Source organism: Dermatophagoides pteronyssinus, unplaced genomic scaffold, assembly GCF_027571235.1.
Source record: "Dermatophagoides pteronyssinus isolate colony J.1.1.1.1 unplaced genomic scaffold, Derpt_VIB-CSIC_2022.12 sq0001, whole genome shotgun sequence".
Classification (NCBI taxonomy): Eukaryota; Metazoa; Arthropoda; class Arachnida; order Sarcoptiformes; family Pyroglyphidae; genus Dermatophagoides; species Dermatophagoides pteronyssinus.
The window spans coordinates 388,943-533,121 of NW_027461525.1; the positions used below are offsets into that span (position 1 = coordinate 388,943).

At 29.0% G+C, this 144,179-nt stretch overlaps 17 protein-coding genes and 2 long non-coding RNA genes across 26 annotated transcripts in view; 11 read left to right on the forward strand and 8 right to left on the reverse strand.

The window, feature by feature from the left end:
- Positions 1-1,771: 1,771 nt before the first annotated feature.
- Positions 1,772-3,686, reverse strand: LOC113796485 (uncharacterized). The gene has a single exon (XM_027346774.2). It carries the CDS (start codon positions 3,629-3,631, stop codon positions 1,775-1,777), a length of 1,857 nt encoding a protein of 618 aa, XP_027202575.2. The 5' UTR covers positions 3,632-3,686; the 3' UTR covers positions 1,772-1,774.
- A 19-nt stretch (positions 3,687-3,705) lies between these two features.
- LOC113796476 (uncharacterized) lies at positions 3,706-10,910 on the reverse strand. Of its 2 annotated transcripts, none has more exons than XM_075821578.1 (5): positions 10,159-10,910; positions 6,796-6,888; positions 6,622-6,729; positions 6,420-6,543; positions 3,706-6,342 (listed from the first exon to the last, which is right to left on the reverse strand). In XM_075821578.1, exons 1-5 carry the CDS (start codon positions 10,195-10,197, stop codon positions 5,054-5,056), a joined length of 1,653 nt encoding a protein of 550 aa, XP_075677693.1. In that variant the 5' UTR covers positions 10,198-10,910; the 3' UTR covers positions 3,706-5,053. The 2 variants fall into 2 exon arrangements, with proteins under 2 accessions (XP_075677693.1, XP_027202562.2); XM_027346761.2 differs by having other exon boundaries at positions 6,802-6,888; positions 10,159-10,909.
- Positions 10,911-13,494: 2,584 nt separating this feature from the next.
- On the reverse strand, positions 13,495-15,008 carry LOC113796481 (solute carrier family 41 member 1-like). The gene is made up of 2 exons (XM_027346766.2): positions 14,404-15,008; positions 13,495-14,330 (listed from the first exon to the last, which is right to left on the reverse strand). The coding sequence occupies exons 1-2, from the start codon at positions 14,933-14,935 to the stop codon at positions 13,495-13,497; spliced, it is 1,368 nt and encodes a 455-aa protein (XP_027202567.2). The 5' UTR covers positions 14,936-15,008.
- A 239-nt stretch (positions 15,009-15,247) lies between these two features.
- LOC113796465 (lysosome-associated membrane glycoprotein 5) lies at positions 15,248-17,005 on the forward strand. The gene is made up of 4 exons (XM_027346743.2): positions 15,248-15,534; positions 15,599-15,858; positions 15,937-16,357; positions 16,433-17,005. Exons 1-4 carry the CDS (start codon positions 15,450-15,452, stop codon positions 16,621-16,623), a joined length of 957 nt encoding a protein of 318 aa, XP_027202544.1. The 5' UTR covers positions 15,248-15,449; the 3' UTR covers positions 16,624-17,005.
- A 3,488-nt stretch (positions 17,006-20,493) lies between these two features.
- Positions 20,494-21,413, forward strand: LOC142645529 (uncharacterized). Its single transcript, XR_012846654.1, has 2 exons — positions 20,494-21,077; positions 21,162-21,413. It is a non-coding gene; the product is annotated as an uncharacterized LOC142645529 (long non-coding RNA).
- Positions 21,414-23,573: 2,160 nt separating this feature from the next.
- On the forward strand, positions 23,574-33,150 carry LOC113796480 (uncharacterized). The gene is made up of 10 exons (XM_027346765.2): positions 23,574-24,456; positions 26,614-26,729; positions 27,286-27,331; positions 29,876-29,976; positions 30,259-30,378; positions 30,514-30,664; positions 30,756-31,099; positions 31,178-31,319; positions 31,390-32,340; positions 32,412-33,150. The coding sequence occupies exons 1-10, from the start codon at positions 24,189-24,191 to the stop codon at positions 32,585-32,587; spliced, it is 2,415 nt and encodes an 804-aa protein (XP_027202566.2). The 5' UTR covers positions 23,574-24,188; the 3' UTR covers positions 32,588-33,150.
- An 851-nt stretch (positions 33,151-34,001) lies between these two features.
- On the reverse strand, positions 34,002-34,897 carry LOC142644881 (uncharacterized). Its single transcript, XR_012846062.1, has 2 exons — positions 34,496-34,897; positions 34,002-34,431 (listed from the first exon to the last, which is right to left on the reverse strand). It is a non-coding gene; the product is annotated as an uncharacterized LOC142644881 (long non-coding RNA).
- Positions 34,898-42,097: 7,200 nt separating this feature from the next.
- dysf (neuronal PAS domain protein dysfusion) lies at positions 42,098-69,464 on the forward strand. The gene is made up of 10 exons (XM_027346762.2): positions 42,098-42,923; positions 46,243-46,424; positions 49,604-49,734; positions 50,352-50,441; positions 60,041-60,286; positions 60,363-60,547; positions 63,102-63,208; positions 63,297-63,450; positions 63,548-65,710; positions 68,184-69,464. Exons 1-9 carry the CDS (start codon positions 42,883-42,885, stop codon positions 65,682-65,684), a joined length of 3,273 nt encoding a protein of 1,090 aa, XP_027202563.2. The 5' UTR covers positions 42,098-42,882; the 3' UTR covers positions 65,685-65,710; positions 68,184-69,464.
- A 15,042-nt stretch (positions 69,465-84,506) lies between these two features.
- On the forward strand, positions 84,507-91,939 carry Nrx-1 (Neurexin 1). 3 transcript variants are annotated; one of them, XM_075823831.1, is made up of 9 exons: positions 84,507-86,787; positions 86,887-87,236; positions 87,319-87,486; positions 87,571-88,462; positions 88,551-88,970; positions 89,049-89,879; positions 89,974-90,620; positions 90,684-90,761; positions 90,836-91,939. In XM_075823831.1, exons 1-9 carry the CDS (start codon positions 85,629-85,631, stop codon positions 91,922-91,924), a joined length of 5,634 nt encoding a protein of 1,877 aa, XP_075679946.1. In that variant the 5' UTR covers positions 84,507-85,628; the 3' UTR covers positions 91,925-91,939. The 3 variants fall into 3 exon arrangements, with proteins under 3 accessions (XP_075679946.1, XP_027202561.2, XP_027202560.2); XM_027346760.2 differs by having other exon boundaries at positions 84,508-86,787; positions 89,049-89,867; XM_027346759.2 differs by having other exon boundaries at positions 84,509-86,787; positions 89,049-89,873.
- A 2,316-nt stretch (positions 91,940-94,255) lies between these two features.
- On the forward strand, positions 94,256-112,416 carry LOC113796466 (apoptosis-resistant E3 ubiquitin protein ligase 1). Of its 2 annotated transcripts, XM_075823846.1 has the most exons (5): positions 94,256-94,730; positions 109,590-109,616; positions 109,701-109,888; positions 109,958-110,221; positions 110,286-112,416. In XM_075823846.1, exons 3-5 carry the CDS (start codon positions 109,736-109,738, stop codon positions 112,317-112,319), a joined length of 2,451 nt encoding a protein of 816 aa, XP_075679961.1. In that variant the 5' UTR covers positions 94,256-94,730; positions 109,590-109,616; positions 109,701-109,735; the 3' UTR covers positions 112,320-112,416. The 2 variants fall into 2 exon arrangements, with proteins under 2 accessions (XP_075679961.1, XP_027202546.2); XM_027346745.2 differs by lacking the exon at positions 94,256-94,730 and having other exon boundaries at positions 105,681-109,616.
- On the reverse strand, positions 102,888-105,342 carry Ndf (Nucleosome-destabilizing factor). Its single transcript, XM_075825257.1, has 2 exons — positions 105,155-105,342; positions 102,888-105,098 (listed from the first exon to the last, which is right to left on the reverse strand). Exon 2 carries the CDS (start codon positions 104,959-104,961, stop codon positions 103,384-103,386), a length of 1,578 nt encoding a protein of 525 aa, XP_075681372.1. The 5' UTR covers positions 104,962-105,098; positions 105,155-105,342; the 3' UTR covers positions 102,888-103,383.
- Positions 112,417-112,526: 110 nt separating the features above from the next.
- LOC142646025 (histone H3) lies at positions 112,527-113,187 on the forward strand. Its single transcript, XM_075823851.1, has one exon. The coding sequence runs from the start codon at positions 112,628-112,630 to the stop codon at positions 113,036-113,038; it is 411 nt and encodes a 136-aa protein (XP_075679966.1). The 5' UTR covers positions 112,527-112,627; the 3' UTR covers positions 113,039-113,187.
- Positions 113,188-113,532: 345 nt separating this feature from the next.
- On the forward strand, positions 113,533-114,082 carry LOC113798445 (histone H4). Its single transcript, XM_075819536.1, has one exon. The coding sequence runs from the start codon at positions 113,610-113,612 to the stop codon at positions 113,919-113,921; it is 312 nt and encodes a 103-aa protein (XP_075675651.1). The 5' UTR covers positions 113,533-113,609; the 3' UTR covers positions 113,922-114,082.
- A 295-nt stretch (positions 114,083-114,377) lies between these two features.
- LOC142645468 (histone H2A) lies at positions 114,378-114,952 on the reverse strand. Its single transcript, XM_075821706.1, has one exon. The coding sequence runs from the start codon at positions 114,875-114,877 to the stop codon at positions 114,503-114,505; it is 375 nt and encodes a 124-aa protein (XP_075677821.1). The 5' UTR covers positions 114,878-114,952; the 3' UTR covers positions 114,378-114,502.
- A 174-nt stretch (positions 114,953-115,126) lies between these two features.
- LOC142645466 (histone H2B-like) lies at positions 115,127-115,735 on the forward strand. Its single transcript, XM_075821699.1, has one exon. It carries the CDS (start codon positions 115,142-115,144, stop codon positions 115,574-115,576), a length of 435 nt encoding a protein of 144 aa, XP_075677814.1. The 5' UTR covers positions 115,127-115,141; the 3' UTR covers positions 115,577-115,735.
- A 7-nt stretch (positions 115,736-115,742) lies between these two features.
- On the reverse strand, positions 115,743-117,316 carry LOC113796491 (uncharacterized). The gene is made up of 2 exons (XM_027346779.2): positions 116,071-117,316; positions 115,743-116,006 (listed from the first exon to the last, which is right to left on the reverse strand). Exons 1-2 carry the CDS (start codon positions 116,990-116,992, stop codon positions 115,876-115,878), a joined length of 1,053 nt encoding a protein of 350 aa, XP_027202580.2. The 5' UTR covers positions 116,993-117,316; the 3' UTR covers positions 115,743-115,875.
- Positions 117,317-117,741: 425 nt separating this feature from the next.
- Positions 117,742-123,359, forward strand: Tango1 (transport and golgi organization 1). Its single transcript, XM_027346778.2, has 7 exons — positions 117,742-118,112; positions 118,168-118,295; positions 118,360-120,445; positions 120,511-120,599; positions 120,673-120,750; positions 120,818-121,042; positions 121,101-123,359. The coding sequence occupies exons 1-7, from the start codon at positions 117,950-117,952 to the stop codon at positions 123,204-123,206; spliced, it is 4,875 nt and encodes a 1,624-aa protein (XP_027202579.2). The 5' UTR covers positions 117,742-117,949; the 3' UTR covers positions 123,207-123,359.
- A 48-nt stretch (positions 123,360-123,407) lies between these two features.
- LOC113796492 (uncharacterized) lies at positions 123,408-137,466 on the reverse strand. 3 transcript variants are annotated; one of them, XM_075821691.1, is made up of 3 exons: positions 137,338-137,466; positions 123,952-124,546; positions 123,408-123,886 (listed from the first exon to the last, which is right to left on the reverse strand). In XM_075821691.1, exons 2-3 carry the CDS (start codon positions 124,528-124,530, stop codon positions 123,446-123,448), a joined length of 1,020 nt encoding a protein of 339 aa, XP_075677806.1. In that variant the 5' UTR covers positions 124,531-124,546; positions 137,338-137,466; the 3' UTR covers positions 123,408-123,445. The 3 variants fall into 3 exon arrangements, with proteins under 3 accessions (XP_075677806.1, XP_075677809.1, XP_027202582.2); XM_075821694.1 differs by lacking the exon at positions 137,338-137,466 and adding an exon at positions 124,615-124,633; XM_027346781.2 differs by lacking the exon at positions 137,338-137,466 and having other exon boundaries at positions 123,952-124,608.
- A 1,838-nt stretch (positions 137,467-139,304) lies between these two features.
- Positions 139,305-144,179, forward strand: part of LOC113796464 (uncharacterized) — a 9,155-nt gene continuing 4,280 nt past the window's right edge. Inside the window, exon 1 of one of the 2 annotated variants that reach the window (XM_027346740.2) lies at positions 139,305-139,871. In XM_027346740.2, coding sequence (XP_027202541.2) covers positions 139,740-139,871 — 132 coding nt within the window. In that variant the 5' untranslated portion in view covers positions 139,305-139,739. Of the gene's footprint in view, positions 139,872-143,575; positions 144,122-144,179 lie in introns of those variants that run through there. The other variant, XM_027346742.2, reaches the window with a different exon arrangement.

Below are 144,179 nucleotides of genomic sequence, written 5' to 3' on the forward strand. Positions count from 1 at the left end.
TAAAAATGACTGAACTGAAATTGTTCCAGATTATCATTTTATTTGTTGTTGTTGTTGTTGACGTTGTTGTTGACGTTGTTTGTAATAATATTATGATAAACGTAAAAAAATGTTTATCGTCTTTCTGTTTGATTGATTGATTGATGTCTGTATATCTATAATATGACCATGTGGTTTATCTATATTTCGAGTCTAAATAATAATCATATTATTAATGATGATGATTATAACTAAATTATAACCGATGATTAATTATCATATTATCGATCATTATAATGATGGAGATGAATTTCGTTGAAAAATAAAAAAAAAAACATCATCATTTTTTTCTTCATTTCGATATAGTTTATCCAAAAACAAAACTGGGTGATCGGTTTAATTAATCTTCGATCCTATATATCTCCCTGGTAAATGACAATCAAACATCATTCATTTTTGTTTTCTAAAATAAAATAAAATGATGATTAGGCATAAAAATTAAAGAAAAAAAAATCATCATCATCATCATCGTTCCGAAAAAAAACAAGGGTCATCGATGATGATGATGATGATGCTATAAACAACATTTACAAATGCCATTTTTTTAAACAAGCGGAAAAAATCAATCCGATCAATCTCGAAAGGATAACAATAAATAAACCAATCAATCGATCAATCAAACAATCAATCAATCAATCAATCAATCAATCAATCAATCAATCAATCAATCAATCAGTCATCAAATAAATTAATGATGATGATAAACCAAAAAAAAAAAACATTATGGAAGGAAAGGGGAAAAACGAAAAATTATCTCATTTCCAAATGATAATTTCAAACAAAATTCAATGAATAAAATGAATGTGTACTGCTTTGTGTGTGTGTTTTGATTGAATTAAATTGAGAGAAAAAAAAAGAGTAAATTCAAACACCTGTTGCGTTGATTTGTTTTTGAATTTTTTTTCATCACTGCTATATATACAGGATATATAAATAGAAAGTGTTGTTGTCGATGTTGATATAAAAGGATTATGAAGTGCACTTGAACTTGTTGTTTTTGATGATGTTCGCACCAATAAATCAATCAAAAATACATTTTTTTTTTTGAAAAAAAAACATGAAAACGCACAAAAAGAAGACAAAAAGTTTGTTTCAAATGAATTTCACAATGAAAAAAAAAATTTCAACGTAATTAGAATTTGCTAATTTCCAAAGATTTTAAAAAAACTTTCTGGTTGTTCTGAACACAACAAAAAACATCATTTTGTATGTGTGATCGACGATCATTGGCCATCAAATAGTTCGTTGATCTTTTCTTTTTTCCTGGATTTTTCAATCATCATTATTTGGATTAAATGAAAATTTTTCGCCGTCGTTGCTGAATATATATTTTTTCTGCATAATCATTGATCATTTTGTTTTGTTTATTTTGTTTTTCGATGAAATTGCCTTGGATTACATGACGATCACAGCAGCATCTTGTGATTATCATTGATTTTCTATTTACCTTCAACATTTGTTTGCTGTTTTTTTTTTTTTTTTTGGCTGAAAAACAAAAAATCAATGATTAATCTTCTCAAAATGAAAAAACAACAACGATCAACAACAATCAGCAGCATATACCCACCACCACATTGAAAAAGTTATTTTTTTTTTTGATTTTTGATTGATTGATTTCATTTGAAAACAAGAAATTCTTTTAAAAAGTTTTTTGATACATTTACTGCCATCTAGGAATTATTTTTTAAAAATAATTTTTTCAAAAATAAAATTGTTTTTTTTTCTTCTAATACTTCTATGATTTATCCGAAACTGATGGATTCGAATCTTTTGATAAAGCCGAAATAAATGTTGAATGTTGTATAGCGGTTGTTGATGAATTTGCTGAACGTATTTTTTCGTATTTTGATGATGGATTTGATGTTAATAACAATGATGGAACTATATTTGGTGGAATTTTTGAATGTGGTTGTTGTTGTTTTGTTGTTTGATGATGAGATGATGGTTTTTGTACTTTTTCATTTATTTTTGCTTTTATTTTTTTTCGAAAACTATCCATACTATTTGGTTTTTCTGTTATTGGTTGTCGTCTTCCAGATTGTGATGATGATTTTGATATTGCTGCTGATGATGATGTACATGATGATATTGATGTTGATGTTGATATTGATTGAGATTTTTTCTTCAATCCACCACCACCACCACCACCATTGACAGTAATTTTTTCCTCTTTTTCCGATTTCTTTTTCATATCCGTATCATTATTAACGTTAATTGTTATATTCGGTGGTGTTGTTGGTGGTGTTATTTTTATTATTGATGTTTTTGGTGAAAATTTTTTACAACTACCACCTCCACCACCACCACCACCACCAGCATTCATAACTGATGATAATGATGAACCATCAACATTTTCAGTATTAATAAATATAACTTTACTGGATGAAAATTTATCATTTTTTAATTTTCTTGTATCAAAACCGGATAAATTTGATCGGCCAGTAACAAATGGATCACCAATCATAATACTTGGATTATTATCCGCTAATGATCTTTTTCTATCCAATTCTTTTACCAATGAAATTGATGTTGGAACTTTTTTACGAAATAATTCAGATTTTCTTGTACTATTACTACTACCACCACTTGCACTACTACCAGCACTATGAATACCTAAATCTTTACGTAATGAATCACAATTTTGTGCACAACTTGATTTATCTGATAAAAATGCTGATGATGCTGATGATGATGATGATTGTTGATTATCAGCATTATTATTATCCGATTTGGTTGCTGAATTTAATCGTTTTTTATCCAACATTTCTGATTCATTTGGTACATTAATAAATTTTGCAATCGATGGTGTTAATCTTGTATCCACTTGTGGTTTATCTTTATCATTATGATGTTTATGATGATGATGATGATGATGTGGTTTTTGTTTTTTTAAATCATCCAATAATGTACAATGATTTTCATTATCACATGAACTTATTGCTGGTGATGTTGATGTTGATCCTGATTCAGATTTTTTATTACCATTATTACCATTATCTAATTTATTTTTCTGTTTTACATTTACTTCAGGTAAACTTTCAAATACTTCATCATTTTTACTATTTATCGATCCGGATTTTTTATCCATTACTTTTGATTGTTTTTTTGAATCAAATCCTTTACCTCTTTCATCATCATTTAAATCACTTGCACCTGGACCATTGGCATTTTTCATTTTACCTTTATCATCTAAACAAACATCCAATTCGGTTGGTTTTTGACATGCTGCTTTTAATTTTAATAATCTTGATGCATTACGTTTATTTGTTGATGATGTTGTTGAATGACCAAATGTTTCAACATCTAAATCTTTTATATCAGGTCGTTGTAATATTGTTGAACCAAGTTTTGAATCTATTGACATAATAAAATCTTCTTCAAAACCTAATGCTGATGGTGATGCCGATGAACCTGTTGCTGTTGCTGTTCCGGTTGTTGTTTTTACTTTCATTTTTCCATTATTATTATTGTTGTTATTATTATTACTGTTACAATTATTAATACAATTAGTACTTAACGTTGATAAATCTGCTGTTCGTTTTTTTACTTTAGATTTCATCATATTATTATTTTCATTTAAACTTTTAGACATGGTTTAGACAACGACGACGACGACAAATAATAAACTAAATTTCGTTACAAAGATTTTATATCCAAACGAAAAAGTTTTATAATAATAATAAGTTTTTTAATTTTCAAATTTAATCAAGAAAAAAAAATTCTAATGAATTTTGTTGTTGTTGTTGTTTACAAATTCAATCAGTCATCTCATGCATGTGATTAGGAAAAACAATCAAACAAAATGAAATTTTCAATTACATCAAAGATATTGTTGTTGGGTTGTTGTTGCTGTTGTTGTGTGTTTTCAAATGATATCCACAAAACGAAACGAAAAAAAAAAAAAACAAATTTTCAAACAAAATATGGATGTGGAACAAACAATTTTTTTGGTTAAAATAAATAATGCATTCGATGATGATTCGTGTGTGAGTGATTATGTTATGTGAGAAGTAATGTTTTTTTTTCATTCGAAAAAATATATTTACAAAAGAAAAACGAAAATTTTAGAATCGATAATTGTTTATCAATATTTGTCGATTGTTTGTTTGGTTTGGTAAGAGTGTCAAAAACACGTTTAAATTTTTTTTAAAAATTAGAATTTAATTTTTTTTTTTTTGAAAAAAAAACAAAAAGAAAAAACAACACAAGTAAATGAAATGAATTTTTCCAAAAAGTTTAAAGAATTTGTTATTTACAAAATTGAATTTGAGGAAAAAAAATAGAAAACAAGAAAAACAAAAGAAAATTGAAATGAAATTTATGTTTGAATTTTTTTCTCTGTTGGACATCAAGCAAAAAAAAAGGAGAAAAGAAGTGTATTATTTTGGGTATCAATCAATCAATCAATGAAATTATCGAATTGGAAACATATATATCACAACAAAATGTTTTTTTTTCTCATCTTCAGTATTTTCACATTTTTGTTTTTTTCAATCGCGTGTGTGTGTGTTTGGATATAAGTGTGGCGCGTGTTAGGTTAGGTTAAAGATGATGATACATATGCATGAATGAAGTGAAACAAAAAAAAAGAATATCAGAAGCAAAAAAAAAATGATAATAACAGAATCAGAATAAAAGAATAAAAGAATCATTGATTAATTATATGGAGTAAAATATTTGATTGATTGGATGAATGAATGAATGAATGTTTTTAAATAAACTAAATTACTATAACGTTATTTGGACATGATTATAAATGTAATATGAATCGATTTGTAATAATATGAAATTATTATGGTTTTCATGTGTGTGTGTAGGTATGATTTCAACGTTTTTTTTCAACAATATGAATCGATGAAGCTCTGTTGATTTTTGTTTTTGTTGTCGATGTTTATCATTAAAGAATTTAAAAAAAAAAGATTAATAAACTTTAATAATATGAATTTTTCCTTTTCATTTTTTACAAGACCAATGATGGATACTTGGATATTCCATTTTTGTTTTCTTCAAAACTTTAAGATGAAACAGATGTAATATTACCACCACCACCACCACTGTTGCTATTACCAGATTGAACATTATTTGATAATGATGAGGTATTGTTTTTATTATTATTATTATTAATTTCAATAATTGAATTAGCAGATGATGATGATGGCGTTGTTGTTGTTGAGATCTTAAAACGTTTTGTTGTTCCAGTTGAATTAGTTGTTGTTCCTCCAACTATTCTATTACCGGAATATGTTGATGGAATTGTTGATACAATATGAATGTTTGGTGTTGTTGTACCACCGCCACTTAATGATGATTGTTGCTGTTGTGTGGCTGTCAATGTATGGCCAATATTAGCAGGTTGTACAACAACTGTACGATATGCAGTACCACCACCACCACCATTTTGATGAGTAGCCGCCGCCGTAGTTGATGATGCCAATGATAATGTTTGACCGGAAGTATTACCATAAGAATTTTTAGTATTTAGCACCGCATAAGTTCCATTACCAATAATTGAACCACCACCACCACTGGATCCAGAATTGGCCAAAGATGTAGTTGAAATAATAATCGGTGTTGCTGTAGCAGTATTATTTTGATTCGATGAAACATGTATAACATGTGGACCACCATTCGATGATGATGATGTTGTTGTTGATTTAATCTGAGGATTTTGTACAATAATGGTATTTGAACCATTTTTTACTATTGAACGTATCGTACCAGTAGTAGCCGATTGATTATTTCCATTAATCAATAATTGAGCTTGTTGTGTAGTCAATGGTTGTATAGTAGGTGTAGTTGTTATTTGTCTACCAATTTGTTGTTGTCGTTGATGAACAATATTTGCTGCTGATGATGTATTGGCAATAGTGACCACATTTGGTGTAATAATTGATGATGATAATAATGAAGTTGATGAATCCAATGATGAATGTTTTTGATTACCAGTGATTAAACCATTCATTGATAAATTTAAATCACTATTATTTGTAATATTACTTTCATTACTTTCATTTTCAGATAAATCATTATCATCATCATCATCATCACCATAACTTAATGTTGGTGATATTGGATGACCATTTATTGATGATGATGATTCGGATATTGTACGATTATTACCACCACCAATACCACTACTACTGATACTTAATAATGATTGAACGCCAGTTGAATATAATGAATTTGAATTTGTATTATTTGAATTATTTGGTGACATTAATGTTTGTGTTGGTGTTGATGATGCTGATGCTGATGATGGTGTTGGTGATAATGTTAATGATCCTCTTTTTTCAAATTTATTAACTAAAAAAATCAAAAAATGAAATAATCATTATTAGCAATGAATGTTGAGAAAATTTAAACAAAACAAACAAACAAACTTTGTTCTTCAAGCATTTTATTCTGTTTTTTAATCTCTTCAATATCCGTAGCGATATTGGTATTCTTTTTTCTCATAAATTGTATATATTCGGCTGCTTTTTTCAATATTTGTGCACGTGATGCCTATTTCGAACAGAAAGAACAACGAAAAAACATTAATAAAAAATGATAATCGGATTGATTTTTTGGGGGAAAACAAACCTTTTCACCATGTAAAGATGGTACCGAATCTCTTAGACTACTAAATGAATCTTTAATATGATCACGTCGTTTACGTTCCAGTGCATTATGATGTGCACGTCGATCAGCCTAATGGAAATATCAGTCTCATGAGAAAATGTAAACCAAAGAAAAAAAAATATAAAGGTTCCATACACTTACAGCGCTTGGAATGTTACGTCCACCAGAATCACTACCACTACCGCCAGCTAAATTTGATCCACCTTGAATATATTGTGATTCATCATCCTAATAACAAATCCAAAACCAGAACAAAACAGAAAAAAAAACCAAAATTATTAAATCAATCAATCAATTTTTATAATGATAGGTTTCTTATAGCTTATTTCAACAAACAAACAAACAAAAATCAATATTTCACACCTAAAATAAAACTAAGCAAGAAAAAAAAATAGCTACAAGGTCAACAAGTTTAGCATCAACGATTCAATCCAGTTTTTTTTCGTTTTTCTTTCTCAGTAATTTCATCATCATTATATAATTATTTTTTTAAAAGAAATTTTCAAAAATCAAACAATATTTCAACCAATAAACTACAAAAAAAACCCAGCAAAAAAAAACAACAACAGTATTTTGACCTTTTTTCAATATCCATCCTCTGTTTTTTTGTTTTGTTCGTTATTGTCGTCGTTGTCAAAAATACAAATTTTCTTCTTTTTCCTTTTTCATCATCATTCATCATTCAATGCAACGAAATTACGAAAAAACATTGATGAGATGATGATAGCTTTCTGTAATTTGCTGCTTCCCTCCAAATATTGAATTTATCTCAGTGAAAAAAAATATGATAAGTTCAAAAAAAAATCTCTGCCTGTCAAATAACAACAACAACAACAACAATCCATCACCATCATTTTCAGAGCAGAAAAAAAATGTTTTTTTTCTGTTATTTTATACCGGTATCATCATCAGTGTTATGATTTTTTAAAAGAAAAATTCTGTTAACTCTTTTGTTTGTTTGCTTGTGCAAACAAAAGTTGAAAAAATTTCAAGTCAAACAGAAAAATAAAAAGATTTTTTCATGTTAAATAATCAAAAACAGAAAAAAAGTTTACACAGCCAGGAACAAAACACATAAACACAACAGGTAAACAGGTAAACAACAACAACAAACGAACGGGAACACTACTTTACTTTACCTGCTAATGATGTGTGATAATAAAAAAGAACAATTCTCTCTCTCTCTCTCTTTTCGTTAAATGTTTTATTATTGTTTGCCATTTTGGATTCAGTTGATTTCATTTTTACATTTTCGTTTATTTTTTATTGTATTTTTCACAGTAAACTTTATTTCCTACACTGTTTTCTTTTTTCAATCTTTATTATTGTTCATTGCCGTTGTTTTGGTTATCCTTTTTGTGAATGACGCCAGGCGTGATCCAATGTCCACTTATACACAACTTTTGGACACAAAATATTCATCCCATCCTCTCTCTCCTGAACACAAACATTATATTAGCCTCCTATGTTTGGAGTGTGTTTGTTTGTAGGAAAAAGAAAAATTTTTCGTTCAATGACCTTATCATCAACAACAACAGACCATCATCATCAATTGGCTAGAAATGGTTTTTTTTGTTGTTCATTTGTTAATGGTTCGAGGTTACATTCAATGATGATGATGATGATCATCAACTATGGTCGTCATCGTTGATGATGATGATGATATTATCAACAGGATACACTCAAATAATAATAATAATAATAATGCATGTATCGTATGGTAAAAAAATGGCGCCTTTGCTGCTATTGTGTGACCATATCATCATCATCATCATCATCTGAAATTATCATTATCATCGATGTTTTTTTTATTTTATCAACTGAAAAAATGATAATAGCCAGAATGTATTTGTTAGAAGAAAAATGATCAAAATTCTTGAAAAAGTTGAAGGTTCTCTCTCTCTCTCTCAATGAAAAAGACAAGGACAACCCCATATATAACATCATTTTTGTTGTTGTTGTTCAGATTCAACAACAACAACAACAGGTTAATTCAATTAAAATTTAGTTTATTTGGATTGGATTGATGGAAATTCTAAAGCAAAGAAAATAAAATTTTAAATTTTAAAATTTTACTTGAAATTACTTCATGATTATATAGCAAATGAAGAATTTTTTGGTTACAATGTAAATGTTTTTTTCCTTGCTGGAACACCAATTTATATAGATAGTGTAGATAACACCTTGGATGTTTTAAAAACCGAGCCGCATTCCTAATTTTATTCATTTTATGTCATGCGTATTTTCCAAAAGAACCAGCCAAAAAGAAGATTCTCATAGAAATTCTATTTGATCTCATTTTCTCTTCTCTCTATATATCCCAAACAAAAAAAAAAATTAACACAGAATTTGGCTGCTACAATGTTTCAAACCAATCAAAAAAAAACAAACTAATGTAATATTTATACGAAAATACATTATAAAGCGGCGTAATGATCGCATTTAACATTTCTCTTTCCTTCATCTTCACCATCATTATTATTATTTGGGCGCCTACAATTTCTTCAAAAAAAAGACGAACAAATAAAAAATCCTCAAACCTATCGCCCTCTAACGGCAAATGTATATTTGTATAATAACAACAACAACAACAAAATCATGGTTTTGTCGCATGGTTGTTTTTTTTGACTATAGCAGCGGCGTATGTATAGCATGATATGTGGTAGCATCATTATTTTGTTAAATACAGGCTGCTGCTGCTGTCGTTTTTTACATTGAAACACCAAACTTTTGGATGATGGATATTAAAAAATTTGCATAGGATATTGTTTGTTGTGTAATATGAAATTACAAACAACAAAAAACGAAACGAAAAAAACACCCACCCCCTTATGAATGTCGTTGATTCATATTGATTTATCATTGAAAAAACAACAACAACACATTGCCTTAAAACAAACAAAACAAAAAATAAATCCATCCAAATACACCCCAATCATATGTCAATAATAATTTTGAAATAATCAAAAAAAAACTAAAACATTTTTGACATGTGTGTGTAGCACATTTAAGTTTATTATTATCCGAAATGCAAAAAACAAATGATTCTTTCAACAATTTTTCACTTCGCTTGAATACACACATATATTAACCAGAAAATACATTCTTATTATTCTTATTAATGAGGATGATGATTAGTTAAAAAAAACATGAAAATCGACAAAGTCGACAACATAAACATAATTAGTTTGGTTTGGTTTTTTGATTGACTTATTATAATTATTTTTGGCTATTTTCAGAGTCTCCATTAGACAGCCATACACAAGATATTCTTGTTTGATTGATAGGGAAAAAAAATTTGACAAACATCACTTAGTTTATCAAATGTGCCTGGAGGATATTTTTCAATCAAAAAAAAACTGTATTTTCGTATAATCAATCAGACAGCTGTAGTAAATATAACGAAAAAATGCTACCCAAAAAATTCGTCATCAAAAAATCGATTTTTTTCAAGCAAAAAAACTCAAAACTAGAAAATCAATGAACAAAAAAACTTACATCACTGTAAAGATCGCCTTCATCGCTTAACATATCCATTGTTGATTTGTCGTTGCTTTGCTGTTTTTTTTTGCTGGAAAAATCAAAACTTTTTTAGACAATCAAGATGATATTCCATAAGGTCCATATTAATAACAATTTAAAGCAAAAAAAAGTCGGTAAGAAAAGGTTGATTGGTTGCGTGTGCGGATTGCGATTGATAGATATAAATCTCGTAGACGACGTAGTCGTTTGTTTTTCGACAAAGAAGGGAGGTGGTTTTTTTGATTTCAAAAATCAAAAATTAAGAAATATCAACACAAAATTTAAAAATAACGAAATAGTTGTTGGTGGTGGTGGTGACAATTTTGATTTTGTTTGTTTTTTTTAAATTATCAATCAAAAATCACAATCTAATAACCTTGATCAAAAAATCAAACAAAAACAAACGAAAAGTTCAATCAGGATATTCTTTAAAAATTCATTCAAAGAATTTGACCTCACTCATATCTGATATCAGAACAATAGTTGTTGTTGTTTATTATGGAGTTCAAAGTTAACTCAAACTAACTTCACACACACACATTGTCTTTTTGGTTTGGTTGGGTTTTTTTTGCAATAAATAAAAATGTGTGAATGAGAAAATATCATTATATTAGTTTCAAAGAAGGACAACAATAACAACAACAACGAAAATTAGAAGAAAAAAAACCAAAATATATGTGAGCACAAGTGAATATATGCTGTTTGTTTGTTTGTTGACGAATGATGCATGCATGTTTTTTTTTTTTTTTTTTTTGTTAATGCTCAATGCATCTTTCAAACATGCATGCATGCATGTTGTTGAGAGATAATGTTTGGAAAAACGAACGAAAAAAAAACTCACGCCGCCACATTTTAATTTTTTTTTTTTTCGGGTGGGCGGAGCTTTCTTTCGTAGTTCATTTATTAGAACCACTACTATTAAAGATGGTTGATCGGTGGAGTTGAAATAAAACGTGTGTGACCCTTTTGTATTGTTTATGTTATCTGCCTTGCATGAAAATATATAGCAAATAGCAGCTGCGCAAAAAGAATGTTTTAAAAAAAGAAGAAAAAAATTAAAAATCCGAGGTATAGTGGTATATCATCAAAATACCTCAATTCACCGTTGTTCTTTTTTTCTTGGTGGTCACATAATAATAATTTAGTCAAAGAAGAAAACATTTCTCTCTCTCTCTCTCTCTCTCTCTCTCTCTCTCTCTCTCTCTCTCTCTCTCTCTCTCTCTCTCTCTCTCTCTCTCTCTCTCTCTCTCTCTCTCTCTCTCTCTCTCTCTCTCTCTCTCTCTCTCTCTCTCTCTCTCTCTCTCTCTCTCTCTCTCTCTCTCTCTCTCTCTCTCTCTCTCTCTCTCTCTCTCTCTCTCTCTCTCTCTCTCTCTCTCTCTCTCTCTCTCTCTCTCTCTCTCTCTCTCTCTCTCTCTCTCTCTCTCTCTCTGTTTGCCAACATGGCAATATTGAGAACAATGGTTACGGAATTTTTTTTTCAAAAAGTGGCCATGGTCACAAGTTTTTTTCGGTTGAAAAAAAAACACTACACTGTCTTGCTATAGCGATCGACAATGGTTAATCATCACTTTTTACTTCACATTGGAAAATTCTTCTTTTTTTTGAATTGAATCCAAGAAATCAAATGAAAAAAGATGGATGGATGGAGAGAAAAACCCATTAATGTCAAAAAAAAATGAAAAATTAATAAAAATTTTTCATCACAATGTCATCATAATCCCTTTGCATGCATGCAATGCAAACACATCAATCTCCTTTTTCCCTCATTTCATTAGAATTTTATTCTTCAAAAAAAAAGGTAGTTAACTGCTACTAATCATCATCATTTTGATGATGATGATGATGATTGCTTGATTGTTAATCACACACTCACTATAGTTCCAATTAGTAATAATGAGCTCTCTAAACAATGTCTATGGCCAATGTGCCATTTTTTAAAAAGCATCAAATAAGCATGTGATGAAAATATTATTTAACACACAAGAATTGCCTTTTATAATTGCAATTTCAAACACCACGTGCTTATATTCTGGTTTTCTTTTCAATTTTTTGATGTTTAGCATCCCAAAATGATTGAATTAGGCGCAAATAATGATTCTATCATCGGATGACCTCTATATATTTTCCTCTATATCCAGCTCATTTTGAAGATGAAGGGGGTATAGTCTATTTCAGAAAATCTTGTTTTTTGTTGTTCAGGTTGAAATTTTCGAATGAAAATACTTCTACTTCTGCAACTCCACTGTCGTTGATTTGTTTCGTTTCAAAATATAGCTGCTGCTGCTGCACCTCGTGGTTGTTTTTTTTTCTTCTTCTTGATTTTCACCCCATTCTATTTCGATCATCCAAGCAGCAGCAGCAGAATGTTGTTGTTGTTGGATTGGATTTGCCCCTTTTTGTTGTTGTTGTTGTTAAAAATTGTTGACAACAACAACAACAGAAGCCAAACAATAAAAAAAAACTTAAATTCAACCAGATTGATGCGCATGATCCGGGTTTTTTTATTCATAATGACAGGCGTGTTTTTTTTTATTTTTCTGAATTCCGAAAAATCAAAAAAACCATGCATGCATGTTTTCAAATGAAAAAACAAAACAAAAATGCTAACCACGTGCGCATACGACTATCAACATGATTCGTAAATTCAGAAAACAGGATTCAATTTTCCAAAAATGATAATAATGATACACAAGGAGGTGGAGTCGTAGTAGTGGTAGTCATTTGATTTATATCCACCACAAGAAAACAATACAAGTGCATGAATCCACCGCACACACATGTATTATCCATGTGTGTGTGTTTGTGATGAATTTTTAGCCGCACGGCGGCATTACTGTGATAATGATAATGACACACCTCGTCACATTACACAACAAGCGCATGCGTATTTCAAATGAATTCAGAATGAAAAAAAATGAATGATTTTTTGCGAATAACCTGCGAAGAAGAAAGCAAAAAAAAAAACAATGGTTATTATCAAAAATCAAATAAGTTTCTTTCTAAAGTGAAAAAAATCCAATGTATCTTATCCGATGATAATTTGAACCCTAAATTAATGAGTTTTGAGTTTGAGTTGAGTTTTTCTGTATATTATCCAATTATCGCTTTTGATAAATTATCAAACAACAATCGAACACAAGGTCACAACGATGCAGGTTTAATCGTTTGTTATTTTCCTTTCCATTGATAATAATCGACTCTCTCTCAATTATTATCGTTAAAATTGGAAAAATTATCGATTTTTCTGTTTGTTTGCATTTTCAATCAACCAAATAAAGATTATATAACAATTTTTTTATTAATTTTTGTTCATTATTTAGTATTAATATCATTAAATAAATTCAACAGGTGAAAACCAATAGTTATAAAACAAATACCTAATGAATCGGATAATGTTGTTGCTAAAGGCATTACAGAATTATCTGGATTTATACCATGATTCCATGTCCAAAATACAGCCAAATAAGATAAATATAATAATATTATAATTTGTAAAAATACAGCTATTAAATGTGTAAGAATAAATGCTATTGTAAAATGAAATGATGGTTCATTTAATAAATGTTGTACACCGAATATAATTGATAAAAATATTAAATGTGATATTGGTGTTATGAATGTTAACATTCTTACTAATTTTGAATGTAATTCTTTCGAAAAGAATACATGTAATGGACTAAAAAACCATTTTTTCGTTGTTTGTCGCTCTTGTTGTTGTTGAAGTTCAGTTGATGAAGAATCTTGTTTCGTTTTTGTCATTTGTGATGTTGAATGTAAAAATGTTGAAATACGACTTGTTTGTAGGCCGGCAGCTTGTGCACCAACACCATCAACTAATGGAAAAAATGTTGATATAACTGGCCATTGTTCCATTGATAATTCCATTATTAAACCGGCTGGTTTACATAAAAGTATAGCAGCTAACAGTGGTATCCAACCAGAATATATAACCGAACGTGTAGAATTATTATGACGTGCTAAATAAATAAATACAGGTGCCATAATCAAAACTGTTATGGCAAGAATCGTTACTGAAATATATAGCTGATTCTTTGGATTCTGACTATATAGTAAACTATTGATGTTGGCAAGAATTGCTACTGTTGATGCATCACCCATACATGCCGCAACCGGTGCAGATATATTATCTGCTCACCCGAGAAAGAAAGAAAAACAATTGGTCAGATGACATTAGAAAATATGGAATTAGAAAAGTCAAACCTGGATTAATATTAATACGACGACCAATAATAACTAGTATGGTAACTATTGATGCAATCAATGTATTCGCCAGAATTGATGATATTACAGAACCGGCGCATAAAATAAATGTTGTTTCTAATGTGATTTTATCACGAGTTGTTTCACGAATTGTCGATATTAATAATGACATAAATGCAGCAAATAATGACATTAATATTGATTGACATTCAATAACTAGGAAATTTCCACCAACAACCTGACCAATATCTTTCCATGTATCCATACGACCAAGATTAGCATTAGTCGACAGACGTGATGCTAATGTTGTTTCAATATTACCAATCATACCGATAAATGCTGGTACCATTATTGATATTTGTGGTATATCAATGAAAACGGGCCATTCAGCAACATGATTCAAAACAATACCGGCCAAACCACAACCTAAACCGGATAGGAAAAACGGTATTATCATTTGGCGGAAAATTGTCCATGAATTTTGTGCCTGATAGCCACCACCACCATGTTGATGTTCGATATTTTCAATCATTTTTGTCTAATCAATTTACAATCCAATTCAATCCATAACCTAATTCCGAATGAGCTATATATTTTTTGTTCATAAAAAAATATGAAAAAAAACCGTAATAAAACGATAAAATAATCGTAATTTTATAATCTTCTTTTCTTTTTTCAAAAAAAAAAATGATCAATAACGCCATCTATTGCCCGTGAATCCATGAATGGAATTTTTCAAAATTGACCTGATTCATGGCGCAATCTCATTCATCAATTCTATACATTTTAAGAATTTCTGTATACAGAAAAAAAGGGAAAATTGGATGCTAAAATGACTAACTATAGGCATCGAATGAGTCAATTGGATGCTACACTAGCATTGTGCGTATTTTTTGTTTGTTTATCATTTTTTGGGCAACCAGGCATTTGATTGATCCATTTGATTAGTAATCGATAATCGTAGATGTAATTTTGAATCAGGTTAGAATAACCAAACCTAAAATCAAATTAAGGGCTTCCAAAAACAATCATCCATTCCATCAAAAATGAATATCATTCATCATTCAGTAGCATCATTATTCAATTACTATATCACTAATGGACGACATGTTAGCCTGGTTGCAATCATTTGTAAGTTGTAATTTTTATAAATTAAAAATTAATAATTATAATTTTTTTATTACTTTTACAAAAGTTTTATTATTACAATTTTTGGCACAAATTTCGGCACAATCATCAATGTTGACTAATCGTAAAATTAAACCACCATCACAACAATCACCATCAATCAATTCAACAATCAAAACATCAAGCGGTGGTAATCTTGTACTAGCTAATAAACAAGCAGCACCAAAATTTAGTTATGTTGTTTGGGATGAACAAGGAATGGTCTGTATTTTGGCAAAATTTGAAGCAACATTGACGATTACATTCTATACACCAAGTGGTGCACATGTAAATATAATATTTTTGATTTTTGTTGATTTTTGATTTTTGTTTGAAAAAATCTAACTTCAAAATATTCTTTCGCAGCAATTGATTGAAAAAATACCGATCGATGCAAAATCAAAAGGACGTTGCGATTATCTGTTGGATGAAAAACCCGTACTAGATGTTACATGGATTGGTGGTTTTACATTTCGTATTATATTCGAAAAAATTATCAATTCTGATGATAATAGTGTTGATAGATGGGGTATCAATTCTATTGATTTGCTTTACAATACTGCTGATTCATTATTTCGTGGTTCGGTTGATGGTGGTAAAAAAGTTGCACGTACAAAACCCGGATCATTGGGAATGTTTACAACCGCTATGGGTAAATCATATTTTTGTCCATCACCACCGATTATTAACCTTTATGAATCAAAAACTGGTAAACCAAGTGTTGTTGTACGACTTACGAATGTACATTTGCAAGCATTTCAAATTGAAATGGGAAAATTTGCACCAAGTAATTATTTTTATTTTTTGTTTGAATTTTCTGAAAACCTTCTCAAAAATTTTTCTCGTTTTTCCAATTATTTAGTATCACGTTGTAGCCAGGTAAGTTTTGGTTCAGGTGTTGCAGCACCATTATACGTTAGTCTGGAACAAGATGATAGTGTACCAGTTGTTGTTGGTACATTAACCGTAATTGTATCGATTTTGGTTATTGTTGGTTATGCTGTCTATAAATCATGGGTATTTAAACCGGTTGATTATGATACAATGATCTGATATGAAATGAATCAATGAAGAAAAAAATTATTACCATCACTGCTTTTCATCTGATGTTATCCATAAATCCACATATCAAATCATCAATCCAAACAATCAAATGAAACCAAGTCTTCCAAAAAACTAAAACCAAAAAAACTTGACCGAAAACAAGTCTTCCATTTGACACATTCAAAAAAAACTTTGTCTTCATATTCTTTAATCTTCTTTAATCTACTGTTTGTCTTCCAAAACCTTCCAAAACAAACCATTTTTTTGATTATATAATGTTAGCTGTTATCTTAATAAGAATCTTCCTTATCTATGATTTTAGTTTTTGATTTTGTTTGTTTCATCATTATGTTTTGTTTTGTTTTGTTTTACATATCATGTGTTATATTTAGTAGAAAAAAAAATGTTATTTGAATATCAATAAAAAAAAAATTTGAAAACAAAAATGATGAAATATTTTCAGATTTGAAATGCTAGATGGCGATACGTGTTCTATGAAAATCAATAGAGATCTGGAATACAAGGGGAAATAAAAATTTTTAAATCTAACCTTGAATGAGAAATGAAATGTAAAATGTTAAAATCCATCATATAATGGATGATGTTAACTAACTAAATTCTAACTTCTAACTTTCTTTACTTTTTATTAATTAAATTCCTTTTCGGAAAATTAGTATATTGTTTTTTTGCACTCTGTTAAGACAAAAGGATAGGAAACAAAAAAACCAATTAAACATTTTCATCATTTTTTTTTTTTTGTTTTTATCTCGCTAATTAAATCCTTGTAAATGAAATAAATATTTTTTGTCTTGTCATCATTAGAAAACGAAACAAAATGAAACAAAACAAAAACAAAACAATGCCAGGATTCCCAAAAGTATTTTATCCTTGTTTATGAATGTTTAGTTAAGTTCAATGTTCATTGAAGCATTTATACTAGAGTGAAGAAGAAGAATATTCTTTAAAATGAAAGAATTTCTTTCGAAAAATGGTTCTGTTTTGTTATTTTTGGACAAAAAAAATGGACAAAACAACAACAACAACAAAGAATTGTTCTTTTTTCATCTTTTCAACCAAAAAATTGTTGATTTTGCAATTTTTTTCAACTTTGTTTGCGTTTTTTTCCATTGAAAAACAGAAAAGACACTGTTTCTAAAGATGTTCAATTGCAAAATTCATTCATTTTTTTTCTGAACTTTATTCCCACGCATTTTTTTCAAAAATTAATTTGTTTGTTTTAAAAGTACCCTTGTGATTGGAAAAACAATCTTTTTTTTTTTTGTTTGCCCATAGAAATTCATACAAATAAACATGATGAATGGCGGTGGTGGTGGTGGCAACCAAATGAACAGATCGATTTTTTTTGTTTCTGTTGTTCTTTTGCAGAATATTCTTTCTTTGTTTTTTGAATAGGTCACCCTTTTCATTTTGTTATTACAAACGAACAAAAAAAGAAATTATTTACTATTCCATTATTATTATGTAATTCAATTCCATCACATCTTTCTTTTTTTTTCTCTCATTTGGGAATCATATTATATGACAAACAACCAAACAACAACATTATCTATACAAAAGAATGGAAGAAAAAAACAACCAAATATTTTTGTTTGATGTCTTTTCCACCCTCTCTTTTCTATCACTATCCCTTTTCTTGTTGTTGTTGTTAAATTATTTACATTGATTTATTCAGTTTTAGTTTCAGGGTGATCTTTTTTTCAGTAGATTCTTTTGAGTTTATATTCGATTGACGCCCACATTATCATCATCGAAAAGAAATTCTTCAAAAATAGTGGTAACTGAATTAGAAGTAGAAGTTTTACTAGCAGATAATGGTTGGTTTTGAAGTAGAAATATATTCAATTCGGCTAACAGCATAAATTTTCTTTGTCAACTATGTACCCAGAATATATAATGATGAATATGGCGTTGCACTGAGTTGGCGCCATTCATTAACAGAAGATTTTTTTTTCTTCATATTTCAATGGCCATATATCTATCGTGTTATGGGGTAGTAAACTTGCTTGCTTGCTTGCTTCTTCTTCATCATCGATTTCTTCTACTTTTTGCTTTTGCTTTTGATCTTGATGAAGATGATGATTGTGGTTGTGTTGTCGCTGTGTGTGTGTGGACAATATTATTATTATTATTATTCTTCCTTCATGGGTTCATAACATTTTAGTGGCAAGGCAAAAAAAGAAAAGCAAAGCAAAAATTTCACCATCAAATTTTTTATGTCCAATGTGTGTATTCTATGAGATTCTTTCTAATTTTGTCATCCGTAATTGTGTAACCATTGATAATAAAAATGATGTAACATCACTGAAGGCATCCTGATATTATACATGTTCGGTAATTATCATTGAAATCATCATTGCAAACAACAAGAATTGTATCCAAGGAATAATAACCCTCGCACATCCACTAACCAAATTTATTTTTTTCGGGTTCTCCTCTTCATTGTAATAAAAAAATGTTCAATGACAATAAAACGACAGTCTATATCCACAGTGGTGTCTGGTGTGTGTACCTGTAATAAAGATATTTTTAGTGGTGATAATATTGGGGGCATCCATATTTTTTTCTTTTCGTCTTTCATTCTTCATATAATAATGTCAATAAGTAATGTTTTCTCTCGTTGTGTGATGTGTGTGTGTTGAAATTTATTGATTTTTTTTCAGCTGCTGCTGCTGTTGGTTAATATTCTTTTTTCTCATCCAATATTACATTACATGCAGCCAAAAATAATGTTACAAAATGTTTCAAAATAAATAGAAAAACAAATTATTCTGTAAACAACAAATAAACAAACAAACATTAATTTTTTACATCATTAAATATATTTTATGTAGTGTGAATTTTTTAAAAAAAACACAGAAAAACAATTTTAAAAATTTGTGAAACATCATTTAAAACATCAAAAATTCATTCAATTCATTCAATTCATTCAATCTGGTAATATTCATAGTTTTTTACGTTTTTTTCCAACTGTCATCATCATTGTTCCCTATGGATTTTTCAAGAAAAAAAATTTTTTTTTCTTCTCGAAATTGACTTGAAGATTGCTATAGGCAACGCAAGACATTCTTTTTGTCAACCGGTGCAAATGTATGCTGGTTGATTATGCTGAATGTTTTTTCGGCATTATGCATGTCAATTATTTATGAAACACACAAGAGAATGAAACAAAAACAATTGAATTTGTCAGTTAGTTTTGTTTTTCATTGCTGCAAAGCTAAATTCATCATTTTTATTGTCATTTGAATAAATTAATTTCAATCCGGGGATACAGGAAAAAGCAGAATTCCGGTTTGAAAAACGAAAAAACGAAAAAACTAAATTAAATTAAATTAAGCTAAAAAAAAATTCTAATTAAATTAACCAAATCAATCAACTAATTATCCAATGAGAAAAACAAGGAGAAAATTTTTTTTCAATTTGATGATTAAAGATTTTCTTTTTTATCAATATTTTTGTTCTTATCTGATTGATTGATTTAGCTTGAAGCTTAGCTTGTTTTCCATTGAAAAAACCTGACCTGTCAATCATTTCAACGCTTAACAACGACGACAACAACAACAAAATTCTTCTTTTTTCACTTCAGAATTTATTTTGATTTGGATTTTCAGTTTTCAATTTTCAGTTTTCTTCGTCTCCCAATAAGACACCCAGATAGTGTTAATCTTTTTTTCGGATTCAATGCGCACTCGAAATAAATAAATACAGATAAAAATAAGGTTTGTTTCAGTCGTCGTTCATCCATCATATTCACTCGAACATTCTTGGTGATGATGTTTATATTTGTTGATAATAATTTGGCCTACAAAACAACAAACAACAAAAAACCCTGGTAAAATTGATTGAATGTTAATGAAAAAAAAAACATAACATAACAACCAAAGAATTTAATACTATGCAACAACATGATGATGATGATGATAAAGTCGAAAAGCTTAATTGAAAAAAAAATATAACTACAACCACACCGCTATTTTGCATCAGTCACCTAACAACAACAACAACAAGGAATTTTCTTTACTTATTTTTCTGTTTGTTTGTGTGTGTGTGTGATGTGTTCGTTCGTGTTTTCACATAAATTCAGTGAACAAAATCACTCTCACTTTTTTTTCGAACAAACCAAAAAAAAAGTAACTGCAAAAAGATTTTAATTCCAGTGATTTTTTTTCCTGATTTGGTCAAACCGTGATCACGTAAAAGAATCACGTAAAATTCTGGACACCCAAAGAAAGAATTTCTGTTTGTTTTGTTCAGTTGCTGTGTGTGCGTAGGCGGATTGAATGAAAAATTTCATTCTTCATTTGTTTCTCTCAATTTATTAGCTTTGGAAGGAGAAAAGATACTTATTATCATCATCATCAACAGTGTTTTGGGGATGCAATTTTTCAATCAAATGAGAAATTGAAAGCGAAAAACCCTTAAACAAAAAGAAAATTTTCGAAATGGTCAGCAAAATGATGAAAGTTTTATGTTTAGTGTTTTCTGGAAACAATTTCTTATTCAAGTTTCTTTTTTGTTTCATTGTCCAGTATTTTTTTCTTCTCACAATCTAATAACATAAAAAAGTAAAACACTGACTGGCTGGCTGGCTGAGACGAAACACTTTTTTCTATTTCAATGCGCATGCTCGAAAAATGGATGGCTTGCATTTTTTATTTATAAGGATCTTTTGATTTTTACATAAACAAATGGCTGGCTTGCATTGGACTTGGCCTTATGACTAAGCTAGACTTCGTCTACTTAGTAGACGAAGCCAATGGCCAATGGCTTGCAATGCTAGTTCACAAATAAAAAAATTGTCTCCATTCATACGGAAAAATGTTTGCTGTTGTAGTATTTGTTTTTGAAAGAAACTTTACTTTACTTTACTTTATTTAGAATTTCCAATTTCAAACATTTAATCATTCAATCATCTGGATATTATTATTATTATTATTAAATTTTCAATTCAGCAACTATGATACGAACATAGATTTTCTTTTCTTGACAATTTTGATCATTCAGCATTTGAATGGACAGAAAAAAAATTCCCGAAAAAATTCTTTGTCCGGTATTTCGTTTCGGTTTTTAGAATGGTGATTTGTTGTTTTCAATTAGCCAAAGTAATTCTATGATTTTTTTTTCATTTTCTCGGTCTGTAGCCAAAAACAAAAAAAAACCCAAAAATAGAAACAAAAAAATACATTTACTGCCCGATATTTCAATGTTTCAAGAATGAAATTCATTCTCGAATTCCTTTTTTTCGCTATACAATAAAATCAATCATCAAATCTGATTAATGTTAATGTTCGTCGTCGTCGTCGTACAACTATAGTGAATCGAAAAATGGATTATAAATGCTAAAATCTATTTCACTTTCGCTTAAAGTTTTTTTTCTCTGAAAGAATCAATTCAATTCAATTCAATCCATTAAGACAGAATCGATCAATCAATCAATCAATCAACCGTTAATTGAAATAAGTTTTTATTTTTTTTCAAAATGGATTATCCAGGCTATTTTTAACAACAACAACAATAATAATAATTTTACCTTGTTATTTGATAAAAATAGATTTGTAATTTTTTTTGTGGATTTTTTCTCTTATAAAATCTAATCATCTGATGACGGATGTTATTCGAGAGTGAAAAAAACGTGATTTGAAATTAATTAATTAATTAATCCTTTCCTCTCTCTAGTCCGAGAGAATGAAAACGAAATTGAACCTTGATTTTCGACAAATAAGAAAAAATGTCAAGTCATTCGTCAATGACATTGGCCATCAACTAATCATACTGAATGATTGATGAAATTACGATTTTATATTTTCCAAATTTTAGTTAAATTCTTTCATAACAAAATTCTATAATTGAATTCATCATCATTAAGATAATGATGATAGAATTGAGCATCATTAACATCAAAACTAATGGGAAGGAAAGGAAAAAACATCATGTGTAAATACATAATATTTATATTTACAAATTGAAATTTTCCCTTTTTTTTTGTTTGTTGTTAATGATGGATTTGAACAACCAATCTCTTTGTGTGTGTGCGTTTAATCAAAATTGCTGATGTTGTCGAAATTTTAATGAAAAAAAAAATTCCCAAAAATTTTCCATCATCATAAACAAAGGGAAAAACTTGAAAAATATCCAAAAACAAAAAAAACATTTACGTAATCAAATTATGATCATCAGAGTTGTTGCTGTAAAACATTTAGCATGTTTATTTCGCAATGATAACCTTTTTTATTTATTTAAAATTGAACCATAATCAACAACAATAGAAAGATGGAACCCTGAAAAATTAAAAAACAAAGACAAAACAAATGTCAAAGTATCATGATGATAGCCATTGATCCCATTGATCTATTCAATTCTATACAAAAAAAAACTAATCAATCAACCAAATAAAATCGATCAATCATTTTATTATCAAGTTCAATAACGAAACAAAAAAAATACCTATCCAATAATCATTATCAGTATCGTTATTGCTAATACTTTTCATTTTTCATTGTTTGCAATGTTTTTATTTACTTTTACTTTTTTTTCTCATTATTTCAATATAGAGATTCATTATGATTATCAATTAATTATCCTTCGCTTTCTTTCATTGTTCAATGCTGGAAACAAAACGAAACAAAGCAACGAAAAAAACTTTATACAAACTTCTCACGCAATTTGTCAACTGAAAAATGTAAAAAACGCATCGAAATAAATCAAGTGATCAGAAAAATGACAAAATCCTTTCACAATCTGATAATCATCATTATCATTCAGTTCAGGATGAACTATGAAAAAATATGAAATTTATTCATTTTGTACGAATGTGAGTGAGCATAAGTTTTTGTTTGTTTGTTTGTTTGGTTTAATAAAAAAGAAACCCTTCATCTCGGAATTCATTTTGAAAATGTTTTTTTTGTTATTGGTGCAACGATGAAATGAAATAATTCAACCAACCAAAAAAAAAAAAAAAAAAAAAAAGAATGAAAAACAACAACAACAATGACAATGTGAAAAGGATAAAACGGAAAAAACAACCAACCAATTCAATTCAACCATTTTAATTTGAAAGTCATCATCAAAATTCATTACCATTTTTTTAATCATGTTGAAGAATTGAATTGAATTTGATTCTGTTTTTGTTTGTTTTTTGTTTTCATTTCATTTCATTTCACCGTATTCGCCACACGTAAACGGTTTTTCTGTGTTTTGATTGTTTCAATTCTTTTTTCAAAGAAAAGAATTATTATTTTTGTTCAGAAAAAATCTACTAATCCGAAAGTGTTTGATTATTTGCCCGAAAACATAGATTCAATTCATAGAATTTCTGTGATTCAATTCGTTCTGTTTATTTTCAAAAAAACAAACAGCAAATCTTTTAAGTGGTAAATTAAAAGAAAAAATGTTTGCACAACTTATGTGTTTTGATGGTGTTTAAATAAATTTTTTTGGTTTTCAAACTTGACACTTTTTTCCCCTCGTTGAATCCAAAAAAACGTAACATAATATTTTTGTTTGTTCAATCAACCAACCAACAGAGAGATAGAGAAAGATAGAAAAATTTGTTGAAAATGGAAATTTATTCAACACATAATCGTTTTGGTGAAACACCATCATCACAAACAACATTAACAATACCGGCTTCAAATGATCAACAACAAAATAATCAAACAACATCATCATCATCGGCACCATCATCACCAACAAAATCACCAATTGGATTTCAAGATTTTATTAATAAAGATGGTGGTACAAGTGGTGGTGGTGGAAAACGTACGGTAAAATTTCCTGAAGATCATTCTATTGTTACCGGTTATCATGAAGCACCAGATCCATTTGGTAAGAATATTTTTAATTTTTCCCGTTAATTTCCCCGGAAAATTTTCAATTTTTTAAAAAATTTCCGGAAATATTTCCATCCTTATTATTAATCCCTTGATGATTATTCATTAATAGATTCATTTATTGGATAATGTTTTGATAATGCACTTTAGACATAATAAGTATGTGCCTTTTGTGTTTGTTTTAACATTCGGAAAAGAAAATTCTGTTAACTCCGGTAACAGAATTTATCTCTAAATTGCAAATTGTTAACAAACGAAACAAGCAATCAAGAAAACAACGAAACAAAAAATGTCTCCCTCTCTATATATGAAAAAAAGGAACATCATTATAATGGAAACTCTCGACAAACAAACAATGTTGATAATAATAATGATGACCGAATTGAGAGAAAATATGAAACAAAAAAAGACCCCAAAGCATATAAATTACTTTAGGGAAAAAAACAACAGCAACAACCAACCGAATAACAAAAAGACATTATCATATTCTATGACCGAATTTTCTTTTTTGTTTCAAACATTAGAAGTAGAAGCAGAATTCAGAAACAAACACCATAGACATCATCATCTTCTTTATTTTAAAGAAAAAAAAAGAAACAGAAAAAAAAACAGTTAAGGAAGATATTCGGGAAGAAAATTCTTTTTTTGGATACCAAGTATCTTTGGTATGCCATGGTTGCTGTTGTTGTTCCCGAAACAAAAAAAATCCAAACCAAGTCGAAATAGTGTTGTTTCGTTGTTTGCAAATTTTCTCCTTTTCTTCTTCTCTTTCTTCACTAAAAAAATTCATTTACGTCATTTATTTTTCCGTTTGTCATGGCAAGGAAGAAAAATTTCACAACAACAACAACAACAACAACAGAATGAAAATTTATCCCGAACCAAACAAAAAAAAATGATAATGAAAAATTTCAACAGCTTGAATGAATGAATGAAGATAGTGTGTGTGTGTTCGGGCGTGAATGGAAAATCGTTCTTTCGTTTTTCGTTTTTTGGAACATAAATATTAATCAAAAAAAAAGTAAAAATAACTTAATAATACAAAATTTTTACAAAGCTTGCTGTTGTTGGTCATTATCGGATGAATTGGAGTTTTTTTTTGTTTGAAAAATTTGACAGAATTTTTCATTGAATGAAAAATATATTTTTTCTTCCATTCGGACAAATAGTTATACAAAAGTAATAATTCCAATGGATATTTGATGAGATTTTTTGTTGGTTTTGTTTTTTATAATTGGCTAAATTTCATCATTTAAAATTCATTGAGATTTAGCATCGGCTGAATGAATAGATTTTTCAAATTTTTTGAAGAGGAAAACAAATTAACAATTTAACAGAATAATAATATCAATGTGGGAATTTGTAATCGAAAAAAATAGAAAATAGACTTCAAATAAGGATTCTACTGAATTAGCTTTTAGTTTTTCCTGCGAAAAAACTCATGTTAATCACATTACAAAATGTGTTACAAAAAAGACGATAAAAAAAGAAGAGAGATTTGAAGAAAAAACTAACATTAACACATCATTATAAGATTATCATTCGTTTCGAAAATTGAAATTCTTTTTCGAGAAAAGAAAAGAAAAATTTAAATTAAAATTTAATTTACAAAACACATGCACACATACAACAAATAGGCTATTTCTATTTTCATGTGTCGAAAACATTCATTTTTCGGGTTTGATTGAATTTTTTTTTCATTTTCATCATCATCATTATTGATCACACACTTGTCATGTACAGTGTGTAAAGTGAATCGATTTTGTTTCCCATTCACCGTTATTCGATCAATAGATTGTTGATAGAAGTGGAAGAGAAATTCAGACAAGCATCATTTGTTATTGTCATGTTTTTACATTGGAAACAAATGTCCATTTCTTTTGTGTATCATACCATAGTGGTTTTTCCAGATTTCAATGATGAAAAATTTATTCAAATTTATTCCATTTTCAAATTCCTTCAATGTGCTATAATAATAATGATGATGATAAGTCGGAAGGAAATCATTATTATTATGATACTTTTTTTAAACTTGAAACATTTTATTGCCAAAAAGAACCGAATGAGACAACCATTAAATTATGTTTTCTGTAATTGCCAAAATATTTTCTCTTAATAATGATTTTTCATTTTTTTCGTTTTCTCGAAATAGCAACGGCCGATCAAGAAGAAGATGATCAAGATTTGGATTCAATTATTGATGCATTTAAAGATGCATGTGCCAAACAAAATATCGAACCAATACCAAGTGTTTTGGAACAAATCAAGGTAAATATTTTTTTTTTTTTTTTTTTTGTAAATGAAAGAAATTTGCCGGAAAGGAAGCGAAAAAAAAATTTCCCATTAATTTATAATGCCTTTTGGCTATCAATTCAAGTTAATGATGCAAAATTTCTCGATAAATGATGATGATGTAAATTGAATTTTTTTTTGTATAGATATGGTTGAATTAACCAATGAAAAACAAAAATGTAATGAATTTATGAAAAAAGAGACAGAAAAATGCTATAGTTTCATGTCAAAAAGTGATGAGAGAAAAATTCCAGTTTTCTGTCAGGATAATATTCATAAAAATCAATTTTATCTAAATGATTTTATAAATGCAAAAAAAGGATTGTAAAATTCTTTGTAAAAAATCCTTGCAAATTTTTTTTTCTGTTTTGACATTGAAAAAGACATTTTTCATCCATGTAATTTTTGTTTTTTGTTTTTTGTTGTTGTTGGAAAATATCATTAAACTGAGAAAAATTTTCATTTTCTTTCATGCGAAAAAAATTTGAAATAATAATTTTTCATTTTCTCTTTTTTCATTTCATTTCAATAGAATTTCAAATCGATTCGTGTACGGGCACAGGATCTAATTCTTCGTGGTAAGTCAGTAAACACACACACAAAAAAAAATTTGTTTTTCATCCATAAGAAGAACAGAAATTCAATTCCAACAAAATCCGGCAATAAACAAGTTGAATAACAAGAGAAAAAAATATACACACTCAAATAATATATAGAGGTAGTGAATATTGAAAGTTTGTTATTCAAAAAAAAAGTTAAAAGTTTTTATTCAATTTTTTTTTTTTTTTTTGTAATATTGTGAATATCGATAATAAAACCACCACCACCACCACCGCCGATAAAGCAAACATATTTTTAGTTTTTTTTAAAACTTTTTTTTTAATATCTTTCCTTTGCTATGCTATAGAGATAATTTGTGACCACATATAATATGATTAGCGAGAGAAAGATGATGATTACTTTTTTTTGTGAAAAGTTTTTTGTTTGCTTTTTTTAATTAATGAATTTATGGAGAATTTTGGTTCGCGCCTTGTTTTAGGCTCTTTGTTTTAGAGTCTGTCTGGGTGTGCGTCGGTGTGTGTGTGTGTCAACGTATGCTTTACGGTAATTAGTTTCCGTTATCTAATTTGATTTTCATTATGGGATGATGATAAACTTTTTTTGTTTGTTTGTTTTGAGGTTTTTATTTAGAAGAAATTTTACCTTCACAGGCAAAAACAAAACGACAATGATTTTAACATTGAATCAAAAAAATTGAACTTTGCTATCACAAATGAATATCATCAAATATATTTTACACAAGAGAAGATGCATAACTTTTACATTTACAATGTATGTATGTAAACATAAGGAATGAAAATTGAAGAAAAACAAACAAAACAAAACATTAGTTTTGAACAATGTAGTTGCAAATGAAGATAAATGATAATAACCATAAGAAAAATCATCATCATCATTATCATCAATTAATATGAAACTTTTTCTGTTTACAGAATTTCAGAATTCAGAATTTCAGATCCAAATATTATGTTTTTTTCCTTGATCATAATGGTATAACAACAGCAACCGAAATCGATCGATTTGGTTTGGTTAATGATGATTCTCTCTCAATTCTCAATTGTTGTTGTTATTGTTATTCTCGGGAAAAATATATTACCAAAATATTATTTTTTCTTACAGCCAATTTTCCTATTTTTCACCAGAATAATAAATAAATGAATGAAAAAAATCAATAAAGATCCATTTCTTTTATTGATTCACTAAATAACCAAACCATTGAAAAGAAAAAGAAACCACCGCTACTCACTATTCTTATATATACCTTTTTCAAAAAACTTGAATATTATTTTCGGATATTTGCATATTTTTCCTTCAATTCAGTCAAATTTATCGAATTGAATCGACTTTTGAATAAACTTTTTTTTGGGGTGAATGAAGCACAGAAATGAAATGAAAGAAATGTGCAAAAAAAAAGTCCAAAGATATCACACACACACAATTGTGACAATAACATCATCATATGATGGCTTTGAAGCAAAAGAAACTGTGTGTCAAGAATTTTAATATTTGATAAGATCTAACCTAGTTTTATATTTGCCTTCTCGTATGATATTTGCATACATTTTTGTTTGCGTAACCTTATCTAATAGAATAATAGTTTTTCTGTGCCTGATTAGTTATTAGGCCAAAAAGAAACTTGGAATGTTAAATGGAAAAAAAGAGATGTTAAAGACATTGAATTGGTTTACTCTTTCTGATACTTTGATAATGATAATGATCATTGATAAAACTTTATTTAACTTTTTTTTCTTTTCTTTTCTTATTTAATAAAAAAATGTTTCCAAGACACAATAATCAGAAGGAATCTCTTGAAGCACTTGTGCTTAATAAATTGACAGCTTGATGTTTTTTTTGTTGTTGTTACAGTCGATCTAGTTGTTGTTGTTGTTGTTGTTGTTGTTGCTGAAATTTAAATATATTAACATCAGACAACAACAACAACAACAAAATTATTACATCAAACCAATCGACTAACTGACTGACTGACTGACTGACATATGACTTTGTATGCCTATTTTGTCTTGTTTTTTATTCAGTCGCTGTTGTTAAGTTTGAATATTATTATTAAAGTGCTTGTTATACCAAACAAAAAAAAAACATTTCCCAGTTGAATTTTCGATCGTATATTGGCGAAAAGGAGGAAAAAGTTTTTTCACCTATTCTTTCTCTCTCTCTCTCTCTCTTTGTGTATTCTTGACACATATTTCGGGACCAGAACTTGAATTACATTGAGTGTGAACGAGCAAGAGAATAACTTTTTTTTCTCTTGTTTCTATTTCAACATTAAAAAAAAATTTTCATTTTGATGATGATGATTTATGATTCTTGATTCTTGTTTTCAGCAAGCAAGTAGCTTATTACTATTATTATTACACACAACAGTGTCGATAATAGCTTATTATTGATCGGATTTTGTTATTTTTGATATCTTTTTTTGCTTGCTTGATACTTTGTTTCCAACATTTTTTTTGATGAAAATTTATATCATTCATTCATTCATTTTTCTGCTTTTTTCCATTTTTCCCATGTTTGCAAAAAACATTTCGTATTTCTTCTATCAGGACAAAAATTGGATCCACATCAATGTGAAGTATTGGAAGAAATATTTAAACGTGTTCTTTTCCGTTTGATTGATCTTGATTCATGTGATCTTGATTGTGACGTAAGTTCATTTTTTTCTACTTTCGTTTTTTATATTTTTCTACTTCCTTCATATTCACTAAAGATTTAATCCCATACTATACTATACCAGTAGTAATGTAGTAGCGACAGTTGATTACTGATAAGAATTTTCTATTTACTTTTTTTCCATCATCATCATCATCATTTTGATTTCAATGATGAAATTTGACATTTATATTTTTCCTTCGTTTTTCGCTATTCATATATTCGCTATTATGGTGGAAAAACTAATCTTTTTTTCACTGATTCTCCAAAAAAACAGGGTGCTTCGGCTTTATTCGATATGATTGAATTTTATGAATCAGCATCACATTTATCAATTGCAAATAATAAATCTATTGGTATTATTGGTTGGCAAGCATTATGTCGTACATTGAAAAAGGTTTGTTTTCGTTCATTCATTCATTCATTCATTTGGTCGTTCGTTTACTAAAGTCATTATCATCCGAAATTCCGTTTCATTTCCTTTTTTTCCCAAACGAAAACAAACGAAAATATAATATCTACAAAAAAACAGACATCATGTTTACAATATTTAGATTTAAGCAATACTGGTTTAAATGAACAAATATTATTATTTATGGGTCGTACTATACGTGTTGGTTCACATTTAGTAACATTACATTTGGAGAATGCCAATCTTTCTGGTAGACGTTTGGCAATATTGGGTAAATTTTTTTATAATAATTTAAGTTACAAATAGCATTAGTAATGATGATGTTAATGATGTTTTTCTCCCACCACCACAACAAAAAAAAGTATCATCAATAAAATTCAATACAAGTTTACGTGAATTATATTTGGGTGAAAATAAAATCAGTTCAGCTGATTGTGTACAAATTGGTAATCTATTACGTGGAAATAGTATCTTAAATGTATTAGATTTAAGAAATAATTTCATACAAGATACTGGTCTGGATCATATTTGTGAAGGTTTACAACATCAACCATTATCAGCACCATCAACATCAATGTTTAGCCTATTTGATCCATCCAAATCATTATCACCTAATTTAATGTCACAAAATGCTGGTATTTTAATATTAAATTTAAGTAATAATCAATTAACAAATCGTGCTATGAATCGATTATCACAAACATTGGTAAGAATATAATTTAATTTAACCCTTTTTTTTCTTAAATAAATGTTTAATTTTATTTTCAAAAAAAAACCAATAAAGTCACAATGTCGATCATTAATTGGCCTGGATTTATCATATAATTCATTAGGTGATGAAGGTATTTTAATCCTAAAAGAAGGTCTATTACAATCAAAAACATTAAAATATTTAAATTTATCATCAACATTTATCAGTAATGAAGGTATTATTTACATTATCAATTTACTTTTATAAATTACTTACTTAAGTAATTCAAATTTTTTTTTATTCAGGTGCCATAATTATTGCTGATATTTTACGAAATAGTAAAAACCTAACAATAATCGATCTAAGTTTGAATGATATTGATTTGGATGGTGTTATTGCCATACGTGATTCACTTAGATTGAATAATAAACAACATCATTTAACTAGATTAATTTATCAACCACAAAATAATAATCAACATTTACAAAATAATATTAAACAATTATTTGATGAAATTGATAGCTATTTAAATGAACATCATCATTGTCGCCATAATGAACCAATCGATGAATTTGATTCAATTTTAAATGGTTTTTTACGTAGTGATATTTCTGTTTATCAAGAAATTGAAATTGATCTTGATGAAAATAAAGAAAATGAAAATAATAATAATGATAATTTCTATACCTGTGATACAACAACAACAACAGCAACTAATGTTGATGATGATGATAATGATAATGATTCTGGTAGTAAAAAAGCATTTTTATCACGAACATCAAGTCTTGGTTCATGGGAACGACCAGTAAAATCTGGTCGTTTTAGTGTTTCACCAGTTGATAAGGAAAATGATCAAACAAATTCTTCCACATCGAATACAACTTCCATACAAATAAAAATTGAACAAGATCAAAATGAAAATTCAATGTTAAACAATCGACAACAACAACAACAGCCGACAATATTGGAAAATAGTTCAGATGATAATGAAGATGGTTCAGATTTATCTGAACAAGAAACCGATATGTTACCAGAATTACCAACATGTTTTATGAAAAATAAAAATCGTCTATTGCAACCACCATCAACAAAATCAAGATCATTTCGACGAATGAGTTCACCTGCAATATCGGTTGCCGGCCTAGTTAAACCTCCAAAACCTAAACATAATCTTACATTAAAATTATCCGGTAATTTAGAAAGTCTTGATCTCAAAAGTTCATTGCCTTTATCACCAACATTTTTTGCCAAATTTGGTAAGTGTCACAAAAACAAAAGCTAATAAATTGGTTAACCAAGAAATTATCAATTTTCTTTTGTTTATTAGATTTTTCCGATATATCATTATTACGTTTGCCGGCTGATGTTGAAGAAATTGTTTCAAATATTGATTATTCAATAACCGATGATATTATTGAACAATTTGAAAAATTTTATTATGAAAAACCGTCCAAACATACAAAACAACAACAACAACAACAACAACAACAATGCGTATGCTGAATGAAGGAAAAACAAACACATTAATTTTTCAAGAATATCACATTATTCTTCCTATTATTTTGCTTACTTGCTTCCAATTCTCTTCTCTCTCTCTCTCCCGCTCAAAATATTCAATTCTTCTTTTCGTTTTTGATGAGAAAAAATATCGCGTGGGTGTTTCGTTACCCAAAATGGTAATCACTGATAAACAATGTTATATGTGTGTGTGTGTGTGTGATGAATAATATTGGTTTTCTTTCCCGAAAAAAAACATCGCATAATAAGATTGACATATTATATACGACAACACAGAAAAAAATATTTTTCGAAAAACTAATTAAAGTCAGGAGAAATTTTCCATCAATTTTATTCCGGAATTCAGTTATTCATTCATCGGAGAGAGCAAAAAGAGCTCAAAATCAAAATTAATGAGATTCAAAGGAGAGTGAGAGGAAGGAAAGAAAGAAAAATAACCCTCATACACACACACCGAATGAGAAATAGAAGAAGATTAGGTTTATTTGTTTGTCGTTATTATGTAATGTAATGTAATGTCTTTCAGCACAGCACACAAACAACAACAAAAGATGGATGGATTGATTATAAGAATAATGAAAAAATAAAATTATGATTACCATAGGGAGTGAGAGAGAGGAGAAAACGTAAAGAGAATTACAAAAAAACATGAATATAATTTACATGATAATAATGATGATGTTGTTGTTGTTAGTAATCATCATCAACAACAATTTTTCCATTTTCCCGAATCATCTTTTTAACAAAAATAATCCATTCGTCAAGAATCTTACACACAAACACACACACATCGCTATTATAATAAGAATATTTTTATCGTCGTCGTTGTTGTTTTTTTTTCACTGTGAAAAAAAGAAAATTTAGTTTTTAAAAAAATTTTAATCACTGTTTACACAATTTTTATTATTTGATTGATTGATTGATTGATATTGTTGTTGTTGTCGATGTAACACACTGAATTTTAACTTACTTATCGTTTTTTTTCTTCCTGTTCTTCTTCTTCTTCTTCTTTGAAAACAACATTGTATAATTTTGTTGACTAAATTAAATCAAAATAAAAGAAAAAAATTTTATTTCAAAAAAAAGAAAAGAAAATGAAAATTGAATTGAACGCCATCTTTCGATTAAAAAGATAAAAATTGAAAAATGTTGTTTTTGGAATTTTTTTTTGTCACATAGATGGCGTTTGTTTTTAATTGTTTCAATTGAATTTGAATTTAATAAACAAAAACCCCTATTCCATAAAATTATAGGGGGGAAAAAATAAATAAAAATAAAAATAACAAAATTCAAAGATTATTATAAATGAAAAAAACAAATTTCAAAAAATGATCAAAATTATTAGAGTTACAAAAATATGTACAATCATCGGAATTTATCAAATTATAAAAATTAAATCTCTCATATGCAAAACGATTACAATTGTTAATTAGGTGCAGTGATGATTGAACTTGACAAGAACAAAAATTGCAAACGGAAGAATTTGAAATACGGAAACGCGAAAGATATTGATTAAATTTTCCATGATTCGTTAAAAATTGAGTAATGATAAAACCTGGTATCAAACAAGAATCCAATCGATGTTGAATAGTAGGAAAAAATTTCTTAGTACACGAGCCATTAGTTGTTGTAGTCCAATTCTGTTGCCAATTGTTAATCATTAAGGATTTTAAATTACGATGCGCGAAAGACAGAGGAAGAAGATCGAAAGAAACATCCATCAAAAGAGTAGCTTGCTTGGCGTAAAAATCAGCTAAATCATTACCGAAGCAACCATTATGAGCCTTTATCCACTTTATGCAAATGCGACCGGTATAATCAGCAACCATCTTAAAAATAAGTTGTACCAAAAAATTAGTAGAATGAAAGTTACAGATAGATTGGATAGCAGACTTGGAATCGGAAAGAATAACTGCATCCGAGACGCCATTCTCGATGACCCAGGATATAGCATTGCAAATTCCGAAAAGTTCAGCTTGATACACTGAACAATTACTATTTAAACGATAGGTCAATACCAAAAGAGGAGAACGTTTTTCATCATTAGCAAAAATAACGACCGCGGAACCAACTTCATCATTAATTTTCGATCCATCTGTATATATGGTATAACCAGAACTATTACGATCATTATCAAAGACGTCGGATCCACAAAAATCAAATAAGATATTAAATTTAGCAGGATGAACAGTAACAGAATAATCAACCGGCAACTGATAAATATGTTCTGAAGAAAGACCATGTTTGATAGCAAAAATTTTAGTAAAATAAAGAATCTTCAGATCAATAGGTGGAATATTATATTTTTTTTTTTTTTTTTTTTTTTTTTTTTTTTTTTTTTTTTTTTCTGAAAAAATTGTTTCAATTAAATTGAATGGAAGAATATTCTCGAGATTTTCATTGACATTTGATTTTGTTTTTCTTTGGATAAATTTCAATGAAAAACTAATGAAAAAAAAAACATCTGGCCAATTTTTTGAAATGTAAATTTTATTTCATTATTGTTAAAAAAATCAAAAAAAAACCTTGACAAAAATGAAATGAAATAAAATAAAATTTCTCTCTTTTTTGAAGAAACAAAAATATCCGGAACTCGACCAAAAATCATCATTAGTATCATTGTTTTTTTTTTTTTTTTTTTTTTTTTTTGTTCAAATGCAATTAAATTTACCTGTACACACGCCTTATTCATATTCATATTCTTAATTTCGTAGAAACAATCCAACAAAAAAGGCTTCTGTATATTGGTTGATTGTTTGAATATAGCAAAATCATCAAACAAACAGCACCTGTTTTTTATTGTATCGATTTTTTTTCTCCATTTCCACTAGACCAAAATGATATCAACAACAACAATAATGATGTTTTTTTTAAAAAACAACAACAAAATGAAATGAGGATGCTTCAGAATAATGAATGAATGAAGAAAAACTGCAGCAATCATCGAATAGACGTTGTCAAATCTGAATTTTCAATCGAAAATCAATCAGGCTAATTGAATTCAAAATTGTTTTTCAAACGAAAAAGGACAAAAAAACAAAAACAACAAAACAATTGTATCATGTCGAATGTTTTTCAGTATTGATTGAATCCTTGGATAAATTTTTACCTGTCTGCTTGTTGATGATGTTTTCAATTTCCAATTTGCTGCCATTAATTATGCCAAACAAACAAACAAACAAAAAAACAAGGTTCAAGTTCTCTAATTTCATTTCCATTCAATCAATTTTTTGTTGTTGATGTTGTTTCTGTTCATTCATTAATTCAAACATCCAGGTTAATTGATAAGATTTTACAATCTAAGAATTACAATATCTCTTTGAATATAGATTAAGAATGTTAATGATCAGGATTCAGCAAAAAAAAAAAGAAAAGAAATCAGGTCTATTTTGTCAAAATAGTTTTTTTTCCTGTCTTGTCATTTGTTTCACATCTTAATCATCACTATCATCATCCTCATCAGATTTTTTTTCGATTAAATTTTTAATTAAATTAAATTAATTAAAATTTTTTCTGCAATCAGGTTTTCCGCTTCAAATCATGATGATGTTTTTTCTCCTGTGTCATTTGGTGTAGAGATTTATCACATTTTCTTTAGCAGAAATCATTCTCGTGAATCATAAATCAATTTTTTTAAATTAGAAAAAAAAAGATTTTCAAGTGTGAAATCCAAAACAAAAACAAACAAAAAATCTTTCGGTCTAAAAAAATGGCTATTTAAAAAAAAATATTTTTAGATGAAATATTGGTAACCGAATATTGTATCGCCAAAAAGTTTGTTTGCTTTATGGATTTTTTTTTTCGGTTTTTCGGTTATTAGAGGATAAATACCCGAATCCCGATTCTCGATTTACATTTTTTTCATTTCATTTCATCATTTTTGGTTTTTCAATCGTTAATCCACCTTGGTTGTTTAGCCAAAAATCCTGATCATCAATAGGCTTAGGCTATTTTGATTTTTGTTAATATTTTTCTTTTTTGGCCATCCAGGGGAACCATAGCACCATATTGCACCAAGCCAAAACGGTATTTTTCATTTTTAATTGCCATAAGTTTATTCTTCCTTATTGAATTCGAAGAAAAGATGAAAAGATTTTCTTTTTTGGTCGAAAAACAAAAAAAAAATCATCACTTTATTTTTGCGATTCAAAAAACTGTTTTGTTGTTGTTGATCGGTTCATCGTGGCTCTCATTTCACTTGAAAAAAAGTCCATTCGTGACAACGTAATTTAATTAAATATTATTAGCCGAAAAAGAAGCAAAAACAAAAAATAAATAATAGCCATCGAAACGAATCAAAATCATCATCATCAAAGATTTTGTTGTTTGTTTTTTTAAATCCATCGAATACGATGATGATGATGAGATATGTGAAAGATGGATGTGTGTGTGATCAATTTCTTTGCATTATCATTTCCCATATTGGATGTTTTTTTCGCATTCCTAATTTGTTTTTTGTTGTTTAGCCAATTGGGAATGATGATGATGATGATCTGTGAACAAAATCAACTTGATTCATCTGCTTCCAAGTTTATTTTCAACATTTTTTTTCTACATAACCAAACATTACTTTTGAATTTTTTGATTAGGAAATTAGTTTGAAAAATTCTTTGGAAAAATTCAAATTGGTTAAACGATTTTCAGTTGAAAAAATCAATTGCTAAATGGTGATTGATCACCAATGATGTTGTTGATCATCATCAAAGTTGTAAGGGCTGTAGTTAAATTTCATCGAATAATCAAATTGATGAAAACAAAAGCAAGAAAAAAAAACATATAAAAATAAATAAATAAAGTAATTAAATTCGCATTTCAGAATGATCATCAAAAATGTTTTAAATGCCTGTTTTTGTTTTTTTTCAGCTATTTCGACTAAAGTGAATTTCAAAGTATAATTTTGAAAAATATTCAATATGTTTTTTTTCAATTAAGTTTCTTTATCTGTTTCTTTTCTAGCCTAAAGAAACAACAAAACAAAACAAAGAGTTCAATAGACTGGAAGGGATTAAGGATATTTTTTCACAAGAAATGGATCCAGGTAAATATGATCCTGGCGGATCATAGGACTATCATATTCTTTCATACAAAAAAATCGCATTAGCATCATCAGCATCCGTCTTTATTAATTTAAAAAAGTTAATAAAATTCAAAAAATTAAATTTTGAAATCCCCCAAATTATAATGATGATAATGGTGACCTTTTTTTTGATGATCTCAATGGAGGATTTTTTTTATTGATTATTACAAATCACAAATCAATAATTATATGGATATAATTATTAAACAATTTTCACTCTTTCAATTTTGGCTACTTATTATTGCTATTATCAAAATATGTTTATAATGAACAGCAACAACATTTACAAAAAAAAAAGTTTGAATGTAGTCAAGTAATATGATGATGATCATTATATGGATTTTCTTCCATTTGCTTTGAAAAGAATCACTAATCAATAGATCCGGGAAAGATTTTTTTTTTTTTGATCAATTAGGATTCGATCGATGTTCGATCGGGCGCACGTTCTTCATATTAAAACGAAGTACAATGATGCATAAGTAAGTAAAGAAAAATGCATTACATTTTCATTCTGATTTTTTTATTTGGCCAAAAAAAAAATTATTATTAATTGAACACTAATCAAAAACGATTAATGATTGTTTGTTGTTTGTAATATAGTAGTTGTTGTAGTTAGTTAGTCTGTGTGTGTGTGATGAGCAGCTTAATTCAAAAGAAAACGTAAAAATTCAACTATAAATCTTTCAATAGTTTTTTTTTCATATAAAATACGATATCGATATCAGATCAGATTGATGTGATTAAAATTGTTTTTTTTTCAAAATTATTATCGTATCAAACAAGCTTTTTTGATTAATTATTGATCTTAGATTTCAATTAATCCTTCATTATCCTTCATTCATTCAGTATTTAAGAAAAATGGATGAAAATTAATTTAATGTTTTCTTTTTGGCCCGATCCATCGATGATAATACCGGATATTTATTTATTTGTATGGAGCAAAAAACAAGTTCGGTTATTATATAGATTTTCATTCAGGTCATCATTATCATCATCATCCTATTTATGTGATATCAGATTAACATTATCTACGGTTTGACGCTACCACTTTTTTTCCTTCCATCCATCCTTTTGCACATTTATCCACCCACCATTACATTATAATGGTGGGGAAATTTCAGTTGAAAAAAAGCCATGTATTTTCCGAACAAGCAAACAACAGACATATATAGGATGATGATTAAACGTAGGTTTGGTTATTTTCTTGATTATCATTATGATTATGATGATGAAAATAATTAGTATTTTAGAATATCATATATAGGGAGAAAGAAACATCATAGGATGATGATGATGAAAAACCATTCCAAAAAAGAAAAAATTCAGATAAAATCCACTTGATAAGCAAAGCTAAGCAATCGAAAAATCGATGCAGAGAGAAGATTATTAAAGATATTTTCGATATGTTTTATCGAAAAAATAAAAAAACATCTTATGTTCAAAGGAGATATATAGGCTGCTTATATCAGATTTTCTTCTTTCATTTCATCATTTCATTTTTAATTATTCACACAGCCAATGATGATGATGATGATGAATGGATGAAATGAATGAAAATTATTATTATTATTATTTTAATGACACACACGATGGATGTTACATATGCATAAATTATATGGACCTAAATTATCAATGGACTTAATTCGACAAAATATGATGGCCACCATCATCATCTTTTTTTTGGGCAGTAAAGTTGATCATAATCATAATGATTTTTTTTTTTTTTTTTTGTTTTTTAGTTTTTTTGGTCATTATTATTAATGATGATTATGATGATGATGAAAAAAATATGAAAAAAAATATTATAGGTCAGTTATAATAAACATCATCCTTTTTTGCCTTAGTTTTATTTCTGAAAAATGTGAAATTTTAATGAAAGATTTTCTGATTTGCACTTTGAGCAGATATTTAATCCCCTTGTCAAATACAAACTAAAAGGAATGGCAATTCAGAAATTCAGAATATTTCTTGTTTTTTTTTATCTTCTGATCAACAATAATTATCATCAGAAAAACAAAAATTTCATTCAGATTAGTGTAACAAACAAAAGGATAATCATACATCCATCCATCCAAATGAAAGAATTATTCAATAGTTATTGATGTTGCAATAACAACAACAACAACAAGTGTTTCCATTCTTGATCATTATTATTATTAATCAATTGAAGATCAATTATAAAAAGTTCAGTTTTTTTCCCCATTATTATCCGAGATATGGTCAAGAAAAAAAAATTGTCTATTGTCTTTTTCTTTCTTTTGTTTTTTTGTTTCGTTTGAAATATAATTGGCCCATTTTGGGCATTGCCCATTTCTATATATTCATTTCATTCCATTCATAAATAACGTTCATACAAGGATGTGATCCCCATTTATCATTCATTTTTTCTTGATTACAAGTTTGGAAAAAAATTTCTGGCAAACATCACCACACATTCATTAAGGATTTACGATGGATGTGTTATGTGTGTGTGTTTGTATCATAACTTGATAGAAACAAAAGATTACAATCATAATAATAATAATGACGATCGAAAACGAAAAACCGCAAAAGAAAATAAAAAAAGTTACATTTTCGTTTTTAATAACTTATTGTTATTATTCAACTTGTTGTTGATTTAAAGATAACAACAAGATTTTTGTTGTTGTTGCTGTTGTTGTTTTTGTTTCTTCAAACAACAACAACAACAACAAAAACCTATATATCCATTTTGATCCAGGATTAAAATAAATGTTTTTGCATGGTGCTCACACAGTGTTAGTAATAAAAAAAATCACATAAAAAATCTCATCACCAAATCAGCGAAAAAAAATGGATCGATCAAAATATAAAGAAGTGGTTGGCCGTTTGTTTTTGTTTTTTGATTCAAAAATGATGCGGCAATTTCCACAACCACACTGACTATATTAATCCATTCTCCACCTTCTTTTTTGTTTGTTTGATTTTTTTCTTGTTTTTTTCCTTCCATTGTAATTATATATTGTATCGAAAGATTAAAGATTCATCGGGGTTTAACAACAATGCATTATTGGTAAAAAAGGGATAAAGAAATAACTAATGATAACAATTAGAATTTGTAATTACAACGTAACAACAACAATAACAAAAATATCCCATTAAAGCCCCATATATGATGATTATATAATGTATTGGATGTATGGATGTTTCATAGAACAACAAAACGGAAAACCGCTACAAATGGTTATTTGTTTGTAAAGAAAAAAAAATGAAAAATGAGAAAATTATTCCATTTTGAAACAAAAAACAAAACCAAACAATTCAAATTCAAAATTTTGATGAAAAAACACATAACAAAAACAAAGGAACAGGTAACGAAGTGTTAAAAATCCAATACTGCATATGTTCATTATATTTATCACATGTTTTTCATTTCATTTCCTATTTGATTACTGATTTTAATCTGATCAAAAATTATTAATCATAGATAAAATTAAACATTAAATGAAATGAAAAAAACAAAAGTTTTCTGTTTTCCAATAGGTAATTAACAAAGGATAATATTCAAACGATTATGAATCTGTAATCATCATCGAATCATTTCACCAAAATCAAATCAAATCAAACCATCATTATCATCAACAACATTGATGTTATCATCATTATCTAGATTTAAACGAAATTTGTTTTTTTGTTTTTTGCTTTGAAAATAAAACATATCTTACCATCATACACATATGATTAGTATATCATAGTCATCATCATAGGTGAATGTCGAATCGTGACTTATTGATCCTCATTCTATTTCGCTTTGGCAAAGATTTTTCCATTCTGAAAAATTTTTCGTTAATTTTTTTCATGGAAAAATAAATTTCCCAGAAAACCAAATCAAACCAAAATTTGGTTCCAAAAAATTGATCTTTCCCCCTTCCCAAATCAATATTGATCAAGTTCAATCGTTTTTCCAAAATCAAAAATCATTAAAACATTGAGGACAACAGCAGCAACAAGTGAAGAACAAAAAAAATAAAAAATAGGAGTTGATCAAATAGCTTTGATTCAATGATAAACAATCCCTCCCATCTTTTTGCTTTTGTTTTTGTTTTTGATCTTGTTTTTTGTTTTGTCGATCAAAATCATTGGCCAAAATCATTGGACGATAAATTGAAACAAAAGCAAGGCAAAATAAAACATGCACATAAAAGATGCACACCTTTTTTTCATCTTTTTCTGAATGTATAACATTTTCTTTGAGAAAAAAAATTTCTAGATCACCATCAACATAGTAGCAGCATTATCAACAGTTAGTTAAGGTAAACCATCAACAGGTATCTCTTTTTCTCTTATTCTCTTTCTTCAGGAAAAAAAAGAGAGATTTCTCTCAATTCAGAATCAACATTCAACAAGTTATATCTCGATCTTCTTCTTATTTTCCATTCACATTGCAAAAATATTGTATATGTGTTGCAGCAGCCAGATACAGCAGAAAAAAAGGTACAACAGGTAAATCAGCATCAGCAGAAGCAAGCAAAAATCGTTCGTTTTTTGATGTTCTTTTAGTTTGTCGTGATCTCACCTTATTCAGTTTCAATTCGGTTGCTGTTCGATACGGAACGAAAATATATTGTGTTCGATTTTTTCAAATCGTTATTCAAACACGATTCATTAATTCGTCGATCGATCGTGTAATCACGATTTCGCACATTTCTTACTGATTATGATGATGATAATGATAATATCGATCACATCAACCATGAAAACCGTGAATATTTAGGGTTGAATGACAGAAAGAGAATCGGCACGAATTTTTTCAAACAAAAAACGGTATCACGTACCAAACAACATTATTATTAATTTTTAATCGCGCCCGATTCGTGTTCGGCTACTGATTACCTTGACAATAGATAGTTTTGTTTCGTGATTTTTGATCGTGAAACCAAGATGCTAAAAAAAACGGTGTCGATTAGATCATGAATCAGTTTGATGGTGATGTGATCGACTTGTTTCCGATATATTATATCACGATTTCCATATTCAACCAGATTCATCACTTTTGTTTATTTTATTTTTGTTTCATTGTGAAATTGAAAGCGAAAATTTTTTATTGAATTTCTATGTATTCCGTGTTTTGTGATTTTTTTTGTTGGTGTATATTGGTTGTGTGATTCAAGTGAAGTGTTAAATCAAACTTGTTGTAAATTTCAACATTTTTTATCAACAACAAACTGAAAAAAATTCAGCAAAAATGATGCTGGCCTCGACACCAAATCTGCTGCAAATGTGCAGGTATGTGAATATTGATATTGAAAAAAAAACGACTTTTTTTCCTGAATAATGTAAAAACAAATGCAAAACAAAATATTAAAATATGATAATCTTACATCTCAAAAACAAAAACGAAAAATATAAAGTCTATTTCCGACAGACAGGTGTATGTAGAGAATGTGTCATTGTCGTCATCGTAGAAACAAAGAAAAAAAACATACTTAGAAAAATATGTAAATTAACGATTAAAAATAAGAGATTTTCTTCTTATTTTGCCCAAAATATCCATCCACAATGATTGACATCGATCGACAATTGACAAACCGTCAATCATCAAATAGATTCTCCATTTTCATGCTGTGTATCAATGAATTTAGCAATCAAAATAACAAAAAAATATTCATTGATTTTGTGAAGGGCAAACTGGAGAAACTGGAAGATGTAGAATTGACTTTAGCTTTTTGTTGAATTTATAATTTTTGGGCTTTTTTTCTGTTGTTGTTGATCTTTTTTTTTCACTGTTGTGATGCATCTGCTTGTTTGCATTTTTAATTTCATCAACAAGCAAAATGATTTGTTGTTGTTGTTGTTGTTTCAATCAAATTATTCATTCATTCAAATGAATGATGTACGATGTGTTCGAGAGAAAAATACCTTTCCGACTGTTTATTATTATTATTCTATCCAACCAATTCATTCGAGGATCGTAAATTTCATTTCTTGTCAACTATGTTAATGGGGGAAAAAATATCTTAATTGTTCAACACACACACACATATATAGTTTTTGTTTGATTAAATTCCAAAATATCAAATCAAAAATAGCGAATGAAAAAAAACTTGGCAATTTTCCAATCATCCAAAACAAACATCGATAAATTTCTTTAAAGATTCAGCATTTTTTCTAAAATACAACAAAATGATGAAAATAAAGAAACCCTCCTTGAAATTATAATCAAAATGAAAGATTTATTAGACATTTATTTTGATTTGATTACAATTCGATTTGAATCACACTTGATCAAACACACACACAAACACACACACATTCAACCAATGATAATTTATAGAAGTTTTTTGTTTTTTGAATAATCAAAAATTTTGAACCAAAAAAAAAAAAAAAAAAATCTTGACTGATAATTTGATTTGATTTGATTGAAACAAAAAGTAATGCATCATTTGAATCAATTTTTTGTTTTGCGCATCGCCATCATGAAAAATTCAAAAAAATCAAAAATCAAAAATCAACCAAAAACATTGTATAACAATGATGATGGATTGATAATGATGATGATGATGATTAAAGTTATAGTTTGATTATCGTATCATCATTACCGAATCGAACCGAACAACAACAACAACAAAAATTTCAATGTCGGTTTCTTTTGTCTTTTGTTATCTTGTTGTTGTTTTCGGTCGATAACCGATTCTTTGATGAATTACAACAAACAACAACAAACGAAAATCAATTGAAATCATCATCAATTGAAAGATAATTGAGCCATTTTGTTGACTGAACATCATCATCTTGATGATGATGACGATGATAATAATGAATATCTGTTGTTCAATGGTGTATGAACAAAGCATCACCATCATTTGTGGTTGTTTTCAACCACAAACAAAACAAAATAAAAATACCGCATATTATGATTGATTCGATGTTACACAATAACAATAATAATTGGATCTTATCGAAAAAAAACCTTGATGATGATCTTTAGGTTATTGAATGTGAATTGTAAAATTGTTGTACTTTTGTTTTGCCAAACAGGATTGCGTGTTGATGATTGTTTCGGTTGATTTTTGACAATAATAACGATGATGATAGTTAATTTGTGTTTGAATTTCGGGTAATAATTTTTTTTCGGTTTATTATGGCAATATTTTCAATAAATAATCAATTTTTTTGGTTTGTAAAAATCAATTTTTGGCGGCTAAGAAAAGAATTCAATATTTTGTAATTGATACTTTATTGATGATGGTGATCATCATCATTATGATCAAAAGGAAATTTCCAATTTGACCATCGATTTATGTAAATTAATTTTTTTTCATTATAACATTGTTTCGATACGCAATGTAATGTAATGAATTTTTCCGTTGTTGTTAAAATATTATTGATTGAAAAGAATGTCATTCTGAGACATTATTAACAGTGGACAACATGTGTTTTTCTCATAATCATTTTTTTCCTTTGAAATCGAAATAATTAACATTTTTCTTTAATTGCTTTTTTGAGAAAAAAATTAATTCATTTGATTTGCTGAATGAATTGAAAATTTCTATCAATGAAAAATTCTTCAAAAGTCGAATTGAACAAAAATTGAACAAAAACGAAAACAAATTCTATTCGTTTCGGTTTTTGTTGTTTTTCACTATTCAACTTTCTAATAATGATAATTATGATGATCATCATCATTATCGATGACGACAATAATAAAAATCGAACAGGTGTGTGTGTTTCTCGTATGATGATGATAATAAAGTAAAAATCACGAAAATCTTTTCAATTCAATTTTTATTAAAATTTGACCACTCGTTTTACACGGTTGTTACTATTATCACATCATCCTATTCATATTCATCATTTTTTTCGATGTTGTTTATTGATATTCAACAGCATTTCTGTTTGTTTTTTGCAAACAAAATTTACATTCAAATCATTGACTGATGCTTTTGTTGGACAATGATGATGATGATTATCACTGCCTAGACTTGCCAGCAAAAACTACCGATTTAAATTGATTTAAATGAGATTTTATTTTCTGTTTGAACGTAACGAAAATAAATCGATATCGATTTTTCTGTTTCAAGTTTATTCAATGAAAATTTTCTCGAATCGATCTTGTTTTTTTTTCTATCCCGGTTTTAAAAATTGATTAATCAAGAAAAAAAAATTCAAGCAAAAAAGAAAAAGAATTGGAAATGAATTCTCAATCAAACAGATTTTCTTCATTGATCATTTCCATTTATCAATCGATTTGATTGATTATTTTTGATTGGATTTTTTTCTAACCAAAAAAAAAAAAAAAAAAAGTTTTTTTTTCAAAAATGATGCTCGGTGTGTGGGCAAACTTAAAACCAAACTAAGTCAAAAAGACAAAACGGTCACCTTTCACCTGTTTATTTTCATTCACTTTATTTTCAAATCACCTTTGATCTTTGATAATGATGATAAACTTTACTTTTTAGTTTTTTTTGAAAATTCAATATTTGGACAAAATCAATGATTTATCCGATTTATATCGAGAATAAATCAATTTTCAATTCACCTAATCGATTGATTTTCTAACTTTTTTTTCTCCTTTTTTTTCTTCATTCATTTTTGAAAAAAATAGCTTCGATGCAACCAAATCAACAAAAGGAGCATCAAAATTACGACGAGATTTAATCAATTCAGAAATTGCCAATCTTAGAGATCTATTACCATTACCATCATCAACCAGACAACGTTTATCACAGCTACAATTGATGGCATTAGTTTGTGTTTATGTACGAAAGGCAAACTATTTTCAATATGGTAAGTTTGTTTTGTTTGATGATAAAAAAACAAAGAAAGGATGTGATTGGTTTATTGAATGAATGAATGATCGAAGGGGAAAAAACCTACGAAAAATCAATGACCGATCTATGTTTGATGCTTTTCACGTTTCGTTGTTTTTGTTAAGATCAGAAAAAAAACCTAAAACCTGGACAAAATAACAAAAATTTGAAAAGCCATGTTTCAATCTTCACAGTGGTTGGTTTCTTGCTTGGTAGTTTACTTTCTTTTGTGGTGGGGGTTTTTTAAAAAAATTCAAATCATCATCATCATTATGATTCAACGAAGAAGTTAGAAAAAAAAATCCAGAGAAGCTTATGCTGATCAGCAAAAAAAAACAAAAACAAAAACAAAACTAAATCTACTTGGCTAAGATCTTTTAGCCAGAAATAGATTGACAGAGTGAAGGATCAATAAATATTGATTTTTTTCATTTCTTCTTCTTCTGAAAAAATCTGAATGACCAAAAATGAAACCGAGAAATGCTAATCACAAACACACACACACACACCGAAATGAATATTTTTCAACTGTCAATTTTTGAAAATCATCATTAGCATCATATAAATATCAATACATTCTTATGGTGGTTTGATGATGTTTAAATTGGGAAAAAAAGTGAAATTTTTTTGTGGGTTATCTTTGATCAACATGGATGGAAGAAAAATAGAAAAGATTTTGACATTGAAAAAATATGATGATGATATCTATGGATATCTCAACCAAAGCATCATCTGTCCATAGAAAAAGAGATAAATATCAATGTTGTCGTTGATGTTTGAATGTCAAACATATTGTACAGTGGTCCCTTGTTTACTTTCAAGAATCTTTTTTTTTCTGCAAAACAAGTCAAATCAAATTTTCTCCCTGATCCCCACCATCATCATTTTCAAATAATAATGATGAATTGTATTCAGAGAAAAAAAAACTGTCGAATTGAATTAAACTAAGGTCAATAGCATCTTTGTTGTTGTTGTTCGATACTGCTTCTGCTGCTGATCAAAAATGATGATGGTAAATGTATGTGGAAGCTGCCATTTTTACATAGTTTTTGAATTGTGAGTGAATTGATTCATTTCATGGCTTTCAATTTTCAATTCTCTCTTTCTAGGATCTTTCCTTTTAGAAAATAACGAAGAAGAAAATGATTGTTCATTGCCACCGAAAGCAATATCGTTTTCTTTTTTCTTTTTTTTTGTTGTTAAATAAAAAAAAACTTTGATGATGATGACAATACAAAAGGTTTTAGTTTTCTTTTCTTTTCTTTTCTTAATGGTCTCTTCTTAATAATGATTATCCTCTAGTGGTCGTCATCGTTAAATGTTGATGGTGATGACCAAAAGAATCAATTTTAAATAATGTGATTTTTGTTGTTTGTTGGAAAATTGAATCAAAATCAAATTCAAATCAAAAATTTTTTTGTGGCTGATTTTTTTTTCTTCTATCTGGTTAGCTTTAAACGTAGAAGATTATGACCATCACCACCAACGCCGCCACTATTTAATAAATTCATCATTTAGTTTTATGCATCAAATGTTCATTAATGTCAAAATCGATTAGTTTTTCTATTCTTCCAAATCCAAATCTATTTCACACATAGCAGTGTTGTGAGATATTGATTATATTTAGGTGCTTAGCGCTCACTGTTACATTTTGAATGTCCAAATCAATTTTCATCAAATCAATTTTTTCTCCTTCTTCTAAATTCTAATCTCAAAAAGGTTATTCAGAAATTGATCTTTTTCATTCACAAAATTGTCTACGCAAATGAAAAAATCGTCTTAGTTTCATTCGATAATGGACAACATAATAATAATAATGTGATGATGATGATAAGGTCATATCGTTATTATTGAATTTCTATGTGAATTGACGATGATGGACTAAATTAAATGAGATTTTTTTTCCACTGCATAAAGATTATCATTTACCACAGCCACCACCATATTGAATATATGGCTTGCCCTTATTATAATGACGACGATAATGATGATGTTTGATAATGATAATAAACTTTGACACTTTATTTTTTGTTTTGTTTTGCTTTGTTCAATCCATATTATCATAGTCGACGTCGTTTCTTTCATTCTTTTATTCGAATGAACAAAATGAATTGAATAAAAAATAGCTTAGTTAAGCTTCATTCAAGAAAAAAAGTTAATAAAATTATAAAACCAATGAAAATGCTGAAAAATGTAGATCGTTTTTTGCTTTTTTCTCATTCATTCATTAACTTCATTCATTTTATTTCATTTTTTTCTGCATAAAAAAAAAGTTCAACAGGCTGCTGAATTTTTGTTTTGTTTATTTGCTGCACTTTGTTTTGTTCCACCAGAAGTATTCAACCTCGAATAACATCTTCATTTCATTGTCGTCGATTTTTTATTATTATTTGAATTTTTTTCGGAAAAAAAGAAATCCATAAAACTGAATGAACTGGAAAAAACTAACTTTAGTTATTTAAATCTTTTTCTTTTTTGTCATTGTCATTGTCAAAATCTTTAAATTTTAAGCTCTTTACCTGCTTACTTGCTTGCACATGGACAATACAGGTGAAAAATTCTTCAAAAAAATCAGAAAAATAATTCAAAGGTCAAAACCTGAATTGAACATTGAACATTGAATTTTTTCTAGAATTAAACATTTCATATTTTGTTGTTTGTTTGTTATTGTTCCATAACAATCAAAATTCGAGCATCATCATTATCATCGGTTTCCTTCATCACTTTTTTGAAGGACAATGCTTTCTTTTCAGGTGGAGCTCGATTCAAAAAAAAAAAAAAAATTATTTCAAATATCTTTTGGACTTTTTTGTTTGTTTTTTTGGTGTTTGAAAATTCAAATTGATTGAATTATGGTGGATGCAAAGAAAATCATTATCTACATAGATTTTATGTCGTTTTTTTTGCGAAAGGGTTAAAGTGATGAAAAGAAAAGAAAATGATAATAAAACTCGAAATTTCATCGGTGTGATTTTTTTACTTCAGTTTTTCAAGTCCAACCAATCTGAATATTGAAATGGAAATTTAATCAAATTTAATGGATTTTATTTGTCACTTTTTTCTGTTTTTTTTTAATTACTTCAAACAAAATTGCTAATTAATTAATTTTCCTTAATTTCATTTTCAATTTATCTGTTTATCTGGACATCATCGTAGCATTTCGAAAACATGAATTGATTCAATCACATCATCACCACCATCACCATAATCATCATCATCATCCACATTATCCACATCATCATCATTATAATCATCAATTGTCAATGACCAATTTTGGTTTCTCAAAGGTGAGTTGCTGCTGTTTTTTTTCACTGTAATGTGATTATTTTATTATCGTTTATGCATGTGATGGATGCTAAAATAGCGCGTTATTTGCATGTTTTGTCACTTGAAATTTTACGTTTGCAAAATTTTATTGGTTGTTAATTTCAACAGATTTTTTGTTTCGAGACCACCAAGAAAACGATCATAAAATTTTTTAGTTTTCTGTCTGCAAAAGCTAAAACCATTTAGAAGTTTTTCTCAGATTCCAAAATAATAAAAAAAAGCTTTTAATTAGGAAAAAAAATTATAAGCGAAACACAAAACTATAATGAAATTGATGTAATCAATGGAATATTTTTTTTCCCATTTGAAAATTATCGATTAATTAATTAATTTAGCCCTTTTCGTATCAAAAAGCGATTGATTGAAAATTGAATTAATCAATTAATTATTGAAAATACATATTTAAGGCTACTGTAAACTCAGAAAGACAGTTAAAAAACGTGTACATTTCATATTATGTTTCTTCTCCGTTAGTTTTTTGTTGTTTCCAAAAATCAATTATTTTCTCTTCTTCTTCATTAAATTAATTATAATTAAAATAATTACAACACGAAAAATCTCATTCACTCTATAATAGGCATTAAATGGATTTCTTATGATGATGACACAGAATGGAAAATTGCTCTATATTTCGGATAATGCAGCTGAATATCTTGGCCATTCAATGGTAAGTTGTTTTTTTTTGTTACAAACTAACATCAACCAACCAAACCAAAGATAATTTGGTTTTAATTAGTGGTTAAAAAAAATCCAAGACAAAAAACAATCATTATAACATCATCTTGAAGACAATTAAATTAACATCTTTGTTGTCGATGATGTTAATGTAACGGATTTTTCATGCTGCTTGATTTTTTCAATTATTTTCTCATGTGTCCAGTGTGTGTGTCCAGCGTGTTAATTGAGTTATATTTCAATCAACAAAAAAAAAAAAAAAACGAAACAAACGAACTTTAACAGCATCAACAAAAAAGAATGAAAAAAAACCCGTTACTTTCAAACTTAGTTAGTTAGTTAGTTAAAAAGGATGTTTTACAACTTGGTTTATAACATTATCATCATCAACAACATTGATAAGACATGAAAATCATTCATTGTCTGTGTGTTAAGACAGACAGGCATTTGATTTGTTTTGATGATGATGATGGCCAATGAATAAGTATTAGATTTTTGTTTCTTTTTCAAATTTAGTGTTATGCTCGTGGTTTTTTTCTATTCAAAAAAAAATTTTATTATTATCATCCACACTCTTGTGCAGGTTTGTTTGCAATTTTACACTTGGAAAAACAGTGAAAAAAATTGACAGATGCAAGCTACACATACACATCGTCAGCATGGCAAAAGAAAAAACCTTTTGATTTTTGATTTTAGTTTTGCCATTGTAATTCATTTAACAACAGGTGTTTGTTTGTTGTTTGTCGTTTGTTAACGGTGTGTTAATGATGATGTTTTTTTTATTTATTTTTTTCACAAAATTTTTTTTGTTTTTTTAAATTTCAAATTTTTCAAAAAAATAACATCATCGGAATGAATATAGGAAAAACATTTTCAGATGTACTTCGGTTCGTCGATCTCTCTCTATCCTTCTTCTATTTCCAATCAAATATTATCATTATGAATTTTGGGCGCCCAATCTTTGATCACCAAATCGATCGAATGATCATTGTGAAGGAAGAAAAACACCGAAAAAATTTCCTCAAATAGCGACAAGAGCGAAAAATGAAAATTTCCATAACTTGATTTTTGTTGTTCACAAAGAAGTTGAACGACAACAAGAAGGAAAAATTCTTTTCTTTTACCTTTAACTAGTTTTTTTTGGCAAACGAATGAAAAACGAAAAGGTGGAGAAGAAAAAAAATGGTTACGTAACTCTCTCTCTATTGGGTGAACTCTCTCATAAAGTTTTCAAACCAAAATTTTTTTGCAATTTTTGATTGGCAACAACAGACAAGGATGAAAAGAAGAAAAAAGGATAGTAAATTTGATTTTTATAAAACAAGATGTATCGGTTTGTAACCAGTAAAACATCATCATCATCATTCTGATGATGCTATTGAACTTTTTTGTTGTTTTGCTTGCCTGATGTTTGATTGCAATGAAAATTCTCCATTCAATTCATTTTTCCCGAGATTCATAAATGAACTTAGTTAGTGAAATTAGTTAGTTAGTTTCTTTAAACTAACCTGATTGATTTGTTTAGATTTTTTGTTTGTCTCCATCATCAAATTTTATCATTTCTATTGTTTTCCTTTTTTTTCTACCCTACCTGATACCTGTCTTATACCTGGTTCTCTCGCAATCAATCTACATTCATTCACCTGGCCAATTGATAATGATGATTATACAACATCCCCTTTGATAGATAGATAGATAGATTGTTTGAAACCATCATCATCATCATCATCATACAATGACAAATTAGAAAATCGTGATCTGTAATCTTTGATCCTCTTGATTCTTCTACTGTTATCCATTCATTCATTCATAATACCTACACACAGATTTTCATTCAATATTGATGATGATGAAGATTGGTTTAACCTTGCGAAGCGAACAACAACAGAAAAAAAACTTGAACTTGAACTTACCAAAAAGAGAAGAAGAAGGGTATCATCATCAAGCAAGCAAAAAAAAACATCAATAATAATGAACTAATTGTATCTGCCAAAACTATCTTTCTATCTCTTTCTTTCTTTCTTTCTATTTCGACAAAACAGGATCAACGATAATGATGATGATTATTTCATCAATGAAAAATTTTCTGTTTTTTTATTCAATTTAAATTCCCAAATTGTCATTGAAGAAAAATCAAATCAAATTTGGTTCTAGTTTAATGTATTTCACCTGTTGTTCATCATTTTTGATGATGGAAATATTTGACTTTTCATAAACTCCGCCTTTTTTATAACTAATTTTATACAACAAATAGGCGTGCCAATACCACTTATATTGTGTTAACACTATGCAAGCAACAAACAAACAAGCAACAAGTGTGCTATATATCAACAGTACACGTCAGTTTTTTCGTTATCCAATCAAATTCAAAATAATTTTCTGTCTGCTTTATCTATCTATCACTGTTGTCGCTGTTGCTGTTGACAATTTTTTTTCAAATAAAAATCAATCAATTAAAATTCCAGAAAAGAGTTCATTGTCACCGGTAGTTTTTGGTTGTCATGCGCATTTCTGAAAGAATCATTAACCCTTTTTTTATCCAATCGGTTGATTGATGTGTTTGTATTATCAATTTGATGAATGAATCATATCAAGCTAGGTATCATAATCATAGATATTAATATTGATGAAATTATATAATTTATATTGGCCATTGGCGTCACGACTTGAATGACCAGTTTTTGGATGTTTTTTCTTGGTATATTCCCTACCTTTCGCTGCTTCGTTAAGAAAAACAAAAAGATTTCTGTTAATGAGTGAGAGAGAAAAAAACAAATCAAAAAAAAATTTAAAATCCAGGTTCAATTGAATGACTGAAAAACTGATGATGAAAATTTCTGGTGGTTTTTCTTTTATGATATAAATAAAAGAAATGTCCAAAACCACCACCACTATCATCATCATGTTCATTGGTTACCTGTATCGTTGTTGTTTGATGAACTTTTTTCGTTCATCGTTTTCTTTAATAATAAATAATTTCGACGCCGAATGATCCCGGAACTTGAGTCGAATCACGATCTTTTTTTTTCTTTCGTTATTATTTATGTTGACGACAACAACAACAACTAACTAACCATCACTCTCTCCATCTCTATCCATTACAACTATCAACCATGTCCATCTATGTAATACATACATTTTCACTTGTTGATGATAATGATAAAGTGATAGTTTGTGTGAAAAGGGAGATTTACACAATAACATCAATTTTTTTCTGTTGTTTCATTGAAAAAAATATCGTTGGGTCATTTTTGCTGACCATATATTGCTGTTATTTTGTTTCATTTCTTCAATGGCTACTGTTATTTGCTTGTTCGAAAACTAAATGACCATTATATCGATGATATTTGATTTGTTGTTACCACCAATGTTGATAAATATGATGATGACCACTAACATTTCGAATGATGATAATCAATCGACAACTTTTTTTTTGGTTATAACCAATGATGATGATGATGATTATTGAAGAAGGACTTCAGGTAGTCATCATCATCATCAGGTTAGGTAGTCAGGTAGTCATTCGGGTCAGTAGCTCAGAGTCATGTCTGGCTCCGTCGGTCCTATGTCTTTGTTGTTCGTTTGTTCGTTCGTTCAGTTGTCCTCGTAGTCATCATCATCGTTAAAAAAAGTCATGTTCAGACGACGACTACAAACTATGACCTGGTCGTAGGTTAATTAAACACGGTGATCTTTGTAAGATAACGACAACAACAAGATAGATAACAAAAAGATTATCAACAAAATCTGGCTTCACAGAATTGAAAGTTTTGCTTTCCCCTTGTTGTTTTTTAGTTAATTTTTTTTCAAAAATTTTACACAGCAGTTTGTTCGCGCGAGCAAATTAATTAGTTTTAGTATTTCGCAATTTGCGTATATGTACGTACGTACGTACATCACACAACAACAATAATCTGTTATAAATAATTCGTTCTCACTTTTTTTCCTTGTTGCCAATCAGCCAGCCAGTGAGATTGGATGCGGATTTTGATGATGATGATGTGCCGATTGAAAAATGATTCGATCTGTTTTTTTTCTGTTTCATCCATAAATGTTTTTATAATTGATCGTCGCCGACGTCGTCGTCTAGATTCTTGTGTGTGTTGCCTAGACACACTTTTGAAGAATTGCCAATTTTTACATAACATCATCTGTGTGATGATGTTATGTAACACACCATAGGCATATATGACTCTATTTGTCAGTTAGTTTAGTTTAGTTTAAATGGAAAAATATTTGGCGCCAAATAGACGCCGATTGATTCATTGATCTTTTTTTTGAAATGTGAAAAAAAATGAAAATCCTCTTCAAAATTTTCATCTTTTACACATGACATTGGATAAACGAGAAAATAGAAAACACCGACAACTAAGGTAAAATCAGTGATTAGTTTGTTAAAATTGGAAATCCAAGATAAAATCCTTGTTCTTGTTGTTGATTTTTTGACGTTTTTTTTGTTTTAAAAAAATCGTCGACGAAGACGACAACGAATAATGATTACATCACCATCACCAATATACAATCAACAGGTAAAATAGGTGTTGATCGTTTTGTCATTGATCGCGTTTATCAATGATTTTTAATCAATATCTACCTGGCTAGGTAGATAGATACACCTTCACAATTAGTCAGAAAAGAAAAATTTATTTCTTTTTTCTTTTTGGTTGATTGGTGGGTGCCAAAAAAAACATTTTTCATTAATTTTCTCAACACAGAAAAAAAACCTTGAAACAAAAAAAAACATTAAATGCTAAAGTCAGGTAGTTATTTCTCTTGTTAAAATAAGTGTGTGTTAATGTCATTTTGGTAGGTCAAACAAAAAAATTCGGTGATCGTTACGCAATGATGATGATAATTTCTCAAAGATCTAATTTATAATAATATTTTCAAATGTCTCGATGTGCTGCTGGTCAATTACATGTTTGTTGTTTTTTAAAACAAATTTTTCTTTCGTCTGTCTATCTGGCTAGACTACTGCTAGGCATCGCGCTTCTCATAATCATATAGCATCAATCTTTTGGATTTGTCATCATCCTGGATATCATCATTTTTCTTCGGAAAAAAAGCTAATCAAGAAATGATAAAACATTGATGATTTTGAAACATTTAAATTTTTCCATGATGATGATTTTCTTACACAAAATGATTACTTGAAGGGGGGAAGAAATTGCATTTTTGATCGATGAAAAGCTCAAATCAATCGATTGATTGATTGATTGATCAATAGAAGAGTATATAAGAAGATTTGTTTGCTTATCGATTTATGTCATTGCTTATTCATTCATCTTATTTTTGTTATTTAGAGTTTTCTGTTTCTGCTTGTTTCAATCAAATCAATGTCAAAAAACAACAGCAAACAGAAACTAATCGATATTTATTTTAATGAATTTTTTTTGTTTGTCAGGAAGAGAAAAATCAACAGAAAGAGAAAAAACGGTTTCATTTCAAAAAAACAAACAAACAAAACAAAAAATGTCTTAATATTGATTGACTTGTATGCTTAAAATGTTTGTTTGTTTTACATTTTCTGCATAAATAAATATAACCAGAAAACAAAAAAAATGATTGTAAAGAGCTTATTGGCTTATTTTACTTTTCTGTCTTTACTTCGCTGTTTTTCTTTCATTTGAAATGAATAAAGCCATCTTCGTCATCATCAAAACATATATATATGACAGTCACGAGATAGACAGATGAATATTGTGTTTTGAATAATGAAATGTGAATGAATGAATTATTTAGAAAAAACAAACAAATATCAAATGAAGGATGATCAAGTAAGAATGTTTGAGCCAAAAAAAAATCAATAATATATTGGATACCTGGTGTGTGTGTACAGTTTCCGATTATATTTTTTCCGATGTTTTTTCAATATTGAAAAAACATAGTATTTTTGACGTCCACCATTACAAAATGGACATTGTCAGTCAACAGGTTAACACAGGTTGTTGTTTTTCTTAAAAGAAGGTAGCCAATGGAATAAAGCAAAAACAAAACAAGGCTGCTTGATACGCGGCGCCGTTTAGTCCCGAAAAAAAAATTACGATGGACCTAATAATAATGATGGAACATTTAATTTTTGACCTTATCATCATCATCATCATCATATGACCTTAGGCGTTGGCGTATGAAATGAAAAAAAAATCTCACCTTATTTTTGTTGTTCTTTGATTTTTACCTTTCAACAACAACAACCGAAACTTATCATTAAAAAAACAACAACAACAACAACAACAACAACAATAGAAGAATTTTTACGTGTTTTTTTTATTCCATTTGTTTGTTGTGTGTGTGAATGGAAATTGAGAATACAAATTGAATTTAAAGCAAAACAGAAAAGAAAAACTTTCATGTAGATCTCATGATGATGATGATTATCCAAGGATTTTACAGAAAATTTCATTGTGAATTTCGCTTTGTTTTGTGAATGAAAAATTTTCACAATAAAAAAATAGCCCGAAATTTTCTCAACAATGACAGTAGCTGCTGCTGCATAGAATCATATCATTAGAATTTTAAGAAAAACTTTGGATTTTCTTCAAATCAATGACGCCTAAGACGAAGAAGAAGAAGAAGCGAAGAATGAAAAAAAAATTTACAAACTCCCAATGCAAAACAAAAAAAGATGGTGAAAAAACAACCGCGCCTCGTGTTGATTTTTTTTGGTGGAATTTTTTTTCATTGCATTCATTCTTTGATTATAAGATGATGTTTGCTAAGATGATTTATTGATTTTTTTTTTTGCATTCAATGTTATATTATGGAATTCTGTACATTGAACTTTTATCGTTTTTCAAATTTTCTGTTGAACGAATTAAATATAATTAGCATGTTTTGTTTTCACTCTTTTGTTTTTTTGTTTACAACGCTAATTGGTCACTTATATTTTTTTCTGCTGTAAACAAATTAAACAAAGAGGGTTAACAATAACAATTTGTTGTTGCTGTTTAATATGATAATTATTTGTTGTTGTTGTTTGTAATGTGATTAATGTTTTTTTGTTACAGTTTTTTTTCTCTTGGAAATATTCTTTCTGAATCTAATATTTAGGCCAATGATAATTATTGTTGTTGTTTGTTAATTTGTTTCTTTTTCAAAAAAATGTCTCTATAATTCTCTATGTGTGTAATCCTGATGATGAAAACTTGGTTGACCCTTTTTTAAACTTGTAAATCAATCAATCAATCGATGAATATGCACATCTGGTTTTTATCATTCATTCATCATTGATTTTTTTTCAAATTTTTGGATGCCCTTGAATACATCTATGTAGATATGATGATTATCATGTCATTCCTGATCTAGATTAGTTATGTTAAACTAATGATTTACAACTGATAATTTTTTGTATGATTTTTCTCACTGATCATATACAGTTGTTGTTGTTTTCAATATTTGTTTTGAATTATGATTCTCAACAACAACAACAACAACAACAAACGACAACGATTAATCGATCGATATAAATGTTCTAATTACTTGAAAACGAAGTAACCAAAGCAATTTTTAAAAGCAGAAAAAAATTCACAAATAAAATAAAAATCCGAAAAGGTATATGTTCAACAGGTCAGGAATAATGATTATGAACAATTATTATTATGATGATGATGGTCAACTTTGAAAAAAGAAAAGATTCATCGACATTCATCGATAATGATGATTTTTTTGTTGTTGTTATGTTTATTATCATATATGAAGAAAAATGAATCCAAAAACATTTTTTTTAATGATTGATGATGATGATAATGAAAAAAAATTCATCTTTATAAAATTCATTGGCGACGACGATGATGGTGGTAATGGTTATCGTCGATGATGATGATCATAAAAATTATTATTATTATTGTCCCATCATCATCATCATCGATTGATTCGACCAAAGATTCATCGTTTTTTTTTTCTTCTAATTTCGCCCTTCAGGCACCTTAAAGATGATTGTAATGATGTAGTGGTCAATGGGAATAATCCATAGAATGGTAACCGAAGAGTTCTGCTATCTCTGGCTAAATACACACATAGGGAAAATTTCTCCAGGTTTAATATTTCAACATATTTACCTGTGATGTTGATGATCTAGGAAGAAAATAAAAATTATGATTATCATCAAGGTGAATATTTTTTCGTTGGTTGTTTAATGATTGATCCTCGACGACGATTATCTCATCGATGTGAACTTTGCTTTTTGATTTGAAGCCGATCGCCAATCAATTGATCTTGACATTCGATCAAGTCGGTAAGGATTGTTTTTATTGGAAAGTTTCGGAAAAGCCAAATTTTCAAACTACATACAAAAAGAAGCCATATAATCATAATTCAATTAAGAATGAATTTTTCGAGTTTGTTTTTCTCGTTTGGATCATTACTCGCGTACACACGTGTTTCTCAATGGTTTCAATATAACTGATGACTTTTTAATTATCACTTCTGTCTATTTTGTCGCATGATGACCACGTGCGTTTTTTTATCATATAGAATTTGGCTACCGAAATTTTTTTTTTTGGATAAACGTGAAAAAAATGATCATTTTTGTTCTGGGATCGTGACCGGACAATAATCTTTTTTTTCATACAACAGATGTGTGATAAACAAAACAAAAATGACATTGACATTGACATTGTGACTACATTGATTCTTTGTTGAGACAAACAAAAAAAAAAAAAAAAAAGGTAGCCAGCCCAAACAAAACAAATGTCATTGTCTTTTTCTTCTTCTCTATATGTCTGAGGAGAAGAAGAAATCAAATGAAATGCTCCAAAAATCTCAATTTTTTTCGGCACGAAATCACGAAATTGAAATCATCGATCGATTGATTTCCATGTCCACCAAGTCTGATACTAATATTTTTTCAATGTCGTCGTCGCCATTGCGATTCACACAGACATATTATCAAATCTTATGTGTTCTATGATGATGATTATCATTTCACTTATACATTACATTATCACTTATTATCATCATCGTCATCATGTTCAGATGATAATAACGCCGACAAAATTACCATATGATATAGGCAAAGTAGTAATAATAATTTTATTGAAAAAATAGTAGCAGTAGTAGAATGATGGTGGCGACACATTTCATTTCATTTTATAATGACATAGTTTATAGTTGCTTGTAATCATCATTATCATTATCAACCGAAAGGCGTAATGACATACTGAATACACACAGAACTTACACAGTGAAGCTTGGTTTGGTTTGCCGGTAAAAATCGGAAATTATAATTTTTTTTTGCTTGCTTTCTCTTCTGTCGTAATACGTAATTAGTCGAAGGGAAAAAAATCGATCGATCGATCTGTGTTGTTGATTGACTAAATGACTGACTTGGTGGACTGATTGAGTGACGAATGTGATGAGCAACGTTTTGTCGGTAAACTTTTTTGTTTGGTCAAAAAAACAAAAAAAAACCGCTGATTTGTTGATTGATTTTTGTTTTCTTCGTCCAAAACTAAATTATAACTCTACCTGACACACACACACCGAGATAATTTTGTTTGTTTGTTTGTTGTTTACCTGATTATTTATTCATTATTTCATTATTTATTTATCGATTTTTTTGCCTTTTTTCTTTGTGGTAAATTAAATAAACAGGAAGATTTACTTATACATGGTGATAGTGTATATGATATAATTGAAAAACAAGATCATCAAACTATACAGAATGAATTGATGCGTTCACCATCGTCATCATCAACATCAGCATTATCATCATCGTCATCATCAACGAATCAATCATCAACAAATCAATCATCACCAATATCGGATAGCCGTATATTTTTATGCCGTATGAATGTATCAAGAAATTCACGTAGACAAATGCGTTTCGGTGATCAAAAGGTTAGTTTTTTGAGAAAGTTTCGTGGAACATTTGTTTTTAACCAATATTTTTTCCGGAAAATTTCTCAACAAATAGGTTGTACTAGTCCAAGGACATTTTGTTAGCTATTTACCATTATGTAGCCGTAATGAACCAGTATTCTTAGCTACTTGTACACCAGTTGCAATGCCTGAAACACGTGAATGTGTTGTACAAGGTAGTACAAATGTTTTTACATCAATTCATTCGATGGATATGAAATTTATTCATTTGGATTCAAAGTAAGTTTTTTTTGCTCGAATTTTTTCTCACATAACAATTTCAATCAATATTGCACGATCATCCTCAAATCCGTATCCTTATTCGTAAATTTTGTTTTCAAAACAAATCAAAATTAATCTAATTACTTTAATTGATCGCAGTCAAATGAACAAAATTCGTGACCAATGTTTTTGTAATGACGATTAAAAATTTTCAAAAAACCAAAAAAACCTAAATGTGTGAATCAAAAAAAAAAAAAACAAGAAAATCTAGATCACGATTCATTTCGAGAATAATTTCTTTCACACACACACACACACATATTGTGGGTTCATTACTTTTTTGCTGTTATTCCTGAAACAAAGCACATATCGATATTATCGGTGATCGATTGTTTTTCTGGTTGAATCATTTCATCACGATGTTAATTTTGGTTAATTTTTTTCTATTGCCTGAGGGTGAATTCATGCTTTTCGCATACACGATCAATATCTTCGAAAAAAACCATAAATATAGCCACCATCATATTATACAACAAAATATATCTTATGAAGGTCAATATGGATCAACAGATGCTGTTTGTTGTTCATCATCACAAATTCTGGATCAAAAAAAGAAAGAAAATTCTCTCAATATTGTGTAATCATCATCATTATCATTTCTTCATTTTGACTATGATGATGTTTATCATCTGAATGATAAACATCTGCTATATTACCCTGCTCTTGTTATTCCATAGGTTTCCTAATTTTTTCTCTTCTCTTCTCAGAACAATTAGAGCTTGTTATGTTTGATTTCATTTTTTACCAAAAAAAGATGGCTCGATGTTGTTGATGATTTGATCCTACGCAAATCGTGACTTTGATTTCAAAAAAATTGGTTGTCTATATTTCTTTACGGAATCTAATCTTATTTTAACAACAACAACAGAACAAAACGTTAGTGTCATATCATCATTGATATTGTATAATGGATAGAACACGGACCAGAAAAATAAAATAAAAAATTATAGAAAAAAATGAACATCTATTTTCGAATGTTACAAATGATCAATGTCAATTCTATGAATAATAATGATGTTATCATTATTTTTCCATTGATGTTTTTTTCCTTGTTTTTTTTCACAGGAGAAAATGTCACACGCGACACCATTTCGTATCATTATTCAAACAACATCATCATTATTATTTTATTACCATATCATCATCTAATTCGATGATGATGATAATAATGATTCGGATAAAGAAAAGAGAGATTTCTTTTCTCTCGTTTGATCCAAATTTTTGTTTTGTTTCTCATGAAACAAAACAAAATACGAAAAATTGAACAACAAAAAGTTTGCCGAAAACAAAAAAAAACATTAACAAAATGGACATCATGGAAAAACAATGTCCAGGATTTAAAAAAGTTTTCTTAGATGGTGTGGGAACATGGTCATTGTTTTTTTTTGCTTTGTTTTTTGCATTGATGATCATTCTGAAACAAATTCAGAATTTGGCTCCCACGCACATTAAAAAAAACATGTGTGTACACGGTAAGGTGTATTATCATTATCTGAATTATCATTATGATAATGATGATTATGGCATGTATCACACAGCAATGATCATAATCATCATCATCATCGACAACAATCGATGTCACAGACGATTAGATTTACCTGTAGAACAAAATACGTATATATTCTTTTGATCTATTATTTCCTTGTTGTTCAGTTCGGTTTCGAATACACAAAAAAGATACATTTTGTAATGATACACATGTTGAACATATATTTGATTCGGGTTGTTTTTGGTTGTTTGATCAATTGAACAAATAACAGACACCAATGATTACAGCATAGGACCATCATCTTCATTTTGTTGTTGTTGTTGTTGTCTACATTACAAAACAAGGTCTAATCTAATCATTTTGTATGTTTTTTTTCATTATTATTATTATGGTTATTCCTGGTTTTTGATATTTATTATTATTATTATCTCCCCTTACATTGATTTCGGTTGGTTATATATTTTGATCATAATGTAATGATGATTGACACTTGACGGCGTATGCTACCGTCATGGCCAAAATGAAAAACTGAAATTTTGCTATAGGAATTTCTTTCATTTTGAATCAATGATTATGATGATGATGATGATAATGGTGTGGTAATGTTGTTGATGATGATAGTTTTTACTGTCGAAATAGAAGTACCGGGTAATTCCGTTTTGTCCACACACACTTGTCCCAATTTTTGTTTGTTCGTTTGTTTGGTATATAATTTACCTATGTGGTCCTCTCTCTGTAGCGATGTATCTAATGACAACATCAAGGATATATATGTTTGTTTGTGTGACCCAACAACAAATCAATAAATAATGATAGACAAGCAGATAAACATACAAATCAAACGAAAATCAAAAAATCAATATTATTGTCGTCATTTGACGTCATTCTGGCACCATAATAATAATAACAATAGCAATGATATTTGTGTTTTGAAATATTTTTTTGAAAATTTGAATTTTTTGAGAAAAAATCTTATGGGAAAATTTTTTCAAATTTTTTATTTTTTCTCGTTTTTTTTTGCAGTGGTGAATTTCATCTTGGTTATCGAAAAAATCGTTTGAAAAATCTATCATGGTATGATCTGGTGCATTGGGATAATCTTAAAGAAGCACAATCAAAACATAGGCTAAGTATGTGAAAATTTTGAAAAATATTGAAAATTTTTTTTTAAATTTTTTTGTTTTTTTTTCATTTTTTTCTCAATCAAACAAACAACAGTAATACAATCGGAACAGGAAAAATCATGTATATTATTGTTACGATTGCAAACAAATTCAATGCAATGGATTTGGGTACATGTTGTTTTACAGGTTAAAGATAATAATGAAAATGGTCAACAACCAGTTATTGTTTGTACAAATCAAGTTTTGAGGTAAAATTTGTTCTTTAAATCTTTATTTTACAATGAAAATTATCAATTTTCGAAACAAAAATTATAAAATTTGTAAATTTTAATTTCTGAAAATTAGTGAAAAAGAAGCCACTGTAATGCAATCAAATCAATGGTTATATCAATTTTATTCATTACATTCAAAAATGCATTATATGCAAAATTCATCATCCACCACATCCACAGCTTCAATTGCAAGCGTTGTTCCTTCATCACCAACACCAAGTAATCATTCAACGACATCCACTAATAATACTAATTATAATAATGATCACCATTTACAACAATCGACAACAACAAAAACTCCAACAACAACAACAACAACCACAAATGATGAAACAACACCAAATTTAGCTGTTCATTCAATTCATTCAAATGATTATTCAACTGGATCATCATATACACATGGAATAATGTCAATACAGACAAATTCCAATACAACTAATGGCCATTATAATAATATTGATAATAACTATGGTGGACATGGTAATGAATATTTATTATCATCAACATCAATGGTACAACAGCAGCAACAACAACAACAACAATATTCACCACAAGCAGGAACATTACCATATCAGGCTATTAATATAAATCAAACCAATACTAATCATAATCAAAATCAAAATCATTTATCAAATACACCACCAGCAACTGCTGCTATTGAACATCATCGTATTATTGGTCAGATTAAACAAGACGAACAACCACAAACACCACCGATAATAACAACAGCAAAAACTCGACAAACAAAACGTAATCGTCAAAATAATACTGATCCAACAGCACAACAGAATCCAAATAAGCGAACAAAAAGTAAAAAAAATCAATCAGTAGCAGCAACAGCAGCGACAACAGCGACAACAACTACAGCAAATACAATTACATTTACAAATCTAAATGATCAATTGACAACATCGACATCGACATATGAACCATACCGGAATACCAATCAATCTTCATATTATCATCATCCGCATTCGAATCGTTCCAGTAATGGTTCAATGTTTGGAGCGCATCAAACACAAACTCTAAATACTACAGATCTCTCAATGATAACATCACCACCATCTTATTATAGTTCTAGTACTGCTTACGGAACATCATCATCATCATCATCATCGGGTCATCCACAAATGATGTCACATTATCATACACATCCAAATCATTATCCAACACATTCCGCATCAACAACCACGAATACAAAATCTTTTAATTTTTTAGATCATAAAACTGGTATGACCACCGATATTCCTCATCAAAATCATCAACATCAACATCATCAACGAAATAATTTTCAAACATCATCCACAAATTTAGTAACTGAAATTCCAATGGTCTCCAGTCATGCATTTATAACATCCACTACATCAAATAAAACGGTTACAAATAGTAATGATCGAAGAGATTTAGATAAAGTACGTTCACCCGAATCAATAACATCAACAACATCGGATTATGGTAGTATGACATCACAATCACCACCAAGTATGATGTTTAATCATGAAAAATTATCACCATTTTCAACAACAACTACTACCGCAACAACACCGTCATCAAATAATTTTCAAAATTCATCAATGAATTTTGAACCAATGTATCATTCCTATCATCAACAACATCAGAAAAATAATCATTGGCCATTACATACTGAACAAAAATCATTACAAAATCCACCGCATCAAGATGAAACAACATTTCATTCATCATTTCAACGTTTTCAATCATTTCATCAATTTTGGCCTGGTTATGCAACGGCTGCGGCAGCTGCAGCCGCTGCTGCAGCAGCAGCAACAGCAACAACAAATTCTGAAGAATTTCCAGATACAGCTACTGTTCAACATCATCACCAATATCCGCATCATCCACATGATCCACGTCATCCAAATTTAGCATCAACATTTCCAATGGATTCATTATTAAATCATCATCATCATCAAAGTCAAGCAGCTTACCATCATCATCATGGACATCATCATGGACATCATCATCAACATTCATTATTTCAACCATATGGTTCATCAGCGACAACAACAAATAATGATAATACAATGATGATGATTGGACATTCATATGATGCTACAAACAAAGCTAATCTAGTCAATGATAATAATCGATCATCACCAACAACAACAACAACAGAAGGAAAAAATGATACAAATAAAACAACAACAACAACAAAAACATCAAGAGCTGCTGCACAACAAGCATTATAAACTTTAAAAATTTCAAAAACAAAGAGGTAAGTGTCATTCTTTTGTTGTGAATCTTTTTTTGCATTCGATTTTTTCCATATGAGAAAATAATGGTGGATACCAGTGGCAAAAAAAAAAAATCAACTGTCAATATGATTATTATCTGATCATCATTATTATTAGTGGTGGTTTGTAGGTGGAGATCTTATGTAGATTGCCAAGAGTGAAAGAAAAACACGGATTTTAAACATTTTTCACAAATTTAAATGCGTGGGAAGAAGCCTCAAGGCTTTGAATATTATCATTACACACACACATTCCTATGTGGATTCCACCATCATTTTGTGGTAACTTACCGATCTGATCCATTCAATTTATTCATCCCATCGGTAGCTATAGCATAAGCTACTGCTGCTGCTGCTTCTGATGGATTTTGTTGTTTTTTTTCGATGGTATTTTGGTTCGATAAAATTGATTGTTTTTTCGTTTATCGAAACGCCTTCGCATTCGATAAACAAAATGGGAACGATGAAAACGATGAAAAACGGTTGTTTATCATACATCAAACCAAACCAAAAACCAAAATGAAAAATACGTGCTTTTCACTGCCCTTTTTGAAATATTTTAAATTTTTTTTCTTTTTTGGTTCCCATCAAATTCATTCCAGAAAATGTTATTGACCGCTTTGTACGCCTACTTTTTTTTTATTTTGGTTTTTTGGTTATTGACCACAAGCTACTGACAGGCCAGTAACAACCAAAACAACAACAACAATATTGGTTTGTGGCAAAGCAATATGTCAAAAAAGCCAAAAATTCTACCCAAAAGATATATCACGCACTTGTTTGACACCCTTAAGGCAAATGATGATGATGAAGTGTATCCATCGTATAAAACTTAAAAACAAAAAAAGTTTAGTTTTTTTTCCAGAAAAAAGTGATTGATTGAATTTTGAGAGCGAGAGCGAGAAAGAATTTTCCCACTTTTTGATGAGTTTTTTCTACTTCAACTTTGAAAAATTTTAATGTTTTTTTTAAATTTTTTTTTATGTGCAAAGAATTTTCAAAACACATTTATGGTTGACAATATAATGATGTTTTTTTTTCGGGAAAAAATTTTTGTTTTTTATTAGCTTAATTAATCCATAAGGCTTTTTTGTTTTAGTTTTTCTTCAGTTTTCAATATGGTAATTCAATTCGTTTAATTAAAATCTAACGCACACAGAATTTCCATTTGAATAATGGTGGTGATGGTCAGGGCTAGCTAGACAATGGTGAACGCGGTTAATTCTTTGTTATGATGATCTTGCCCCTGAAAAAAACATCAACTACGACGATAATGATGATGATGATGGTTAATTGATTTTTGTATATCTGGTCTAATTTTTCCAAAAAACACAGTGTGTTTTCGCTTATTAATTAATTTATTAATTGGAAAACAAAATGAATTAGCATCATCATTGTTCTTTTCCAGGTTTCTATTTTTGAAAATTCATATCTGATATTTTCAGCAACAACAACCACAGAAAAAAGTGTTAAACCTGTAATTATAAATTCACTTTTTTGACATATTGATTATCGATTTGTTTTAAAATGAGTTAAATATTATAATTGATCACTTGATCACCTGATTTACCTGTTTTTTTTTGTTTTGTTTTCTTGAAATTAATTAAATGTCGAATCAGGAACCAAAAAAATAGAAAAATACCAAAAGTTTTGAAAAAACGGATTGAAAAAAATGTTGTGGTTTTTTCTTTTTTACCTGAAATTAATTGGCCAAAAGTGATTAACATTTTTGGATGAAATGTGAATTGTTGTTGTTGTTGTTGTTGCAGTCACACAATCACCTGAGTGAAATGAGAAGAAAACGAAACCATTAACCAAAAGAAAGCGCGCAATTGAGAAGAACAAGAAGAAAAAAAGCAATTTTTCTTTTGTCAAATTCAACATTTGTTTCAATTGGGAAAAAGGATAGAGAACCTCTCTCTTTCTCTTGTCATCATCAGGATTTTCGAAAATTTATTTTCAAAAACAAAAAACTTTTCAAGAATATCTTTCCCTCTCATACACACTTGATCCATAGTTGAATACACAGTTGGAAGTCCAAAAGAAAACAAATCGACCACCACCATCACTTCTTAAATTTGTCTTGACTTTTGACCCGAATTGAATTGAATTGGTGTGTGCGACATCAACCGAATTCAATGAAAATTCGTTACACGCCTTTTCAATTCATCTTTTGTTGTTGTTTTTGGTTTCAATCAATTGAAAAATAATTTGTTCCAATTATATCAATATAAACTTGAATCGAAAATTCAGTGAAAAATGAAACAAAAAATCCTCAATTTGAATTTAGAAAAACAAAAAAAGTATCTATGACAGCTATTTGAATGTTGATTGACCCAAAAAATTTTGAAACAAAATTAATTTACTTACCTTATCTTACTGTTTTACCTGAACAACAACAAAAAATTCTAATTTTTTTCTCTCTTTTTTTCTCTTTTTGTAAACCTTTATCTAGACAAGAAACAACAACAACATATCACAGTTGCAACTGATATGTCGGTCGATCGTTTGGTGTTTTTTTTTTGATCAACAACTGATAATGATGATGATGATGAAATAAAGTCAAATCGAACAAACAACTTGTCAAATTTGTCAAGGAACAAACGAAAATCAACGAATAACAAAAACTGAATCAACTGGTCATCTGGATTGGCCATTTTTTTCCCTGATGTGTCTTTGATGATGAACTAATTTTTTTTTTGTTTCATTGTTGTTGTTGTCACAATGACAATGATGACAGCCAAAAGCAAAACTGACAGAAACGAAAATTTGGACTGTTTTTTTTTATGGAAAAACCAATCAATCAAATCAAAAACCAAATAATCACACACACATTATACAATTATACCTTTTTATATCACCAAATTATAAATAATTTTTCACATCTTTATTCATTTATCATTTATAAAATAAAATAAAATAAACGACAACCGAATTGTACAAAACACTCACACACATACACACATTATTTATGGAACAAATTTTTTTCTCAATTCATTTGAATGATGATTGTATCACGATGATGATGAAAAACTAAACATTATCAATTTTGATCACGTTTCGAGAGCGAGAAAACAAAATACCCTTTTTATAAAACCTTTATTTATAAAACATTCAATTCATAAATATCATTATTATTATCATTATCGTTATCTGGACATTTATCATTTCATTCACTATTCCATTATAATCCATTAATATGTTTTATATATTCACAAATGACACAAACACACACACAAATAAGACTTATTTATAATAATTTTGGCCAAAACAAAGCAAAACATATTTAGGAAATCGATTTATATAAATATATCGATATCATATCGATCGAAAAATTAATGATGATAATAATCGGTAATGATTCATTTCATCTATTACAATGATGGTTATATGGGAATGCATTGGAGCAGAAAAACCCGAAAAAAACCCCGAAAACCTGAACTAAGGGAGAAAAAACAAATATCCGTACGGCATATTGTCGAATATTATGGATGTTATATCATAATGATTTTCATTGAGGAATTTTATCGATTATGTTTTCTTTCTTTATTATTTTCATTTTGTTTTTACATCATTCATCAATTCATCAATCATCCTTTTTCATATTTCAATGGAAAAAAAATTCACCATATTTTCTTGAAAACCACATTTACATCTCGAAATCAATTGTATTTTGAATTCAAAAAAAAACATTTTATAATTTATAAAATAAAATAAATTTTCAATTTTATTTTCATTCATTTCAATGTCGATATTGATTTTTGTCAAATTGATTTTACAATAATAATGATTTTTTAACGAAAAAAAACAGAGGATAATTTAAATAAAACATTTGAAAAATCTAGGTCGTTGTTGATCAAAAAACAATTGTTTTTGATGTTTGATGATAATGGTCAAAATGGCATTAATAATCATCAGCAAACATCATTAGTTATTCATATAACCAACCAACATCATTTGATCGTATTCATTAGCCTTGTTTATTATCATAATGATGATGATGGCTATATATATCGTCGACATTATAATGATTTTTTTGGCGATGCTTTGTTTTATCTAATCAAATTGAAAATAATGTTTTTCATTGAAAATCATGGTCATCATTGATTTTGTTATGGAAATTTTAATTTGTCATTTTTTTTTCTCCAAAAAAGCATTCTTTCCAAATACCAAAGAAAATATATTTTGCTAATGGGGAAAAATGAATTTTTGAGGATGCAAATCTACTTTGCACATTACATTTATGCAACAAACAAAATAATGATGATGATGATTTTAGCGTGAAACGAAAAAAAAATTCACACGCGATTATCATTGATCGATGATGATCTTTACATCTTTGGTTCGACAATTAGGGCTAATTTGAAAGAATTTTCCAAAAAAATTTGGCATCAATTTTCATATTTTTCTTCATTTGCTAAATATTATTTATTTATTCAGTCATTGATGATGATGTGCTTATGGTAATTTATGCTAAAAAAATTATTACCATCATCATCATCATCTGGATGCTTAATGTTGCTCTTGTTTTCGATCACACAGAGAGGCCAATCACACATTGAATAATTCTGAAATTTGAAATTTTGAAAATTTTTTAATTCGATTCGTTTATGATTGAATAAATTTTGTTTAAAAGATGAAATCGAAAGATGAAAAGAAGAATTCGGCCAGAAGGATCATTTTCAGAGAAACTCAAATTCACCGAACGAAAAAATAATTAGAACCACCATTATATCATCATCATGCATGTATGCATGCATATTTTTTTGTTCATTATCGTGCTTAATTTGTTTTTTTCTGGAATCTGGTCCTCGCTTAAATGAAACAACAGTGTGGCTTGAAGGCTTTTTTTCTTTCTTCGCTTACATTTCTGTGGTCCCTTGGAATATTTTTCACTGCTAATAATTTAATGATTTCTCATCATGACAATATTCAAAGAAAAAAATGGTCTTATTTTGCATGTTTGCAATATGCGTGTGCCAATCAACCACTGAATTTTTGTTTTTGCCAAAAAGTCCAGATGATGATGATGATAATTAGTCATTCAGGTATGGATTTCATAAATCGATGATGCCCTTGTCGATGATGGTAGGAAAAAAACAAACTAATTTGGCAATGGTGATGCCGATGATGGCTGTTGTTGTTTTTGTTTTCCCGTATGGATTGATCGAAGATGCATACGGTGCTTGAAGCAATATTTGGACCCAGATTTATTTTGTTTTATGTAATCTATCTTTGGCCCATTTGATGATCAAGATGAACAAGTAGGGGAAAATTTATTCCACAGAGAGAGGTGGATTTTGATTTTTGTTTTTCTAATTAAACTTTAGCAGTAAACTTTGTAAAAAAACATAGAGTTTTGCTGTTGTTGATTTATTAGTTTCAAATCTGACTCATCTTTTTTTTAATTAATTTTTTTCTTGTTTGAAAAAATTTGCCTTCGGAAACTTTTTTGGAAATAAAAAATCTTTCTGAAAGTTTTTGCTAAAAAAAAAGTTTTTCTAAACAATGTCATATTGTGAATGACTTTTGTTCATTTTTCATCATCTTCAATCACTAAAATGACCACACATGTTTGATTTGGCAATTTTCATAGCCAATATTGTACAGAATCAAATGAAAAGAAAAGCAGATGATAATTTGATCAAAACGACGACAATCATAAACAAAGACCACCAAACAAGATAATTCGAATTGCCGTTATATTTTTTTTTCTTTGGCCAAGCAAAAAAAAAAATGTTTGGTATTTTTTCATCCGATTCAAACAAAAACTAATTTTTGGCAAACGTTTTTTTATGTAATAACCGTTATTATTGATCAATTTTCATCAAATAGGATGATTAGGTGTTAAATAATAATAATAAAACTTGGCGGTAAAACACACAAACACAAAGACATTCAAACAAGCGGTAAATCATTTAATGTAAACAAAGCAATGGCAAAATTCAATACACACAAGAAATGACATGAAAATGATTTAGTTTGTTGTTGTTGTTGTTGTTGTTATTGTTAGCATCCGATAACGATTACCCGATAATGATGTTGATTTTGTTATTATTCGGTAAAATGGGTAAATTTTTTTTTTTAAATTGGAAATCTTTATGGAAAAAAAAACATCATCATTATCGTCATGGTTGAATTGTGGAAAGAAGAATATGTACCCAGTGTGTGCAATGTTGTTTTTGTTGTTGATTTTTTGATTGACATAATCGAATGATAATAATAACTTAATAACAATCGAATCAAATCAATTTTTTTTTCACAATCGTGCCGATTGATCGTTTTTTGTTCAATGTTTGTTTATCAAATGATGTCAATGATGATGATGACGGGAACAATCAAATCAAATTACAATAAATTCTCAAGCAAACAATGTTTGTTTGAATTGAAAATTCAAATTGAATTTTTTTTCCTCGAAAATTGGATAAATTGCTGCAAATATAGAGATTGTTTTTTTGAGGGGAAATTTTTTCTTTCATTTAAATTTCGGAAAACGATGATCCATGGTATATTTTTTGTTGTTCATCAGGTAATAGAGTTTATTATATTCTGTTGTATTCTATTTTCGTGGTAGCCAGATAATTAGCGAAGTAAATTGAGCGAGTTTATTTGTTGAAAAACTATGATTTGATGATTACACATGGCTATTAACTACTAAACGAATACGGGCGCCTTATAGATTTTTTTTTCCTAGATCCTGGTTCATGTACTTTGTTAAAGTTCAGTACAACAACCTTACTTTACATCAATCGATCAAAACATAACGAATTTATCGAATGAAATTTTACCTTTCCCTCAATGAAAGAAAGATTGTTTGTCACCATTATTTTAAATGAAATTTTATTTCCCATTTTCAAAGAGAATCGGTTACGTTTTTTTATGGTGATTTACCTGAAGTTTTCACTGATGATTGAATGTTTCGAGTTTTGTTTCAAACCTACGAAAAACTTGTCAAAAAAATATATTTAGTGCTTGTACAGAGTGGCAAAGGTCAATAAATAACGCGCATTACAACAACAACAACAACAGAAAAAGAGAAGGGTCCATAATCGTGACCATCATTACAAATAAGATCCGCGTTTCATCGTGTCGTCGTCATCATTATCATCGTCAATCATTTAATTCGTGGATAAATTTCAAAAACAAAAAAAAAAATTCATTTTGGTTTTGGTTTTGGCTGTTTCGGTTTTTGGTTTGGTTGTTTGTTTGTGTGATGAATGAATGAATGAATGAATGAAAAAAGATTGATAAATTCTGAATGAAAAACAACGGTGATACCTGTTGCTTGCTTGGTTCGGTCAATTGTCTTTCTTGATAATTAATATTGTCAGATTTGCTTTTCGGCTATTTTGCTCAACAAATTTGTTTGTCTGTTTGTTTTCATATTTCTAGCACGGTCATTAAACTCTTTTTTTTTCTTATTCTTAGATTATTTTTGTGGTTATCTTTTCTATTCATCATTACGATTGTTTATTGTGTATTATGGTCGAATATAATTGGAATGAATTGTGAATAGAAACATTCATTCATTCATTCATTGATCAAATTAGTATCAGGTATTTACTGATTTTATTTGATTTTTTCCAGACCAAAAACACCTTGTAAAAATACATTAGTTAAATAATAATAATAATAATAACATTTACAAATGATAATCTAGATAAAAAATATTATCATCATCATTATATCACTACTATTGTTCCGTTTTTATAATATCTAAATATATTTAGATGAACAAAAAAAGAAAGCTAAAATTAGATCCCTGTGTGTGAAATGAATGGTTAAATGATGTTGTTGTTGTTTTTTCTTTCGACAATGTGATTTACTGTCCGAATTTTTTATCATTCCCATTCAAATAACATTTTTAAACTTCTAAATGATGATTATATAAAGCGAGATGAATGGGAGAAAAACATTAAACATATTTTTTTTCTATGTAGACAAAAATAACACTTGTAAATACAAATGATACATATTTTTTTTCTTCTGGTTGTTTAATATTCATGTTTTTCTCTGCCGTCATATCCGTGGGAAATACAAAAACTATCAACAACAATCAAAAATATTATATAACCATCATCATCATTATAACAATGGTGGATATATCGATAAGATCTAGAGAAGAAGAAGGTAAAAGATTTTCATAATTCAATTTTTTTTCGTTTTGGTGAATGGTGGACACACGATTTTATTTTATTTTCTGTTTTTGATTCACATTCAATAAAAATAAAAAAATATTATTGAATATTGAATAACCTAAACATTTCATTTCAAACAAACAACAGACAGATAATGATATGATTTGAATGTTGTAAACATTATATTATATTGTTATATTAGCTATATTGGTTTGTTGTTGTTGTTGTTGACCCGAAAAATAAAATTGATAAAATAAAATACCAGTATAATATATGTAAACATCCTCAACAACAACAACTAATCATTAAAAAAAAATTCATAAATATCATTCAAATAAAGAAGGTACAATCATCATCGATTCGAATAACATTATTGAAAATGTATACGATGATGATGCTAAATTGGGAAAAAATCCATATAGATCACGATTATAATTCATTTCATTGTTGTCGTAGTCGTAGTCGTTGTCATCATTCTTATCGTCAACATCATTATTATTATTTGCAAAAATTTCAATGTTGAAAAATTTTCCCCCACACATAACATTGACCCGAATCAATATTGATTGTTTAATTTTGATCAAATCAAAATCAATCTATAAATAATAAATAATAATTCAAGGATGCTAATCCTAAAAAAACCAATCCTTCAATTCAATTATTTCAATGGCCAAAATCAAATTAGAAAAAAATCAGATCATCATCATTATTGACAACGAACGATGAAATTTTCAATTGTTTTTCACAATAATAATGATGTTTACACAAATTTTTGTTGAAGATAAATTACAAAATCTGGTAAAACACCAAACCAAACAAGACTGGTGTGATTTCATCAATGACAATGGCCAATCAACAGAAACACCGTGGGGAAATGCTTTTAAATTCATTAAAAATAAGCTCAAGGATAAAATGTTCAATGCACCAATCCTAAATAACCAGCTTAGCTCAAATAATCTAAAATCTATCATCGAACAAATGTTCCCATCGAATGAATCATTGGCCATCCAACCTCAAACAATACAGCCAATACCAATAGTTCTACCAAAACATAAAACCTTTTCATTAATTCATCAATCTAACAGTAGAAAGGCACCAGGCCCGGACAATATTACCAACAATATGCTTAAAAATTTACCATCATCTATGTCCAGGCTATTACATCAAATCTTTGAAAAATGCTGCACATATGGTTACTTCCCAAATCTTTGGAAGGTGTCACAAACATGTATCATCCCAAAACCAAACAAACTAGATTATTTGGTTGCCAATTCTTACCGTCCAGTCTCACTCACATCTCATATCTCAAAAATTTTTGAAAAAATAATTAATAATATTCTGCTTTTCCATTTAGATAGCAATAATCTCCTCAATCCTAACCAATTTGGTTTCCGGGCTGGCAAATCGACTAAAGATGCACTACTTAAAATTATAAACGATATTGAACAACAAAAAAATAAATTCAAGGCCATCATCGTTGTTGATTTTAAAGGTGCCTTCGATAATGCATCCCACCGATTAATAATGAATTCTTTAGACAATTTGAACTGTCCAACATATATCTGTTCAATTATCTCACATTACTTAAACAATAGGAAAATCATTGTCAAGACAAATCACACAATGTGTAATCATCATCCGACGGGACGAGGATGTCCTCAAGGTGGTGTTTTATCACCACTCTTGTGGAACATTGCACTGGATAATCTTCTAAATATCCTATCTGAATCAAACATCAACACTACAGCCTATGCAGACGATCTCACCCTAGTCATTTCCGCCACCGATCGTCAAAAACTAATCGATCTGATCAATAATACTGTTCAAATTATTTTTGATTGGGCCCAAAACAATAATATACCAGTCAACAAAGATAAAACGAACGTGATGTTCATATCAAAAAGAAAAACCATTCCACCAACAACCACAATAATTAATAGTGTCGAATCAACAAAAATTCTTGGCATTATCTTTTCACATAATCTTAGATTTGATGAACACGTGCACAAAAAAAATATCAGATGCATACAAATATATGAATATTCTTAAAAATTATGTATCAGCAAAATTCGGTCTGAGCAGCAAAAAACGCATCACCTTATACAACTGCTTTGTCAAGCCAAGTTTGTTATACGCAGCTGAACTATGGTTCAACAAAATAAATAATCGATCGAAAAGAATGCTTACAACACTTGACAACGCAATGCTTAGAAACACCATCAATGCATATCGATCAACACCTATAAACTGTATAAATATATTGACCAATACAATCCCAATCATCGAAATCATAAAATGTAAACAAAAAATCAATAATTTATACCCAAAAAAACATCATCGATCAATCATCAATTATTTGAATAATAGAATCATCCCAACAAAAAACAAACCGAAGAACACCAGAATAATTATTGATATTAATTATAAACACGAAAAACAATTCATTTATTGCGTAGCCAATTTTACCTCTAATAATAATACTACGACAAATTGTCTACACACCAAATATTATTCACACACCGGTATCGAAGAAGCAATTATCAATACGACAAAAAAATCAATCAAAAAACTAACGGTATTGAACAATTTGCAACCAAATACTTCCATCTTTTTAAGATGCCCAAAAAAAACTTACCTCACAACATCAGAAACGTTTGTTTCAACAAATACAATTAAATTGTATCAATTACTAAATCAATATTCACTGACGTTGTGTATCAACTACAAATCTACATCAGAATTTCCCAACATTTTTTCCGATAACATCAAAACCAGTCACAACTTCTACGATAAGAAAAGTTTTTCAATTTTGATAAAAAACGAATCTAATCAAATATTGAGTGTCATCAAACAAAACTGTACTAAACCGTTAGTGATCATACTCAACGAAAATAAAAATTTCCAATTATTATCCATCAACCAAGCAATTACGAGCTTGACCACAGGCCATGGCCCTACACGCGACCATCTCTTTAAAAAATTCAATATTGGATCGACATCGCGCTGCTCGAGTTGTGAGGCAGACCAAAATTATAATCATTTATTGTCTTGTCCAATCTTTACAGACATTTTAGATTCATACAATACTGTAAATATTGATAATATTGAAAATTTAATGGTAAATTTATTACGAGAAAACAAATTCGAACAATTCGCAATGGACATACATAAAAAATTAATAAACTTAAACTCATCTATAATATGAGAACATATATTCAATACTCACAAGTCGTTATACAAAATTTATTTTTCCACATATTTTTACATTAAAACTAAATTGTTACAAATTTTTCTTTTTTCTTTTCTTTCATTATCTTATACTTTTTTTTTCTTTTTTTTTCAAAAATATTAATAAAATTTTGGAGTTAAGCTCCTTAAAAAAAAAAAAAAAAAAAAAAAAAAAAAAAAAAAAAAACAAATTTTTGTTTATAAATTTCAAAACAAATGTGACCTCTTTCTAATCAAACAATTAAGACAACAAGTTTTGAAAACTTTACTGGAAACTTTACAAAAATTGGCAGCGATCAAGAAAATTTCTATTTTCATTTTTTTTTGTTTTGTTTTTTGTTTTTTGGGCGAGGATTTTGTCTATCTATATATGTCTCCCCAAATAAATTGAATGTAAAGTTGTAACAAGCCTGTTTTTTACGCATTTTTTTACGTTAGGATTTACTTTTATCTGATAAATACACACACAGTGTCTGTATATAATTTTGTTCATCTTTAATTGAAATTAGATTTTTGTTCGTTCGTTCATAACAAGATGCTTGAACCTGGTTGGTTGTTTGGTCGGTTGGTTTTTACAATTTACTATTGGATGAATGAGAAGTGAGCCTTGTTGCTGATAAAAAACTTCTTCTTAATTGCCAGTTGTTGAGAGTCATGTATGGATGTTTAACAAGTGTGTGTGTGGCTATTTTTTTCTTTACTTTTTGGCCATCCAGATTGGTAATGAAGAAACAAAAAAAAGATGAAAATAAAGATGAAACAAGGCAACCTATAATGTCTGAACTTTAGTTTTTTATTTTCTGATGGAAAAAAATCTTCGTTCAAAAGAACACTTGTTGCAGCTACATTTGACGATATTGCTTGATTTTTTCTGATTGAAAAAATATTTATCTTTTAAATCGATTTTTAGCTCTCATACAAACACCGAGAGAGAACAAAAAGGTTAACAATTTTTAACAATTTACAAAAATTTAACACTTAATAATTGACATTCTCAATTTTAAAACGAAATTCACCCTTATTATTCATTTATTCATTCAATGAAAAATTCAGGTAAAAAAACAACAACAACAACAAAATGTTTTTCTTTAGCAAAAAAAAAACTAAATAATTAAAAGTGTTTTTTCGTTGTTGTTGTTATTTTGTTTCAGGTAGCTGATTATATTTTTTAAAAACAAAACGGAGGGAGGTTAAATTCTTCTTGACTGTAATTGGTATCACCATAATTGGTGTGATTCAAACAACAACAAAAAAAAACATTTTATGATCATTATGGCTCATTACAGAGAGAGAATCATTTAGTGAAAAATAACAATTACAATATGAGATAATACAATTAAAATACCAAAGAAGAAGAAAAATTTTAAAAGATCGGGTAATCGTAAATGATAATAACCAGTCATAACAAGAAAAATTGGACCAATTTTGTATCGATCGAAATTGGTTCAATGAAAAAGGTCAAAACATTTGAACTTTTACTTCAAAAATACTAATTTTTCGCACTTGTAATATCATATGATAATTATGATTTTCGAAAAAAAAACAATATTTGTCGTTTTGATTTGTAACGTTATTGTTTTTTGTTGAAAAATATTATTTTCATTGTAATTATCTTCGCTAAAAACAAAGCAAAACATAAAAAGGTCAAATATTTTTGATATTTGATTTTGTTGCAGGAATTTTTTTCTCACAAGTGATCTTTGATTCTAATCAACGATTATTTCCAAAATTAGAAAAAAAAATTTGAAAAATTTTCAATGGATGATCAATATGGAATCATTTTTATTTCGAAAATTTTTTTTTCTATCCATTTCAACCACCTACAATCTCCTCTTCTATGTTTTTTTTTCATTTATAAATTACAAATGATGACGATGATGATTAATTCGTGATTTTCGAAAAATTTTTTTATGAATCACAAACTACCCTAGACCTAGACCCGGACTCTGACTAAACCAAACTTGAATCATTTTGTTAATTGATGTTTTTTTTTGTATGTTACAACGACGAATTAAAAAATCGTGAATAAAACTTATTTACTTTCCAACAATTTCCGTTTGGATGTCAAATACAAAACAGAAAATTTCAAAAGTTTCAAAAGAATGATTGGTAGTGGGAGGAGATGATAATTCTGTGTGCTTTATGATGAAAAATCACGAGTTTTTTTAAGAAATTGATGCGCTTTAATTTTTTTCTTGGTTTCAACAAAATTTTTAAAGAAAAAAAAGGTCCGCTTTCACTTCATTATTCTTGATGTTTTTCATCATAATCATGATTTTGATTTGATAAACGTGATAAACGTTGCTGTTGTTTGGAAAATCGATGATGTACCCACACACACACGTACTATGGTCCGGTTAGATTAGTCTCGTGGTCGAATTATTGAATGATTTTTCTTTTGCCATTGATGATGATTCAAGTTCAGTTTCAGTATTTTTTTGTGGTCCTATACACAATGTGGTCTAATTGGACTCATTGAACAAAATTTTTTTCTTGAATTACTAACAGCAACGTTACACATTTGAAAATATGAATGTTTTTCTTTGGTTTTTTTTTTTTTGGTTGTCACGATTCTCTCATTCGGATGGTTAGAGAATCGATGTTTGTTGTTTTTCCTTCGATGATCTTTGTGGCCAAAATGCAAAGTTTGCCGTAAAATAATATTCGGCGTGTGTGTGTGTTATGTACGCGTCCGTGTTTGGTCAAAATAGTCGACAGTTTAAATATTTTTTTTTTGTTGAAAAAATCAGTCACGAGTCAAAATCGTCGCGTCATCGTTGTTTTCGTTTTTTGAAAATTTTCATTAACAAAAAGACGATAAGCATTATCCAATCATTTTTTACATTTTGAAAATTATCAAAGTTTCTTTCAACAAACAAAAGAAACAAAATTACAAAAAAACGTAATTTACAATTATTGTTACAAATTTCTAAATTTGGACAAAATGGTGATGATAATAGAGAAAAATGGTAACATTTTTATTATTTTGTCGACTATATACACCTGGCATTTCAAATGAATCGATTATCATTATGTTTTTTTTTCAATGAACTTTGCTTAAAGATTTTTCTAGGTTTCACACATTGGTCAAGATTTCTTTCTTCAATCTTTTTTCCTCGATGATGATCATCATTCGTTCGTTTTTTTCAAACATTCGTGATGATTATTATATGATGGATATCCGGGTTTCCTTCGATTCGATTCATTCATTTTATTCATTTCAATGATAAAATTAATTAATTAAAAATTCGGTTGTTGTTTCTAACCAAAAAATTCTACAACCAGATCTCATTCATCAACCCAAAGATTTATGATGATGATCATCATCATCAACTATTGATGAGGAGATGAAGAGATGCAAGATAAATAACGAATATTACCATCGATGACGACAATCCGACTACCCGGATCTTGTTGCTGTTTCTTTGGTTGTCGGAATCGAAATTATCCTCATTCAATCAATTTCAACCATTTGATCAATGACTTTTGTATTCTGGTAAAAACAACAAAATCTTTTGACCAGGTCAAGTTATATAAGTGAAGTTTAATATCTCTTCCCTTTTTTTCATCTATGTTAATCCATTTTTCTGACTTGTGATTAATAATTAGTCGATTGATGATGCCAGCAGCAAACAACAGCAACATTATTTATTTTCCTCCCATTTTTTTGTTCCTATATAACCGATAATAACTGATAATAATTGTTTTTTTTGTGATATTAATCGATCAAAAAACGGAGTGAATGAAAAAATGAAAATCTCCATAACATTACTATCAAGTCAATCTGGTTTTCTTTCAGCAAAAAGTTTTTTCATCTAGATTCTAGAAAATACCAAAAAACATTGCCGAAAACAACGTAACAAACATCCATTCATTTTATTTTTATTGAGAAATTATATCTGAAATTTTCGTTTCGTCCTTGTTTCCTTTGCTTAATGTTAGTATTGTGATGTCCATTCAAACAAATACATAAATGCATTTCAAGTAGTAGGTTGGTATTTTGATCATCGAATCATTTTTTTTTCTGTTTCTGATTCGTATATCGATGTTTTAAAAAAGAAAATGCTTAGTTTTTTGGTGAATTGTAAAGTATACAATCGGTCTATTTCGATCCGGTTGGTTTGGTTTGGTTTTAGCTCAACAGGTTGGTTGTTAATTATCATCATCATCATCATTATGTGAAAAAAATGTTGCTGTTGTTGAATAACAGGCAACGGGTATTATCTGTTTAGCATCTCTTAGCATCAACATCATATATCTTGTCATTCACATCATCAAAACATTATTGTAAAACGACGATAAAAAAAAATATTATTATTATTATTATAGTACCATACACACAGAGTGTTATTTTCAAAGCAGTTTTTCTTTTATAGTTCCTATCTTAATCTTGATATTTTTCATCTTTATGTTTGAATGTAATGTTTGAATGAAGGAAAATAAAAAACATTCCATCCATCAATCTTTCTTTTTCTTATTTTATATCGACGATAATGATATTATGATGTAAAAAGATGTAGTTTTTTTTCTGTATTTTGATGGTATTTGGCCTTTGGCTAAGGCGCCAAATTATTATTATTGTTGTTGTTGTTGTTAGTTTGATGATGATAATAATAATAATAAAAATAACCCTAACCGAAAAGAAATAAAATAAAATTTGATTTGAAAAAAAAGTAAAAGAAAAGTAAGTAACTTTGATCAGAACAACAACAACAACAAACACATCCTGTTTTATAATCTTGTGTTTTTTTATAAGTTGAATAAAAATAAAAGGGGAAGAATGATGATGTTTAAAATAGAAACAACAACAATAATAATAAATTTTATTTGATAATTAATCGTTTGTTTTACGGGCATCCTTCGGTTATTATCCATTTTGTTTTTTTTGTTTTTTTTTGTTTTATCCATTCATTCATTCATCAATTCATAATGTATTCCAAACAAAAAAAAAAGAAGAAACAAAAAAAAAATAACAAAATTATAGAAATAATTACCACCCTTTACATTTTCAACAGACAACATATATTATCATTTTTTTTTTTCGAAAGAAAGAAAGAAAAATTATTTGAAAAAAAATGTTCAATATTTCAAAAAATGATAATTTAATTTAAAGCGAACCATGTGTCGCCATCTATTGTCTGATTTATTTATTTAAAAAAATATTTTGTTACCGAATGGGCACGATAATAATGATAGACTTTCACTTATTGAAGTTGAAAACGAATAACAAAAAAACGACAAAACATGCTTATAAATTATGTAAAAACATGGAATTTACATGATTTTTCTTTTATATTTTGGTATAATTTCCTAGATAAACAACAATGAATGAACGAAAATAAATCAGGTACACTTATGATATCTGATATCTGATCTGAATGTTCATTCTTTAAATGATGGGCGTTTGATTTACTTTTTGACATGTAAAAAAACCAGAAAAAAAATATTTGTCAAAAAATTATTTAATGGGGAGAGAGAAGAATAAACAATGTTACCACCATAATTTGTTTGAATTTCAATTTGTCTATTACCCAGAGAAAACATTCTTTCATTCTCGATTCTTGATTCTCATTCATTCATTCTGCTTTCAGAACCGAAAAAAAGGAAAATCAAACAAAGAGGAAACATTGTTTGAAACACACACACAAAAGAAACAAATTATCCATTGCGTTAAACAAAATTTCCCTACAAAAGAAAATAAAAAACATTTAACAAAACACAAAAGGAAGGAAAGAAAAAAAAATCTATCGAAAGAGATCCATTACGGTCCATTCAATTCATTCATTTTCGTTGATGGATTTAATGATGATGATGATATTGTGAATAGACAAACAACAAAAAAGACAAGAATTCTTTGTCTTCCTCCTCGATTCTTTAATTTGTATCATAATCTTTGTGTGTGTGCGTCGTTTCAGAATGAAAAGAAAAAAAAATCGATCGCAATGGAATTCATCATCATCGCTAATTTTCCATCCCTAGTGTAACCAGAAACGAAGCAAACAAATTTTTGTCAAAGGTTCCGATTCAATCTCCCTCTCATCATAATCAATGATTTTTTTTTGTTAATGTTATTTTTCGTTATTTTTAAACAGAGAAAAATATTTTGACAATAGAAATTGGATTCAATAGAATCTCAACAACAAAACAAAAAAAAAAGTTAATCAAAAAAGGGAAAAAATCTAGTTCCATTGAAAAATACCAAACATTCTATCGGGTTACCCATCATGTTGGTTGAAAGTGAATGTTTTATTTTGGAAAGAAAAATTTTCCCGAAAAAAAAACTTGTTTCGATGTTGACTCTGTTTGTTTGTTGTTAGCTTCTCTTCAATCCAGAATTCCGGTTTGTTTCGGATAATCAACCAACCAAAAAATTTTAACTAGAAAAAAAATTTGGGTTGCCAAAGCAGCAATAAATAACCAAAAAAATATAGCATTTTAAAAAAGATCAGCTGCATCAGATCAATGTCATAACCGCCACAGACATGCATTTTTTTCAACAAAAAAAGTCTTTTGGTTCAATAGTGATGATGGTATTCCATACACCATCTACTATCATCTAATTTTATCATTTTTTTTTCACTTCCATGTCAGTTTCATTATCTATATAATCATCTTCATTTTCATGCATGCAATAAACGGCAATGGCCGTTCAAACAAAAATGCAATGAATATGAAAATCCCGGCTTTTTGTCGGGTTTTTCTTCTTTTCTTCTTTTATCTTTTCTCGGGATGTTTATGGCTTACAGCAATGGAGTGAAAAAAGCCTAAAGAGCATGCTCATTCCTAGAATTTTCATTTTTTTACTTCCTTACTAAGTTTTTTTCCCATCTGTTTTTCTGGTCTTCTTCATCATGACGAGAAAAAAAAATGTTTTCTTCACTGCATTGCAATTGACTTGGCTTTGGTTTGGCTTGGTAATTCCATTTGGGAAAATATTTTCAAAGCACGGCTCTTCACTTTTATCTCACTCATTTTGCTATATATACCATATGCGAATCAAATAGGGAGACCAAAGAATTATAAAAAAAAAATTTCTTCTTCAAAACATTTTTACAATTTTCGCTTGTCAGTCAATCACGAATTTCTGAAGAAAAAATCTTTTCACCATAGAAAAAAAAGAAAAATGAAGAATACGAGCCTGCTCAGTCGATATAGTTGATGATCGATTCTTTCATTATCGTTAACTGACAATGATGACCGACCACTAGTAGTGGCTATATACACACAAACAGCCAAAATTGAATCAAACGGAATTCTTCATTTTACCAAAAAGAATATTCCGGTTGATATTCTCTTCTGGAACTCACTATATATAACTTGGTTGCTTTTTTCCTAGCTTTTCATCATCATCATCACACACACTGTCATCAGTGTGTTTGTGTTTCAAGAATTCGGTTTCATTTTCTTTCTCCATCAGTTCAGTCATTTTTTTCCTGTCTGAAAAAAAATTCTGGTTCAACGCGCATATTTGAGTCACGAAGAAAAAAAAATACCCCAGAACAACCAACCAACCAGCCAAAGAAAAACCCATATAATACAGACACATTTGCGTGGTAAAGATGATCGCGGAATGAAAAAAAAATTGAACTTAACGAATAAAGTTTAACAACAGCGAAAAAATTCTTTCGATTTTTCTTCTTGAATGTGCGTGTGTACAAGATTCTTCTCTCTCTCGCTGTGTGTTCATTAAATTATTATTATTATTTTCATTTTTCTTCATCATTTTCAGAGAAAAACAACAAAATACGAAATTCTCATTGTTTTTCATGCTCGGTTCATTTTATAAATGAAGTTTTTTTTTATTTATTTATATTATATTTCTTATTCAACGTAATTCTCCTTTCTTTCATTCTTCCATTATCAATGATGATTTTGATTTCTGTATTTTATAATTTTCTTTTTCCTTTCCTGGATTTTTTTTCGTTTTTTTTTTTACCCTGGATTTTCCAGAATATAATAATTCTCATTAAACACACACACACACAATCACAAAACAATCACAATCAGCATCTCCGTCCAAATCGATCCACATTTTTTTCTAAATTTTCATCAAGATTTTCACCGAAAGAGAAAAATTTTCATCATTTCCATCATTACGAAGAATGTAAATGTTTTTTGTTTCTCATGAACTTCTAATTTGATTCTGAGTGCGTGTGTTTGGTTGTGGCCAATTCTTTTTTTTTTTTTTTTTTTTGGTCATCATTATTTATTTATCATCATCAGCCAGGAATTTGAAAACATCTTTTGATGAACATTTGATAAACTTACAATAAACTTTTACACGTAAAATGTTCGAAACATTTTAAATAAAACAATAATGTTCGATACATTTTCCGATCATCAACCAAAGATAATCATTCCAATCATTTTTCTCTATATTTTGTTTCCCAGTTTGTACTGCGTGATTGTGTCTTTAGTTAATTGAGTTTTTGTACCACCATTGAATTAACCGAATCGAAACAAAGCAAAACAAACAATCATCAGAAAAATCAACAAACAGACAAAAAATTAGATAAATAAATCAAACAAAACAAATGAAAATAATGATACAAAAATGCCTTGATAAATTTTTTGTAGTAAATAGTTTGATTTGTTTTTGTTGTTCGTTAATATTTCCTATTGTTTGTGTTCATCATTCTGCCATCTCTGCCACTGTCGATCAACAACAAATACCACTACCACCCCCATTATCATCAAATTTAAATAATGAAACAACAACATCACCAATATGGTATCTAGATGGTACAACATCATCATATCTACAATTTCAATCATGGAAACATTTTTTCTATAGAAAAAATATCGATAATGATAATGATGAACAAAAAGAAGAATTATCGAACCTAGATCAAGCATCAATAAGTTTTGAATTTCGTTATCAATTAGATCAAAGTACGCTAAGTCGTCCATTAGGTGGACTGTTATTATATACGGATGATGAACAAGGAATTGGTGGTAGATTTTTAGAAATAAAATTATTATCCGATACACAATTACGTTTACGTATTGATGATAATTCTATGATACGAACGAAAAATTTAATTGAATTAAAACAACAACAAATTAATTTTACTGATGGTCAATGGCATCGTTTAGAGCTTATACATCATTATCAATTGCCAATCGTTAATGAAAACGAACATAATAATAATAATTTTATCAATGAAAATGTGATGATTAATTATGATGAACATTTTGAAACAATTACATTGAAAATTGATTCGGAAACGTATCGAAAACAATTAGAATTATCAACTAATCGTATTGGTTATGGTGGTTTACAAACAAAACAACAATCCAAATCGGCCGATGATGATGAATGTCATCATAAACATAAAGCAGTTTTTATTGGTGGTATACCGGAAGAATATCGTCAACAAAATCTAGCACATCTTGCATTACCAACCGTTGCTTATGAGCTACATTTTCGTGGTGCTATTCGTAATGTACAATATTCATATCGTAATAAAATAAATCATCTTGATGATAATCAACAATCGAAAATCATTGTACAACAACAATTACCCGTTGCTAGTTATGGACTGTTTGGTGAATATTTTAATTCAAAACATGATTTAGAATGTGATCCAATACAAGATCGTTGTAAACATGGTGGTTATTGTTATACAACCAATAATGGTGTTTATTGTGATTGTTCAATCACTGATTTTGATGGTACTTATTGCCAGAATGGTAAGAGTAGGAATTTTTTTTTATTGATCATTTTTGTTTATTGATCATTTCGTTTATTTTATTGTATGATGATTGCTTCCATTCATTTTTTTCATATAGAAAAACGATTAGCCGAAGCAACATTCCATGGAAATTTAGGCGAATATTTAGGCTATAATTATATGGATCTACCAAATGCATGGTCATTAATTAGTATAAGAGAATCATTTGAATTATCATTTCGTACAAAAATTGCCAATGGTTTGCTACTGTTAACCAGTGATGAATATGAAGATTATTTAGCCATTACAATACGTGATGCTGGACTAACGTTGACAATGAAATTAGGCTCGAATGTTCATGAAAAAACAATTAAACCAAGTAAAGTACGTTTTGATGATAATCAATGGCATACAGTATTAGTTTGGCGTCGTATACGTGAAATATCACCATCAACTTATTTTTGTCATGTAAGATTGATTTGATTTGATTGATTGATTGAAAAGTAAAAAATTTCAATTCTTTTTTTCTTTTTTTATATTCTGAATTTAGTTTTCGATCAGTGTAGATGGAATTTATACACAATATGGATCAACCGCTAGTCCAATATCATATCTAATATCAAAAGTATTCTATGTTGGTGGTATTGCACATAATTCGGCTGTTGAAACATCTAATCCAATTACAACTAGCAGTAATTTTGTTGGATGTTTACGAAAGGTTTGTTGTTGTCATTGTGATGATTGAATTTTCAATTTAATCAATTTCTTTCCTGTCATTCAATCTAAACAAACACATATATAGACTATTTTGACAGCTGATAATGTACGATTAGATTTATTGGAAATTTTACAAAATGACAATTATAATTATGATACAAAACAACAACAACAACAAGAATCAACAATATTACAAAAAGATTGGCAATCAGATAGTTTAATTCGATTATATGGTGGTAATCATTCATTATCATCCATGATATGTGAAGATGTTGATATTTCAGATCCAATAACATTTACAACATCCGAATCATATCTAAAATTAAATGGATGGAATTCACCAAAAGAAGGAACATTATCATTGAAAATTCGTACAAATGAACCAAATGGTGTATTGATTTATTCGGATGGAAAACCGGATAAAAATTCAACAAGAGATTATTTTGCACTGGAATTACTTGATGGACATTTATATTTATTAATGAATTTAGGATCCGCACCAGTTAAAGTTAAAGCAACAAATAAACGTATTGATGATAGTCATTGGCATATGATAACTGTTAGAAGATCCGAACGGAATGGACAAGTTGTTGTTGATGAAACAATTAGTGATTTTGTTTCACCTGGACAATCAAATCGTTTAGATTTAAGTGATTCAATTTATTTAGGTGGTATACCATTGTTTAGTGGACAACGATCAACAACAACAACATATACACCACCAGAATTATGGTCATCATCAATTGGTTATGGTTATATTGGTTGCGTAAAAGATTTATATCTAAATGATCATATTATTGATATAGCAACTTTGACAAAACGTCAAGATTCTGGTAGTATACGACCATCATGTCATTCACTTTCATCACAATGTAGCAATTCACCATGTCAAAATGATGGACATTGTATTGAAGGTTGGAATCGTTATTATTGTGATTGTACTGAAACATCTTATACTGGTTCTGTTTGTACAAAAAGTAAGCACAAACAAACAAGCTAAATAACCAATCTATCAACATTTCATCCAATGTTTTCAATTTTTCATTGTTTATTTTTATTACACAGATGCAGCAATAGTTAGTTTTAATGGTGAACAATATATAACAATTTTATTACCCGAAGAATTACAAACACAAGCTGAATCATTATCATTACGTTTTAAAACAAATAAACCAAATGGTTTATTATTAACAACATCACATTCATATTTAGATGATCATTTTATGATATTATCATTGGAATCTGGATCAATACGATTAGATTTTAATTATGGTGATCAACAAATGATGGAACGTATTATTATGATTGATCAAAAACTTAATGATAATCAATGGCATACAATACATTTAGAACGTCGTGGTCCTAATATAGAAATTTCTATTGATCAAAAAACTAAACAAGTTATTGAATTAACTGGACAACATTTTACATTACAAATTAGTGCTATACATATTGGTGCACGTTTGAACATACATAAATCTCGTCGTAAGTTGAAATTTTTGTTGATTGTTCAATACAATGTTTGATTCTTTTGTTTGATTTGATTCTTTTGTGTTTGATTAGAGAAAAAACATTTTACCGGTTTTATTGGTCAGATGCAAAATTTTGTATTCAATGGACAACAATATTTTGAAAAAATTCGTGATGGACAATTACCAAATGGATCGATTCGTATAACGGCAAAACTAGGGAAAAAAGATCGTATTCTACACAATGCAGTCACGTTCAAATCAAAATATACATTTGTCGGTCTACCACAATTGAAAGCATATTCTCGTTTGAATGTTTATTTTCAATTTAAAACTCGTGAACCAAATGGTTTATTATTATTCAATGGTGGTGGACAAAAACATGATTTTATTGCTGTCGAAATGGTTAATGGAAATATTCATTATATATTTGATTTGGGTGATGGACCACGTCGATTACAATCAAATAATCGTCAATCATTAAATGATAATCATTGGCATACAGTTACATTAGGACGGCCATCATTATATCAACATACAATGCTTATTGATGATTCTTTGATAACAATCAGTACATCAAATAGTGAACGAAATTTACATCTAGATTTGGATGGTCTTCTTTATATTGGTGGTGTACGAGATACAATGTGGCAATCCTTACCGAAAATAATCAAATCTCGTATCGGTTTTGAAGGTTGTCTGGCATCATTAGATCTTAATGGTGAAACATTTAATCTTGTCGGTCAATCAGATGTTCTAATACCAAGTACATTGGTTGAATCTGGTTGTTCAACACCGATAACACGTTGTAGTTCAACTGCATGTGCTAATCGTGGTATTTGTGTACAATTATGGAATAGTTATACTTGTGATTGTGATTTGACAACATTTTCCGGGCCTACTTGCGCAGATGGTAATGGTAATGGTAGCACATCTAAATAGTTGATTTTTTTTCTTTTAATTTTTCAAAAATTAATTCTTTGATTTTTTGCTTTATTATTCACTTTACTGCATTGCAGAAAGCACTGCATATCAATTTGGTCCAAATCCTGGTCTAATAAGTTTTACATTCGATGAAAATAATCGTCCGGATACAAGAAATGATCTTTTGGCATTAGGTTTTTTAACAACTTTAAAAGATGGTGCATTAGTACGTGTAGATTCAGCAACTACTGCTGATTATTTTCAATTAGAATTAATCGATGGAAATATTCTGGCTGTTTATAATTTGGGTACTGAAGATATTGATATTGGTGATTTGGGTATTAAAGTTAATGATGGTAAATATCATATTGTTCGATTTACACGTTCCGGTCAGAATTCAACATTACAAATTGATAATCATAATATTATAACACGGTCACCAACGGGAAAACAATTAAATATTTTTAATCGTCATGCTTTTATTCAAATTGGTGGACATAAAAATATTCTTCGTAATTCGATTGAAAAACCATTCATCGGTATTATTGCCGGTTTAGTTTTTAATGGTCATCGTCTTTTGGATATGGCTGCTGAAGATGATCCACGAATTAAAACTGAAGGTGATTTAGAATTAATGATTTCGATTGGAAATCAACAAACATCAATGACATCTATGGCCATGACTCCACCATCCACATCAAATTCAAACAATGATCATTTAAATAATCAAATGTTGGCAGAGGTAATTTTTGCTTAAAAATTTTGTGTTACTTAAATGAAATGTTTATTGTTTTTTTTCAAATAGCCAAAAAGTCCATATGCAAATGATGATCTTATTTATTCAAGTGCCGGTTCTGGATGTTTCGATGTTAATGAAGATGAGGTAACGGATTAGTTAATGATTTATGCTTAAATTGAAAACAAAACTCACTTTTATTTCCATTTACGATATATTAGGAATGTGCTCATATCGCTAATGAAGGTTCCGGTGATGAACTTATTACACCTGTTTATGTTTCTGTTAATAGATTTCGTCCAACTCCGTCCTCATCATTCACAAATCGTAATCGTGGTAATAACGATAAAGATGTATGGCGTCGTCCTTGTCAAAATGAAGATGATGATGATTGTATGGAAGGTTCAGGTGATAAACCACCACCATCATCATTCAATAATAATAATAACCGTCAATATAATTATTCAAATTTTGATTATTATTCATCAACATCACGACCACAATGGATGACAACATGGATACCACCAACAATTGTACCAATAAATCGGCCACCATATTCACCAAATCAACCACCACCATGGAATTCTTATAATACACCATCATCAACAAATTATGATCCATATGGTAATCAACATCAACAACAACATTATCCAATCCAAAGACCAAAAACAACAGCACCATCATGGACAAAACCAGTATATTCAGTAAATGGTCCACAACGTCCAATCATACAACCACCATTAATTGAATCACAAGATCCACCTGAAATTTATGATGTACCATTAAATATCCCATTAGATATTATTAATAATGATACAACAATTGGACAACAACCAACATCACCAGATGATCCAAATCAACAACAAATACCAACAGAAATATTAACACGTGCAAATTCTGAACGTACTGTGATTATAATTAGTGCAATAGCAATATTATTAATATTAGTTGTTGTTATTGGTCCAATTGTTCTGTTTTTAAAAGTACGTTATAGTGCAAATCAATCTGCATATAAAATTGAAACATTTGGACCAAAAATGTCGGCAACAATGCCATTACATGGTTCATTATCATATCAACCATCATATAATCCTGTTGTACGAGCAACATCAGTAAGTGGTATTACTGGTCATACAATGTCAATGATGGGTATGATGCAACAACCAATGGCTCCCGGTGTTGGTATGAATACAATGAGTGGTAGAGTTAGTTTATCAAGACCTGGTACGAGGCCTGGTACACCAACACAAGATTATAATACTGGTGGTGGTTGTATGAAGAAAAAAGATCCACATGAATGGTACGTTTAAAAAGGGTTGAACAAAATTCAATAAGCAATAATATTACCTAACACACCTGAGATTACGCAAACAAAGTACAATCATCATTTAATTAACAAACAATCAATGAAAAATAAGCTAACAAATCAATCAATCAATTCAAATCAAATCAACAAATTGCTGAACAAATCATTTAATCACTTCAATGTGCCTATCTCTTTCTTTCCTTCTCTATCTGTATCTTTCTTCTGTTTTTTTTGTTGTTGTTGACAAAATGACAAATTTCATTTCACATCATCATCATCAATGATAAACCCTTTTTTTTCTTATTTCTTATTCTTATACACACGTTTGTTCTGTCTTCTTTTTTTGCTCTGTCACTTTGATTTCAATTATTCAATCATAATTAATTTGTAAATATCCTAAATACTTATTTATCGTCAGTAATTTGTTTTGTTAAAATAAAAAAAAAATTTTGCAAATTTTTTTTTTAAGTGGCGAAAAAATGCTTGGTTTATTGCAAAAAAAAAGAGATGGCACTGTTATCAATCATGGTCTTTTGGCTAATCAAATTAATCGAATTCACAAGTGGATGTGGTGCCATCTATTGTCGGAAAATTGATTGAAAAAATTCATTTTCAAAAAAATCCATCAAGGAAAAAAATGAAAAAAATTCATTTTTGACAACAAAAAAAAAAAAAAAAAAATTCATTTCAAACAGCACAGCATATAATCATTGTCAAATAAACTTGAATAATAATTTTATACTTCTGCTTCTGCTGTTGTTGTTGTTGATATTTGATTCATTCAACTTTTTTTTTGGTTTGTTTTTTCACTTGAAATGATAATTTCAAGTGAAAAAAAATGTTTGTGTTTGGGTGTATGGTTGTTTGCATTTGTTCTTTTCATCCTCAGTGGTGTACTGAAACATAACAAACAAACAAACAAAAAGAAGACAAAAAGATCATAAAGTTATTTCGAAATAATAAAAAAAAATCGATAAAAATTGATTATTTTCAAATTAAAACATTGACAGAAAACAAAACAGAAAACCAGAAACCGAAAAGCCCGAATTGATAATGATGAAAATTACAATTGTTCTTTTTTCCGTTTTGAAGGAAAAAAATAATATAACCATGATGAAACGGAAATGTACCAGAAACTTTCCGGGAAAAAAAAAGTTTTTTGTTTTGTTTGTGTTTTTCAAAACAAAACAAAAAACTTTTTCATTTTGTTGTTGTTGTTGTTTTTTATCCTTAACCAAAATGTACTTACCCCCCCCAAAAAAAACTGAATTATTTGTTTAATTAAAATCCAGAATCCAGAATTCAATTTTAATTTTTAATCTCTTAATTAATTGAACATTGTTTGTTTGTTTGATTTTTGTTTTCTGGTGTTTCTGGTGTACTGTATTTATTAGATTCTGTGTGTGTGTGTGTGTGTGTGTGATTCCTGTGATGCATGTACATTATTGAGAAATGAATAAACCAGAATGGAAAAAAAAACATCATCAGCAAATGCAAATAATCCTGATCCTGATTCTGATGATTCCGATTCTGGTGATGTGTAAACCAAGATAATCAATTAGCAGAATAGAAAAAATACAAAAACGAAACGAAATGAAATTTATATAATCCACCGGATATTCAAACATAAACATAAACTACACTAGTTAGTTTAGCCCGAAACCGAATTTCCGTTTTTATTGTTTGCTTCGTTTTTTAGTTTGTACGGGTAAAATGGATATCAATGAAGCAAAACAAGCAAAAAATACCTTTTTTTTTACCTGATCATCTGACAATGATCCACAAAACAAACAAACAACCAAACAAAAACAGCCATATAATAATTTTATTTTGACAAATGACATTCTCTCAGTGAGATTCTCTCTCTTTCAGTGAGCTTCTTTTGTTTCTTATTTCCTTTTTGCTTTTTCTTTCTTGTGCGTTCATGTTGTTTTTTTAACCCAAATGAACACACACACCTTCGACACCTTTTTCATTTTTTTTCTTTTTTGAAAAAAAAGGAAAAAAAAAAGAATCATTTTTTTTTATTAGGCCATTGCCCATGATCATGAAATACACTGTACTGAAAAATCATTGTTAACAATGATGATGATGATGGAAAAAATAGAATCGTTTATCAAACGATAAAGAAAAAAAAAAATACATTTTGCGCATCGGTAACAACGTAAGGTAACTTTTTTTTTTTGTTTGAAGAATTTCTTCGAGAAAATGACGGTGTGATGATGTTATATAACCAAAGAATATTCTTGTTGCGCGTGCGCATTTATATTTTGCATTTGAAACATGTGGTTCACATGAATTTTCATCTCATTTCGTTTTTTGATTGTTCAGTTCAGTTTAGTGTGTGTGTGAAGCAACTTTGCAGCGCACAGTGTTTCATTTCAAAATAACAACATTTTCCGATTCTGTTTTTTTACAGAATATTCTGCTGTTTTCAATCAAAGAACATGATGATGATGACGGAATTCCAGCGAAAAAAAAATGAAATTTCAATGTTTTTTTTCCAGTGATTTGATGAGAAAACAACAACAATGAAAAAAATTCCTTTTTGATGGTGCACCGTGTTATTATCGTTGTTTTTTTTCTGGAAAAAATGTCGATTTTGTTGCTGTTGTTGTTGTGAAAATCGTTTTACGCGGAACCGAAACAAAAAAATTCAATCAATGTCAAAATAGTGTCATAGGAATGAAATGAATGAATGAAACGCCCTGGAAGTGGACATCATCGACGATTAAAAAATATATTTTGATTGACAAACAAACAAACAAAAACATGTAAATAATATATGCCCGTTTCTGCTTGGTTGTAATGTAAGTTTTTCAAAAAGATTTTTTTTTTAATTTCATTTTTTCAAAACAAAAAAAAAAGCCAAATTGGGCCATGACAGTCAAAATAGCCGAAATTTTTTCATTTACTTGTCTGCTTCCTCAACATCTCAAATTCAGAAAAAATCTTTACCGAAAAAAATTGACTTTGACGTTTCGAGAATCTCAGTGTTTGTTTGTTTGGTTAATCCATTTGATTTTCACCCAAAATAAAATCACAAATTGAAAGAATATTCTTTTGAATAAGATTGTTTGTTTGTTTTTGCAAAGATTTTTTTTTCTGTTTACTCAAACAAAAACAAAATTTCATCGTTATCGTTGTTAGCAACGTCAAAAATTCTGTTTGATCCATTTAGTCCTGATTGTTGATTGAAGAATCGATTAATGTTTTACTCTGTTTCTGTCTGTCTGTCGATGTTTTTTTTTGTTTTAACACACAACTTGGATGTCTGGGTGAATATTTCGCTCATTTTTTTATACTTTTGGCTCATTTTGTTTGAAATTAGCCTAAAATCATTGGCAAATTTCCGGAAATTTTCTGAAAATAAATTAAATTTTTTTTTGTTTGGTTGGTTGGTTGTCAGTTTTTTTTTTCGTTTGCAAATTCAATTTTCTCTTTCAAAAAAAAAAAAAAAAAAAAAAATAAAAACATCAAAATTGAAAACAAAAAAAATAATCAAAAATTCAAATTTGTAGCGAAAAATGAAAATTGTTTTCATAAATTTTTTTTTCTTCAAAATTGTAGCGAAAAGAAAATTAACTACATACCATTATGATTGACATAATAAATTAAACAACGTAATTTCTCTGTTTTTGTTTATTTATCAAATTTTTGCATTCGTAATGAAAATAAGTAACAAAGTAAAAATGAAAATGTAGCAAACTTTTTGTTTTTGTTTTGTTTTGTTCTGTTTCCAACATAATCATTAACCATTCATTAATAATCATTTATTATCGAAACGAAAAAACCCCCAAATGAAAAACCCCAAAAACATATGAAAAAATCCACACAAAAATCGATCAATCGATTAATTATAAATATTTTTCTCTTGGTCTTTCTTTCTGTCCAATTATATAATAACCCAAAAAAGCAAAAAAAAAAAAAAAAGTTTGTAAAAGAAAAAAGAAGGAAGAAAAAAACTTTCTAGATTTGTGTGTTTGTGTGTGTGTTATTTGTCATTAAAAACTAAAAAGAAATATGATTTTTTCCTTTGTCCACTGTTGTTGTTTGGTTGTTGATGTTGGGTTGGTGATCATTATTTTCGATCAATTAATTTTCATCATCATCATCATCATCATCATCATCATGATTATCATTAAACCAAACTGCCCACCACCATCCAAAAATAACCGTATTGGTCAATCGATCGATCGATCGAAATGATGATTAATTTAGCTTTTGGGTATTCTTTGGTTGCTAGTTGTGATGGTGTATCGAAGGTCGACAACGAGCGAAAAACAACGAAAAACACTCCAGAAAAGAAAAAAGAAGTGTCGAAAATTTGGAATTTTCACATCGATAGATTTCTATAGGAAAACACCATTCATGATTTATGAATGATAATGATGATGATGACAAATCCTGGTTGAAAAAAGCGAAAAAAAAAAATCCATGGCTGTTTGGCCAATTCAGAAAACCAGAAAAATGATAAATTTTAATTCATTTTTTTGTTTTGTTTTTCAAATATATTTTTCGAAAAAAACAAAAACAAAAAAAAAACTTTCTGGATTTTCTAATTTTGATGTAAACAATATTCCTTGGAAAGTTTTTGCTGTTGTTGTTCACTATACTATTCAATATTGAAAATGTAATGAGTTTTTTTCTTTTTGGAAAAAGTTTGTCAAACTTTTCCCAAAAAAAAAAAAAAAAAAAATACAGATCAAATATTGATGATGAATGAATGAATGAACTTGTTTTACTTTCACTGAAAGTAAATGAATATATTACCATCATCACTTTTTCACTTGTTTTCCCAGCTGAGAATTCAATATTTATAATCATTAAATGAATTTATTCTGAAAGAGAGAATATTCTTTCAACACTGAAACACTCACTGAATGAATGAAAGTGAAACGAAACAAAACAACAGCCCGAAAAAACGTTGATTAATCCTATTTATTTATTACATAACCTTATGAAATGAACTGAACTGAACTGATTGGGATAATCATTTTTGTTATTAGGCAAGCAATATTTTTCATTCATTTATAATAATAAATTAGCTAATGATAATGATAATGATGATGATGATTATAAGTATAGTAACCAGGGTCGATCTGTAATATGTAATTTACTAAATTGACTTTCGGTTAGTTTCGATCGACATTGAAGAAGAATTTTTTTTAGTAAAGAAAAACAACATTAACAACAACAACAAAAACATAATAACTATGTGTGTGGGCTGTACAGAATTTGTTTTTTTTGTTTGTTTGATTTTTTTTCTCTGGTTGAAAATCACAGAATTCAGGAATCAAGAATCAGAAATCAAGAATCAAGAATCGAGAATCAAGAATCAAAAATCAAAAGCAAAGGATTTGAATTTTTTTCATCAATTAATTAACTAAAACTAAATCTGATTAATTAACTAAATTTAGGCAACAAAAAAAAAAAATTACCCTGGACAAAAATAATGATTCAACCAAAATCAAAACCATTAAATATTGGTGGAAAATGTAATGATATATATTTTCTCTCTAATTAACTAATCTAATTAATTAATTAGAATCTTCATTAGGCCGGGTTTTCAGCGAGCAAAGAATCTCCAGATTTTTGTTAGTTTTTTTCCAAAAAAAAAGCAAAAAAGCAATTTGCGATTCGATTCTTGAAAACAAAACAACAGCAAAAAATTCTCCTTGTTTTCATATTGATATGAACAAAACAAAACGTGATTTGCATATAATAAAAATTTTATTTTTTTTTCTTCTTCGATTCTGTCGATAAACAACAACAACAAACGACAAACGAGCATCATCATCAAACATCGATCATCAGAATTCAAAAAAAAAATTGGACAAGTTTTTTTTTCGATTCGTGATTCTCATTGTTCATCGAATGACAATAAATTGATGATGATCATCATCATTTTGGAGAACAAAAGTTGTTGTTCCAAAATGATCATTCAATCATACATCATCATCATATCATCATCATCATCATCATCAATTTTTTTCCTTCTTTTTTTTGCAAAAACATTTTTCTCAAGAATGTTTTTGCAAAAAAAGCATAAAAGAAGAAAAAAACAAAATTCTGCTAATCAATATTTGATGAAGAATTTTCGTTTTTTTTAGTGAATAAAACATGAATGTTAATGAAAAATAAAAAACAAAACAGTAATGACTGACGACGGTATATTTGGTGAACAATTAGTGATTGACACTTATTAGTTTTTTCTCTCTGTAACTGTGTTTGTGTTCGTGTTTTTCTATTTTGCTTTTTGCTTTGGTTTATGTTTTTTTTTTGTTTTCACTGTAAAGATGTTCTTGCACTGTTACTAATTGGAAAAAAAGTAGCAAAAAAAAAAATCATTAAACATTAAAAACATTAATAATGATGATGTTCGATAAAGGTCGAAAGTTTTTTTTTGTTTCCCGGAAAATTTCTCCAAAATCTTGATTCCTGTATCCGGAACAAGCAAGAAACGGACGGAAGAAAAAGTGAGACACAATAGAATTCTTTTTAATCATATAATGGGAAATTCTGTTATCTTTAGCAATTTTTTTTTTGTTATAGAATCAAAGAAAAGTTTACAAAGAAAAAAAAACTTTCCGGAAAATTTTCTTGTAAAACCAAATGAATGAATGAATTGATTATTTCCAAACTGTGATATTCATTTTACTGAATCAAACTTTGTTCAATTTCAAATGTGTTTGTCACACACACACACATTCGAAATGAAGTTAAACTTAAAATCAATGAGGAATTGAATTGGAGAGTGAAGTGTTTAATTGAAACTTTGAATGGAAGTTTTGTCTACCTTTTTCTTTTCAATGAGATCTTTCTCTTCTTTTGTTTTCGCTTTTTTTTCATTCTCCAAACAAACAAATCTTACTTTCAAATCTTCTTCATTTCCATTTTCTATTTTCTTATTTCACTGTCGTTCGGTTTGATTCCGAAAATTCAATTAAAATAGTGAAAATAAAGAATTTCTTTTCGTTTCTTGTCCATTTAATTTGATTTACATTGAATAGCAGCAGCTGATCAATCGATTTTTGTGTGATTAAATTTTCTCTCTGATTCAATGTGGTTTGATCGATTTTTTTTGTTTCTGTTGTTTTTTTTCGGCAAATAACAAAAACAATAAATAAACAAACAAACTACAGTGAATCGGCAAAAATCTGTGAGAAATTTCATTTCAAAGAAATTTTTTCAAATAAACAATATTTACATTTTGTTTCTTTGTTTTTTGTTTTCAACAAAAAATTTATTGATTTCAAAACAAAAGAATTTTTCTGCTTATATTTGCAGAATATTCTTTCTCTTTCGTCGCCAACATTGTTGATGAATTACGAATGGAATTCTTTTTGAACAATTTTCAGAGAATCTCGATAGTGATTTGGTTGGAATGTTTGATTATTTTTGGTTGTTGACCAAATATGATTGAAAAACAAAAAATTCATATTCTGTCATTCAGAATGTTTCAATTGTTTTAAATTTTCATTATTATTTTTCCAATGAAAATTCCGGATCAATTGAAGAATTTCCCCAGCAATTTCATATTTCAATTTCATTATGACTAAAGTTTATAATGACAAAGTTTAAAGTTCATAGCAGTTATTTACTACATATTGTAGCAAATGGAATATTTTGCTGCAAAAAAATCAATTCTGTCTGTCTGGGTGAGATGTTGAACATGATGATGATTACGATGATGAAAAAACTTGTTAGTAATCAGACCACAAACACATTCTTGATGTTTTTTGTTTATCCAGAAACAAATACAATTAATGTGATTTGAATTGATCAATTCAATCGAGAGAGTGAAAGATACCGAAAATGCTGTAAAGAATTAGATTCAAATCAAATTGAATTTGTTTGTTTTTTCTCTTTCGTTTGGTTTATGTTTGATTGCAACAAAAAACAAAAACAAAAATGTTATGTCATCACGTTTCCAAAAACAAAACAAGGATGATCATCATTAATTTAAAATTATTATTCGGTTTCTTTGGCTACAAGAACCAAGAACCGAGAGAGAGAGAGAGAAAGTTTTTTTTCTGTATGTTTTTCCACCATAAAAACAACAAACCACGAATATCAAAAAAACCGAATTACACTGATCAAATTTGTCCATCATCATCATCATCATTCATTCATATCATTCAATGATGGTCCATTATATGGTTATTTTATTTTCTTGTTTTTTTACTGGTCCGAAAAAGACCCGATTACTCATTTTTTTTCCGAGATGGCCAAATAGCGAAAAAAAAACTCGAAATTCAATTTGCTTTTATGAATCTTCAGTAGCAGTTTTTCATAAAAAAGTTTTTTTTCTCATAAAAATAATGTAGCAAATTTTTTTTTTATGATTATTTCTCGACAGCAGCAACCCATAATAATAATAATGATAATCCATCCATCTCAATCAATCTTTTTTTTTTTCTCTTCTGGTTTTGGTTTTCTTTTTGTTCATGAATCTTCTATGAATTTTTTTTTTTCATTTCTGCTTGATTAACATTGTTCATTTTTTTCATTTTTTCTGGTTTAGTTCATGTTCACTTTGTGTGTGTGTAATATTAGTAGCTTATTATCTGTAAATGTATCACTTTTCTCATCAATTTTTCTTAATGTATCCAATATCTAATGAGATAATGTCAATTGTGTATGTGCGAGTGTGTGTGTTTGAATATCTGATTACGTGTTTTGAATTACTAAATGATGATAACAAGTAATTTTACATAATTCAAGGTAGAAAAAAAATTTCCCGGAAAGTTTCTCTACCTATTTATTTTTCCAAAATTGAATTATAATAAGAATTTTTCTCTTTCCTTTTGACATTTTTCCTTGAGAAAAAATGATGATGTTTTTTTTGATCTTTTTTTTTCGTACTTAGGAATAAGCTTTGACGTAAATATTGTTGTTGTTGCTGTTTTCAAAGACAGTCGAACAGGGATTATTATTCAAAAAAAAAAAAAACACTCCACAATGAGAGAATGTTTCCAGCAATAAATTATTTAAAAATTCTTAAATTCAAGAATTTCAAATTAGAATCATATATGGGATATAAACTTTTTTTAACACTCTGGTTGTGTGTACGGGTGTATATGTTTGTCCAAAATATATTCTCACCTTGGTTCAGACAAATGTAATAAAGAAATTGAATGAAGAAACATTTACGGAAAACGAATTGTAAATGTTTCTGGACAAAACAAAACAACCAAATAAAAACACAGTAAAGATATCATTCTTTACAAACATTTAAAGAATGAATTCCGAAATTGGAAAAACGAAAATGTTTTTTTGAATTTTTTATTTTCTTTTCACACAAACACAAACTAAACATTTGGACAAAATGGTCATAAACGAAAGAATGTAGGTGTTCAGAAGGTCAGGAAATGAAAATGAACCAAACAAAAATGTAGCCAAAATGATGATGATAATGATGTTGAGAGAAAAATTCTTTTTTTCGTTTATGGATGCTATTTTTCTTTCTTCGTTTCAATTTTCTGCATTGCACTTCATTCCAGATGTGTGTTTGAGTGCCTTGAGAAGTGTGTTTATGTTAGATAATAATAAAGATAATAATAATAATGACTGCGACAAGAATTTTTATGAATTTTTTCTTTCAACTTCATCGTCTTCGTTGTTGTTGTTGAAAATATTCAAGTGTTATTCATTCTCTCTCTCCATGTTCTTCAAAACATTGTTAAAATTTTTCTGTATCGTTTTCTCTGATTCCATTATATTACCCAACGACACACACACACACAAACACGGGTGTTTTTATATTGTTTCACAGGAATGGATGTTTTTCTTCTTCGTTTTTTTATTCAAAATATCTCTGTGTGTGTGTGTCATACACATTTGGTGGGTATTTTCAATCTGACTGTATCACACTGGTGCTTCATTTTGATAAAATAATGATTTTAAGAAAAAAATGCCAGACACATTGTGAAAAACAAATTAAAGTAGCCAAAAAAGTTCATACCTTAATGGGTTTTTTTGTCTGTTCTAAGTGTAGCAAGTGAGTAAATTAGATTTTTTTTCTTTGCAGTACCGGTCGATTACTGAAAGTAGTTGGTTGAAAAATTTAACTAAACTAAGATAAAGGAAGAAGAAGAAAATTGAGATGTAATAAGAGTGTAATATCAAAAAAAAACTGTCAAGTTTTAATCTAATTTTTTATCGTTTGATTCAATATAACTAAGTAATGTTTGAAGATTCTGTAAATTCTGGAAACATTTCTCTCTCGCTACAATGAATATCAAACACACACACAGAAAAACTATGAATGTTTATAATTAAATTATAATAAAGAAGAAGTTTGATTTGATTTTTACAGATCAGATAATTTTTTCTTCCAAAAATAAAGAATATTGATTGTTGGCTGTTGTTGTGATTATGTATCATTTTGGAGAGAGAGAAAAATACTGGCAAGAAATTTGCCGGGATTCTTGAATAACAAATTTTTTCTTTTTTTGCTTTCTTTCATCCGATAAACAATCTAAAGAAAATGAACAAAGAACAACAACAACAGCAATAATTAAAGTAAAGAAATTCAATTTAATTAAGACGAAAAGAAGTCTTTCAAGCCAAAAATGTTTTTCATCTTTAATGTGGAATGAATTTAATGGACAAGTATGACACATTTGAGAATCTAATTTATCAAATAAACAAACAAAACATTTCAAAAGAATCATTTTCTGGAGATGGAAAAACTTTCTCTCTTTCCCTTCAATATTCATTATAGAGAAAATCTCCAACAATACAATGATGATGATAGATTTAGGCCAACGGTAGTGTGTTTAATCAATCAATTTCATTTCGTTCAACCGACCAACTAACCAACCAAGAAAAATAATCAATATTTGATCAAAAAGATAAGAATCAGCGAAAAGTGAGAGAAGAAATCGAAATTGAATGTTGAAATTCATGAATCAAATCGATGATATCGACCGAATAATAACAAGAACCCAGATGTAAAATGATTGTAATTTCAAAAAAAAAATTTATAATTAAAATTTTCAAATTATAAATAAATAAAAGAGGAAAAGTATTTTTGTTTGTTTGAACTTTGATTCGAAAATAAAATAAAATAAGTTTTTTTTATGACCAAAAAAGAAAAAAAAAATTATAATCCTGGTTGTTGTAATTAATGTGTATTACAAGTGTATCATTCATGAATAAATGAAAATGTAGCAAAATGAATAAATGTAGCGAAAAAAAGCATTACAAATTAAAATATTAATGAATTGAATGAATGAATCAGGTGCGTATGAATAATGAATATTATATTATAATTTTATAAGTTTATAATTTTCGTTTTTTTTAATTATTAAATATGAAAAAAATTGATGATGATGGATGTTTTTAATATTAATATTAATGTTAATGTGTGTGTGTGATGCTTGTAAATTTAAAAAAAAATCAAAATAACATTCTTGTCGTCATTTTTGCTACTTTTTTTTCTTTGTTGCTTTTTGTTTAATAAAAATGTAATTTTTTTTGTTTTAAAACTTCATTTACTGTTGATGTCATTGGTGTTGGAAATGAACGATGATTAGCATCTTTTAAACAATAACCTAAATCTCTACGTATATGATCCATTGGTATATCACGTATCAATGTCATATCGATTAATGATGATGAATTATTTTCAATCCATTGTGAATTTAATGGTGATTTTGTTATAATATCGATAAAATCTTTATTAATTAGTCCAAGACGTTCAACTAATGTTGTACATTCCATTAATGCGGCAACTTGATTTGAATAATAAATAGACATCATAACATTCATTTTCGATGCAACACCAACATTTTCACTTAGAAAATATACATGTGAACTAAATGATTCAAAACATGAACTACAATCATCAAATAATGAACGATTACCGGCAACTAATGCCATCATTTTGCCTTGTTCAATTTGTTCTGGTAATGAACATAATAATAATGGTGCTTCCAAATATCGACCACCTTTTGATTTAATCCAATTATCAATTTCAATTGAAATTGAATAATCCATTGATGTTAGTTCAACATAACCTTTTGTTGGATCAATTTCATTCGATATACCACAATTACCGAAAAATATTGATTGTGATGCATTTGAATCATTTAAACAGGAAAATGTTATATCCGATTCACGAACAACATCACCCGGTGTTTTAACCGTATTAGCACCTAATTTTTCAAAATCTTTACATTTATTTGGTGTACGATCCCATATGGTTAATTCATGTCCAGAATCAATCAATAATTTTGCTAAATTTTGTCCAATTTTACCAAGTCCAATAAAACCAAATTTTAAACTTGATGGTTTTGATCTATTCGATTTATTAACCAATTTCATTTCGGAAACAATATTTGTTTGTTTATTTGAAGCATTATTTGTTGTTGTAATTTTTGGTTGTTCAGATTTGAGCGGAATATTTTGTTCATGAACAGGTGATGATGATGATTGTACAGCAGCAGCAGCAGTTTTCATTCGTTTTGATTCGGCATTTGAAACCGAAGTAGCCGAAGCTGAAGCAGGTTTTTTACCCGTAGTAACAACAGTAGTTTCTTGTTCATTTGAATTTTCAAAATTACGTTTTTCTTTTTTAAACGGTGTACGACTATAGTCACGTGTTAATGATGATGGACTATTTATAGTTGTTACTTTTTTCGATTTAAAAACTTCATTTGTAAATTTTGAACTATTATCCGGTGTTGTTGATGTAACATTTGTAATTGATGATGTTGTTGTTGTTGTTCCTTTTTGTTTTGACCATTGTTCTTCAATCTTTTCACAAGCCATTTTAAATGATTTAGATTTTTTTGGTCCACTAGAAAATTGTTCACGAAATTCTTCATATGGTTTAATATTATCTTCAGTAACACGACCAAAATCTTCTGAACCAAAAAAACGTACTAAATATGAATTTTTTATTTTACGATTATTTTTTACTTGATCATCCGGTACGATTGTAGCAGGCCAATAATTAAAACCTTTTACTTTTGCCCATACTAAATCACCTAATTTATATTTACTGTCACTAGTTGATGTTAATTCGGCCATTTTTTTTGTTTTGTTGGCTTATTTTAGGATCCTTGATTGATTTGAAGAAGAAAAAAACAAATTATTTCGGACAAAATTTTCGTTCAGAAAAATGATTTTCGTTGAATGAATGAATGAATCGATCAGAGTTGACAAACCTAAAGAAATGATCAATGATTTTAAGTTAAATTCAATTGATTTGATAAAAACATACCCAAAAACAGATGATTTTGATAGAATTTTCTCAAAAAAAAAAATATAAACAAATAAATTCTGTAGCCGTATTTTCGTTAATTGTCGGCACTTTTTTTTGTTTGTTGGTTCGATTGGATTTTTGGATGGATGTCGGTTAGAAAAAAAAAGCGCCAGTAACAAACATGGAGGCATACAAAGCTGCGAGTAGAATCATATATTATGAGCAAAACACAATAATGGTGGTAGTGGTATAGCAGCAGCAGTAAATATCATTGTATAAAATTGGCAATATATTTCATTTTTATCAATGGCGTCTTTGTGCAAACAAACGAAAAAAAAAACATTCGAATAACGCATGCGCTAATGGTTAACGCGCGCGCTTTTTTTTTCTTCTTTCGTCCAATTCGACATTGTTGTTTTTTTTTTTTTTTTGTTGAAAACAACAAGCGTAACAATAACGCATGTCTGAATTTTTGAATATTTTTTTTTTGATTTGCTACTTTCAAAGTATGAAAAACATACATACCATAGATATCGATTTTTATCGATTACAGAAGTGTGTGTTGCTGGCCTTTGGCCAGCAGCACGCACACTTGCTTCAGCCCGTAGATTCTGGCAGATGAGCGGCTACGCCGCCCATCTCCCAAATCTTTGGCTGAAGTTTTGTTCTTTTGCGATCGATCCAACTATTTATTCATTCGATACAATCAATTATTGTTTTCTATCCATTTGTTTCGGGTTTCACCGAAAATCGGTCCAAAAAAATATTGAAAAAATCGCCAAAGATAGCCACAAATATTGGCGCTTCACTTAGTTCCTCCCGGAAAACCTAATTGCACAAACCTAACCTAACCTGCTTAAGGCCGCGGTCCCATTACAATGAGACCGGGGCCTAAGCGTTAACAATTGTTTCTATCCCGAGGCAATTCGTGTTGCGCAGACTGTTGCGCACATTGACTTTTTCTGCAGACCCTTTCTATCACATTTGTGTATTAAAAATTTCCTAACACATTTCTCTTGCCCTTCATTTTTTTGTGCACGACACTCTCGAGAAGCTTCGCTTCTCGTGTTTATTAATAAGACAAGTGTGTGTTGCCGGCCTTCGGCCAGCAGCACGCACACTTGCTTCAGCCCGTAGATTTTGGCAGATGAGCGGCTACGCCGCCCATCTGCCAAATCTTTGGCTGAAGTTTTGTTCTTTTGCGATCGATCCAACTATTTATTCACTCGATACAATCAATTATTTGTTTTCTATCCATTTGTTTCGGTTTCACCGAAAATCGGTCCAAAAAAATATTGGAAAAAATCGCCAAAGATAGCCACAAATATTGGCGCTTCACTTAGTTCCTCCCGGAAAACCTAATTGCACAAACCTAACCTAACCTGCTTAAGGCCGCGGTCCCATTACAATGAGACCGGGGCCTAAGCGTTAACAATTTTTTCTATCCCGAGGCAATTCGTGTTGCGCAGACTGTTGCGCACACTGACTATTTCTGCAGACCCTTTCTATCACATTTGTGTATTAAAAATTTCCTAACACATTTCTCTGTTAACGACAATTTCTTGTGCACCACACTCGAGAAGCTTCGCTTCTCGTGTTTATTATATAGACAAGTGTGTGTTGCTGGCCTTTGGCCAGCAGCACGCACACTTGCTTCAGCCCGTAGATTCTGGCAGATGAGCGGCTACGCCGCCCATCGCCCAAATCTTTGGCTGAAGTTTTGTTCTTTTGGGATTCGATCCAATTATTTATTTGTTTTCTATCCATTTGTTTCGGGTCTCACCGAAAATCGGTCCAAGAAAAATAGTGGAGAAAATCGCCAAAAATAGCCACAAATATTGGCGCTTTAGTTAGTTCCTCCCGGAAAACCTAATTGCACAAACCTAACCTAACCTGCTTAAACCAAATTTAAATTATATTTGAATATTTCCATTTTTTTGCTATTTTTTCCTATTGAGATTTTTTTGCAAACCATAATTTTTCTCTAAGGCCGCAGTCCCATTACAATGAGACCGGGGCCTAAGCGTTAACAATTGTTTCTATCCCGAGGCCATTCATGTTGCGCACGATGTTGCGCACATTGACTTTTTCTGCAGACCCTTTCTAACACATTTGTCAATTTTCCTAACACATTTCTCTGCTAATTGCATTTGCTAACACATTTCTCTGTGCACGACACTCTCGAGAAGCTTCGCTTCTCGTGTTTATTATATAGATATTCGTTCGTCATTTGTTTTGATTATACAGTGGTACCTCGGTTAACGAACACCTCGGTTAACGAAATTTTCGGTTAACGACGATGGGTCAGGAGAAAAAATTACCTCAGTTAACGATGATTTTTTCGGTTAACGACGATTTAAAAAAATCAATTTTTTGATTTTTTTTGCGTATAATTTATTATAAATATTTGATTTTTTCAACAAAGACAACATCCTACTTATGAGAATTGATATCTAATCAAGAAATTTCATGAAAATTACAAGTTCCAAATATAATAATCGCTAGCCGAAAATGATTCTTTTTGGTTGAACAAATCTGAATTCCCTTATTCAGCTATGATTACTAACGATTCAAAATTCGCTTGCTTAACGATGATCACTGACAAATCCAAATTTACTAACCAAGCAATGATCACTGAAAAATCCAAATTTCCTAACCAAGCAATGATCACTGAAAAATCCAAATTCACTTGCTTAACGATGGTCACTAACAAATCAAAATTTGCTAACCAAGCAATGATCACTGAAAAATCCAAATTTCCTAACCAAGCAATGATCACTGAAAAATCCAAATTTCCTAACCAAGCAATGATCACTGAAAAATCCAAATTCACTTGCTTAACGATGGTCACTAACAAATCAAAATTTGCTAACCAAGCAATGATCACTGAAAAATCCAAATTCACTTGCTTAACGATGGTCACTAACAAATCAAAATTTGCTAACCAAGCAATGATCACTGAAAAATCCAAATTTCCTAACCAAGCAATGATCACTGAAAAATCCAAATTCACTTGCTTAACGATGGTCACTAACAAATCAAAATTTGCTAACCAAGCAATGATCACTGAAAAATCCAAATTTCCTAACCAAGCAATGATCACTGAAAAATCCAAATTCACTTGCTTAACGATGGTCACTAACAAATCAAAATTTGCTAACCAAGCAATGATCACTGAAAAATCCAAATTTCCTAACCAAGCAATGATCACTGAAAAATCCAAATTTCCTAACCAAGCAATGATCACTGAAAAATCCAAATTCATTTTCTAAACAATTTCAACTAAGTAACGAATTCAAATTCATAAACGAAACAAGTCCAACAAAGAATGAAAAGTTTAACAAATCTTATCGATCAAGGAATAAAATTCGATTGGTTATCAAAAAGTGCTATGGGAGAATATGGTTCATTTTTGAAAGATTTCGGATTTGAATAAGAAAACAATTTCCTGGGTTTGAATGGATTTAAAATTTGCAAAATTTCATTTTGAATTCAATCGTTTTGAACGAATTGAATCGTTATAAACACGTGAATTTGAATTCTTTACTGGCCATTGTTGGAATGGTTAAACAAGTGAATTTTGGATTTTTCAGTGATCATTGCTTGGTTAGTGAATTTTGATTTGTTAGTGACCATCGTTAAGCAAGTGAATTTGGATTTGTCAGAGAACATTGCTTCGTTAGTGAATTTGGATTTTTTAGTGATGATCTTTAAGCAAGTGAATTCGGATTCGTTAGTGATGATCTTCGAACAAGTGAATTTGGATTTTTTTAGTGATGATCTTCAAACAAATGAATTTGGATTTTTTAGTGACCATCGTTAGACAATCTAAAACATATTGCAACTCTTTTTTGAGAAAAAAAGGTAAAGAATTATGACAGTGAAGCAAACTTTTAAGGGAAGTGGGACATTTTTCATTTTTATCACCGAAAAGTGATGATTTCCGTTATCAGATCCAGTCTATGGATTAGCCTAGATAAGAACGAATTCAAAAATAATCAGTTTATTATGATTACATGGCTTTTTTCGAGAATTTAAGGTGATAATAGGAAATCAAGGTCTGAGGTCGGATCAATTTTATCCGCTCTCCATTGAAACCTATGGAAAATCGTACCTCGGTTAACGAACATTTCGGTTAACGACGGTTTTTCAGGACCCGATCATCGTCGTTAACCGAGGTACCACTGTATTTTTTGTTTTTTGATTGCATGTTTTGGGCGCTGGTGTTACACAATAATTCAATTACATTATGCAAAAAAACTGTGTTTTGAATTTTTTTTTCGTTTTTATCGAACTTCAATTACAATTTTCTTCTGTCTGTGATATTATCCGAACTTTATTTGTCAACACACATATGTTTACGTCGAATAGTAATCCTGTTTTTTTTCCACAAAAATTTTTATTCCATGACAAAATCAAACCAATATCGATAAATCACCGAATATGTTTATAGACTTATCCGTATTTTTATTTGGATCTGGTAAGCTAATCTGGTATTATTTTCTCGAATACAATGACATTATTAATTGAAATTTTCCTTGTTTCTTTTCTTGTTTTTTGATAGTCTCATTTATTGTGATTCCTTGGATCATATGGAAAATGATCTCAAATATACAATTTAGTCATAAAGAAGGTAAATCAGGTTTTCTTACATTCATCACTGGTAGCTATTTAGCACCACAAAATTGTAAAGTTATATTTGATTGGCAATCACCGACAACTGTTTCAAATTTAGCTACATTTATAATAAAAGTTTGTATCAATTATATCTGGTTGCTGTTATTTTAATTGTTTAATTTTTTTTGGTCGTCATCCTTATAGTTTTATCAACGTAATCATAAACCATATCCAATAACTGCTGATGATAGACTTTCGGTACATATAACGAATGGTTTACAAGTTGTGCCTTGTTCAATTGAATTTGGTGATTTAAATCCATCATTGGCAAACGTTGCACGTGTTAGTTTTTCACCGAAAAAATCCGGTAATTATACGATAAATATTCTGGTCGGTAATACATTTACACATTTACGTGGTTCACCATTTACCGATATTTATTTCGAACCATTAACACCTTCTCCTCATGTATGTACTCGATTTTTTTTGGCTTTTGCTCGATAATCTAATCTCTAATTTTTTCTCAACATAGGAAACTTTATTTGTTAATCACTGTTCAACAGTTGTTTGTATTGCTAAAAATTTACATGCATTAATTATTGAAACAAGAGATCGTTTTGGTAATCTTTGTTTATTGGATAGTGAATTGAATAAAAATTTTGATGAAAGTCAAGATTTTCAAGTTACATTCACGGAAATATCAACTGAACAACAAATCGATACTTGTTATTATTGGAAAAGAGAAATTTGTGATAATTCAAGAATTGTATTGATTATTGCATTTGAATTATCCGGTGTTTATCATGCATTAGTATCATATAAAGGAACATTATTAAAAAATGGTGATTTTAATATTGTTTGCCTTACGGAAAATGAATCGGAAATTGTTAAAAAATGTACATTACATTCAAAAAGTTGTTATTTTAATGCACGGTTATTACCACCAAGATCACAACAACAACAACAACAATCATCAAAAGATTCAACGAATGAAATTAAATTGAAAAATGTTGTTTGTTTTATATCACCAAAACAGCTTAAAATTGAAAAATATTTTCTAAAAATTATACCAAAACGTTTATCAACATTTCGTTTATTACCATCGACTAAATTTTATTTTAAACGTAATAATCATCTGCATAATAATTCGGATCTATTCCCGTTATCGACATCATCATCATCAACAAATTTGAGCAGCTATAATGATGATGATTTACCAAACCAATCGAACATCACCAAACAATGGGAACCATATATAAATCCAGAAGAATTTATTATGATTGATGATGGTGCACAAACACCAATCGAATTAATAACACCACAACGTAATATTATTGTTGCAATTTTTACATATTTTCTTTTAAATCGTATTGGTGGTAGTGAATCATTTCGTGATAAACAAGATTTTTTCTATTCCGAAGTACGTCGTCATCATCAAAAAACTAATTATTTACCTGGCCGGATTCATTTGAAAATATCAAGAGAAAATTTATTAGATTCATCAATGAAAGCAGTACGATCATCAAATGATTGGTTGAAAAAATTTAAAATTGAATTTATTGGTGAAATTGGTATTGATTGGGGTGGTCTGCGTCGTGAATGGTATACATTATTATGTAAAACATTGTTTGATCCAAAACCATCAATGTCAATCGATAACGATGATACACCGTTATTTATACGTTTTAAACAAGATAAACAAGGTCTTATTCATCTTAATCCATATTGTAAAAGATTCGGAGCATATGAATTTGCCGGTAGATTAATTGGAAAATGTTTATTGGATTCATCATTTTGTCCAAATGAAAAATGTTTAATTAATGCACGTTTTTGTCGATCATTTTTAGCACAATGGATTGGTTTGAGGGTAAATTATCGTTATTTTGAACAAGATGATCCTGATCTTTATATAAGTAAAATTAAATTTATATTGGAAAATAATTGTTCATCATCATCGCTGGATTTGAGTTTTTGTGATGAAGAATATGATCTGAATGGAAAACTTATACGTATCGTCGATCTTATACCGAATGGTTCAAATATTCGTGTAACCGAAGCGAATAAAATTCGTTACTTGGATGCATTAGCACAATATCGTTTATCGATAAAATGTAAAGATCAAATGTCAGCATTTCTTAAAGGTCTAAATGATTTAATACCGGATAATTTATTAAGTATATTTGATGAAAATGAAATTGAACTGTTGGTTTGTGGTGCAACCACTTATTCCCTATCGGATTTAAGATTAAATCATGTTGTTACTGGTGCTATTTATGATTTTCAAAAAATTATCGATTGGTTTTGGCGTTCATTAGCCAATTTTTCGGATGAAGAATTTGGACGTCTTTTACAATTTACTACTGGTTGTTCAATATTACCACCAGGTGGATTTTCTGAATTAAATCCACGTTTTCAAATAACATCATCATTAACATATGGAACATTACCAACAGCACATACTTGTTTTAATCAGATTTGTCTTCCGGATTATGATACATTCGATGATTTTGATCGTTCACTTAGAATAGCAATCACTGAAGGTTCAGAAGGTTTTGGTTTAGTTTGATGTTGAAAATGTTTTTTGTTTTTTTTTGTTATTTTTTGTCGAAAGAATTTTAATTTTTTTTTAAATGAATAAAAAAAATGTTTATGAAAAAAAGTTGATGAGAAAATTTCCCGTAAAACATGATTTTCCCTCCAAATTTAAATTTTGCGCCAATTTTTTTTTCTTCAAATGACTCCGCCTTCAACGTTGATGATGATTTTGCATATAAAAAGGGTCGATCAAACTGGCTCACGTTACTCATTTGTTTTTTAGTTTTTGTCTGGTTATCATCTCATTTTGTATCAAAAACAACAAAATAATTTCGAATAATGGCTCGTACAAAACAAACAGCTCGAAAATCTACTGGTGGTAAGGCACCACGAAAACAATTGGCAACCAAAGCTGCCCGAAAATCGGCTCCAGCAACCGGTGGTGTAAAAAAACCACATCGTTATCGTCCTGGAACTGTTGCTCTTCGTGAAATCCGTCGTTATCAAAAATCAACAGAATTGTTGATCCGTAAGCTACCATTTCAACGATTGGTTCGTGAAATCGCTCAAGATTTCAAAACCGATCTCCGATTTCAATCATCGGCCGTAATGGCATTGCAAGAAGCATCTGAAGCATATTTGGTCGGTTTATTTGAAGATACCAACTTGTGCGCTATCCACGCTAAACGTGTTACCATTATGCCTAAAGATATCCAATTGGCTCGACGAATTCGTGGCGAACGTGCCTAAAAAAAAAATTTTTACATTTCATTTTTTTTAACCCTTCATTTGTATACAAAAAACGGTCCTTTTTAGGACCACATTTTTATCCGATTGAGATTTGAGTATTTTTTTTTTTAATCATCATTACAATGTGAATAAAATAATTTTTATCAAAACTTTGGATTGAAAATTGTATGAAATTAGACGAAAAAAATCTGGATATTTGTTTGGAAATGAAGAAAATCCAGTGGGGAAAAGGAAGGTTTATGTTCTTGATTTTTGAGGCTATCCAAAAGAAGAAAAAAAAACGTGGAATTTTGTTGATTTGAATTTTGATAAAATCCGAAAAATATTCAAGTCCATTGTGTGTGTGGTCTGCTCAATGTCAACAAATATTTTCGCGCGAAAAATCCTTAAGATTGCTCAAAGCTAAAAAGCGCGGTTTGTTCCCGCCCACTTACAAGCATGCGCGATGATTGATTTGGTTCCATTTCATGAGTATATAAATTCGAAGCATTTCAGCTTTGAATCTTCACTTTTGATTTTTCATTTTTGCTGTTAAGTTTCAAAAATTTTTTTTTAACAAACAAAATAAATCATGTCTGGCCGTGGTAAAGGTGGTAAAGGTCTTGGTAAAGGTGGTGCAAAACGTCATCGTAAAGTTCTTCGTGATAATATCCAAGGTATCACAAAACCGGCCATTCGTCGATTGGCTCGTCGTGGTGGTGTCAAACGTATTTCCGGATTGATCTATGAAGAAACCCGAGGTGTCCTAAAAGTTTTCCTCGAAAATGTTATCCGTGATGCTGTTACATATACTGAACATGCTAAACGTAAAACAGTCACCGCTATGGATGTTGTTTATGCTTTGAAACGACAAGGACGTACTTTGTATGGTTTCGGCGGTTAATTTCATTTACCAATCATCATTCTCATTAAATCATCAAATCATATATCCCATCACATTTAATCAAAACGGTCCTTTTCAGGACCATAATTTTATTGACGATCTTAGAGCTATTTTTTTGTAAAAATTAAATTTAAAATAAAATTACATTTTTGATTCATTTACATGCTTGAATTTGTTTGCTCATTTTATTATTAATCCGTTGTTTGAAATACAAAAAGATTTTATGGCCATAAAATTTTGTATTCTGGCTATTTTTACACTCTGGAGACAAACACAGTGTATCGATAGATAGGTTTGCCTTACCTGTTCTATGAGAATTTCAGTGGAAATTCGTGATAAGAAAATTGAATCACGAATAACGAAGAATCGCATTGAAACTTAGTTGTTTTGCTTGTCCACATTATACCAACAAAAAAAAATCGATAAAACATTTGTATTGTTTTTTTTAAGTTAAAAAAAATTTTATTGAAATAAAAATGCTAAAAAATGCTCAAATTCGTAATTGGAATTGTGGTCCTTAAAAGGACCGTTTTATATGATGATGTGTATGTGAAATGAATGATTGGAAATGATAATGAAATTTATGCAGTTTTTTCTGTTTTTTTCGGCAACAAAACTGCTTGGATGTTTGGCAAAACACCACCCTGTGCAATGGTTACACCGCTCAACAATTTGTTTAATTCCTCATCGTTACGGATGGCCAATTGAAGATGTCGAGGAATGATACGGGTTTTTTTGTTATCCCGAGCAGCATTACCGGCCAATTCCAAAACTTCAGCAGCCAGATATTCAAGTACGGCAGCCAAATATACTGGAGCACCGGCACCAACACGTTCAGCATAATTGCCTTTACGCAATAATCGATGAATACGACCAACTGGAAATTGAAGACCAGCTCGAGATGAACGAGACTTTGCTTTGGTCTTGACTTTACCACCTTTACCACGGCCAGACATTGTTGATTTGGTTTTGATACGAGATACGATAGCAAGAGAAAAAATACAAAATTTCAAATGTTAAAATTTTTTTTGTTCGAATTGGGCTTATATACTTTGTTTTTACTGAAAAAGTGGTGTTCGTAGCATGAGCCAATCAGAAGTTGGCAAAAACGCGCGAAATTTTTTTTAAGCACCGCCTTGTTTGATGAAACGCGCAATGTGATTGGTCGGTGCTGTGAACACCACTTCAAATCGTATAAATATCGTGTTTCGACAATAAAAATGTATTATTCTGTTTGTTTGCTATCAACGATAAACAATCAATTGAATTCAACAACAACAATGGCCCCACCAAGCACTGGTAAAGCTGTCAAAAAATCTGGCAAAGCTCAAAAATCGGTTCGAGCCACCGACAAAAAGAAGAAACATCGTCGCCGTAAAGAATCGTTTTCGATCTACATTTACAAAGTATTGAAACAAGTCCATCCGGATACTGGTGTTTCATCGAAAGCAATGTCAATCATGAATTCATTTGTGAATGATATTTTCGAACGTATTGCTGCCGAATCATCACGTTTGTCACATTATAACAAACGTAGCACCATTACATCGAGAGAAGTTCAAACTGCTGTCCGTCTTTTGTTACCTGGTGAATTGGCTAAACATGCTGTATCCGAAGGTACCAAAGCTGTTACCAAATATACATCCAGCAAATAAATTTCCATCATTTACATCATATAAAAAACGGTCCTTTTTAGGACCACAATTCCAATTACGAATTTGAGCAAATTTTTTTTTTTGCATTTTGTAAAATTTGACATTTTTTTTGTAATAAACTTGACCATAATAAATAAAAATGAATAAAAAAACCAAAAACATTCGATTTTCATTGATTCACCGAAAGATCAAAAGATTTCGGATTACTTTAATATAATGGATTCTTTTGTTAATATAAGTATGGTTTTTATAATATGATGATTAAATCAAAAAAAAAAAAGTTTATGCTTTTTAATATGTTAATGACGAGGAAGAAAATAAATTTCCGATGATTTTTTCATGCCTAACCTATCATAAACTGTTGAACGTTGTTGTTGTTGTGGTGATCTTGATTCAATACGTTCGAATACAGGTTTTTTTCCAAGACGATCTATTTAGAGAAAATAGAGAAAATAAGTAAATGATAATCAAATTAAAATCAAATATTATTTAACCTTTAATACTTGATACGGTGGTTGATACGGATGTATTTCTTTGTATAGGATTTGATCGTTGTTGAATAGTTTTATTGAATAAAGTATCATTTTTACGAATATCCAATCGTGAATTATGAGTGATGGTGGTGGTGGTAGTAGTGGAGAGACGATTTTGAATTGATGGATTTTTTAATAATAATGAAGATTTGTTTGATTGATTCGATATTATAGCATTTTGAATTTGGTTAGAAAATTTTGTCAAACGGCTTTGTGCTTCAATTTTATTACGAATTTGTGGATTCGTTGAAGTTGTTGTTTTCATCATTTTTGATGCCGATGTTGAAACATCATTATTATCATCATCATCATCGGTTGGTGGTTCGATACGTTTTCGAGCGGGAATAATAGCATTCAATCCGGTAACATTACGAATAATTGTTGGTGATGAATTTCGTTTTGGAAACACTGTGTTCGTTTTAGTAATCATTTGATTATTTCTAGCCATTTGAACATTATTTGATGGAATTTTTACAATTCTTTTCGGACTAGGTGCTTTGACAATTCTTGTCGAAGGTATTCCAGTAGTACGAGAATCAGATTGTTTTTGTACATTATTATTCGATGAAATTGTTGAATCAGCTTGATGAAATGTTTTCGATGTTCCTTGTGATGAATCTTTATCTTTAGCAGAAGCCGTCGAATCATCAGTACTAAAAACTTTTTCTCGATATGAATTTGTATGTACTTCTTTGGCATGTCTAAGTATCGATATAACATCGCCCATTTTTTTAATTTTCATATCATACAGAATTTCTTTATTCAATTCATCTAACATATCAAATCTTATACGATTTTCAGTAAATATTATAGCATAATTATCAGCTATATCTGATGGTAAACCAGCATCAATAAAAAAACGTTTCCATCGATGTGATGTCATTATTGATTATTGATTATATTGGGTAAACAAAATTCAGCGAAAAAAAACAAAACAAAAATAATTATTACGAAAAGAAAAACAAACAGAATTCAATAAGATAATTTATTCCATCGAACACCATCGAATCATCATATTTCCCAAAAAAAAACTCAATGTGGAGCAAAACAAAAACAATAAAAAATTCTTTCGAACGTTTGCAGAATCCTCGACCCTATTCGTAAACGAGGTATGTTTTTTTTTTTTTGCATTAAAATCACGCATCGATGCGCTGCGTTCGATTTGTTTTTCTTAATGGCCTGTTATTAATGTTGTCTGTTGCCGCCGCGTTGTGTTTATGTTATGTTTTGTGTATGACACGTAAGCTGTATGAATGAAAAAAAAACATTTCGCTATTCGAGTCAAAATAACTTTTTTTTATAAAAAAAATCGGTTTAAAGAATTAATTTTTTCATCATCATCATCATCCAGCAATAATGGAATGATAATTCCGTTGACTCTCATCTTTTTTATATCAAATTTATTGATCTTGAAGATTTTATATTCATTCATATGACGTTAAACTCGATAAAAAAAAGTAGAACACAAATCGAATAATTAAGTCGTAGTCATTTTCTCAATAGTAAATTCTCATCATTCAATGTTGAACGAATGAATGAATGAATAAATGAAAAAGTAGATTTCTCATCCAAAAAATCACATATCTAATATATTTTATTGTAAAAAATAGTTTAATCAGCTGATAATATTTTTAATCTAATTTTGCACGTAACGATTTATCGTATACATGCTCTTCATATTTATCAAAATTGAAAAGCTCACTTTCTCATTTTATTGAGTTAATCAATCAATCAATCAATCAATTGAACAAATGATCAAATTCATTCGATTGTTGTTGTTGTTTTTGTTGGAAAATTCTTAATTTTATTGTTTGTTGTTCATCAAATAAACCATTAAATTATGGTTAACATAATGAAACCTGTGTTATTATTATTTCAGCAAAATTTTCAATCATCATACATTATTTGGTTATTTACATTTTGGCTATTGATTTCAATAAATGATGCTAAAAGTAAATTACCCAATTATCAATCAATATTATGTGCCGATATTCATTGTAAAGGTATATTTTGTTTTGTTTTTTTTTTCTCCAACTAATATCGATTTTCATTTAAAAGAACCTATCGCTGATGGTATTACAACCATACGATATCCATCACCGGATAGAAATTTATTATCATTTAAAAAAGATTTAAATGTAAAAATATTAGGAAAAACTGATGATAAAATTTATTATTTTGCTGAAGTAAGTATTTATTTTATTTGATTTCTTCATGATTCACATTTGTAAATTATTCAATTTGTTACAGGTAAATAAAAAACGTGGTTTTGTGCCTGCAAAATTAATCAAAGAAACAAATGTTCATTTTGATGAAACAAAACTTGATAAAGTTCAATTTGATTTTGATGAATATGAAAAATCATTAAAATCATCTATTCTGGTGGAATCTGGTTCGGATATACTCGACGATAATAATAATAATAATGGTCAAATTAATGATTCAATTGTATTGAGCAGTTCTTCTAATGTTGATCATCATAATCAAGTGCCCAATGATTCATCAATATCACAACAATCATCGGCAACACCATTTGTTTATTCACAAAAAGTTACTGTTATTGATGGAACTACTATAAATGAAGATCTTCTTGGTGGATTAAACACTGCCACACCATCACCAACATTTGTTCAAAATCCAGTTACAAAAACAGCAACGATTGAAGCAAATTTCAGCAATATTATTGATAATGAACTTGATTCGAAAAATGTTAACGATCAAAATGAAAGTGAATTAAATAAACAACATGGATCATTATTAAAACAATTAGGTGAACCTATGGTTGTCGTTCAAAATTCTACTGTTGATTCAACTGTTCAAGATGATGTTACTGTTTCTGGTGAAGATTCATCCGAAATTGTTGAATCATTAGATGCTGTTCACAATTCAACTTCTAATGTAGTCAATGAAGAAAAAAATGATAGCAATAAAGAATCAACAAAGAATTCAACATTAGTAGCCGATGAAAATGAAGTTAAAGTTGAAGAAAATAATGATGATAAAACGGTGCAACAAGAAATGAAAATTTCTGAACCTGAAGCACCAATCAATTCAGATTCGGTCAACAACAACCAGATACCAAAAACTAATGATTCGGATGTTTTAAAAGCTGAAACAGTAATGAATGAAACTTTGAATGAAAATCCATCGATACAAGAAGACAAAAAGGAAAATTCAAATAACCTCGAGGTTGATAAAATTAATGATAAGGTAGCTGCTGAATCGGCTAAAAATGATTCGCAAACTACGATTGAACAGCAACAAACTGTTGAACAAGCATCACAATTGCCTGTTAGTAATGATAGTAATCAACAACAACAACAACAAAATAATGATGATTTTCAACAAGAAATCCATCGAAATAAAAGAGATTCAGAACAACAACAACAACAACAACAGACGGAAAAAGTTGAAGAAAATAATCTCAAAGATGCAAGTAATAATCAATCTTCGATATCTTCTTCTAACAGCACTGTGGATAATAACAACAACAACGATAATGTTGATTCAATATCATCATCATCACAAACCTCGTCACAGCCGATAGCCGCTGCAGACATTCCACAAAATTTACATCAGCAAATTCATCCTCCAGCTCATCATCATCAACAACAACAAGCATCACCACCAACAAATGTTGATTCTTCCAAAATCAATCCAGAATTGAATGAACAAAATGTACAACCGGTTAACAATATTAATCAGCAAGTTAATAGTAATAACAATCTTCCTCCTCATCAGCCTCATTTGCATCCAAAATTGATTCAACGTACTCATGTTGAAGATTTAAAAGATACAGTTAATGTTGATCCATTGAATAATCCTCAGCCGCCGCCACCACCAATACAACAGCAACAACAACAAATTCATTCTACACCAGAATCGTTACCGGAATCACCAAATTCCAATAAAGAATATTCAAATGAAAATCATCATTCGCAATCAACTGCAAATTTTCATGCCGAAGGAAGTGTTTTAAATTCAAAACATAAACCATTTGTAGAGAATAGACCAGCACCTATCGATAATCAAAATCAACAACAACAACAACAATCAGTTGTATCGGAAAGATTATTAGTAAATCCGGTTATACATTCGGAACAATATCAACCACCAGTTAATAGTAATATATTTAAAAGAAAATTATTAGCCGAAAGAGTTGGATTTGTTAGTGTTATTATGGAGATAATACCGGATGAAGTGGAACTTTTTTTCGAAAGTTTTAATATTTCATTACATGCAATCATATTTACATCGATTGTTGCATTTTTTTGGTGTTTAATGAAAGTTTTCATATTTTTCGTTAGTTCATCGAAAAAAGTCCGTGAATTACAAGGTATGTTTTTTTTCTGTTTTATTGATTTTTGGTTAACATTTACAACTTTTTTCTCCCTCGAAAAGATACAATTTGTCAAACACAAAGAAAACTTTATTATTTTGAAGCGGAAAAAGATAAAATCAAAGAAGAATATGTTCTTTGTCGTGATGAGGTAATGTTTTTTGATTTGATTTGATTTTTTGTCCAAAAATATTTATGGCTAATCATTTTTTTCATAAATAAAGTATTCTTGCTATAAAGATAATCTTCATCGAATTGAAAAACGTAAATATCAATTGGAACAAGAAAATGAAAAACTAAAGGTAAGGATTTCATTAAGATTTCCTTGAATTTGTTTTTTAAAAAATTTTGTTTGTTTTTGTTTTTTAGACTGAAATTGTAGGTTTGAAAAAAGATAATTCATCATTGAAAATTCAAGCCGAATCAAATCCAATAATTAGTTCGAAATTAGATCAAATTTCATTGGAATTAAATAGATTTAAACAAGAAAATAATGAATTATGTTCGAAAATTGTCGAACTTGAAACACAAATCAATCAGAATTTGACGACTATCAAACAACAAGAACGAGCTGCTCGTGCTGATAAAGAAGAGGTTTGAATTTTTTTTTCTTCTGATTTTTTCATTTTAATCCTTTTGGCATTTTCAACAGATTGATAACCTGAATGATCAATTAATGACATTGAATGAAGAGATAGAAAAATTAAACGAAACAATCAAAGAATTGGAACAACAATATAATATTGTACAATCGGAAAATCTAGATCTTAAAGAATTACAAAATAAACTTAGTGAAGAATTAAAAGAAATGAAAGATGATCTACTTTCGTCGGAAGAAAAAGCTAGAAATTTTGAAAATGATTATAAATCAATGGAATCGAAATTGAAAACAAGTGAAGAAAAAATGGCTACATTTATGAAAGAAATTGAAAATAAAAATTCCGAAATTATTTCAATGCAAACATTATTGAATAAATTGAATAAAAATTTAACAAAAAGTAAAGAACATGTTCGTCGTCGACAAAGATCCGCTACTAATATGAATGGTGATCTTGCTATTGATGGTGTTAATGGTGATGAAGATTTAATCAATAATACAAATGATGATGATGAACAAAATATTGAAGGTGGTGGTGAAGATTCAATTTGTCTGCAAGATGTTATACAATTACAACTTCGTTTAACACAAATGGAAACAGAAAAAGAACAATTTAGACAAAAATTTGAAACAGTACAAAAACAATTACAAGATATAACAGATGAAATAGAATCAACAAGAAAACTGAATCAACAATTAAAACAAAATGCTGAAAATGCATTACAAGAAAAATTTAAAGCTATAACCGAATTAGAAGTATTGTCAAAATATTATAAAGAAAAAGAATTGGAATATGCTAAAGATATTGGTGTACATAAAGTTAAACAAGAACAACAAAATGAAGATGTTGAATCATTATTATCAAAATTAAATGTTACCGAAGAAGAAAATACTATTATAAAAGATCAATTAAAATCGATAAAAAAAGAATTAGAAGAAACTGAACGTCGTTATAAAAGTCAATTAAATCAATTGGAAAAACATTCGCATGAAAATTGGATAGCTGCACGTTCAGCAGAAAGAAAATTAGAAGAAACAAAAGCTGAAGCTTCTGCCTTACGACAAGCCTTATCACAATCGGTAAAATCTCCACCACCTGGTGAATTTTCTTTTGGTGGTTATCTAGATGATACGGCTAGTTCGGTTAGTTCAATACCTGAAGCTCTTAATACTTCATTACCGGTACCACCACCACCGCCTCCCCCTTTTCCGTTTCCATCGATATTTGGTTCAACAATACCTCCACCACCACCACCGTCTCAAGTTTTAGGAACACCATTGACCAATCCAGCGGCAAATCTATTCGATCTGAATGAACAACATAATGCTGCTGTTCATGCTACAAATTCCTCTTATTGGAATTCACCATCCGCTGTTGCTGCTCCAGTTACTGCTCAAGCTCCAATTATTCAAGCTCAAAGTTCCAATACATCGAATACATTTGCATTTGATCCATCCAAAAATATTGCATCTACCGATATAAATATGACATATACACAGATAAATCCAATGTCTCATCATCAACAACAACAACCACCATCGCAGCCTTCCAATTCTAATATTCAACAACAACAACAACAACCACAGCAATATAATACTAACAATTCGTATGGTGGTTATTATCCAAGTGGCGGTCATCAACAACAACAACATTCGTTTCATTCCAGTCAATTGGATTTGACACGGAATACTTATTCACCGGCTTTATCTCAACGTTCAACGCATACACCTTTGACTACGGTCAATCCGAATGCAATTAATCATCATTATGATATGCAAAGAGCTTCACAATCTAATCCTTATGTATCGCCACCACAACAACAACAACAACAACAACAACAGCCTAATCCAAATCCATTTAGTTTAAATTATTCAACAACAACTGGCTATACTCAACAACAACAGCCACCACCATCTACAAATGATGTTTATTCAAATTCTCATCATCATCATCAACAACAACAGCAATCATATAATATTGGTGGACATCAACAACAACAACAACAACCTGTGATCGATCCAAATAATACAATGCATTCATCATATTCTTCTTCTTCAACACAACAACAACAACAACCACAAGGAACAAATTATCCCACACATCAGCCATCAATATCAAATCAATCAAGACCACAATCGGTCCATAATCAGATGGTTTAAAAATGATGTTTGATGAATGTGTTAATTTGAAAGAGTTTTTCTGAATGTCCCAATTTTACATTTATGTAGGAAATGTTTTCTTTTTTTCCCCACTTTTCTCACCAACAGAACTGATTGATTGATTAAAAGCCAATTATTATTATTTATTCTAAATTTCATGTTTGTTTGTCTTTTAAAATGTATAATTATTTGAAAAAAATATAATTTTGAAATCTTTTATTTGAAAAAAAATATTGCATTTATGAATTTGGCAAATTAACTGTAGAATCAGTAACAAAGCTCGAATTCGAATTCATTGTTGTTGTTGGTGGTGGTGGTGGAAGAATTGGAGATGCTGAGCTTTGAATATTATCGGAAGACATTTCAGGTTGCTGCTGCTGCTGATTATGATGATGATAACTCGGTGGTAAATAACTGAGTGGAATTTGTGGCGGTAATGGTAATGAAGATGGTACATTTGGTTTCCATCCAGCATACAATTGTTCATGTTCAGCTTCTCTTCGTTGTTCTTCTTGTTTCATTTCTTCATATGCTTGTAATTCTTGTTGATATTTTGGTTGTGCAATACCTAATGCATCGACCAATGTTTCACTTATATTACGAAACATTTGTAAAAATCTTATTGTTACTAATGAACCACCGGCTAAAATTTTACCAACAATGCCAAGATTATTGTATAACTAGAAAAATTTTAAAAAACAAAACAAAAATTAAATAAATAAAAAACAAATGATTTGATATTTACATCAACTAATTCATTGGATAAAACTACATCTTGTATTTCATCATCATCTTCATCGTCGTCGTCATCATCATTTGTTGTTATCACATTGTTCGAATTTGATGATAATTCACCAGGATAGATAACGCCATCACTATAATAGATTGCAGGTTGTGATGGCGGCGGTGGTGGTGGAAGAAACATCGAAGTTTTTTGTTCTTGTTCCGGTATCACGTTAGTCGGTGGATTAAGATTATTTGCATATGCTGTAGGCATTTGATATGTTTCTGTAGAAAAATAATTTGCATCATTATTGCTGTTTTGCGATTCATTCAACGGTGGTGGTGGTGGTGGTGGTGGATTATAAGCTGATATTTGATATGAAGATATTGGTGCTGATATACCCGAATCAGTGATTGTTGGTGGATAAACACTAGGAACAAGATAAGTTGTTGACATCGGTGTTGTTGATGATGATTGTATTGATGAATTTGTCATCATCGTTGTTTGTACTGATTGTTGTTGTTGTTGTTGATGATGATTAGGATCTAAATTGCCATCAATCGATGATGACAAAGTTTCAACTTTATTATTATTGTCCATTGTAGAATCAAATCAACTAAGAATTAAAAAAAATGTTTAAATTCGAACGAATTTGTTTTACGGTTTTTATTATTAATTACATACAATGTAAACGTCATCAGATTATATATGAGTTAAATTCATTTGAATAAAAACGACATCTATTGTCAGTTTATGGAAATAATAGAATTTTCAAAAAAAAATCAAAATTCAAAATAACGCCATCTATGATTCGAAAAAAAAACATTTTCTCAACGATCAAACGAAATGACCAGAAGAATTTTTTCCAATCAACTTTAATCCTATCCAAGGATTTACTAACAAATCAATCAATAGATCGATACAAGATGTACAGCAACAACAACAAAACCAGCCATAATTCCAAAGATATTGACGTTGTTTGTTTTGTTTTTTTTTCATGTAAAAAGATCAACGAAAAAAAAAAAATATGGAAAATAAGAAAATAAAATGGCAAAACTTTTAACCCCCCACTATTAACGATTATTTTTCATCATATCCCCCTCTTCCGACAAAATAAAGCATACTTTATTTTATTTTAGTTAAGATGTTTATATTTTATTTATTTTTTGTAGATTTATAGATTAACATTTGATCCGGATATCGATCTGTCATTTACACACACATACACAAAAACAATAACAGAAACAGAAACAAATTCTTAAAATATAATCCTTTTTTAAAAGAATTAAATAAGATCTAAATGTTGTTGTTGTCGTTGTTTTCATAAATGTCAACGCATTAACAAGAAAAACAATATCAAGTTCTTTTCAAGAATCACCGTAATTAAAAAGTGCGCCATCAACCATCATTATGGAGATATATTATGGTTACATGAATCTTTGGTTTTTTTTTTTGGATTTGAACTCAATTTGCTGATTGAAAAATTTTAAAATTTTTTCAAAAATTCAAAAATTCAAAATTCAATCATCGACATTAATATGAATATTGCGTTTTTCTCAACTCTGTTCACTCTGTTCAACCAGATAGAAAACAGAAGCAAAAATAGAATTCAATTTTTTTCAATTGAATAGAATCAATTAAAAACGAAAAATTTGAATTTTTAATTAGATTTGATAATGAACAAAAACTACTAAAGATAATGACAAATGTTGATGATGGTGATGATCATTGATGCAAATTATCATTATTATTATTTTATGTCAATGGTTTATTTATGTAAAGTTTTTTTTTGTTTTTGTTTTTGTCTGCGTTTGTTTGTTTGTTTGTTTGTCTGTGTTCATTCATTATTTCAACGATCAAAAAATATTAAAATTTTGACTAAACTAAATAACAAGCAGACTGTGGTGATGATAATAATGATTTTCAGAATTCCAAAAAGAATTATTATTATTTTCATCATGAAATGAATGTATTTGGGAGCCACCGACCAACCAGCCATGAACCATTAAGACTTTTGACATTTGACATTTTGAATAGAAACAAGGCGTCATTTGAATTGTTTATCACATTTTTACATCTATCAATTGATGTGTGTGTGATACGCCAAAATAAACAAGGATCTTTTTGAAAACAAAAAAAATTCTGTCCAACAAGTTGTTGTTGCATCACAAAAACAAAAAAAAAAACAAAACAAATTCAACCAACCATAAATTCTTTGTCCAAATGGAATGAATGTTGATGAAATGTTTTTTTTTTCGATTTTTGCAACTTTGAAAATGACATCGTTTTTTACAGTTATTTAATTTTTATTTTTTGAATATTGTATTCCTGGATGGAGTTTTTTGTTTTTTTTTTGTTTTTTTTTTGTTTTCTGGCTTGGTCGTCAACACCATAAGCCATGAAACAGAAACAGAAATATTAAAAACATGATCAAAAACACAAAGTGAGAAGGAAAATAAATAAAATCATCCATCGAATGAATGAATCATCTATTGATTTGTCCTAAATGAAAATGTCCTCGACCAAATTTTTTCTTTTTTTTCGTCAATTGATGATCATTATTTTCAATAATAATAATAATATTCATTAATCGAATGAAGAATAACGATGTTGATGATGATTTTAATGACAGTCGTTGTAGTTGGTAACAGGGGGAAAAAAACACTAAATTTTATTTCAGACTAAACAACATGATGATGTTCGGGTGTGAATATTGTTTGTTTGTTTTTTTTATTAGTTATTTTTCTATTCCACAATTTTGGTTTTGCCTAAAAAATTCATTTGTCCTATTAACACTTTAGCATTATTTGATCATGGATTATCAGGAATTTATAAATGAAAAAAAAACATTCAGGCAAATAATAAACATTTCAATCAATAAATAAATAAAAAAAAAAGATTTTTTTTTTTCATTGAAACATTTTTACTTCCTATTAGCGTAATGTTGTAATATTACATTTGATTTGATGTAATGTAATTTGGTCCTTGGTAGTCTTTTTTTTGAAAAAAATGGAACAAAAAAAGGATTGTGTGTGTGTGTGCAAGTGAGTGTTAATGTTCGTTTTGAAGGATACAATGCCACCAATATAGTCGTTGTTGTTTGTTAGTTTGGTTTCCAATGTCATCAAATGAAGTAAAAAACAAAATGGAGATCATGGTTGCTTGCTATATTCAGCGAATAATAATATCCCCACTAAAAAGTAAAAAAAAATCGAAGCATCCTTGTATCAAAAAAATAATATTCATTCATTCATTTATGTCCTTGATTGAAAGTTTATTGTCTGTTGTTGTTTGTGCATCCATGAACTAAACATGGTGGCCAACTTAAACAACACTGGTGGCCATGTTTTCTTCCTCAATTTGATGATGTTTTTCAATTGAGTTCTTTTTTTTTGTAACAGTGTCATCATCATAATAAACATCCATGGCCAGACAATATTTGTTGATTATTTATTTAAATCGAATAAAGTTTATATATGAAAATGTCCTTCTATATAGAGATATTTATTTATCGTTATTTTTGCTTATTAACAAGGCCCAATTGTCATTAATGTCAACAGTTACAGTACATTGAACATTCAATTGAATTCTTGATTAATCAAAAAAAAATGACATTATTAACATCAACGATCAGATCATGAATGACATTCAATGGCTGTTTGTCTTCTTTTTTTGCAAAAAAAAAATTCCTTAATTAATTTGATTTGATTGAGATGTTTTTGGTGAACCAAACAAATTCGATTCAATTCGATCGATTCAATTTAATTTGGATTAAGATGTTCGGATTTGATTTGGATTCCCAGATTTCCGGATGTTTACCGAATTTTTATCATATCAAAATTGACAATCGATTCAATGTAAGAACTCAGTAGGCTTTGAAGGAAAACCAGTGAAAAAAAAAGTATTTCTATAGAAAATTTTCAAATGGTTATATAATTACAAACAAACAAACAAGATGTGGTTATTATTATCCTTGATTTCTTATATAATGATGTTACGATTGTGTGTTTACTGTGTGTATGGCCACAATGACAATGATACATAACATTGAAACAAAAAAAAATGAAAATGAAAATTACTTCATACATAATACTGATGTAGTCTTAGTTACTTTTTTGTTCAAAACATGGCCAAAAACATTGATAATGTCGATGATTATGTCGATGATCATGGTTAACAACAACAGCGACTTAGAATAGTAACATCTTGTATAATAATAGTAACGGTAAAGGTAAACAAATGAAGAAAGAAACCTTGTTTGTTAGTCAAGTGTGTGTGTGTGTTTCAATGGCACATCCTTGATTCAATGATTCAATGATGTGGATTTTTATTTTTTTTTTCATTCGCATAATATCTTAATGAACTAAATATGTTTTTTTTTTTTGAAACTATCGATTCATCGATAGTAATAATGATGAAAATGAAAAAAAAATTCTCCAAGATTCAATTTGATTTATTGTTTGTTATTAATTTGATTGTCCACCTTGACATTTTTGACATTTAAAAAAACAAATGAATTTGACAACAACAACAACAACAAAAAACTCTGTTCCGTATCCGTTAATGATAAATGTCCACCAAAAAAAAAAAAAAAAAATGATTGAATGATGGCGAAAAATGAAATATTACAAAAGTTTTCTACTTCTTATGTTGTTGTTGTTGATCAAGTTCCGTTATTTCTTAATATCACAGAGTTAGTGTGAGAGGGAAAAAAGTATTATTTCACGAAACACAAAAATGAACTAAATTTTTCGCTTTACCACATTTTGTTATTTTTACATTGGTTCAATTTTCATGTTAAAGTACCGAATAATAAAAAACAAAACAAAAAATGTACTAGAATTCATTAGCAAAAAAACTAATCAAACCAACAAACAAACAAAACAACACGATAATTCAATTTATATGGATTCTTTGGAAATTTCGATTTCGGTTTTTCATATTTCACTCTTCTTGTTGTTGTTGTTATTTTCGTTAATTGAATTAAAATGTGTTTATGGTCCTCTTTCATTCATTCATTCAGTTTGGTTTTATCGATGTCATTTTCTTTCAGCAAAAAGTGTTGGAAAAAAGTAATGATAATGATGATTGATGCATGTATGCATGCATCCTCATAAGTACATTCAAAAAAAAAAAAAAAAATGGAAATTACCTAACACCATTTATCCTTTACCAATAATAATCATCGTAATCATTTACCTGGACATTATCCTTTCTCTTTTTTGGAGGTTATTTTTATTGTTTTTTTTGTTGTTCTTGCTTTGAATTTCCTTTTTGTTTGTTGCTGTTGTTGTTCCATTTGCATATTTCATTCGGTCAATCATCTTCGGCTATTTTAACAACAACAACAACAACCGATCAATGATGGTCATCATCATCATTCATTAATCAATTTAAACAAAAGCAAAAAGAAAAAAATGTCAAAAATTTCTAGAAATATTTTTTGTTTCCCAAGAAACTTTCCCTATCAATTTAATGATGCTGTTGTTTTCGTTGTTATCCTCATGCTTGCTTAATGTATATATTCGTTGATGTTTAGTGCTTGGTGTTTGGTGGGGGAGGAAAGGGGGAAAAAACTTGTGATGAATGAATGCTTTTCCAATTCTGTACCAAAATTCGGTACTTATGCAAAAAAAAAACAAACATTTTGCGTGACTTATCCGCTATAAAAGCAAAAAAAAAATAACAAGTTCTTTGGAAAAACTACTTATATTCATTAATAATAATGTTTTTTTTTTTTTTTTGGTTATCGTAAATTTTGTCCTTCGTTTTTTTTTTCTCTGTATGGCAATTTTTGCTGTTTGTTGCTGTTTGGCTGTTTTTCTAGATTGATTTATTATCGGATCATGATGTAACGGATAATAATGATGATGATGGTCATATGGCCAATTGGTAACGAAAAGAAAAACTTTTCGGATTTTCATTTTCATCGATCCATCTTAATCCATAAGGGGAAAAAATGGTTGATTTTTTTTTTCTTTCTGACGAAAGAAAACAACAACAACCAAATCAACAACAACAACAGCAAAAACAAACGTAATGAATCCAGAGTAAAATGATTGAAATTCATAATTTCATTCAGTACATTATTTCTTAGGAAACAAAATGAATTGAATTGATAAGATTTTTTTTTTCGTTTTTTCGTTTTCAATTAATATTTGTATTAGATTATGATTCCATTTCCATTTTCATTCATATTTTTTTTTCTTTCTTCTTCTGATTCATATCATTCATAATTCAAACACAAGTCTAATCTAATGATGATGACGTAATTTATAAATAGAGAGAGAGAGAGAGAGAGAGAGAGAGAGAGAGAGAGAGAGAGAGAGAAAAAACGAAGAAAATCGCGATAAATTATCAATGTTTTTTCATTACGTTTTATTTATACAAACAAACAGAAAAACAGAATGATCCAAGAATAATAAAATTAATAAAAATTGTATTAGAAATCTAGTTATCTTTATAAAATAAACTTGACCTTTTTTTTATAATAATTTTTTTACCTTTACACAGTTTTTTTTAATCATCCATCACAAACAACGTTTATCTATGAAATTTTCTATTTATTTAAGTCAACAATATTCTCTCTCTCTCTCTCTCTGTGTGTGTGTTTGTATGTTTGACATTGATAAGGTAAGAAGGGAAATATAAAGAATAATGAAGAATAAGAAAGCATGCAAGGAAAGCCAAGAATGGAACAAACCGATCAGGTTAAGGGTTAGTTAGAATTTCCCCTTCCCATTCTTCCTTTCGTCATTTATATATATTGTTTACCTATGGGGAAATAAAATTCAGATAAAAAAGAAAAAAGAAAAAACTATATTTTTTGATGATAAAATGAAATGAAATTTAAACAAAACAAAAAAAAAAATGCTGAATGTTGAAGAAAAAAAAAAGAAACTTTTATCTGACAACAACAACAACAGCAACAACAATCAAAGATCAAATAAAATACATTTTTCGGGTACAAAGTATTATTTATTTTATATTAGACAACAATGATCCAAATGTATGTTATTTGCAGTTGTTGTTGATATCATCTTTTCTGATGATGATAATGATAACAACAACAACAAGTGAAATAAATATAAGTTTAAGATGTTTGTTTGTTTGACTGATTTTCTTTTTTTCTTTTTGCTGTTGTTGTTGTTGTTGAAAATCTGCTTAAAAATGAGATAGATTTTGGTATTTGTACCCAAAAAGAGAAATAGAGAGAGAAAAAAAAATACATTTAGAAAAACAACCAAATCAACCATCATTACCTGAATGATTTCTTTTTTTCTAAAAAAAATTGTGAAATAATTTTTTGGTGACAAACAAACAAACAAAAATCATCTTTAGCCAGAAAGAAAGTTTGACATTTGTTTGTCGTTTGTCATTGTCAAAAATGTTTTTTTTTGTTGTTTTTCAATGGAAATGGTTTGAGAGATGATAAGATGTCAGCCAGCAACAAAAAATTTTTTTAAAATGAAATTTAGGCGACAACTTGTCTAATGAAATCGTAAGGAAATTTTGTTTTGTTTTGTTTTATCAATTTCGGAAAAACATTAATTTTAATCGAAAAAAAACAAACCAATTTTCGATTATAATGATCATTGATTGATTGATTGATTCGGAAACAAAGAAAACATCCAATTTTACAAGGAAAAAAAATCATTTTAATTAATTTAAATTTTTTTGTTTGCGAAACGTAATCGTTAAAAACAAACCAAAATAATGATGATGCGAAACATCATCAGCCAATCAATCAATCAATCAATCAATAATGAATTCTTATTCGAAAAAGAAAATAAAATCATTAAACAACTAAATTAAGCAAGAAAATTTTGAAAATCAGCTAATCGAATGTCCTGAATATCAATTCCAATCGAAATAGTGAAATATTGAAATAGTGAAAATCAAAATCGAAACCGAAAAAGCCAAAAAAATGCTACATTTTTGTTTATGTTGTTGCTGAAAATGATACATTTTTCCAGGATTGTCATTTGGTTATCCAGCAAAAATTGTATCCAAATGTATTCTCCCCCTATATCTCTATATTTGAATAGACATTATACGATATCATCAACATTTTTGATTTTTGATTTTATCATCATCACTTTCAACAAGTGCAATGGTTACAGGAAAAAAAAGAGGGAGACAAACAAAAAAAATCTCAGGCACAATGATCTTACAAGTAATAATCTCTCTTTATAAATATCATCATCACTACCAAGTTTTTATCAATTAATAGAATGATATGAATGATATGATGATTTACAAATTTCCGACGTAACAACAACAGCAATAATTCTGTCCAAAAATTCAATTTTCGGTTAACAACAGCAACAAGCAAGAACAACAACAGGCGAATCATGATGAACGAAGAAAAAAAAATGACATCATCGTAACCAGTTCATAAACAATAATAATCTTTTTCTTTTCTGATTTCAAATCTTATGAATGAAATGAAATTCTGTACGTTTTTACCAATCACCCGAGAACATTCGAGAATTTAAATTGAAAAAAAAGAAGATATTTTTCTGCTTATGATTATGATGATATCATCAACCAGCAGTAAATTGATTTCAAACAAACCAAAAAAAAAAAAAAAAAAAATAACTAACTACACACACTTGGCTTCTGTTTGATTGATTGATTGGTCGATCGATCAATCGATAAATAACTAATAAAATAATCATAACAACAACAATAATGATGATGATGCTATAAACAAAAAAAAAAACTTGTAATGTAATTGCAAAACCAAAAAAAAATGTATTTTATTTTCATTTCAAATGATGATTTGTTTTTTTCTCATCATTTGGTTGAATGTTTTTCAAAGCCAATAAACTCTCTCTCTCTTTGTTTAGGCTTCCATGTTTATTTAGCTTTGCCTGCTTGCTTGGTTGGATGATAAAATTCATTAAATTTCAATTACAAACGAAAAACCATATGGGATAAATTGAAAGATTAATATTATTATTGCAAAGAATCAAATTCTCCCTCTCTCTGTGTGTGTTGTAATTTCATTAATGTTTTTTTTTTTTGTTGTTGTTGTTATTTTCAAATCCAATTAAAAAAGTTTTTTTTCGTTTTTCTTTTCGAAATCAAATAAACAAACACAGAAAGAAAGAAGACATCCTCTAAAAATAAACCACCCACGCACACACATAATAACGGTGTTTGATCTTTTTTTTGTTCGGTACAACAAACTTTTTTTCTTTTGGGTTAAAAAAAATTTTTCGTTTAAATATAGAGAATGACTGGCATCATTGTTTGGTGGTAGAAATTTTAGTTTTGTAAAAAAAAAGGTCGACACGGTTATATCCTGGCCATTACACTTTTTTTAAAAATCCATTTGGGTAATTTACGAAAAAAGAAAAATTACATTTTTTTCGCTTGAAATTGAGAAAAACTTGGTTAGAAAGAATCCATTTTCATTGTTTTGAATTGAATATACCCTCACAAAAAAAATTTGTCCCTCAATGTTTATACAACGAAGAAAATGAATGAAAATTGCTTCTAAGTATAGCATTTTTTCTGGTAAAGAAAGAAAATGATTTAAATCTGTTTTTAAAAAAAGTGAAATTTCACTTTTTTTGCATTTCATCATTTTCAAGTTGCACAGAAATTGAAATGAAAATATGAAACATTTGATTCTTCTTCGTTGAGATTCTTGAGAATTTTTTTTTCGAAATTCATTAACCACATACATAACAATCTCTTAATCTTGTTGTGAAGTTTGTTTCACTAATTTAACAACAACAACAAGAAAAAGTTCTTGTTTGATAAAGTTTCATTGTTTGAAAAGAATTCATTGTCAAAGAGAAAAATGAATGAGAGTGATATGATGATGTAATTTATCAATTTAAAAAAAAAGAAGAAGAATTCTTCTTTGAAGAATATTTTTCTAAAGAATATCATCATCATCATCAAATGTCAAAAAAATCTATTGTTAGAACCTAGGGGTTAATTATGAAAATAAAGAATAATGAAAGAAGAAAGAGTTCATCGTATTCTTGATTGAAGAATTTCAATAGAATTCAAAAGCACTATTACGACAACTTTTTTTTGTTTTTGTTCATTTTGGTCAATGACATTCGTTAATTAAAAGTTGAAAAAAAAATTTTCAAAACAACCAACCAACCAAACAACCAATTTTGGAAATAAGAAACCTTAAAAGTAAAAAAGCAACTTTTGGATAAAAAAATCTCAAAACAAACATTTGATTTGTTTACTTGAATTTTTTTTCCCTTGAAAAATCGGAAAATTCAGCTGATCCAAAAATGATCATTATTTTCGGATTTTCACTGTTGGTCAATGCTGTGAGGTCCTTGTTTTCTTTTCTTCATTCAGATATTTTCCTAGAAAATATTGTCCAAACCAAAACTGAAATACTATCCAGTTTTCGACATTCACATTCAATGGGAATGAGATTTCATTCCATCATTTCGTTGTCAATTTGGTTGAATTTTTCAAAACAAAGTAAAACTGTTTTTCCCCCCAGCTTTCGGTTGTTGTCAAGGATAATGATGGTAGTAATAAGTAGAACAGGTCACCGACCAAGTACAAGTGTTTTTTTTCGTTTCGTTTCTTCAACGTTTTGAATCAATCGTCTTACCATTTACTTTACTCTCTCCTCCTTGTCAATGAGAATGTCAAACACACCATATGTTCGAGGATCAGGGGTTTGGTTTGGTTTTGCATTTCGTTCCAATGAAAATTTTCTTTGAATTTTTTAAAGTTTTTTTCTTTGAAAACTTTTTTAAACAAAAGGTACGGTTGTTGTATGGCGAGCTTGGCATTTAAATCTTTTTTCGTCTTCGTCGTTTTAAAAGGAAAAAAAACTTCTTCTTTTTTTCTCCTGGAACTTTGCTGAAGATTTACATTTTTTTTTGTTTTGATCAATTGTTTTCGATTTAGGTAAGGTTTGGTTTGTTCTGTTTGAACTTCTGAATTTCGTTCCTTCGTTCGTTGAATCAACCAACCAGCCAAGGACAAGTTTCTATTCAATCATTTAACCATACCATAGCCAAAAGGTACATTTAAATCAATCACACGACTTGATTTGGGCTTTAAAAAACGACCTCTGACCAGAAAAAAAAATCAGAATAAAAGGTTATTCAATTCAAGTTAGGTCAGATCAGGTTGATAAAGAAAGGTTAGTGAAAAGAAATTATTATCCAAAATGTAAGTGACATTCATTGTTTACACAACAAAAAAAGAAAATCAAGTGAAACAAATCACAAACATCACAAATACAGTAGCAAATTTTATTCAGGCAAAATTTTTTTTCTCACAGACATTTTAAATTGAAAAATTTTTTGAATTTTGAAAAATTTTTGAATTTCTTCTTTCGTTTTTCGATCCTCATCTGGAACCAAAAAAAAAACTCGAAGAACAAACAAAAAAACAAACCTAGAAACATTTTAAGGATGTAAAATGAATGAAAAAAGGAAATCGAAAGATTTTTTCACTCAAATCCGTTAATTAATTTTAAACCAACAATCAAACAAATTACCCAATTAGTCATCATTACTTGTAACTGAAAACGTTTTGTTTTCGTTTCGTTTTGTTCACAGAAAACAAAAAACAAGATTCAGGAAATCGATATTGTGATTTTCGAATGAAAAAATGAACAAAATGAACAACAGAAATTGAAAACAAACAAACAACCAATTCCTAATGGTGGAGAAAAAATAAAAGGAAATCTTAACAGGATTTTCTTTTTCTTCTTTTTCTGGATATTTTGTCTGTCTATCTTCTTCTATATCTGTTTTTGTTGTTTGGTTTTGCTGTTGCTATGGTCATTTCTTGTTTATCTTATTCTTGTTGTTGTTGTTGTTATTGATTTATGATTTGTGGATTTTCCTTCGTTTATTCGCTGGAATTTGACCCAATCACTATTAGCATTAGGCTTTTTTTTGCTTTTCAAAGATCGTGAACATCTTTTTGTTTGTTTTTTAGTTCAGCCAAACTAATATTGATGATACAGTTTTTGTTTGGTTTCTGGTTGACCAGGTCAAAAGGGAAAAAAAACAAAAAAGAAAGCATCATTATCATCATGGTCATAGGTCACTGTGTTACTTTTAGTTTTAGGTCGAGTGTTCGCTCAGCTCATCATTGATAAGTGTAGGGTATCTTCGATAATGTGATGGCCAAATGAAACAAAAAAAAAAAAGATGATGGAAAATTCAACTGGACTTACTGAACTGATCGAATGAATATTATCAATCTTTCTTGGGATATTATCATTATCATCACTAAGAGGGTCATTCATTTTTTATTTTTCGACCTTTACTGACATAGACACACAGTTAATCGACTTTGCACTGTTTTAATTTCATTTCACACACAGAGAAAATTATACACGTTGTTGGGCCGGGTCCGTTTAGTTTTGTAGTTTTTTTACAAGGAAAAGCAACGATGAATAAAAGGAAAACAAAATCTGACCCAAAGATGGATGGATGGTTTCGACACGCAAAAAATAAAAATGAAGGCCAAACAGTTTTTAAATGACCAAAAGACAGAGAGAGAAACTTCGAGCAAAGTTCTTAAGAATTTCGCTCAAAGTTACTGTCATTGATGATGATGATCGTTAAAAATTGATCTTTTTTTATTTTCACCATCACGAAGCTGGTTAACTTAACGAACGATATTCTTTCAGTGGTTTTTTTCACCATCATAAAAAACAACTTTAAAGTTTAACACGCACACACACATCATCATCCAAATAATGGTCACCTTGGCTCATCATCAATTGAACTTTTTTTATTTTTGGTGATCTTTAAATTCACCACCAAATAACCCCCAATCAGACCATAAAGTTTAAAAGTCCCTGGTCATCATTTTTGTTTGTTTTTTATCTTTTTTTCTCGAAATTTTTATGATCGTTTTTGGCCATCAAAATCAAGATTGACGAAGCACCGAAAGCTAGGCATTCGAATTGAAATTGATTTTTTGTAGTTTTTTTTACATAACCATGGTCATTATTTCAATCAAAAAATCAAATTAAAAAAAGTCAATTTTAAACACCATGTGAGTTTGTCGGTGGTGGTAGTTTTTCATTTCATTTCCTTTTCGTTTGTTGTTGTTAAGTCAGAAAAAAAGTGTTTTTTTAACACTTTCACTTCGATAACAAAAAGATTTAAATTGTACAATTTGTTGATGGTCAGCTGACTTTTATATAAGTGTTTACTGTGTGTGTGTTTAGTGTGAAAATCCATAATAAAGAAAATCCCCATTTAGAATCATACTTTTTCATTGCTTTTTTCACCCCCAAATCAATCAATCGATCGATCGATTATGGAGAGAAGAGAGGTAAATTCTATAGGAGATTTGTTCCAAAAAAATCATTCATTTTCATTCGATTCAGTCATCCATGAAAAACTGAAAAAAAAATTGAAATCAAACAAATACACTTACCACATATACCAGCAGTTTGGATACTATCTTTATCTTGTTGTTGTTGTTGTTGTTATTCGACAATAAACCACTACCGAAATTCAACAAGAAAAAAAAACCACCACCACCACCACCATCAACAACAGTGGCAACAGGCAAACAAAATGAAAATTTGTTTTTTGTTTTGTTTTGTTTTGAATCGTCCCAAAACACAGAAACACAGAAACAGAAACAGAAGAGAATTTTTTGATTGTGCGCATGTCCATTTCGAACATTGAAAACAAAATTTTCATTCTCATTTTTCGTTGTTCAGAAAAATATTCATTATTCAAAATTTTGGAAGCGTAGGATCATCATCATCATCATTGAATGGAACAAATTCATGATCACCATCATCATCATTCGTTTGTTTGTTTGATTTGTTTATGGACACCACACACACACACACACATGTACAGTGAACATCATTTTTGCCATTCTGAATGTGATTCTCTCTCTCTCACACTGAAATCAATGAATGAATATCGTCGTACAGAAGCAGAAACAGAAGAAAAAACAACTAGCAGCAATTCTTGATGGCTGTTGATGGTTGATGGTTGTTGATGGCTGTTGATGATAATCATTGATGATGATGATGTTCACAAACATCGAATCGATATAAAAACCCAACACACAACAAAATCTTCACAGTTCCATAATCTACATTTGAATTTTTTGTTTCGTTGTTGTGGAAGAAATTATCAAGTTTGACAAAAAAAGTTTTGAAAAATTCATTTTGTTGTTGGTGATGTTTCCATTTTTGTTCTGATAAACATTTTTCTTCATCTTCTGTTCATCAATGTTTCTTGATTGATTTTTTAAAATTTGAAATTTTTAAATTTAAAACAACAAAAAACATCCGGGATATCCTTCTCATCATCATTATCAACAAGTTTTTTGTTTTGGTTGGTAAACATGTACTGACAATTTGATGAAATTTCGAAACAAACAAAATTCATTCGATTTTTTTTCCACAATCATCAAACATCGATAGTATCGATTAATCGGGTAAGTCGAATCGAATCAAATCAAAATTTTTCCAGTTTCCCAATTTTCCACTTTCTCTCGAAAAAAAATCATTAGTTTTTCATGTTGATTTGGTTCATCAACATGACTGACCCGGTTACTATTTTCTATTTTTCCTCAATTCGGACATCATTAATTAGATTAGATCACTGTTTGTCTTGATCAATTGAGAAATTCTTTTTGTTGTTGTTTGCTTAACCCTTAATTAACCATTCGTTCATTCAAATTGAATTTATTTTTAGTTTTTTTCCAATGAAATTTATTTAATTTTTGTCAATTTTTCTTTCGTTTTTGTTTTTCTTTTCAAGAAATGACAACCAATCAATGTGAACTTTGAAACTATCGTTGATTTCTTCCCCAAAAAAAAAAATATATTTCGCATATCATCTTTTTGAAGAAATTATGGCATCATCTGGAGAAAAATTCAACCCTTGATGACAACAACAGCCTAATCACTTGTGTAACATTCAATCAATCAATCAGTTTTTTGTTTAAACAAAAAATTATTGCTCCCAAAAAATCAACCAAAAAAATGATGAAATAACTTCTTCATCAATCAATCAAATCAATCAAATTCAGGAAAATTTAAAATAATCGTTACTTATTTACGATATTTTCAAATCTGTGATTCGAAAAAGAATTTTTTTTTTTGTTGTCCAAAAAATTGCCTCAAAAAGCCTTGTTTGTTTTTGTTTTTTGTTTATGTTTTCCGGTGAATATATCGATATATCGATTGTAAAAACAATCGATAGTTTTTTATTTTCTGTTGTGATTTTCATTTCGCTCACTTTTTTATCACATTTAATGATTTTCGAAAATTGAAAATTCAAAAAACCGAAACCACCGTTTTTTTCAAATTTTGATACATTCAAAAAAAAAGGATCATCATTTTTCTAATTTAAATTAAATTATTTTATTTTTTTCCCCTCGAAATTTGTAATTAACCCGCCGATACCGATTACGTTGTTTATTCTGAACACCTGTGATTTTTGTTTCATTCATTTTGTTGTAATTTTTGTTTCCTTTTATTATCATTATCATCGTCATTTTATTTATGAACAATCCTCCTCAAAAACAAACAAAACAAGCAAAAAATCTAATCATTTTAATGATCGAAAAACAACGACGAAGACGATGTTAATGTCCACAACCATTATCATCATCGAGATCTAGATCTGATCAACATCTGAAACAAAACAAAAACAAAAAAAAACCATTAAAATCTATATTTATCTAACTAGAGAAAAACTAAATGCATCTTCCATTCGTTTGATAGATTTTATCAAACAAAAAAAATCGATTTAATTATCATCATCATCAATCGAAATCGACCAAAATCAATCAATCGAAATCGAAAAATGTCCACTACAGCAGCATCGACAATCTATAATTTTGGTATCATCGATAATTATCATCATCAACATCATCCTAATCATCAACATTCATTGAACCAACAAAATAATAAACGTGGATTAACCGCAAATTTTCTGGTAAGTTTTGTTTCGATTCAATTGTTTTTCCGGGAAACTTTTCCTCATTTTTTTTCGCTAAAAAATTTCTACAATTACGGGAGGGAGAAACGCTTGAACAAGTTATTTATCGTTTCCGTGTTTCAAAAGTTTCAAAAGCTGCTGTTGCTGCTGTTTAGTTGTTCCAATAGGAAAAAAACGTGTACATACTTGTTGTCGAAACGTGAAAAGAAATTTCAAGGTGAACCTTGAATTGAATAGGAACGATAAAAAACGAAGAAAAGAAAATGATGAAAATAAACACAAACACGTGCACGAACAACAGAACACTTTACTGTTCGTCTTCTGAATTTCGATTTGAATTTTCGAACGATTAACACCGACCGACCAACCGATCACCATCATTATTATTTTGTTTTGTTTTTTCAAAAGTGTTTTTAATTATAATGTAATGAAGATCAGCGTTTGTTTGTTCCTGGAACAGTCGAAACAATTTTCTTTTACCTTCTTCATTATTCGATCCTTGATGATTTTTCTGATCATCCATTATTATTCATCATTTTTGAATTTGTTTGTCGGCTATTCTTACAACTTTTTTAAAATGGAAAAAACGCTTCTTCATTTGGGTTAAAATAGATTTTTTTCTTTTCTTTTTATTCATCCATATTTTTCATCTTTTTTCATAAAAATCTTTATCAGCTGATGATGGTGAATATTTAGCCTCGATCATGATGATGAACTATTCAAACGAGATGATGATAATAATCTCGAGAAAAGAAAGAAGAAGAAGAAAGAAACATATCTATCTTTAGATATTTTTCCAACCGAAAAAAGTATCCATTTTTTGAAATAGAAACTTGAAACTTTATTTTTGGTGATGATCAAAACAAACAAACAAAACAAAAATTCAGAAAAAACAAAGCGATTTTCTTGACAAAGATCTTTCCTGTGTTGACTATCATCATCATCATCTTATTTCTTATTGAGATTCGGTTGAGTTCTGGTAAAAGTTTTTTCTTTTTCAAATCATCATCATCATCATTATTATTATCTTTGAAAATCTTTTTATAAAATATATCCAAATATAAATTCAAATCGTCATCGTTTTTTTTGTTTTGTTTTTGTTGTTGTTTTTTTGCCTCCAAAAAAGATTCATTCATCCAGTTCACACACACTGTCCTTACCATGAAGTAAATAACTTTATTTTTAAGTAGATTCGTAAATGAAAAAAGTAGCGAAAAGTTTTCAAGTTTTCCATAATAGTGGAAAGAAAGAAAACTTTGACATCGAACAGTTTCGATTTTCTTATTGCTTACATTTTTACATTGGATAATTCAAACATTCACCATTGACACATTGAATTGATTGGTAGACAATGAGAAAAACACATTCGATTTGATTCGATTGCTGATTGACCTTCTCTTGTAAAACACAAAACAACAACAGTAGTTTTTGAATGAATGAAAGAAAAGCGAAAAATCCCTGAATCCGTTTATTTACCTCCAATTTTTTTTTTTGTCATTATTTTTCACACTGAATATTAATGATTTTATTGATTTGACTTTGCTGTTTTTGTTGTTTGGCTGTTTTGTTGTTGTTGGATGTTTGCATGTTTCAAGTTCATCAAAGTGAATATCATCATCAATAATGTTCCGTTATCATTCAATGATGGTCAATGATGATGATTAGTTTCAAGTGAGGACAAAGAGAGAAATTGTCAATGTTTTATTGTCAGGTCGAAAATAGCTGAAACAAGTTTTCAATATTGAATTGTACAGGGATGATTCGAATCCATATCAAAGATAATCGGATAATGTTTTAAATTTAGAAATTTTGTCCAGAAAAATAAAAATTCTTCTCAGAAAATACCCGACGCCCTTTTCATAAATTCATCATAAATTCTTTTTCAATTTCATTTCGTTTTGTCAAAGTTTTTCTATTGAAAATCCCATGATAAATTCAATCATTTCATTTTTTTCAATCATTTTTTTTCTGGTTTGAAACTAATCAATCTGTCATTAGGCCAATCATCTTTGATTGTTATTGATGATGATCAAGATGATCAGGATGATGGTGTAGATAATAATAGATCAGTTCAGAACAGTTGTAACTAGTTTTTTCTAGTTTCAAAAAATTTTCAATTTAATTTTTTGAGAAATCTTTTTTTTTTCTTACGAATTTTTATCGACAAAAAAAATTAGGACAAAATTGAGAAACTTTCCGGAATATTTTTTTTTCTACCGAAAAGTTTCTTGAATTTTTTTGATTATTCTGTTTTAGCAAAATCACGATGATGATGATGATACCTGTTGCTTTCATTTAAACTTTCATTTTTTTTTTTTTTTTTGGTTACCTGCGCATTTCAATTTTTTTTTCCACGTTATGATCGATTGATTTTCAATGATGATGACCGTTATTTTTTTTTTGTTTGCCAAAAAAAGATTTTGGTTACCTGGTTTTTTTTTTTCGTTTGTTTGGGAATGAGAAAAAGGTTTGGTTAAACTAACCAAACTTTTTCTCACACAAACGCTCTTCACAATGATGAAACCAAAAAAAAGGGAGAAAGGGGGAAAAACGTAAAAAAACCAAGAGTGTAATCATCCAACGACACACAGGTTGAACAACAGGTTGAGCTAGATTCATTCGACCAAGCAACAACAACAACGACAATCATCATGATATCTCTTTTTTTCTGCCATCATCATTCTCTGCTGTTGTTGTTGATGATTTTCTAGCACACACACCACCTGATGATCTATTTTTGGTTATCAAAAATCGACGAAACGAAAATGAACTAAAAATAATAACGACGACGATGATGAACGCAAAATCCCTTGAAAATCCTTGGAGCTTTACCTGTTTTTTCATTCATTCATTCGGGTTGTTGTTTTGTTTTTGTTTTCGAGAAAAAAAAATAACAAAATTAATTTGAGAAACTGACAACGAAATCTCTTTCTCTGTGGTGATGATGATGAACAATTGATTTTTTGTTTGAAGAAATTGATTTATTTGATTGAAAAAATCCCAAAATGAATGGAATCCAGTTTTTGGGTGTTTTTTTTCAGCCAGAAAATATTGTCACACAAATTGATCGAGGCTATTTTCTCTCTCACTTCAATTCACTTTTTTGGCTTTCACATTTTGGTTTGTTCGGGTTGGTTTAGTTCGGTTTGATTTGGTTTTCATCAAATAAATTCTCTTTTTGTTTTTGGGTTTCTCTCGCGCAAGAGAGAGAGAGAGAGAGAGAGAGAGAGAGAATGATGAAAAAAGTGAGATGGGTGAAATGAGAACGACCGACAAAAAAGAAAACCAAAAAACTTATTTTGGATACCATCCATTTGGTTAGTTTGGTTTCTTTCTTCGTCATCATCATCACTTAGTGAGTTTAAAATGACTAAAATCGATTGATATCGATTGATTCATTTTTTTGATTTGAAACATTCAGTTTAATCAATCAATGAATGAATCATCCACTGAATATGATTTTCGTTTTTTGTTTTTTGCTTTATTCAAGATCAACTCATTTCGCTGATTATTTATAATGATGATGATGATGATCGTCATCAATGACGATGTAAAAAAAATCAAAAATCAAAATTTCTCTTTATTTAAACAACAAAGCAAAACCAAAAAAAAAAATCTATTCCTGTGCCATCATCAGCATGTTTCTCTCTCTCTCTCTCTCTCTCTTCAAAATCATTGATTTTCTCTTTCGTTTGGTTTTCTCTTCGGATTAAAATAGAAAAAAATTGATTTGATGATGATGACGAATGAAATTTTTTTTCTTTGAAATATAAATTTAGATAATTGTTGGTGTGTCATGTGTGTGTGTGTGTGTGTGTGTGTGAATGTTTTGATCTAAATTTTCTATTTTTGATCATATATTTTTCATCTCTCTCTATCTATCTGTGTGTGTTGTATGAATATTTAGCCAATTTTATCATCATTGTTGCTTCAATCGACAACTGACCAAATGTGAAATCAAATGATGGAAATTGTGATGATTTGAATAACAGAAAACAGAAAGGATTGACGTTTTTCGGTGTTTTTTGTTTTTCTTGGTCTTTCATCATCTCTATTCATTCATCAATCGATCAATTCAACATTATCATCATCATCAATTAGTTAGTAAAATTAATTAATTTCTAGTTCATCCTAGTCTATAGTGATATAATTTAAATTTTAAAAGTGAGGTTCGAAATTTGCTACTTTTCCTTCCCTGTTGTTGTTGAAAAAAATCTTGTCAAATTCTTCCCAAAATAATTATTAAGGTAAGTTTTTTTCCAATTAAAATCAAACAAACATCATCAAGAAATACATGTGCTTCAT

Bases quoted from the DNA above. Each gene is read 5' to 3' on its own strand.
- LOC113796480 (XM_027346765.2), top strand. From the start codon at position 24,189: ATGGAAATTTATTCAACACATAATCGTTTTGGTGAAACACCATCATCA. The intron at 31,320-31,389 runs GTATTATTTACA...TTTTTTATTCAG, and splicing joins AACATTTATCAGTAATGAAG to GTGCCATAATTATTGCTGAT. The intron at 32,341-32,411 runs GTAAGTGTCACA...TTTGTTTATTAG, and splicing joins AACATTTTTTGCCAAATTTG to ATTTTTCCGATATATCATTA.
- dysf (XM_027346762.2), top strand. From the start codon at position 42,883: ATGATGCTGGCCTCGACACCAAATCTGCTGCAAATGTGCAG. The intron at 60,287-60,362 runs GTTAGTTTTTTG...CTCAACAAATAG, and splicing joins TGCGTTTCGGTGATCAAAAG to GTTGTACTAGTCCAAGGACA. The intron at 63,209-63,296 runs GTATGTGAAAAT...AACAAACAACAG, and splicing joins ACAATCAAAACATAGGCTAA to TAATACAATCGGAACAGGAA.
- LOC113796491 (XM_027346779.2), bottom strand. From the start codon at position 116,992: ATGACATCACATCGATGGAAACGTTTTTTTATTGATGCTGGTTTACCA. The intron at 116,007-116,070 runs GTTAAATAATAT...TTCTCTAAATAG, and splicing joins CACCGTATCAAGTATTAAAG to ATCGTCTTGGAAAAAAACCT.
- LOC113796481 (XM_027346766.2), bottom strand. From the start codon at position 14,935: ATGATTGAAAATATCGAACATCAACATGGTGGTGGTGGCTATCAGGCA. The intron at 14,331-14,403 runs GTTTGACTTTTC...TCGGGTGAGCAG, and splicing joins TCGTATTAATATTAATCCAG to ATAATATATCTGCACCGGTT.
- Nrx-1 (XM_075823831.1), top strand. From the start codon at position 85,629: ATGAAAATAATGATACAAAAATGCCTTGATAAATTTTTTGTAGTAAAT. The intron at 87,237-87,318 runs GTAAGATTGATT...TTCTGAATTTAG, and splicing joins CATCAACTTATTTTTGTCAT to TTTTCGATCAGTGTAGATGG. The intron at 87,487-87,570 runs GTTTGTTGTTGT...ACACATATATAG, and splicing joins TTGTTGGATGTTTACGAAAG to ACTATTTTGACAGCTGATAA.
- LOC113796492 (XM_075821691.1), bottom strand. From the start codon at position 124,530: ATGGACAATAATAATAAAGTTGAAACTTTGTCATCATCGATTGATGGC. The intron at 123,887-123,951 runs GTAAATATCAAA...AAATTTTTCTAG, and splicing joins TATCCAATGAATTAGTTGAT to TTATACAATAATCTTGGCAT.
- Ndf (XM_075825257.1), bottom strand. From the start codon at position 104,961: ATGGCCGAATTAACATCAACTAGTGACAGTAAATATAAATTAGGTGAT.
- LOC113796485 (XM_027346774.2), bottom strand. From the start codon at position 3,631: ATGTCTAAAAGTTTAAATGAAAATAATAATATGATGAAATCTAAAGTA.
- LOC113796466 (XM_027346745.2), top strand. From the start codon at position 109,580: ATGTTTATAGACTTATCCGTATTTTTATTTGGATCTG. The intron at 109,617-109,700 runs GTAAGCTAATCT...GTTTTTTGATAG, and splicing joins CGTATTTTTATTTGGATCTG to TCTCATTTATTGTGATTCCT. The intron at 109,889-109,957 runs GTTTGTATCAAT...TCATCCTTATAG, and splicing joins TAGCTACATTTATAATAAAA to TTTTATCAACGTAATCATAA.
- LOC113796465 (XM_027346743.2), top strand. From the start codon at position 15,450: ATGAATATCATTCATCATTCAGTAGCATCATTATTCAATTACTATATC. The intron at 15,535-15,598 runs GTAAGTTGTAAT...CTTTTACAAAAG, and splicing joins TAGCCTGGTTGCAATCATTT to TTTTATTATTACAATTTTTG. The intron at 15,859-15,936 runs GTAAATATAATA...ATTCTTTCGCAG, and splicing joins ATACACCAAGTGGTGCACAT to CAATTGATTGAAAAAATACC.
- LOC142645468 (XM_075821706.1), bottom strand. From the start codon at position 114,877: ATGTCTGGCCGTGGTAAAGGTGGTAAAGTCAAGACCAAAGCAAAGTCT.
- LOC113798445 (XM_075819536.1), top strand. From the start codon at position 113,610: ATGTCTGGCCGTGGTAAAGGTGGTAAAGGTCTTGGTAAAGGTGGTGCA.
- LOC142646025 (XM_075823851.1), top strand. From the start codon at position 112,628: ATGGCTCGTACAAAACAAACAGCTCGAAAATCTACTGGTGGTAAGGCA.
- LOC113796476 (XM_075821578.1), bottom strand. From the start codon at position 10,197: ATGGATATGTTAAGCGATGAAGGCGATCTTTACAGTGAT. The intron at 6,544-6,621 runs GTTTGTTTTCCC...TGTTCGAAATAG, and splicing joins CATCTTTACATGGTGAAAAG to GCATCACGTGCACAAATATT. The intron at 6,343-6,419 runs GTTTGTTTGTTT...TGATTTTTTTAG, and splicing joins TAAAATGCTTGAAGAACAAA to TTAATAAATTTGAAAAAAGA.
- LOC142645466 (XM_075821699.1), top strand. From the start codon at position 115,142: ATGTATTATTCTGTTTGTTTGCTATCAACGATAAACAATCAATTGAAT.
- Tango1 (XM_027346778.2), top strand. From the start codon at position 117,950: ATGGTTAACATAATGAAACCTGTGTTATTATTATTTCAGCAAAATTTT. The intron at 120,446-120,510 runs GTATGTTTTTTT...TCCCTCGAAAAG, and splicing joins AAAAGTCCGTGAATTACAAG to ATACAATTTGTCAAACACAA. The intron at 120,600-120,672 runs GTAATGTTTTTT...TCATAAATAAAG, and splicing joins ATGTTCTTTGTCGTGATGAG to TATTCTTGCTATAAAGATAA.